This window comes from Heterocephalus glaber, unplaced genomic scaffold (assembly GCF_053883595.1).
Source record: "Heterocephalus glaber isolate CG9 unplaced genomic scaffold, H.glaber_assembly_v1.0 deba00000331, whole genome shotgun sequence".
Lineage (NCBI taxonomy): Eukaryota > Metazoa > Chordata > Mammalia > Rodentia > Bathyergidae > Heterocephalus > Heterocephalus glaber.
This window is the reverse complement of record NW_028258142.1, coordinates 10,585,181-10,729,359: the sequence shown is the minus strand read 5'-3', so window position 1 is coordinate 10,729,359 and position 144,179 is coordinate 10,585,181. Positions and strand designations below refer to the sequence as shown.

General features: G+C 37.5%; 1 protein-coding gene, 1 long non-coding RNA gene and 1 pseudogene across 8 annotated transcripts; 1 reads left to right on the top strand and 2 right to left on the bottom strand.

Annotated features, from left to right (window-relative positions):
* Nucleotides 1–39,048: 39,048 nt before the first annotated feature.
* Nucleotides 39,049–66,954, top strand: Socs6 (suppressor of cytokine signaling 6). Of its 5 annotated transcripts, XM_087191372.1 has the most exons (4): nucleotides 39,130–39,147; nucleotides 39,665–39,793; nucleotides 61,230–61,394; nucleotides 61,482–66,954. In XM_087191372.1, exon 4 carries the CDS (start codon nucleotides 61,608–61,610, stop codon nucleotides 63,213–63,215), a length of 1,608 nt encoding a protein of 535 aa, XP_087047498.1. In that variant the 5' UTR covers nucleotides 39,130–39,147; nucleotides 39,665–39,793; nucleotides 61,230–61,394; nucleotides 61,482–61,607; the 3' UTR covers nucleotides 63,216–66,954. The 5 variants fall into 5 exon arrangements, with proteins under 5 accessions (XP_087047499.1, XP_021097802.1, XP_087047498.1 ...); XM_087191373.1 differs by lacking the exon at nucleotides 39,665–39,793 and having other exon boundaries at nucleotides 39,049–39,147; XM_021242142.2 differs by lacking the exon at nucleotides 39,130–39,147 and having other exon boundaries at nucleotides 39,650–39,793.
* On the bottom strand, nucleotides 66,949–119,083 carry LOC147830027 (uncharacterized). Of its 3 annotated transcripts, none has more exons than XR_015443126.1 (3): nucleotides 118,058–119,083; nucleotides 110,472–110,649; nucleotides 66,949–68,634 (listed from the first exon to the last, which is right to left on the bottom strand). It is a non-coding gene; the product is annotated as an uncharacterized LOC147830027 (long non-coding RNA). The 3 variants fall into 3 exon arrangements; XR_015443128.1 differs by lacking the exon at nucleotides 66,949–68,634 and adding an exon at nucleotides 69,491–69,752; XR_015443127.1 differs by lacking the exon at nucleotides 66,949–68,634 and adding an exon at nucleotides 100,798–109,855.
* Nucleotides 78,778–78,897, bottom strand: LOC147830028 (U2 spliceosomal RNA; annotated as a pseudogene).
* Nucleotides 119,084–144,179: the final 25,096 nt, after the last annotated feature.

Below are 144,179 nucleotides of genomic sequence, written 5' to 3'. Positions count from 1 at the left end.
AATGTGGTAGACTTCTTTTATCAGGATCCACCAGACTGACCTTGTAATCAGCTCAGAACTGCTAAACAATACCACTTCTATGTCAGATTCTGAAGTCCCGTGGACCTTCTCCTTCTCCTCCTTTTGGGAGGCTACTGTTGACTTGTTTATAGCAATCCTGCTGACCCTATTATTTGGCCCATGTATTTTTAAATTGTTTTTATTTTTTGTACCTGGGATCAAACTCAGGACCTTGAGCTTGTCAGGCAGGCAGTGGTACCACTGAGCTAAATCCCCAGCCTTGGCCCATGTATTCTTAACTGTTTCTTTAATTTTGTCTCCTCCAGACTCAAAGCTATACATCTACTCAAGATGACAATGCCTGGTGCCTATTGAGGGCATTTAGATAGACCCTCTGTAGAGTAACTCTGACTGCAGATCAAAACTACTATCCTCTTCAGCTGGAAGTAGCCAGAACAGTCTTTGCCTTTGGTCCCTCACGGCAGTTAGGGGTATTTCTTCAAAGGGGGGGGGGTATTGTAGATAGGTAAGTTAATTAAATAACTTTTAGGCAGTTAGGGCCAGTGCACCAGGAGCCAACAGGGAGGACAATCAAGACACATTCACTGAGAGCCAGTATTGTAAAAGAAGAGGAAACTACCACACCCACATAGCATGAATAGGAGTGTTGATATTCTAAATAGGTATCAATCACTTGGGTGAGGGCCAAGATCTTCCAAGAAAGAACCCTGACCCACCCCTTACCATTAAAAATCCCTGCTCATTCCTTGTAAACTTGCTATGTGACTTGTTTTCCCATTGGATCCCCATTTAATCAATATTACCTAGGTGACTATACTTGTCATAATTTTATTGGTTGTTCATAGTTTTGCCCACCTTGTGATTTCTCATTGGATCAATATTACCTAAGGGACTGTACTTGTAATCTCACTAGTTGACTATAATTTTGTCCCACCTGGAACCCACCTCACCTCATGGCTTTGTCCCGTAAAACACCTTTGAGAAGTTGGGTGAGTGGCAATCCCCTTTCCAGTCCCCCTTCTGTCTCTCTTAGACAAAAGCTGTCTTTCTCTCAATAAATTCATGCTACTCTAAAAAAGAAAAGAAAAGAAATAGAAAGGTTCTCTAATACGCTAAGCAGAAAAGTTTAACTCTGAAGTGAGAAAAAGGCTAAAGAAAGTAAAAACAGGGAACGAAAAGCAGCTTGGTTGTTCCAAGATTACTTTTCTTATGAGATTGAAGCAAAGGGTACTTATTTATCATGCTAGATCAGTTTGACTGAGCCCTTTACATTAGTTGCTGTGAATTTTTCATTTTTAGGAAAACTGGCCCATTTTAAACTTCAGTTTGAGTATGTATACATAGCATGACTGACTCCATTCAGACTTCATCAAACACCCTCCCCTGCTGTCACACTGAAAAGAGGGGATAACTGAAGGTCTCCATCATAAAGTGGGTCCCCACTGGTCTCCACATTTGGTTTCATCTCTTGGAGTATGGTGCACATCAGTCCAAGCAATGGCAATACGGTAGCACCTTAATTCAAGAACTTAATTCATTCCATGATTCTGGTCACAAACCAAATTTGTCATGAACCAAATCAAACTTCTTCACAGGGTTCAATGTAATAAGATTAATCTGTTCTAAACCATATGTTTTTTTTTTTTACTTAAATTCTTTTATTGGTACATTTTAGGTATACAACACAATTACATTTCTCATTGGGAATTGGACCTTTACATAATGCACCTTGGTTCTTATTTTTTCCCCATTCCGAGCCCTCCCTTCACCCCCTCCACCCTTCCCTATTTACAAAGACCTTGTTTCCATTTTTTCCATTTCTCATCATTTTTCTTTTCCCTTCTTTCCTTTCCCCTGCCCCTCCCACTACCCCTACCCCTTTGGACCTTTTCTTTCTATTTTGCATTATTGATTATTCATTCTAACCATATGTATTTTTTAATCACAAAAAGATGAAGAAAGTACAGTACAGTATGAAGAGAGAGAACACTAACCTTAATTCATAACTACTCTGCACATTCTCATCACCTTCATTCCTGACCTGTACATTTTTTTTTTTTTACAACACCATGCTTATTCTGCATTCTTTGGAGCCATGCTGGATTAAATAATACTGTGTAGTTCTGTACATTTCTGTGCACACACACAAAAAAGCTTCACAGCAAGTGTGTACAGCTCTGTTTGTGACCACAGTCTCAACTAGAGGAAGCCACAACCACGTGTCAGAGTGAGAAAGATAGCTGAAGTGGTGTTTGTCATCCGATGCAGAGTTCCCAAGTAGAAATAAAATTTTGCTGCAAATCTATTTATTTGCAAACAGAAACATTCATGAACTGAGGTATTACTGTATACATTTCTTGTGACAAAGCATATTCATGGTATCTGGAAGCATATGTATGCATACTGTTTTAAATTACTAGAATCATACTGTGCATACCACTGTTTTGTGACATGTTGTTCAGCAACATTTGTTCTCTCACTTAACCTGTGGCAAAGACAATGAATAAGCTCAACCAGAGGGGCTCTGAACTAGAGATTTCTGTCATAGCCATAAGCTTATTGGGCAGGATCTAAGCAGGAAATAGATGGCATACTTTCCCTGAAAGTGACAAGAGGAGATAACTGAAAGTCTTTGTTAGAAACAGTGTGGCCCCACTTTCATTACCAAGTATAAAGGCAGCCACATATTCCTTTCTGAGGAAACTAACCATCTAAAAAAGAAAAACAAACTTAAAGATAGATTGATGTCACAATATCCCCACATGATACTCACAAGACGAAAGCCCTGTCTAAACACAGAGCTTCCAAATTAGTCTTCCAGAGCCTTATTTAAAAATAGGCTTCATGCATATTTGAAGAAATTGAGACATGAAAGAGTCAAACAAAGGAAGAGAAGAAAGAAACTAGCAGGGACAGAGAAGCTCAGGAAATAGAAAAAAAAAGTATATAATAGTCTCAAAGTTATAAAAGAATATGTCTCCTCCATGAGACAAGGACTGATCTTATATAAAAGGAGAAAATTCAGAGAACAAAAACAACTCTTGGGAATTAATATTATGCTAACAGAAATAAGACATGTAGAAGAATTGAAGGCTAAGATGGGAATATCTTTCAAAGAATAAAATTAAAAGCTAAAGGGAAATATAAGAAAAAGAATATGAAAATACAGTCAGGACAGAAACAAAACTAGTAGGACTTTCAGAAACAGGGAGGAGAGAAAATCGAGGGAGTCATAATATAAGAACATCTCCCAAACTGAAAGGTGAGAGTTTTCAGAAAAATTCCCTGCCAGGGGCGCAGCACGATGAGTGGGAAAAAGATCTGTGAAATTTCAGGACAGATAAAAAGAAGACTCCAAACATCCCTACGAGGAAAAAAACCAGTCACACATTTCTAGAAGGGGCCTCTGAGTAAATTGAGAACAATGAGGTAAAGCCTCCACACTTGTGGAAAAATTATTTCCATCCTAGGAATATAAACCCATTTTCATTTAGGAATGAAAAATAACTAACTACATTTTCACCCTGGAGTTTAGGCTTTCATTGCAAGATGTTTGTAATTGCAAAACCCTGTTTGATTTAGGGATTCCTTCACGTGTTACAGAGAAGAGCTGGAATCTTATCTGAGAAGGCCTGGTAAGATATTCGGAGATCAACACGGTCTGAAGTTCATAGATGCTTCCTTATGTTTCGAGGTGAGACTATTAATACATCTTCAGCTTTCTATTTCTGTTTTCTCCCTGATGACTCAATAGGATGTCAGCATTACTATTTCATAGGCAAACTGTTTCACTGCCACTAGACCAGGCCCAGAAGGGGAGTAGGGTGAGGAGAGTGGAATGCTGCTTCTTCTCGGGACGTAGCACATGGCCATACACACTCAAAAACTGTCGACTGCCTGGATAAATGAATAATATATTCAAAAGACTTCAGCTTCATAAGAGCTCTGAAGTGAGCACAAGCTAGATTCTCTAATTTTGCTCTAAAATTTGACTTGATTATGTATATCTATCTTTTCAAGTCAGAGAATCATCCTAATTTTAATGGATTTTTAAAAGGGGAGGTTCTGACATGTAGGCCTATGTTATTTAAAATTCTTCCTTCTCATCTCTAAAATGCTTTTCAAATTTAGCACATTCTAGATATTAGCAGCTGTAACAATTTATTTATTTATTTATTTATTTATTTATTTATTGGTACTGGGAAGGGAACTCCAGACCTTACGCTTGTGAGACAGGTGGCTGAACCACTGAGCTAAATACCCAGCCCTCCAACAATGTTTCTAATGTCTAAGCTATCTTTCTTGCTTGCTTCGGCAGCACATATACTAAGCTATCCTTCAAAATCATTTTTTAGAAAATTAGATTTCTTTTCGTTTCCCTTGTTTTATATTCATCCCCTTAAAATGTAAGCATACTGGAGCAGTCTGAACATGTACAGTTTGAAGGAATTCCCAGCCATCCTCTTAGCAGAATCGCTAAAGATTTCATTGACATAATTTGGACTTTTGAGGGGTTCCCATTCATTGACATTTGTTGGCCAAAGAAATAGCAAAGATATGGTTAATGTGCTTTTGTAATCTCTCTGTCAACTGCTGTACAGTCTGTAGGATGCTTCAAGCCTCCTAATGGCCAGTGACAAGGGTGCATAAGTAACCTCCTCAGGCATATTCTTACTTTTCTGATTTTTCTTTGGCTCACAACCCAATGCAGTGCAGCCTTAGCTGCACTGAGACAGCCTTTCAACTCTGTCAGCTCTTGGCCCTCCCCTTACACTGAAAGACTTAGAATCTCTGAGAGCTAAGGCAGCACTCAACTACCAAACTCTGTGATTAAAGGAGCAGCCCTCTAGAGCATAGGTGTTTTTGTCTTAATTTCAGTTCTGCTACATAATAACGCTGCAACCAGAAAGTCCCTTACCCTGTGGAGCAGAGTGGTTCATAACATGATCCCCGATAGATTAGATTTGCACCCTGGCCCTGCCACTTATAAGCTGTGTAACTCTGGACATACTACTTAATCTCTGATAAAATGTGAATGTTAGTAACATTTGATCATTCATTAAAGTATTTAAAGGATTAAAAGGAATAATGTATATAGAATACTATAATGGCTATCGGATTAAATATTTTAAAAAGTGTTTTAATAATTGTTGCTAGTTTACTTAATCTCTCTAGCCTTCATTATCACTATCTGGAAAAGAGGAAAATAATAGAACCAACCCCTTAGAGTGGTTTCAAAAGTTAAAGGCAATGAAACATCTCTGACATTATTCCTAACATACAGTAAACAGTCAAAAATGTTTGCTTTTGTGAGCATATGAAAAGCAATAGAACAATACCTGTCTATTCTACTGTAATATGTTGGAAGGGCTTGAATTTTCATTCCTCCTCCCAGAAGGCTAGGATTGCAGGTGTGTGCCACCATGTTAGGCTAATTTAAGAATTTTGAGATGAAAAGATCATCCTGGATCATCACGGTGAGATCAGTGTATGCCCAAGGATCATTATAAGAAGGATTAGAATAAGATGTGGAGATGGAGTAAAAGGTTGGATTTATATGCATGAGGGGCCTTGAACCAAGAAATACAGGTGGCTTCTAGAAACTGAAAAAAACAAAGAAATGGATTCTCCCTTGAAAACTTCAGAAGGAACCAAGCAGCCCTGCCTATACCTTGATTTCAAATCTGGAAGCCTGACTTCAGACTTCTACCATCTAGAATTGGAAGACTACAAATTTGCATTGTTTTAAACCACTGAATTTGCAGAATTTGTTACAGCAGTGATAGGAAACTGATACATTCCTTTGATGTCAGGGAAAATAAGTAAAATTTAAGATGGATGGCTTGCACACAATGTGCACATGAGCTTTATTTACTAGAAGTTACTTTTATTCTTAGGTAGGAACATGAATTAATTGAAAGGACATTTAGCTTCTACTTCTTACAACAAAGAAAGCTGTAAAAACTATTAATTATTTGATGAAGACTTAGTCAATGCAAAATTTGAGGTATCTATAAGGTAATAGAAATAAATTTAGATAGAAATTATTACACAGTTTTATACATGGTAAGTTAGAAAGATCAGAAGCAAAAATCAATATTGTTTTTTGGTATCCACAGATTTAGTTGTTCATGATTATACAGATAAGGCTATTTATTTATATGTAAAGAAATTGGGTAAGATAATTTCAATAAACTAATTACTTTCAAAATTACCAAAAACACTTACATAACGTACTTGTTTTGGGGTTTTTGGGGGGGTTTTTTTTTTGGTACTGGGGATCAAACTCAGGACCTTGTGCTTGCAAGGCAGGCGGCAGAATCACTGAGCTAAATCTTTGGCCCATGGGTACTTGTAGTAATAAAGGAAGACTTTATTGATAGTACGGAATAATTTAGTTTGACTTTGTATGTACGTAGGATTGCCAGATTTGGTAAAGAAAAATACAGAGTACATAGTTAAATTTGAATTCCAGAAAATGACAAATAATTTTGGATATAAGTATGTATAGAATATTTGGGACATGTTTAAATCAAACAAAAATATTTATCTGAAATTCAAGTTTAATGAAGCTACTTATATTTTATCTGGCAACCCTAGCTTTATGGCTACTGATAATACTAATTAATATACAAGCAATCTCTACTTTTTATTTTAGTGTATTTATGAAAATCACATCAGAGGAGAGAACTGTAAAATAATTTTAATCTGACTAAACATAAGCTCCTACTTAACTAGAAATTACCATTTGTATTATCAGATACAACTGTACATTTATCAATTAAAATGCAAATTGAGACAATTTTTTCCTGATGAACATACTTCAGAGATGGATAAAACTCATGAATAACTGATTAATGGTAAAAAATGATATGTGGGTCTTAATGACACTGTTAGATAACTAAATCAGTGAAATCTGAAGCAGGAAAAGGAATAAATGGTTGTGTAATTGTAAGATGCTCTATAGATTATACAACAGCAAGGCATCCCCTTAGGGGAATTTGGCACACAGAGCTATTTCTAGGAAGTATTGGGGCATATATAATCACATTATATGCTTCCTTCTCTTCCTAACCATCAATTTTGTCCAGCTGAAATCTAGTTAAGTAAATTTCCAGGGATCCCTGGAGGAAAAAGAAAGGTCACAAAGAGGCAGAGGAGGAATAGTTTCTTCTCTTGTCTTAAAAATTTGGAAAGAGTGTATAGAGTAAGGGTATCTATAAACGTTTTATTTTTTCCACATTTCCCCAACAATGGGCCCTTCTAAGACAAATGACGTATGGCATCTGTGGTCTAGGGATGCTTCATACATGAAATCAAGAGACTATAAAGTATGGCCAGCTATAATTTATAAGTGAGCTGTCATAGCTCCAAAAATTATAGATGATAGACGGCAAGGGATCAGTCATTTGGTATTTGAAAATAATAAACATATCTTAGCTACAGTGTTCAAAAGAATCATCCCCAATATGTTTCTATCTATCAGTTCATGAAATGCACTCATTTTCACGGCTTTTGATGCTGTTTCCTAATCTGTTCCCCTCTGTTCTACCATCCCGGTCTCAGACACAGCAAGTGCATGGCAGGCATAAGTCACAGCTCTTAATCTGGACTGTGCCTTTTTGAACCCAGCCATACTACCCGTTCCCGCCCTCGCATTCACCACCCAGCAGTATAGAGAACCTACAGCTACGAAGGCTGGGGATTTAGCTCAGTGGTTCGTCGCCTCCCTCGAGAACCCACAGCTAGCTAGTCTTTGTTCCCATTTTTTCAACATCTTTCTCCGTAACAGTTAATTTTCTCTGGTCTGTAATTCTATGAGATAGACATCAAGTGAATTTTATCAAAGTTTTAGGTTTTGTTTCTGTATAGCAGTTTTGGGGCTTGAATCTAGAGGCTCATGGATGCTAGACCGGTAGTCTACCAATGAGCTACCCCCCCTTTTTATTTTATTTTTGAGACAGTCTAAGTGGCCTAGCCTGACCTCAAACTTGCAATCTTTCTGCCTCAGCCGCCCACGTAGTTGAGATTATAGGCTTGGACCATGAAACCGGGTGACAGTTTTGTTCTTAGTAAAAATATTAGAGTGGAACAACTTGTCATGCAATTTTGATATATTTTGATCATCAATTTTCTGAACTTTGAGAGATAATCTTATATTTAAATGATCTCAGATTCTGCAAATAAAATGCACTTCCTTCTCACTAAGAGAGCAAATATAAAAGGTTAATAATTTAAAGGAAGCCAAAAAGGATTGAAAAGCAAAACCTTAACTGTGGTTAAGAATTGCAATGAAACTGCAGTTGACTTTAGTGTCATTACAGTTTGTCATACTTGGTCCTAAACTTAAAGCAGGGGAAAACAAGGCTTATAAAATAGGTGTCACATAACATATTTTTCTTTACTGAGGTGGCTTATATTTATTAGTCAAAATGAACCCATTTTATTAAATCTTGAAATTATTTTACTTAAATTTGAAAATAGTCTCTCTAACAATCTCATTTAAGAGGGAAGTAACTGAGGAGTAAAATAGTAAGAGTAATGATGAATTATTACCCAGGGGAAGACTAACAGGCAGAAAATCTTAATTTTTCTCTTGAAACTAATATTTATATAAACATTCATATATTTTTAAAAATTTCTATTTTTGGGCTGGGGATTTAGCTCAGTGGTGCCGCCTGCCTCTCAAGTGCAAGGTCCTAAATTCAATCCCTGGTACCAAAAAAAAAAAAAAAAAATTTCTATTTTTATTAGTACATATTTCCCATACATCATGATTACATTCATCATGGGGAGTTGGTACATATACATTTTTACTTTAACAAATAATTCTAAAATTATTTGCTCATTTTTCACACCAACACTGTGGTTCCTCAAACTATGTAAGTCATTTTGTCCCCTCAGGTTACATGTAAATAAATGATTTCTTTACTTCATTTTCTTCCAGTACTATTTCTGGAAACCCATTATTCAATAAAGGGGTGCTGTATTTTTTAATATCAGGTACTTTAATAATGACAGTAATTAGTCTTTTTTATAAATTACATATGTATATATATTTATATAGAGAAATTGCAAAATTTACATGGAAATTTTAAATAGGAGTAGACCATAAAAATTACAATTTTACCTGAAAATGTCATTTTCCAGTACAGGTAATCAATCTCAGGACCTTGTGCTTGCAAGGCAGGCGCTGCACCACTGAGCTAAATCCCTGACCAAAAATGTATTTTCAGTAGTAACCCTTCCCAACCCTCTCATTCACTTTTCTTTTTCTTTTTCTTTTTCTTTTCTTTTTACTGGTACCAGGGATTGAACTCAGGACCTTGGGCTTGCCAGGCAGGTGCGGTGTCACTGAGCTACATCCCCAGCCCTCTCATTCCCTTTTTAATGTTATTTTTTTTTATCAATTTTGTGAATTACTTGTTGGTAAATTTTTAAAACATAAATTTAATAATATGACGAACACCCACACTACATACACATCTAACCTCTATTTCAATATGTATTTCCTAAAAAAGGATATTTTCCTCTATAATAATCACACCATTATCATACCTAGAAAAATAATAATTTTCAAATATCACCTAATATTCAATCTATTTTCAAATTTCTCCAATTTTCTGGAATTTTTGTATAACTGATGTTATTTTAGTGTTTGTTTTCAAATTAAATGCAATTTTGTGATATTTGAAAATTCTGTGCCAATCTTGAATGTGCATATTGTCTTAGTTACTTTCTCATCCCTGAGACAAAATACCCAACATCTACAATTTAAAGGGAGAAAGATTCATTTTGACACAGTTTGTAGCGATTTCACACCATAGTCAGCTGGCTCCAAGGAATGGTGATGGGAAGCAGAGAGAGATCAAGGGAGGAGGGAGGAAGATAGACCCTTCCAGGCCATGCTCCCAGGACCCACTTCCAGTTTAATTGTAGACTCATTGGGGACTAATCCACTGACAAGTGTCACACTCCTGTGATCCAGCTGCCTTCTCCAAAGCTCCATCTTTGATCACATGAGGCTTTGGGGATATCTATCTATCTATCTATCTATCCATCTATCTATCTATATTTCCCATTTTATTTACATATAAAGGCTCAATTAGATTACATGTACACATTTCTGGCCATTTTGCAGGTTATGTGTGTACTTCATATTGTATCCCATGAAGATATATATATATAAAACCAGATTATTAAATAATCACTGTATTCAAGACAGAGACAGAAAAATCACTCTATTTTGAGTGCTTTCAAACTTTGTGATTAGCAAGCATAGTGATCAGTAGATGTAGTACTAAAAGTCACCAAGTATGCAAAATTAAGAAATGAAAAAGAGTTTATGGGGAAAATAGAACTAGTGTCATGACACACAAAAACTTTATCAATTACACATTTTTTTAAAAGTAGACGTCCAATAAAAATGGTAGTGCGTTTTTACACATTTTAAGTGAAGAAAAAATACATATACACACAATATAATTAGCACACTTCCTCTGTAAAAACCTGAAGTTTGCAGATAGAAGTGTGTGTCAGAACAATCGGTCTTATGGATTAAATCACACATAAACCAGTGCAAAATTTACATTATGTTCAGGTTGTTCCCAAATATATTAACCATATTTAAATTAAATTGTGGTTTCAGAAGAACCTATCATAGAACACAATCAGTGGGTTAATGCTTTGACATCATATGAACAACCTATTCTTATATGAATATCCTATTTCCTACCTACTGTAATTAGTTTAAGCATCCGTTTGTTGTCCCCATTCAATGATTTGAAAGATAGTTGCAAAATAGTGACTTCATAATTCCATCAACCTTTCTACATTTATGAGCAAACACTGATCTGCAAAAAGCTTTTCCCCTTCTGTACAAAGGATTGTTTCACTATTAATCTTTGGACTGTGTACAAATATAACTCTTTTCATACCAGTCCTTCAAATAACTTGAAGTCATGATTTTAGAGTCCCTCTGTCTTGTGTCCAAATTTTCTCAACTATTACTTATATCACATGTTTTAAATTCTTCCACATATTCGGGTATTTTTCTTTGAGGAGGCTCACTTTTCAAGTGAGATCTGGTAGAGTAGATTGAAACAATGGTTTTTCTCACTCTGGACATTTCTGTCCTAGTAATGCAGCATAAGGGCATCACAGCTTTACTATGAGTCACATTTTAACTGTTGACTCATATTTTCATTGAGATTGCTGAGCTAAATTTCATCCAACTGTGCTACCTGTTTAATTTTTAAGGCTAAGGATCAAGAATTTACTGTGTTAAATCCCATGTGAGCAAATTCCACCTGTTTATCCCAATCTTCCTGTTATTCTGTTTTTTCAATACTAGCTATAAATTTAAGAGGCTTCTTATTTTCATCCAAGTTATTAATTAATTTGATCAGTACAGGGCCAAGGACACAGGTTGGCCTCAAATATGTTCATTTTAACATTTCATTTACGGTCATTCATTGAGGGCTCAATGTATCAGACAGTCCTTTGCTTCCAGCTAACATTTCTGTATCTAATCTTCAAAGATATTCTGTGAGAGACTTTGTCAAACACTTCAGTGAAGTCCAAATGCCCAGGGTTTACAATATGCCTCTTAATTGCTCCTTTAGTTACACTGTAGAAACAAGAAATAGGTTAGTGTAACATCACATATTTTCTGTGAAACTGTGCTAGTCTTGTGATCTTGGCTTCCCTTTCAAGGAGCTCCCAGACTGCTGAATACTCATTCATCAATGCAACCAAAGCAGTAATTTTGAAACAGTGAAAATGAAATGTGTTTAGGAATAAGTATCTTAAAATACAGATAAAATATTGAGTTTCAATGCTTGCTTATTTAAAATTCTCTAAATTTCTACTGTAGTTTAATCATGGATAGATTTTATAGAAGCATGAAAACATAATAAATGACAATATGTATGTTTGATTCCAAAAGTGAGCATTTCATTTAGGATTTTGATGCATTGTATTGCTTAATTTTTATGTATTTTGAACAGATTATCATTATTTTAAAGCATTTATATAAAATAAAATTTATTTTAAAAAATAAAATGAAGGGCTGGGGATTTAACACAGTGGCACTGTGCCTTCCTGGCAAGCACAAGGTCCTGAGTTTGATCACCAGTACTATAAATAAATAAATAAATAAATAAATAAATAAATAAATAAAATGATAAAATGTTCAGTCAGTTCTAGTCTTCAAGCCTGGTTTTATAATGTTAACATCACTGGTTTATAACACTGGCTGTGAAACCTCATTAAATGACATTTCAACATTGCTGACTTTACGTGATGTTTGGTAGGTCTATAAATCTATTTTAACAGAGAAAAGACGAATCAGTTAACAGGGTACAACCAAAGAGATAAATCAGTAATTTCATGGCAGACAATCCTGAGAATAGATTGATCTATGTTAAAATTCTGACTCTGCAGTTCTATTACAGAATAAAAATTATTCAGTGGAATCTATAAAACATTACTTCATAAAATTAAAATACAAGTGAGAAAAAGTCAGGTAACTATTTTTGTGTAAACTTAGAACACTGAAGAAGTATTTCTGGCAGTACACTTTTCTCCATGCAATACAACATCATCTTTGTCTTTGAATTCATGTGGGAAATCAGACTGTAGTATAATTTCCAAAATTTTTATTGTGAGTTAGTGCTACTGAAAACCAACAGAGAGAGGCAGGCGGTTGAAACTCTAGCTACATATAAATATACTCACACTGATACATGTTCATGTTTGGTTTGTTTATTTTATTAAAACTGTTAAAGAGCTAATATCCATGGTTAGGGCTATCAGAACGTGAAAGTAACAATAACAATTTCAATATACAGTATAATATTAGGTGTCTAATCAAAGAAGTAACATTATCACAGTGTGTGGAAGAGTAACTTTAATATTACTAAATTTTAAAATACTGAAATTGACTTACATTAATGAAAAAACAAATAGCATCAATCTTATTTAAAAGAGAATAACTTAATTACTGTGTTTTCCTGGAGAAGAATAAGCATTTTACCTTTCATGGAATTCTATATCTAAATAATGACTTGGTGATTTTCATCTTCTGTTGAAATATCAGTCCATTTTTTCTAAAACTTATAATAATTTTTACGTAAAGCAAAGAGTAATACTGATAAGGCGAGTTTTCTTTCCTTTTTCTTCTCACAATGAAAACAAAACAGAAATTATTCTTTTTAAGTGATTTTTTAAAAAATCTAGGTAATTACTGTGATTTTTATTAAATCTGGGTAATACCATAGTATTAATTTTTTGTCCTGTTAGTGTCTATTTTAGGGAAATCATGGAAAATATATTATACAAATAAAATCAGTGTGTTAGTAGTAAAATACTACAGAAAGTTTAATGTTAGTTTCAGATGCCCTCCTATGAATTTATCTATTTTTCTCCCCTCTCTTCAACTCTGGTAATTATATACTCAGCTCTGGCTCAGGAAATTACTGACTGTGCTTTTCATCTATTTGTATTGAGCAGATGAGGACTATAAAATTAGTGGAATAGAACATTGTACAGGTCCCATGCCAATTACTTTTAAAATAAACATCTTCTAACTAAAATGAACATTGTGCCAATATGTGTATTTGATTTAAAAGTTAATTTTTAAAATTAGAAGAAAGTTTTGGCCTAGCTTCTATAATGGTCCAACAATGCAAGTTCATTATCCCTTTCAGACTGATGAGTTCCTTTGTGGATGGCATTTAATTAAGTAATACAACACATGTTCTTATTCATATGAATGCTTTTATTTATCTCTTATAAAGGAGTTCGCATAGTGAAGAAAGTTAAATTTTAATAGCTACATCAAATAATACTTTTTAGGCCGGTGACTATAAAAAAGGTTTCAAAGTATAATTATTTTCCAAAAATTACTTTGTTCTATTCAGTTAATTTCACAAATTGACAAATTAAGATTCTAGCTTTTTTCCTTTTATTCTTTTTTGAAATAAACAAAGGTCTTGTGTTCTTACATATGCTGTTCGTGTTTATCTAACTTATCTTTGTAAAAATGAACTTTTTCTTTTTTTTGGTACTGGGATTCAAACTCAGGACCTTGTGCTTGTGAGGCAGGCAGCAGAACCACTGAGCTAAATCCCCAGCCCTCAACTTTTTCTCTTTTTAATATGTTTGGGTGCAATTACCAAATATTACATGATCCATAGGAAAAAAAGACATTCATAAAAAGAAAGTTCTTACGTAATTTTTTCTAAATGTTATCTAATATTTTCTCACATTTTCTGTCAGATATGGATATCATATAAAGAATATACTCTAAACAGCTTAACTTTAAACAATTCCAAAATAAGAAAGAGAAGGAGAATATAGTAACCTTTAGAATATTAAAAAAATGGATTAATATCCTTTCATATATACATAAAGGATATGAATGCCATAATAATGTGTTTCAAATAGTGAAAAACCTTAAATGAAGAGAATATGAGTTTTTTTCTGAGTTTGCAGTGAATGTCACAATCAGAAATGGGCTCAAACGGAGATTTTTATTGAGTCAACAAAAGTAGGTCTTTGCTTTTTATGTACCAAACACTGGAATGCAAGCTGGGTGTGGTGGTTCATACCTGTGCACCACATCTAGCAGGAAAATCATAAGTTGAAGCCCAGCCTAGGCAATTTAGACCTGTCTCAAAATTAAAATAAATAAATTAAATAGTTCAGGGGACGTAACTCAGTGCAAAGCCCTTGAAATCACTAGTACTGAAAACAAACAAATAAACAAATTGGAATGCTAGGAGTAATTTTTTTGTTTTTTAATGTTTTGTTTTATTTTGTTTTGTTTTGTTTTGTTTTGTTTTGAGACAGGGTCTTACTATGTAGTACAGGCTGGCCTCGAATTCATGGTGACCCTCCTGCCTCAGCCTCCCTAGTGCTGGGATTCTAGGGGTGCACCACATCATCCAGTTTAGGAGTAGTTTTTTTTAAATAGATACACTAATTTTTCTGACCAGTTTAAGCATCTATGTAACTAAAGAGGAAAAAAGAAGAGAGAGAAAGAATGGATTAATATGGATAAATGAAATGCATAGGTCATTTGAAATATTTAACTTAATGATTTAAATATTTGTATAAAATATAAGAATTATCACAGTAGTTTGAGAAATAATAAAAATAGCTAATTTGAATTTCCAAATCTCAGCCTCTGTGGTAATGTTAATGTCTTAAAAGCAGGCATTCTGATTGACATTAATTAATTAATTATGTTCTCAAAAAGAATCTGATCTCAGAGTTCTTCTAAGGCATTTTAGAAGGTAATGAGGCTCTGAAATTATAGCTGAAATGGCATTAATAAGGAAAAAAGACAAATAACAGAAACTATGTAAGGGCCTAATGCATATATGGGAAAGTAAAAGAATGGTGATATGTCAGGATTTGACAGGAGACAGAATCATTCTACATATTCTTTACAAATATTATATTATGAGAATTAACCCCGTGCAATCATTGGAACTGGTTTGGAAAGCTCGGTAAGACCATGTGGTTTTTCTCTCTGTTGCTTGACCTTCAGGCTGCAGTGCACAGGTAGGAAAGGAAGATGGGTGGAAAGTTGGAAGGAAGAAACTGGAGCTCATTTTTTTTCCTTAAATTCTTTTATTGGTACATTTTAGGTATACAATACATTTACATTTATCATTGGGTGCTTGTACTTGTACATGATGTATCTTGGTTTTCATTTTTTTTCCCCATTACCTGTGCACCCTTCACCCCCTCCACTCTTCCCTATTTACGTAGACTTCATTTCCATTGTTTTTCTTTTCTCATAATTTTTCCTTTCCCTTCTTTCCTTTTCCCTTCCACCACTCCTACCCCTTTGGACCTTTTCCTATTTCAAAGTATCAATTATTCATTATTAATCCTTTTAGTCCTTATTTACACTTTCAGTTTCTCACACTAGAGAAACTATTCGGTATTTACACATGTGTGTCCTATTTATTTCACTTAAGAGCATGGCCTCAATGTGCATCCACTTAGCTATAAATGACTCTAGTTTCTCATTTAAATGAGCTGGAGCTCATGGTTAATCTCATGGCTTCCAACAATGATAATGCTGGTGTACTTCAAGGGAAGCTGGTACTTTCCATCTTACAACCAAAATTAGAAAGGCTAAAGGAGGATTCGGAGGTGATGGAGCAGCTGCAGGTCCAGGTGCTCCCCACACCAATGAGGAGGCAGCAGGTAAGTGACAACAGCACACATGAGCTGCCACTGTATCTGCTGCCTTTCCATGGATCTTCCAAGCCTAAGTTATTCCATTTCCTTTCTTCATGGTTCATCCTAAGTAGAAACATGGAAGAGAATTTTGAGAAACACTATCCAGCCTATTCAAGTTAGCATACTGCCAACCCATCAGAGTATAGAAATAACCAGGAAATGAGATGACAACACGGATCTTAAACGTGTGCTCCAATAAAAAGTCTTTAGGCTGCCAACTTGACTACATCCATTTTCATGCTGGTTAAAGAAAAGTTGCTATATTGATCAGAGTTCTGGCAGAAACAAAAGATAGAGCCAAAGGGTTTCGCTGAAGAAAGCTTAAGAAAGGGCACACACAGACAGAATGGAGAATTAGGGAAATTAACAAAGGATAATGAAATACCTAGGAACTAGCAACAGCAAGAAACCATTTCTATAGGTAGATCAAGGGTGGCAAAAGGAAAGAACAGTACCAGTAAGCAATGTAGGGTTCCAGGGGGAGTCACACCAAGACTTAGAGTCAGGGAAGGCAGCTTCCCGAACTGCACCCAGCAAGAAAGGAGCAAAGAGAATCAGACACCCTGAATTCCTTGTGCTCCGGATCTTCTGATACTGTTTATCACCAGATGAGAAAGCTCTCCTATCCAGTGATGCTGTCTATATGTAGATGGAATACTCCTAGAACAGAGGATAGAGCAGAGATGGTGGAATGTGTCTGAATGGAGAATTAACAGCACCATGACGTGTCTAAATGAGAATGCCATTTTCTTTAAGCACACATGTATATTTTTTAAATGACATTAGCTGATTCTACTGAAAGACATACTAGTCAATGATAGAATGTTTTAGTTATTATGAAAGGTGACACATTCCTGGGAAATAATAAATTACTCAAAAAATAGTTGTACCAAAGGATCTGCGTATCTACCATTTACAGTGTCTTTACTTTGCTATTCAATGTCATGTTCCCTTGGGCACCAACACACTTGTGAACAAGTTGAGACCTTCTTGAATCCCCCAGCCCTCAGTACTTTGTAGGCTTGCAGCTCACCAACAGTTGGATCCTTACTATTTCCCTGCTTTCCAAAATTCTTACACACCAACCCATCCTGGCTGGAGACTAGGAATGTAGGCAGCATCTCCCTTCCCAGGGGCCTATAAACCCTGTCAATAGTAAAGCAGTGATTGCCAAGGGTGTTGCATCTGCTGCTCAGGGACAAACTAGGTGCCTCAAACAGTGGAGTCCAGAAATCCCCCCGGCCTATCACCCCAAATGACCCATGGTGTCAATGGCCCAAGATGCTGCGGGCATGTGCTTCTAGCCCAGGTCCTTCTGCATCAGGATCCAGGTGAACAGCAGGCAGAGACAGGGAGAACACGTGGGCCTCTGGGCACCAGTGTGGGTAGAGCAGATGACATAGTGTATCCAGGAAGGCTGGAGCACCAAGCCCCAGAGGAGGCTCCATTGTCCCATGGGACTTACAAAACTCAAGTCAAATAGAAAATGGTAAGCAGTCTAAGGCAGAGCAGGACTGCTTTGGACTGTGCAACCTTGTGCAACTACACTTGCCACAGCACACCAAGCCAGCCCAGAGTAGTGCTTTGGAGTTCTTTTTTTCTAGAAATTCTGTCAGGGATTTTAAACTTAGATAAAATGAAGTCAATTTCCTGAGGGGATGCTATTACCTGTTTGGTACAGCTTGCAAATGCTCATGAAATAAGGCTTAATTATTGAATGTCTTAGGCTGTGAGATAAGTTTTTGTTTTCCATAATTTGGTGGTAAGGTTTTCTATTTGTTAATTGCAGATTAAGTAATATTTTCTTATATTATAGCCATATGTCCAGTAACAAGAAATATTTAATACTGGCATAGGATGAAAAGTGTACTGATAAATTCAGGGTTGCTTTGAAAATCAGTTGGAAGATATTTTATAGAGCCACAGTTTTAATTCCCATTCTGTAAAAACACGCTATTTCACTTATTTACAGACTTTAATATTTTAAATTTTATCTTGGCAATGATAAAGTGAACTACTCTTGGACAAACCTTGACTGTTTTTTTTCTTTGCAGTACTGGGGATCGAACTCAGGACCTTGTGCTTACAAAGGCACGGTGCCACTGATCTAAATCCCCGGCCTAAATATTGACTTCTTTTTAAAAGAATATTTACTTCTTCATTAAAAATAGAAGAACCGGGCCGGGGATTTAGCTCAGTGGTTCCACTGCCTGCCTTGCAAGCGCAAGGACCCGAGTTCAATCCCTGCTACCAAAACAAAAAAAAGAGAAGAACCCTGTAATCTCAGCACTCTGGGAGGCTGAGGCAGGAGGATTCCAAGTTTGAGTCCAGCCTGGAAATCTTCGTGAGATCTTGTAGTGAGATCCTGTATTAAAAATGAAAAAAGAGCTAGGGACAGAGCTCAATGCAAAGGTCCTGGATTCAATACCCAGTACTCTGACCAAGAAAAAAAGAGGAAGAAGAAAAAGAAAAAGAAAATGAGTGAGAGGGAAGAGGAGAAGGAGGAGTCATGTAAGCATATCTTCAAACTTCCCAGAGTTCTCCTAGCTGAGCTATGGGTATCAATAAGTTTACTTAGAAAAGTCAATTTCAATGTGTTTATTTTTACTAGTTTAATAAATTGAAATGAAGTGTCAAGATGTTGCCTACTATTCTCTTTTTTAATAAAAAAACTCCCACAAAAACTCTGATCTTGTAAAGTATGAACTAACAAAATAATCGGAAAAATCTTCTTTTTTTCTCTTGGAATAATTACTGAGGGAATACTCCTGTAGCAGTTAGGGTAGGATTTCAACTGGATTGGCTTTGGGACCACTTCACCCCTCACACTTCTAAGTGCGCCTGTGTGAGTCAGGGAGGAATAGGCGTGGGGTCTATGCCTAGTCCCTCACCCCTTCTTCTCCAGCACTGTGCCCCTGCTCTGCTTCCCAGTAGCCACAAGGTGAGCAGCATTTTTCCACCCTGTCTTTCCAACATACCATTTCAGCCTTGGAGTCAGCCATCTATGGACTGAAACTTCTGAAACTCTTAAGCCAAAATACACCTCTCCTCCTTTAAGTTGTGGGTGCCAGGTACTTTGTCTCAGAAACAGAAAGCTGACTTATATAACTTCACCCCACCCACCAAGCAGGAGCCAAACACTGGACCTGGTGCTTGCCAGGCAGGGGTGGTGTTGCTGAACCAGCCCTCAACTGCATTCTTATGATAGTCCTGATTTACAAAATGAAATTTTTATTTGATCAGACAATTTAAAAACATCTGATGTAAGAGAGTGAAATGCATAAATAAGGTTAGGGAAGATAATGACTGTTGGATTCTCCTACTCCCTGAATTAAAAAATAAAATAAAAATTCATACCACAGCGATATATGTGCACCCATGTTTACAGTGGCACAATTTGTAATAGCTAAAACTTGAAACAGCCCAAGTGCCCATCAGTTGGAGACTGGTTAAAGAAGATGTGGGGTTTTTTTTAATATATAAAATGGAGTACTATTCAGTCATAAAGAAAGACAAGCTAGAAACATTTATAGCTAAATGGATGCACCTTGAGGACATAATCTTAAGTGAAATAAATAGGACACACGTGAAAATACTGAGTTGTTTCTCTGGTGTGAGAAATTGAAAGTGTATATGAGAGCCAAAATGTATAATAGATATTATGAAATAGGAAGAAAATGTTCAAAGGGGAAGGGGAACTGGGGGAGGGGGGTCAGGGAGAAGGAAAGAGGGGAAAGAAAAAAATGAAAAAAGAAGGAAAAAACAGAAACAAAGTATATGTAAATATGGAAGGGTGGAGGGTTTGAAAGAAGGGAAGGGGAATGGGAAAAAATCAGAACCAAGATACATCATGTACAAGTACAAATTCCTAATAATGAATGTGATACCTAAAATGTAGCAATAAACTTACTGAATAAAAAATAAAATAAAATAAAAATTCAACCAAAATATTCTGACACATTGAGCATTTTACGTAGGAAGCATTAACATTAAAATATTTAATCATATTATTTCTGAAAATTAGCTTTAATTTAAACTTGCATTTCTATTCATTCATTTTTGCATTTTTTCATTAATTTTATAGATCCCCATCTCTTCTCTTAAAATAACAAGTTATATTAAAGTGAATAATAAAAAGGAGTAATTAAGTTATATGAAATATAAAAGTAATCTATTTCATCTCACAGAAAATGTTTTGTGTTCTATGTCCTTACAATGGCTTTAAAATTAGGGCAAACATTTTTTGCCATGTTTTTGTATGGCTTTGGAAATTGAGATTCCTGTTACTTGCTGATATGACAGAACAAAATTAGAAATGTTGAGGGCACCTTGGCCTTGCTCTCAGGAACACCCTGCCTTAACTAACACAAGAATTTTTCATTCAGATCTATCTTTGTCTGGTTCCTCAATTTCTATGCATGAGTCAAGTCTACCCTTTACCTTCCTAAAAGCTAAACCTATTTCTCTGCACCAACCAACAATAAAGACTAGCATTTATCAGGAATAAAATGTTTACCTGGCTGCCAGTCAGTCCTTATCAGCAACTCAAGTGAGAGACACATTTTCAGTGGTAACCAATCAGGAATCCAGCCAGACAGTTCTCTGAGAAGGGGAGCAAAGTGATTGGACTATAATTGTTTGCTCCACAATCCTCCATAGAATACTTTTCAGGTGAAACTGAACCTGAAAATAGTCAATGTTAGAAGCTCTGGCTCACATAGTTGTTTCCTTAATAGCTCCCCAGGTTTCTCTCTTATTTTATCTTTTCAAGCTAAATCCTATGGTTGCCAGATTTTTCCTGAATTTATTCAGATGCAGCAATATTTTTAAGGAAGAATGTAAAATTATTTCAGAAGATCATGGTCAAAATTGCTCATTGACAATGTTTAGTACATGATCTTTTGCTATTATTATGAAATATACACTCTATGCCAATGAAAATGTAATATGTAATAGGTATTTATTAATAGACATTAATTTCCTTCCTTAGATAATAAAAAACTCTTTTACTAAATGGTTTTCTTAACTTGGTGTGCAATGTATTCTACTTGAGTTCCATTTGAAGTCGTATTTTTTGTAGGGGTAATGAAGAGAGTCAGGAAAGTTTTATTTACATAGGTTGCCAATTTAGCATTTATGTATTGCAAAAATCATTAATAGGAAGATAAAAGTTAACTCTACCATACAGTTGTTCTAATCTCTTATCTAGCATAAAATTTAGGGATGACACATTAAAAACTGATTTGGTCCTCTTTTCTCATGTAATGGGTGGATCATTTCTTCCCTGCAAAATATGGTTACAAGGGACATAGCAAGGGGATAATGCTCAACAGTAAAGAGAAACCAGGGAGATGGTTTAGTATGAGAATCTTGTCACATATGGAGTTTCTTTAAATGAGCACATGGAATTAAGAAGTTAAACAGTTTATATATTTTGAACACTCAAGAGAATGTTGAATGTTATCTTTACAATATTGATGCTTCATTCATTTATTTAAATGAAACATCTAATCTGTTACAAATTAAATTTTAATAATCCAGGTTAATATTAGTAGGTAAACATGGGTAAGAGAAACTCCTCCCCATACAAAAAATACAGAAGAATCTTTATTACAGAATTCAATTATCAGCCTTTGAATCAGGTCATATATATCCAAAGGCTTCATGGTCAAAAATATTAAGTAACTTTTGCTCAACTCTGCTGTGAACTAAAACTGTTTACTGTGGTTTAGATAGGATTTGAGTGTGTCCCTAAAGGGTAACATGCTGGAAGCTTGATCCCCAGGGTGGTGGTGGTGGTGATGCAGTAAAACCCTTATGAGGTGGGGCCTCGGGGAAGGTGGTTAGGTCACTGGGGGTGCAGCCTTCAGAAAGGGTTGATGCAGTTATCTTGGGACCCTGGCTAATTTCCACCAGAGCAAGATGTTATGAAAAGAACAAACTTAGAGCAGGGGATTTAGCTGAGTTGTTCCAGCACCTGCCTTGAAAGCGCAAGGTCCGGAGTTCAATCCCCAGTATCCAAAAAAAGTGCAAACTTAGCCCCTAATTTCTCCAACTTTCTGTCTAATTACATGAACTCTCCCACTCATGCTCTTGCCATTGTGATGACATCTTCTATGAGATCCCAACATACTGGACTGATCTTCAGCATTCAGCCTCCAAACCATGAGCTAAATAAACCTCCTTTCTTTATAAAGCATCTAGCCTGAGATATTTTGTTATAATAATAAAGAATCGACTAAACCACTGCTCTAAAGAATGTACTCTATTTAAACATCTGAAAAAATAATGATAAAATAAAATATTACAAATGGACAAACTCATGTACTTATGGGCCGCTTGGAAACTCTGTTCATTACTCTTGCTAAACATCACACCTCATCTTCTCTAAGTAGTAGAGGCATGACATGTAATGGATATAAATTGTGTAAAGCAGACAATGTGAGCTAAAACTGTGGTTTTGCCACTTCTAGCTGCAGGATACCAGTCAAGTTATTTAACCCCCTTGTGGCTTACCTTATTCATCTATAAAATGAGATGTACTAGTTATCTACTACAGCGTGATAAATCACTCTAAAACTTGCTGGCCTGAAACAATAAATATGCATTATCTCACAGTTTCTTTGAGTCATGAATTCAGAAGCAATGTAGCTGAGTCTTTATGGTTTGTTATTTATTACAGTTACGGAGTCTGTGAAGTCCGAAGTTCTACAGTGAACATCTGCAGACCCAGGAAAGTGATAATATTGTTCCAATCCAAACCAAAGGCTGGACCACAAGTGAGCCAGTGGTGTATATTCTAGTCCTCCAGGCTCAAAACTCTCAACGAGCCCACTTTACAGTTTGATTCCAAATCTGAAGACAGAAAAAACCTAATTTCCTAGTTCAAGGTATCAGGCATCAATAGCCCCCTCTTACTCAAGTTTTTGTTCTTTAGATTGATTGTGTGTTGCTTCTATTGTTCAGCTTTCTCATTGCTGAGATAAAGTACCTGATACCTATAATTTAAAGAAAGTTTAGTTTGGGATCATGTTTTCAGAGGTTTCAGTTCCCGACTGGCTCCAATACAGAAGCATCGTTGCAAAAGAACATGGTGAAGCAAAGCTGGGAAGCACACGAGTGAGAAATACAGCCTCAAAATGTATGACCTTAGTGACCTGGCTCTTCTATCTAGACTCCAACTGCTCATACCACACTCAGCTATGAACATCAATGGATTAATCTATTGATGTGTACCATGCCTCGGTGATCCAGTCACCTCTGCAGGAGTCTCTTAATCCAGTCAAGTTGATGAGATTTTAGTGGTGCATTACCCATTTGTGTTAAGAAGCATAATATTCTTTTCAGTGTGCCAATTTAAATGTCCATGTCAGGCAGAAATACCTTCACAGACACACTTGGGAAATCATTTGCATCCCTTGGCCCAGTTATTTTGACACATAAAATTAGTCATCACAGACATTTCCCATGATGTCTAGGACAACTGGCTGTGTCTCCCTAATCCCTCACATAAGGAAGATATTCAATATATATTTAGTTAACAACAATAATAAAGTTTGATTTATATAATTATGATTCATTCACTATCTTTTCTCATTGCTGGGACAAAATACCTGGCACTCAAAGTTAAAGGAGGAAGGGTTATTTGGCCCACAGTTTGTAGAGATTTCAGTCAATAGTTGGCTGGCTCCAAGACAGAGTAACATGGCAGAGGGGCATCACAGTGGAGAAACAGTTCATGGCAGGCAGAAGGCAGCAAGTAGCAAGTGACAACAAACATCAAGCAGTGATCACAGCAGCCCTCTTTCTGTCTCTTATGTTTTATCCAGGCTATCTTCCCTTAGGATGGATAGCACTCACACCATGAATCAATTCCAGCATCACATCCTCGATCCCAGCATCACATACACTAGATTCAGCCATCTCTGAAAAGTCCCACCTATGATATAAGGCTTTGAGGGGGCCATCTAGCTACAAGCCACTACACTCACTTTTCTCTTTTCTTCATTTTACTCAAAAAGAAAATAGTTGACAATGTGTGGTACTATGGAATTCCTGTGGGTAAACACAGGCATTTGTTGAAAAAGAAACATTATTACACTGTCCCATCAAAACCATTCTATGGAATAAATGTTCTCTTTCCTGAAAGAGGTTTATAATGAGATCTTTACTTTTCCAAGCATTGTCAGGTAATAAAAATTCTCTATTCAAAAAAAAATTCTCTATTCATCTTTAGATTTAAAGTCCAGTTTAATGCATATCAAAACTCATAATTGTTACTCAGTATAAAATGCTTTTTTTTTTCTCTAGTACAAATGATTTCAGGTTTGGAGGACAGAATTGTGGTCATTTTTTACCATTTTCTTCTTCACCATATTCTATATTTTCTAGCTACTTTTTTGAGACACACCAGGAAGAGAAAAATAATAATGGGCAGAAAGGTCTTGCCAGTAACACAGTTGTCACCTGATGCTGTTGAGCAGATTCCCATGAATCCTCATTTTTCTTTTCTTGTGGGATGCCATTCTGGTTCTTTGGAGGCATCACCCCATGCTCCAAGTCATTTCTGGGTTCTCTCACCTACAGTTCTCTTGATCCAGGGAGTGTTTCTATCAACTGACCCACAGGCTTACCCAACCTTGCCTTGATTCTTTCTCACCCAACTCCTACAAGTACTGACAAATAAAAACAAATCCAGACTTAGTCAAGACAGGTTTTATTTTAAAGTATTGTCACAAATATGGGGAGGGGCTTATTGGAAAAAAAAATCTATTGAGACCAAGACAGCCTGAAACCAGATCTTGCACCATGCAAGCTTCAAGGCATAGGTCAAGCTATTTGATTTTCTTGAAACTTCTTATTACTTGACTTAAAATAAGGAGAAACAACTCTGTCTCTCCTTCATTGGGGGATAAGATGCACAGCTTTTTCTTTCTTGTACTCTGAAGTTAGGTGAGTGAGCTACCTCAAGCTCACAGGTCTGAGAGCAACCCTTCTGTGAGTCTGGAAAGATAGTCTTTCATTTAATGTAAGAATACTTAATACTAATTGTTCTCAGTCTCAGCCAAAACTCTGAGCCAAAGGAACATTAAAATGAGTCCTGGCAGGAAAGTCACTCACTGGAAACACTTGTGTAGCACTTCTTTCAAAGAGCGCCTTTTGATTTCAAGTTATTTGGCCAGCCACCACCAAGGTGTGACTCAGGATGGGAAACTTACCTGGACCATTCCAGAGACATGTTTATTGTTGTTAGGCAATAAGACATGAATGACCAATATTTCCCTTTGACATAAGTCTCATAATTCTCAAATATATATGCTATTAATAGACAATCATAAAATTAGTTTTATACAGATTATATTCTTAATCTAAGTGCTTTAATAATTGCTGATTGGCAGCCCTATGCTTCACTCTTTGTATTTTATAAATTTGTCCAGGGTTGTACACAAAGTGCTATAATACTACATTATTCCAGTTTCAATGTCTTCCCCTTCCCCTTTCTCTAATGAGATGAACCTAGCTTTCATCTGATTTAAGGTATTTCAAAAATCTGTGACTAGTCTCATTCATGTATTTGAATGGTAAGTTCTAAGACCTTGAAATAATTGCTCACTATACAGGAGACCAGAATGTTTCACTCCTAAATAAAAAGATCTTGAACTGAAGAAAATTAGGAAAAATTACATGCAGGAAAGCTCTCTGCCTTTCCTCCATTTGCCTAAAAGCAGGACACAGGCTGATAAAGCCAAAAAATATTCTTCTACCAGGGAGAGCACTTAAAAGAAGCTTGGAACTCACATAAGCCTAGATATGGTCCTGGAGGATCTACAACAAGTGAAGCTACTTAATCTTTATGTGTCAACATTTTCTTGTTGTTATTGTTTACTTATTTTTGTTTTTGTTTTCCTTCTCCCATTTGTGACCTATGGAGCCTCAAAATGCTCTACCTTTGTGCTGTCATTTCTCTAAAAATTTGTTTCTCTGCGGAAGATACTATGTGTTGGAATTCAAGGCCACTTCTCTGTCACCCATGTATATTTAAAACATACATATTAATATGCCTCTGTTTTTCTGGTTAATATCTTTTTTACAGGGTCCTCTTTTAACTAAGAACCTGTGAGGGTTGAAGAAAAAAGTATGTTTCTTTTTTAGTAGAATTCTAGCAATTTGTAATTTTTGGTTAATATCCTCTGAAAAATAACAATGTCGGGGAAAAGATTTTGTAAGCAACAAAAACTCTCTCCCTAATCAAACTTTATTCCTGGTTATCTAAATCTTTTTCTCAACTTGGTTCCATCCTTATCAGACCTGCATAGCCCATTTTCCATGAGGATTCTGCTAAGTCAATTTGCAGAGAATCCTCCACTGTTATATCTGATCAGCTTTGCCATCTGGTCAGAATCCTCAACCCCATACTACTCCGCGTGATCACACTGGCCTGCCTTCAGCAAAAATCCCTAGCACTCTTGATGTTTCCACACAGTTACTTTCCATCTATGATGCTATCCTGCTCCATGGCTTTAAGTCCCTACTGATCCATGATGTATTGGGAACTGAACTCAGTTATATTTTTAGGTCTCTTTCTCCCTATTGGAGTAGTTCCTGAATAAAATAGTTTTTACCAACTTGCTATGGTCTGAATGTTAATATTCCCTCAAAATTTATAAGTTGAAATTCTAATCCTCAATGTGATGATTTTGGGAAGTTCAACCTGTTGGAAGTGATTTGATTGTTAAGGAAGCTTCATGACACAGAGAGCTTCCCCACCTTTCTGTGACGGAGCTGCTTTCTAGGGAAAGATGCTTTTAACAGAATTTGTTTCCTTCCTAAACTTTTTTCTTAATTCTTTAACAACCTTCCCTTTCACGTGATATTCTGAGTTCTAAAGAGAACCCTCTGTAACATGCTCTTCTCACGTCATATGAAGTGACTTGGAGAAAAGTAATGTGTCTGTCTGCAAAGAAAATGCAGATGCTGTCCCCCAGGAGATCGAAATCCAGCTCTGATCAAGAAGAGGAGCTGAAAATACCTCACTAGACAAAAAGTGCTGTCTAGAGAAGACCCCTGCCCAGTTGGGGGATTTCTTGCTCATTATCTCCTGTACTACCTTTTTCTCCCATAAAAGCCCTTCGGACCAGAGTCCCCTAAAATAGAAATTTAAAGTGACAAAGAAGCCCTGCTGTCTTCTTCAGAGCTAGCTTTGAACAAACCTCTCTTTCTACTAATTTCTGTCTTAGTCTTTTGGTTGAGCAGTGTGCAGTCATTACCTTAATGTCAACAGCACTTCCACCACAGAACACAGCATGACAGCTCTCCACTACCCCAGAAGTGGGCCCTCACTAACTACTGAAATTATCAGCACCTTAATCTTGGATTTCTAGCTTCCAAAACTGTGAAGACTAAATTTCTGTTCTTTATAAGCAGCTCAGTGTACAGTGTTTTGTTATAGATATCCAAATGACTACAACAAAATTTGAACTGCTGTCAGTTTCTCGTTTTCTTTAACATTAAAAATTAAGATTTTAAAAAAGTTGTTAACCTTAAATATGTTCTGTTTCTAATCTTATTTTATATGCCAGAAGCTAAAGTCTTTCTACATGGTATTAAAATATGATTTGAGATAAATAAGGAAAAGATATCTTATTTCCAAACATGTTATAAAGTTTGTTAAAAAGTGACTAAATTATAGGAAGTCAAAATTTTGACAATGGGCTGCCGATTTAGCTCAGTGGTACAGAGCTTGGGTGAAGTCCCTGGGTTCAGTCCTCACTGCTGCAAAACAAAAACCAAAATTTTGAAAGTTTGGCAAACTCAGTGACTGTTATCTAATTAGTTCTGTATATGGTCTTCAAATAAATCATTCATGCAGATCCTCATTTACAAATTGGCAATGATTTTTCTAAGCACATCTGGGAATTTTGTGAATAGAAATAAAAACACTGTAAAGCAAATTTATTGTCAGTCTTTTCATTCTACCATCCATTTGGTCCCATGTAATTACTATTTTGACATACACTTCTTAAAAAATAAAAGGCATCATTAAATCACTCATTTATTCAACAACTTGCTGAATAAATTGATGCCACCCCAACTCTTCTACTAACATGTTCCCAGCACCATCAATGCTGAAGGTAAAGTGATGAATACAGAAACTTCTCTTTTCTCAGATTTTAAAGACTTAGAAGAGAAAGATGTTTAACAAATAATCATGTAAATAATCACATGACTGTAATCATAATAAGGACCATGAAAGAGAAATAATGATAGCTGCCAGGTATTGAAATTTTCAATAAACCCATTTTAAGCTAAGTATACTATATAATCATTTAATCCTTCAGCAGTCCTATGAGATAAGACCTATCTACTATGACTGTTGACAGAAACACTCCCCAACCTAACTCTAGTCAGAATCCTCCAAGCCCCATAGATTACAGTGCTAATTGTATGTTCTTGGTGCTTGTTAACATGAATTACCTAAGTTTAGCAAGAATTCTGTCCTTTTAGAAAGAGCCTTAAATATCTGATCAAATTCCTCCACCCTCATCATCCCTCAGGTGATGTGTGATCACTGTGGCCTGCCTTCAGCAAGAATCCTGCTGTTGGGACTCAGAACACAAAAATCCTAAGAATGACACCTCGATATGCTGAGTACTTTGAGCTGAATGTTTTCATAAGGGTCTTAGAGACAATGTTTCTCCTGCCTTGCTGCCTCCTAGGCTTCTTTTTCCCTCAAAGCAAATCACAGAAAACAAATTCCTCTTCCAGAAAGTGAGTCATAGAAACTAGAGCCTCTCTTCCCTGAAGCAAGCCATAAAGCCTAGGTCACTCTTCTCTCTTGTCCTTTACCCCATGAAGATCTTCATTCCAGAGGATCCACCCTTATATATCAGGATAGGAGAGGAACGATACACAGGAAGCCTTGCTGGGTTTCCCCCACTATAATCCATTGTATCATACTTTGTGTTCAATCACATTTCTGTTAACCTGTTCATTCATAATTAAACCCAAGCATAAATATAGTTTTCCCTGGGTCTTCAGAGCTTCATTTCTGAAGTTTTCATGTCATGTAAAATTTAGTGAAATATATTTGTTGTGCTTTTCAGTTGTTAACCTGTCTTTTATTATAGAAATGTTAGCAAGGGTCCTAATGATGGGTGAAGAAAGGTATCAGGCTTTTCCACTCTTATACTGTGGATTAACACCTAATTGTGATGTCTTATAGTAATTTTCCATCCACTGACCTTACCCTATTCCTTGGCTATAAATCTCCACTTGTCAGTATTGTGTCTGGAGTTGAACCCAGTTCTATACTGCATTCTCTTTCCCCTTTATTGTAACAGTTCCTGAATAACTGTTAACTCCTACTCAGTTTTGCTTTTCTTTCTTTCTTTCTTTCTTTCTTTCTTTCTTTCTTTCTTTCTTTCAAGAGGTATAAAGGGATGTATTAGGCAGAACTTTTTTTTTTTTTGGTACTGGGGATAGAACTCGGATCCTTATGCTTTGCAGGGCAGGCAGCGGAATCACTGAGCTAAATCCCTGGCCCTAGGCAGAATTTTAAAAGAACAGGGTCAAGGAAATCAAGTGCATGCCCTCAAGAGGGAGAAAGACATCCTGTGGCATTGAGGTGGCTATATTTATGGGGACTCGAGGGTGTCCCCAAGATGGGTTATCTAGGATGGGCATTCTAGTGTCTGTGGAGTTTTGCTAGTTTGATGGGCTATGTTAAAATGCAAACCATTGTTTGGTTCCGCCTCCCGCCTCACAAGTGCAAGGTCCTGAGTTCTATCCACCCCCCTACAAAAAAACCCAAAAAACAAAAGCAAACCATTTTTATGTGTTTGAAGCTGAAATACACTGTGCTCTTAATTGCCTAAGGATAGGGATTGGTAGGAGGGAGCACAATTTACAAGTGAAAGACACAGGTCCAGAGTCTATTTTATGGGCTTATTGTTGTCTGTAATAAGTACAATGAGGAATTTGTCCTGAAACGGGGAGAAATCTTGAATAACGTTGGTGTTCTGGAGCTGTAGTTTTTCTTAAAAGATATAATTTTAATATTATAATTTTCCTTGTCTTCTAACTATATTTCTTCTATCCTACCTCACTAAACCAACCTCAACCCCAGGCTTTAATCCCTTACTCTTAAGGGTTGTATGAGGTCTAACTTCCCATCTTCTTATAGCTACTTCAGGCCGAGAGAGAGGCCATTGACCTAGCTTAGCCTAGCCAGGGGAACCAAAGTCTCATCCTGACTGACCTAAGCCAGACATAAGAAAATAGGGTTGTTGCCAGCAAGTCACCAACACTTAAGGTGGAATCTGACATTGCATTAATTCGTAAAAGTATCACCCTGGGTTATGGGGTCCCCAGTGGGTTTCTAGGCTCTTTTGCAGTAGGAACAAATAATTGGAGAAGGCACTCAGTGGCAAGGTAAAAGCACCAATGTTTAATGAAGTTTAATTAGGCGATGGTATGCTCAGAGCGAGCATGCTGGTGGAAAGGAAAATGGCGTGAGCACTGAAAGTGTTGTATTTAAGGATCTAAAATGTTGCACTGGCTCTAAAGTTCCTCCCATTGGGTCTTCCAGAGAGTGATTGACACAGGCATTGATAGGGTTCTGAGTTAGGTCAGCTGAGTCTACTATGCATGTCCTTTCTCATAATTTATTCTGTTATAATTGAATGTATGAGAAGATGTAGTCCATATACATGAACCTTTGATGAGCTCCAAGTGAAGAAAAGTTACTACAGGGCATGCCAGAGAATCTGGCCCACTTGTGTCCTGATTTGGGACTTTGGAATTTTCCAGGGATCTTTGTTATTCTTATCTCTGCCTACAGGTAGTACTGCTTAAGAAAAAGGTTAGGGGGTTGGCCCTGAGGCATTGCCCAGGTTTCTGTAAGTGGAGGGGAACGGATCCATAGTCCCAATTGTAGTATCTATATTAAAAGTAGATCTTATAATGCAGAAGACACATTTGCAGAGTTGTCATGAATATATACACAACATTTTGTTTTAATATGCCACAGGTAAGCATCATCTTGACTAGGAGTTGGAGAAGTCTGGAATATATAAATGTTACAAGCATATTGAACAGGCAAGGGGCAAAAATTACAAGTAGAATAATGATGTATTACCTTTAATATTAATCTTTATTTGTCCTGAGAGGTTTACCAAAATACAACTGATAGAATGTAGCAGTACATAGACTCTTTCCTATTTTGTTAATAAGAAATTTAATTTTTCTTATTCTAATTATAATAATGGCCAAGTAGTAAATTAAATAAATATATCTATGTTTTATGTGAACAATGGGCCAATAAAACTCTAATTATTGCAGGCTTTAGAACCTGGGATCTAGCTTTCATTTTGTAGACATTAAGATTTTTGTAGCGACTGGCTCAGGTAACACACAAGCCTGAAGTAGATAACAGAAAGTTAGTTTACACCACAAAGTAACAATGTTTAGTAGCTAACATATTTATCAATTTTGGTTTCTAGGGGATTTTCTTTGAAGTTCTCCTAGCTATCTAATGGCCAAATCCTATAGAAGAGTTAGAAAAACTAGAGTGGACGTCATACCCAGAGCCCAGGTGAATTTTGTCCAAGGTTATTTTCTGTTCTTTAGGCCTTTCATCTGCCCTAAAAAGCATTTATTCTTGTAAGATAGTCTAGTCTTCACTCATTTCTCCCCTACGAAACAAATATAAAAGCCTCAAACATCTACTCTTTAAGTCTCACTTTGTGCGACTCTCATGTGTCTGAATGTTAATAATTTGATATGTCTTTTCTTCTATTATTCTTTTTATTGTCAATTTGTTCTATGGGCTCAAATTGTTGCATTTCAGGGAGTGGAATGAAAGTTCCTTTTGGTCTCACAAGGGAAATATACTCTCTGCTGTTTAAGTGGACTGCTTCATGCCTGACTCCACAGACATGAATGGACACAGAATCTTGGTCAGTCAGAGAACTACATTTTCCTCGCTGCATTATAATTCAAGTCTGGCCCATTAAAGTCTTGCTGGCTGGGAAAAGACACTATTTCTTCTCTGGGATCACAAACAGGAGGGTCAAAAGCAGAAATAACTAAAGACAGAAACAATAGTTCAAAAGAAAAGACAAGGCTGCTGGACCATAGGTTTTTTTTTTTTTTTTTTGGTACCTGGGATGGAATTTAAGACCTTGCACTTGCCAGGCAGGTGTGGAGCCACTGAGCTACATCCCCAGCCCTAGACCATAGGCTTTTAACGCAGCAAGGAATCCTACCTCTAAGCATGTTTTATAGTGACCATTTAGACCTAGAAAATAAAATGTGTGTGTGTGTGTATGTATTTGTGTTTTGATATACAGTTTTAACTTCCTTACAACATGGGAGTTTCAGGCAATATGGACTGCTCACACATAGATTCAGAGTTCTTGAAACAGTGCTTGACCAAATAAAGCATAAATTACACCCCTTTTATGATTTAACCACAGAAGTCATAGATTATTACTCTGTGTATTCTACTCATTAAAAGTAAGTCAAAATAGTCATTCAGATTCAAGAAGAGGGGATATATAAAGAGGTTTCAGAAGACTTCTGGGTTTGTTTTGTGATCACCAAAATAATTTGTTCTGCCTTAAATTTGTTGTACTCATCTGTTAGACTTTAACTCTAACCAAATCCATTCACTTAACAACACCGCTACTACCCTTATTCAAATCACCGTTATCTCCTACCTAGACTCTTCTTACTTCCAATCTTGTTCTGATAAAACCTATTCTCTATTTTTTTGGTTCACAGTACTATACCTATTAGGCTAAATACTCTTGAGAAAAATCTTACCTATTTGCATAATTTTATCTCATTGCCCTGGCCCCGGTAGTGGGACCTATATCCAATGTGGTGATTATATGGATAGATAGGGTATTTGGTTTTCCTTTTTTAAAAAATATTTTGAAAGTGTACACTATAGTCACACTTTGGTACTCATCATCAATTTGTTCCAGAACTCCTGAAGAGTGCCAAAACTAATGAGTACTGAACAAATTTTTCCCATAAGAAATAATGTAATTAGAAATAATTTGTTAAAGTTTCTCAGAAACTTCACATTTTACTGGGCAAATATGAGCCTTTTATGGGGCTTACATATGCCTTTAGGATAGCGGTATCATTCTGAACCTTTTTTGTGACCCATTATTAGCACTTAAAATACACAAAAGTACAAGACAGTAATGGCGATTCTGTGGAGTTCTGCACTGTTTTTGAGTTACTGTGACACTGACCCATTGATCTCTGACCTCTGTGTCATCAGGAGAGAGGGGTACCAAGGGACCAGGAAGTAAGGATGAATGACGTGGTATTTTCTTTTGCAGGGTGATATCGTGATTCATGCAACTTCTAGCAAGTGTGATGAGTCCTGCGCAAGCCCAGTGCTAAAACACCAGTACTAAAACGTCAAAATGCAATTACTAGGTCTGAAGAGTTCTAAAGCCAATGAGTACTCTCTTGCTAAAATACTTGTTTCCACAAACTTAGTGGGTTAAAACAGCAAAAATTTATTCTGTCATATTTCTGGAGGTAAGTCTGGAATCCAGGTGATGATGGCAGGCCTAGACTACCACTGAATACACAAGGGAAGACTGCTTCCTTGCCTCTTCTAGCTTCTGGTGGTTGCCTATAATTCTTGAAGCTTGTAGCCCTATCCCTACAACCTCTGCTTTCACCATTATCTTTGTTTCTCTTGGTCCCAATTTTCCTCTTATAAGGAACCAGTCAGTGGATTATATCCCATCTTGATTATGACCTTGTTTTAATTGACTGCATCTGTATAGACTGATTTCCAAATAAGGTCCCATTCACAAATATGGGAGATAGACACCAAATATTCTCTATTTCTGGGGAGACAATCCAACCCTCTTCAGTACCTAATGTTTACACCCGGGTCTTCAAAGAGAAATGTACTTCTCAACTTTGACTTTTCTCTGATCTCTATTTTTATCTCTTTGCTTAGCATGGAAAGTGCTCCTGAGTCTGCTATTCACTTAGCTAGCTGAGCCTCTCTTATGCTCTAAATCAGTAGTGGCGACCCTATGGCATGCGTGTTATTTTTCTTTTAAGACAAAAAGATGTGCTGGATTGACTAATGGTCAACTTGTAAACACCCAGTTTAACTGAATCAGCATGGTTGGGCATGGAGGATCCACCTGAAGATTGTTGTCAATAGCCATAAAAAGAGAGCTGGCGGGGAAGATCTTGGACTGCTGATTTTCTAGGAGAAGCTTCCTGCGGCTGATTTTCCTGATGTGAACTAGGCTGTTTGTGGAGGAGGGGGAGGAGGAGGAGGAAGAAGAAGAGGAAGAGGAGGAGGAGGAGGAGAAGGAGCTGGGGGCCTCCCTATCACTGGGAATGGCTGCTGTTTTTGTCAGGGGAGCTCTGATCTTCACCATGAGCATCACTTCTGGGCTCCATCGTGGATCCCTCAGCTTGGTCGCACAAATCCTTCATCTCACTGGGATAGGTTTTCTGGCTTCTACCACTGGCCTTTGGGCCTTCCAGGTGCAGGTCCTCAATATGGACATGCACAAGACATTGCTGTGGGCGCTAGGCCAGTGGCTAAACTCATGAAGGACATTGCCTTGGACTTTAAGCCTTTAGCTGGACTTGTGTGGGACACTGCTGGGATCCAGGCCCTCAGCTGGAATCTTTGCGCCTCTAGTGTGCAGTTAATCTCTCTTGCACTCCTTCACATTTGACTTTTTGGGCAAGTATCACACAATAATCCTATAAATTATGTGTCCTGTATTTAATGCATTCCCTTGCCAAAACCCTAACTATGACAGATGTTAACGCTTTTTCTAAAGCGCTCATTGGGTATTCAGGTTTAATTTCAGTGTTGGCATTGTGATAAATAAGTGGGGTTGGGTTCTCTTCTCCAAATGGCATTGCTGCCTAAGCCATTCCAACTGTTTTCTCCTGCAGGCTCGGGCCTAAGGCTCTTAATATCTCTGACTGGGCCCACCTACTCTTCTTCCTGAAGAGTTTTCTACTAGTGTACTAGAGCAGCTTGAAGAACTGGTAACTTTCCCAGCTAGCAATCTCAGAGGCACAATCACTGGGGATAGTAATTCAAGACTACCCTGAGCTACTGCACTCACAGGAGCTCTGGTCTTGTGCTTTTATAGAGAAGAATTATAACGGCTTACTCCATCACTTGATTAGTAACAGGGATGAACTGCACAAGATGTTATTCTGCAGTACATGATATACCTCCCAAGTCTCCAGAAGTGGCCAATACATAGCATCACTCTTCATACTAATGGGTATTTGGTAGATTTTCGCATTAAATCAATAGGATTACTTTACATTGTGAAAGACTACCTAAGCAATCAGAAGGGTCCTTGAATCCTGGAAGTGGTCAGAAGTTAACATGAGTTAAGATACACAGCTGGAAATGTTTGGAGATGGAGTTACACAGCTTGGCCTGGCAAAGTGTGATGAAAAGTAGTTGAAAGCTGCGGTGCTGAAGGAGGAGGGGCATCCACCTATTGGAGAGTGTGGAACGGCAAGTTTCTGAGTCATTATTTAACACTTTGGGGGGGGAAATAATGTGAACGTAGAATTTGTTATCTGAGCGGGGACGGTTTTGAGATGAAAGTTGGCACTATTAACAACAGTGTCAGACAACATTTCTCAGCTGGTACTCTCCTAAGAAAACTGGACATCTTGACAAGGCAAAACTCTTCAAAGAGAAGCTCCACTTGGAGGCGTTGACAGTGAGTCCCCTGCAGAGAGCAGTCATGCGGCACGGGCAGCCTAGGAGCGCTATGCTAGTTTCCTAGTGCTGCCACAATAGAGTACCATAGACTGGGGGGCTTAAGACAATAGAAATTATTATTTTACAGTTCTGGATACAAGAAGTATAAAATCAGGGTGTCAGAAGGGTCATGCACTCAGTAAAGGCCAGAGAGAAGACCTACCTTTCCTCTGCCAACTTCTGGTGTTGCCAGCAATCTTTCAGCTCCTTGGCTTTCAGACAAGCATCACTCTAACCACTGCCTTGGTGGTGCTCACTCTCCATCTTTACATGATCTCCACTCCAGTATGTCTACAACTATGTCTTTTCTCCTATCAAACATCTATCCTATTGGACTAAGGGTCTACCCTATTCCAGTATAATGTCATCTCAACTAACTGAATGTGTAAAGGGCCCATGTGTAATAGAATCACAGTTCCAGGTTCTAGGAAGAACTTAAATCTTTAATGCACACTTTTCAACCTAGTACAAGTACATTTTGTGTGTGATAGATAGCATTTGAACCATAAGGACAGGAAAGTACTGTAGCTGTAACAGAATGGTAAAGGGAAAGGGAGACTGCGCTAGAGGCTACTGATTTTTGCTTATTTGGAAGCTGTCCCAAGGACCCCGACGCTGTTTTTAACACTGAAGACGTATTTTAAATACTGGGAGTAAGTTAGAAGGCTACACACAATAGTTCCCAAGCTTTCTGAAGTGTAGGCTTCTCTCTTTCCTCATCTTTAAGGAGGAAAGTTTAACATTAGAAAGCAAATAGGACTAGAAATTGAGAGACGTCAATACCAAGTCATAGCTTGACTTTAACTTCATCACTTTGGGCAAATTATTTGAAATCTAAGTCTGCTTCTTCCTCTGAAAATGAGGCAGATGTTGTACTGTTTGTAAATGAGAATGCTGAGGCCATCAGTAAGGGCCCTGTCTCTGTAAGCTATTCTGCTAGCAGGAAGCTGCAGAACTATGCTCCTTTGTCCTTGTTAAAGGGAAAGACTTTACTTTCATCATGAGACTTTGCCATCATCATTTTTTAGCAAGTGTATCTGTCAGACCATGCTTGAACATAACTTGATCATCCTGAGCAGGGTTCTTTAGGAGGCACCAGGATCAGTCTGGTGCATGTACCCAATTAGAGTGGATCTGATCATTTTTCTTTTCCCATGTCTGATCATAGTGTCATCACTTGCTCATGAATGAGAGCTCTGGGCAGGAATATCCACAGCTGTACAGGATATAGGTAGGGCAAAAGCTTTCCCCAAGGACGGAGTTGCTAATAGAAAGGTTTGGATGGTGGACAGGTGAAAAGAGGACACATGTCTGCAGCCAAGCAGTGTTTGGAATTCAGCCAAGCATGGAGATTTTAACTGTATATTTAGACACTATTATCTCTACACTAAAGTTGTGCCATATCATTAATATTATTCGTACTGTTATTTTAGTTTAGTGGTTAAGCGCTCATATTCCAGCGTTCCAGAGACCTAGGTCTGAATTCCAACTCTCCTGCTCAGTAGCAGTTGTGTGACTTTGAGAAAATAAATTACTACTTGTATATTAGCAGCCTCCATTTCCTCATCTATAATGTGGTAATAATACTAATCTTATGGAATTATTGTTGAAATTAAAGGACATAATATTTACAAAAAAAGCTTAATGTAACATCTGGCTTATAAAATATACATCACATAGCAATAATAATCATTGTGGACTAGGTCCCAGGTGATTTTGTGTAGTTTGTGTCACAACTATTTGACATAATTTATATTAGAACCTGTACACTCCTGAGTGAAAATTGAAGACAGTGATCAGTACATTAAATAATACACAAATGACATAAATTGGTACATACCATTCAGTTATAAAACTGATTGGATCATCTGGAGATCCAATTTTTGTTATTAAACCAGATTTCTTGTTAAATTGAGCCTTGTAGAGAAGAGACTTACAGGAATTAAGATAAATAACTCCAACTAAATGATAGCTCCTCTGAGTTATAATTCAGGTAGAAATTCACACATGAACAACTTTCAAGGCTTTTTTCCCCCCAGGCTTATTTCTTTGTACTTTCAGTTTTCTTCTAAAAAGTCTGTATTATTCGAGAAACACAACTTTTAAAGGCCACGGTAATTCTTCAGCTAGATTTCAATGATACTTATTCCTCCTATTTATTGCAGCGTTAATATATAATTATTTTTAATCGTTCAGCATCAAAAGAAAAATTTTAAAAAGTTCCTGTTGATTCTCACGGACAATAATCAAAATTTCTGGCACTGCTACTCATTAGTTCATTCTACTAAAGACACGAATCCTTACCAACGTGCAACTTTACATCACACTTGGAATTCAGTGGCACACACAATAGGGAACTCTTACTTGTGTAAAATCCCACCAAAAATGACTACAGGGAAAAGTAGATAGCTCGAAGCAGGAAAAAGTTGGGATTTTCTAAAGCAGTTTTCACGTTCCAGACAGGGACGGTTGTGGGGAAGGGCTTTCCCACTGTGGCTCTGCTCGGGGGGGCCTAGGTCTCTCCCCAAGGGAACCAGCACCCGAGTCCCCTTGGGCTGAGCAGATCTCAGCAGCCGGGTGCCTGGCAACCAACTCAGGGACAGGGGCGCGGGGCCGAGCAGCTCGCCCTCGTCGCGGAGAGGGCAGAGCAGCGGAGCCGACGCCCCAAGAGGGCGGGCGCCGAGGAGCCGGCCGCCGGGAGCACGGGCGGAGGGGCGAGGGGCGGGACCGGCCGGGACCCCCGCCTCCCAGGCCCCGCCCCTGACGACCCCGCAGCTCCTGCTTCGGCGCCCGGCCCCCGCCCTCCCCGCGCCCGCGACGCCCCCGGCCCGGCCCCACCCCCGCGCCCGGCGCCCCGCCCGCCGGCTCCACAGTGGGCGCGGGGCGGCCCTAGGTCGTCCGCCCCGGCTCGACGCTCAGGCTGTGGCGCCGCAGACGGGCGCCTTCCCTGGAAGGAGGAGGAGGCAGACGGAGGAGGAGGAGGAGGAGGAGGAGGAGGAGTTGCGGGGGAGGAGGGTCGAGCTCGGCAGTCGCGCCGGCGCTGGGCGAAGAAGCGGAGCCGGCGGCCGCCGGTGAGCGTCGGCGGAGACCGGGGAGGCTAGGCGGGGGTCCCTTTTGCGCCCTTCTGCGGCGTTGTGGGCCGCGGCCGCGAGACTCGGGTCCTCCCGGGTCATCGGGGGCGGGCCCGGCGCGGGGCTGCAGCTGAGGGTCCAGGTCGGCGCGACACCGTCCGCCGCCTCGGAGGCACCGCGGACCGGGACTGGGGCCGGGGCCGGGGCGGGCTGAGGCCTGCGCGGCCGCCGGCGTCGCTTTCCGACCCTCGGCCTCCGCGGCCGCCGCGCGACGGGCCGGGCTGGGCCGCCGCCTTTGTTGCCCGCAGCCCGCCGGGAGAGGCCGGGGCTCGGCGAGGCCTGGGCGGCGGCGGGGCCTGCGCGCTCGCACCCCGCCGCTGCCCGCTGTCCCCTTGGCTGGCTCGGCTCGGGTCCCGCGGCGCGGTGAGGCCCGGGGCCGCGCCACCCCCGGGCCGGAGGTCGCGTGGGGCGACGCTTCAGAGTGCCGCCCGGGACCCAGGCTGCTGTGCTCGTGAAGGTGCTGTGCTGCTGCACGGGAATCGGCCGATGGGGACGTGCGGAATAGGGAGCGCCCTGGAAATTAAACCGCCCCTGGAACCGAGGCAGGCCTTCGTTTGCAGTTTGCTCCAGGAGTTGGCAACTTCAGGTATACCGTTGTGGCTCTTGCTGTGGCAGAAGTGTGGACATTTCTCACGGCGGGTCTTGGCACAAAACTTGTTATGTGTATAGCAGTGTGTGTGCCAATTTAACGTATAGTCAGAATCTCAGATTAGGGTTTCCCATCCCCATTTTAGGGAATTAGGGACCAGTGGGAATTAAGCTTTGGTGGAAGTCAGGTTTCTGGTGGTGAAATAATGTAATGTTGACTTCAGTTCAGCAAATGTTTCTTGAAGGTGTAAGACAACATCCTACTGTGCATGAGTACCGAGTACATACTAATAACAGTAATACAGTAAATTGAGACATGAAACGCTTCCTAAATGCGTTTTTAATTTACTGTGTTCCTTGGAATAAAGATACATTTGTGACCAAACAAAAGTGAACTTCTGTGTGCTTCAAGGTGACATATTCTCCATCGTAGGCAGCAGTTTACCCTGACTTTTTTTAAACTCACTGAACACCCACAACATGTAATCCATTTAGCTTACTTGCATGAATGAACTTTAAATGGAATATTTAGTGGTGTGAAGAGTCAGTGTTATTTAAAAACATGAATGGCATTGTTTACCAGGTTTTGCAGTTAAAACCCAGAAAACGATTTCCTGGTTCACTCTTAATTTCCCCTCAGTCCTACATGGAATGGATGTGGAAGGTTCAGGATCTGTACCTGCTGCTAACAAAATAGGTGGCTTTACCACCCCTTCCAACCCCACCTCAAATTCTTGTCTTGGAGGACACTGGCTCTGAGACAGTGGATTTGATAGGATTATTAGAAAAATGTATTATCTGGAGTTTTCAGGGGCTTTCCATTTTGTGGCCTGGGTAAGGATCAACCAGGTTGTTCACCTGAACTTTTATCTTTTTTTCTATTCCACTCAGCATATCTTTTGACATTTTTTTCTTTTTGCCTTTATTATTATTTTTTTAAATAGTTTCCAGATTGGTGGCATGTACCTGGCCTTGCCCTTTGCCTTCTTACAGTGGAAGACTGATCAGCTTTGAACACTGCCTACCACCCAGGACACACCTTCAGGGTGTCACCTGACTGCCCTCCCTTGTTAGGCCACCTGGAGGAAGTGGCAAGAAAGGGATTTGGGTGCCAGCTGCAGCACTGGGTGTTGTATGGAAGTGACCGGATTTGCTGTAGTGACCGGATTTCTAGTGATTTTGGCTTTCCACATTTATTTCTCCAGTCTTGGTGTAGAATTGAAAAGGTGTACTTTTTAATGGCTCTCTTCTCAGAGAACAGAACGTTAAGTTTTAAGACTATCTTGTGTAACTTCTCAGTGAAAACCTCCTAGTTTTCTCCAATGTGGTCATTTTCAGGAAGCATTGTGTTACTGATAGTACCTTTTGTGTTGCTCATAGAAGTAATTGTGTGATTTTATTTAAAAGTCAGGATATAGGGCTGGGGATTTAGCTCAGTGGTTTCGCTGCCTGCAGTGCAAGCGCAGGGACCTGAGTTCGATCCCCGGTACCAAAAAACAAAAAAAACAACAAAAAAACCCCAAAAAACCAAAAAAGTCAGGATATAGTATGAAAAGGGCGAAGGTTATATGTCTGTTTCTGAATTTCTTAGAATTACTGTTACTCTCTCACAAACCACACCATCATGAGAAACAGAATATGCACACATATGTACATATGTTGGAAGTATGAAGCCAAATGCCGCATGTTATTTATACTCTACTATAACTGATAGATGTGTATTTATCCTGTTTTTATGCTCTCATAAGGGTAGGTAAGTAAATGACCTGTCCTAGAGCTAAGATGACTGTTGTATCCTTTATGGAAAGTGAAGTTTGTGTATTTCATTTTAGAGAAATCCTCTTCCCTGACCTCTGTCAGTTCTAGAATTAGCACTTCTATCTGTGGTGTCTGGGTATTTTTATAAAAGTACTCCTTTGATAAGGAAAACATTTCAAATACCAATATGTCATAAAAAGGGGAAATTTACTTTCTTTTTTTTTTTTTTGGTACTGGAGATCGAACTAGGGCCCTTGCGCTTGTGCTTTGGGCAGCGGCACCACTGAGCTAAATCCCTGACCCAGAAATTTACTTTCTTATATGACTAGATTAAAATAATCATCCAGATATTAAAAGAGAAATGTAAGTGCTCTGTATTGGTAGTGAAATTGTCCTGTGTTTTTATGTGTAACTTACTATGTGGTTTGGTCTGTTGGTTTAGTTATTACATATTGAAGGCTTTAGGACTTGGCAGGGTTTACTTAAACTAACTTCACGGTCTTCATTGATGATCCACACAAACGTCAGATTTTCCTTACTTGCAGTAATTGTTTTTAGGTTGCTATTGGTCTTGTTAATGTTTTAAGAAAGCCATTTAAGATCTCAGTTCCCATATTGTACACAGAAGACGTTTGGTGGCTGTTAGAGTATCCTTTTCCTAGCTTTGTGACCTTGGATAAGTTTTAGATCCCCTCTGAATCTTACTCCTCTTATGGGCTAAAGGAGGGAACAAAAATCATCTCAGAGTTATAGTGAGTGATGGATTCTAAATAAAATCCCAACTCTCTTCTAACAAGATTTCTACCTAGTTTTGCACCCTTTCTTGAACAGACTCTTCTGCTTCCCCAACTTTGACATGGTAGTTCCATTTGCCTACTCTGTCCTTCAGTGGCTCTTTGTATGATTCTTCGATCTTAATATCAGTGTCACCACCTAAGAGAAGCCTTCCTTGACTACCTTTTGTCCTTTAATACCTTTTTGTATTACCTTTTGTCCTTTTATAATCACAAGTAATGTATATGTTTTGATTTCTTATTAGACGACTTACAACTTTCTATGTTATTTTCCTTGTATAAATTTTGTCTTCCTTATAAAATTAAGGTGTTATTAAAGCTTAATTTTTAATTGAAGTATTAATTCCTCTGACAGTCATGTTTGTTAACATTGCTTTTAAAATTATTAAAAAGAAATAACATTTAGGGAATATCATTGTTACCAATTATCACAGACTGGCAGAATGTGTAAACAACCCACCTAGAATTTTATTAGGATTTTAGTGACTTTATGCATTTATAAAATTGATGCAACTTAAAGCTAGAAGGAACCTGATTATACAGCCCATCTTCATCCCTCCACGGATGATAAGGAAATTTTGGTAAGAGTAGTTCTCTAATTTGTCCAAAGTCACATACCACATTATTAGCACATTTTAGAATGGGGTCCAATATATGCAGTACTTCTTTCATTGATGCTAGCCATTTTAATCTTGGGAGGTGGGCATTTGGATTGTGTCTTCATGGAGAACTTTGCATTGGAGCCAGCTCTTGTAGGATGGCCTGTGGCTGATTTGGGGAGGTAACAGAAGGGACAGTGTCTAAAACAAGGAGCCTGTGCCATCAACCTGGTAGTTCTTTTATTCTCTTTCCTAAGTGGAGTGGCTTGTTTTCAGTTTTTTGGTTTACTTTCTTAAATATATATATATACACACACACACACATACATACATACACGCACATATATATATTTTTAATTTTTTTTAACTTCCTGATAAAGGAGATGGGGTATTTTTTCTTTTTGGTAGCAGGGATCAAACTCGGGTCCTTACACTTGTGAGGCAGGTGGCAGAACCACTGAGGTAAATCCTTGCCTTTTTTTTTTTTTTTTTTGACACCTTGTGTGTCAGAAAATGTCTTGTACCAAGTGTTTGGTTTCTAGTCTGGCTATGTCTACAAATTTAGGTTAATATTTTAGTCAGTGGTTATTCTGCAGTGACAGATTAACCTTGATTTCTCAGTGTGTAAATAAAAAGGCCTATTTGTTGCTTTCATGAAGTCTGCAGTGGACAGGGTTCCTCATGGCTTCTTTGTGTGAATAGGGCTGCTTTCAAGTACAGTTCCCCCATCCTGTTGCCCCTTTGCAGATGAAAAGAGTACTGGTATATTGCAGCTGAAACCCCTTTAGCTACAGCTAGTCATCAGGGCCTGTAAGCATGCCAAGAAATGTGCACCATCACAAGGAGGGTCACTAAGCTATAACTGGGCATCACAGTTGAAGATACATTTGTCTTGGAATTTTGTCCACTTTTCAGTGTTGCTATTGAACCAGGTACTACCTGCTTCCCAGGTAATTGTATGTCTTTATTTTTTCTCTTTTTAGTTTTTTGGGACCTTTGTATTATATCTTAAATGCTAAAATGTCAACATGATGTGCATGATTATTCTTAGGATGTTTTGAGCATCCATTGATCCTTTCAATCTGTACACTTATGTTCCTCTGTTCTAGGGAAATTTTAAATTTTTCTTTTGTAATTTCCTCCCTTTCCTTTTCTTTTTCCTATCTGAAGCTTTCATTGAGTATAGGAGTCCCCCAGTTGATCTGTTTATTTTTTTGGTTTTTCAATTTTTCATGTTAGTCTTTTTGATGGCTTAGATTTCTCCAACTTTTTCTTTATTAAAGTTTTAATTCTAGCAATGCATTTTTGTTTTCTTACTGTTCTCCCCATTTTCTCCTTTCTCTGCTTTTAAAAAATAGTCTGACTCCTTTCAGATTTGTGACACCTTTTCTCAGGCTTACTTTTGTTATCCTCCCTTCCAGAAGTCTTGGATTTTATTCTATTTCATTTCATTTTTGTATTGCTGTGAATCAAATTCAGGGCCTGGTACATGCTAGGCAAGTGCTCTACCACTTAGCTGTACTGTACCTTTAGCCCAGGCTTGAAATTTAGTAATGTAACAGTTATCGTTGGCTGTAATGGCTTTGTCCAGGTTTCATTGTCTCCAGTGTTTTTTTTTTTGGTCCTGTGGATTGAACTTGGGTCCTTGCGCTTGTGCAGCAGCAGGTGGCAAAACCACTGAGCTAAATCCCCGGTGTGTCTCCAGTCTTGAGGGAATAGTGGAGAGTAAGATGTGTGTGTTTCTTAAGGAGTTCACCCAAAGCTAGCTAGGTCAACCTGCCCCTGCCTGGCTAACTCTCTTCTCTTCCCTTCTCTTTTTACTTCCCCCTTCCACTTCCTCCTTCTCCTTTCCTCTTTCCTTCCTTCCTTCCTGGAGTTTATAGAAAGATATAATAGTTCTATTTTATAGGAGACCCAACCCAGGTACACAGAAGAAATAAGGTTTAATTATTTACTAGCATGTATTTTCAACACCAGTGACCAGTTCTCCGATATGAAAACTATTATCTTCAATTCTGACACTATCCAGTTGGACCCTATGGCCTGAGGGCTCAGTCCCATAAAATTGCTTCCACTTCAGAGGCTGTTACAAATCCTAGGCTACTACTTCTAATTGCCATGGCCTTCTCAGGTAATTTTCTAGAATGGATCATTGAACTCCCTGAGCACTTTATGTTAATTGATTCGTTATAAAGGATACAATTTAGTAGCAACCCAGTGGATGAGATGTGTAGGGCAAGATGTGGGGGTGATGTGAGCTTCACGCTGTTGTAGGGTACTCTGCACTCCCAGTACTTGTTTGTCTCCAGAAGCTCTGTGAATCTAAGGAAGTTTGTCCCTTAATTTTTTCCTATTGGTTATATAGATTTATGAGTTTCATTTTGGCAGATTTGTACATGCACTTAACACTGATCATTTTGACCCTCCTGTTAGCTCACCCCAAGTTTCACATCTTTGAGTGTTTGTGGCTTTTGGTGCATGTATTTTGTTCATTTCCAAACCCCCTGTTACTTCCCCAGTTCCCTTCCTCTGGTCTAATAATAGTTTTCTTTCCACTTTCATGTCATGTTCTTTAGATTACACATATTAGGGAGAACGTGATAATTATCTGAGCCTGGCTTATTCTACTCAACATGATGATCTCTGGATCCAAACATTTTCCTGCAAAATTTTATTTTCTTTACGGTTGAATAATATTCTATTGTTTATATATACAACATTTAAAAATCCATTTATTTGTTGATGGCCATCCTAGGTTGGTTCCACACCTTGGCTGTTAATTGTGCCTCAATACACATGGGTATGCAGATATTCCTATAGTATGCTGAATTTAATTGCTTTGGTTGTATTACCAAGGAGTAGAAGAGCTGGATCAAATGGTACCTCTCTTTTAGTTTTGTGAGGAACCTTTATACTGATTTCTCTAGTGGCTTACTAACTTATATTTATACCCCTGCTAGTAGTATAGAAAGACTGTGGGGATGGCTTACCCCTCCCAATCTTCTTTGACAGCATTTATTGTTTTTTGTCTTCTTGATAGCCATTCTGACTAGGGTGAAATGGAATATCAATGTAGTTTTGATTTCCCTAGTAGTTAAAGATGTTGAGCACTTTTTATATACTTATTGGCCATTTATACTTCTTTTAAGACATGTCTGTTCAATTGATTTGCCCATTTACTGATTGGGCTATTTGATTTTTTTGATGTTTTTTGTTCTTTATATATTCTAGATATTAAACCACTGTCAGAGGAGTAGCTGGTAAAGATTTTCTATAATTCTATAGGCTATCTTTTCTCTCTTGTTAAAGATATGTTATTAAACTGTTATTTCCCTTGTTGTGCAGAAACTTTTTAGTTTGATGCAGTCCCATTTGTTGGTTCTTCCTGTTATTTCCTGTGCTATTAGAGTCCTAGACAAGGAAATCTTTGCCTGTGCCTGTGGCTTCAGTTGTTTTCCCTATGTTTTATTTTTGTGTAAAAGTTTCAGGTCTTTTACTGAGGTCTTTGATCCACTTTGAGTTAGTTTCAGTCTTCTACAAGTTGATAGCCACTTTTCCCAGCACCATTTGCTGAAGAGGCTGTCTTTTTTCCCAACCTATATTTTTGGCTCCTTTGTCAAGAATCAGATGGCTGTAGTTGTGGGAGGTCTTTCCATCTTCGGGTGTCTTTTTCAATTTTTTTCTTCAATGTTAATGAAATTTTCATTGTAGAGGTCTTTTACCTCCTTGGTTAGTTGATCCCTGGGTATTTTATTTCAAGCTATTGTGAATGGAAAGTGTATCTACAGTGCTCAATGTCCAACTTTTTCCTTCCCATTGTTGTAGGAGGATGGGGCAGGAAGTCCCTTTCCATTTTCACTTGGTCTTTTGGGGAACAGCCAGAGGCTAAGAGCCCTACTCTAAATCCTCTCATTTGTATAAACTCAGGTGTGATTAGAAAGGGCCTGTTAGTAAACAAAGATTCTTACTAAGAGTTTAGGATAAACGTCAGAAATTGAGGGTAAAGACCAAATATTTCTTCTTACACCATGTTTCCTTGATTTGTAATACACACACACACACACACACACACACACACACTGTATATGTACACGTAATATATAAAGACAGTAGTCTGTATGTAGGTGTGCTACTTTTTAAGTGCAATATGTTAAAATGTGACTGAAAAGTTTAAGGAGAGCTGAATACTCATTTCATTGATCAATCCTTATAAGTCACCCCCATTAACCTTTTTTGGTGATATTATGAACTTTTGTTTTATTGTCAATTCTGCAGGAATATTTTGTACATCATTCTAATAAATGATTCTCAGAAATGTTCATGTAAAAGCTTTTCTTTGTAGGTTAAACATGTAAGTTTCTGTGCATTTTTAAAAATTACATTTATTGAGCCATATTCATTTAGAACTGTAGATACTTTAGAGATTAACCCACTTACTTTATATGGGAAACTCAGTAAAGAGATTGACTTTGATTCCATGCAAACTTAGGCTCGTGTCAGTAACCTACAAAGTACAAGTTTCTCACTTGAAAATTTATTAGAACTTTTGCTGTAGTCATAAACTTTTAATTTATTCAGTTTGAAATTATATTTTAACTTGAAGTCTTTTTTAAAAAAATTGGTTATATTAAATTTTTTTAGTTACTGTTTTAGCCACACAAATATTTCATATTTCTTTTTAAAGTGGAGCTTATTGTGGTGAGATCTAGAGGCCCTACTAGACATTAAAGCGGTTTTGTATTTATTGTACTTTAATTATTTTATTTGCATTTACTTGGGAAGAACTGCGAATGGTGTGATATTTTAACCTTCATCCAAGGTAATAAGTTACCCTGCTCCAGCTTCATGGGTGCTGGCCGAAGACATGAGACTCCAGAGTCAGAGATAAAGGGCTTTATTAGTCCAGGAAGTAAGTAGCAGTAGCCAGTGTCAGCATCTGTTTAGTTCTCTGAGCACAGTAATTTGGCTGTAGTATAATGGTTAGAAGTGATTGGATTGTGCATATATTTTGAAAGTAACTGAGTCTGGGATTTTGTGACCTCAGAAAAAGAAAGGAGATAAGGATGATTCTAAATGTTCAGATCTAAGCAGTTGGAAGAGTAAAGTCGCCATAGATAGAAGAGGGAGATCCTGTAAGGAAGGCAACTTTGGAGGAGGGCTAGGAAAAACAGAGAATTAGTGTTGAACATGTTAAGTTTTGATATCTATAATACACTTGACAATGTCTAAAAGGAAGTTGAATATAATTTTCCTTGAATGAAGAGTAAGGAGTTTGGGAATAGAAGGCACATAGATGCTATTTGGCATCAAGAGAAAGTGAAGTCAGGAGGAGCATGAGTGCAAGTGGAGAAGAGTTGACCCAAATCTTGAGTTCTGGGGTGCTCTATCATTAAGAGGTCAGGGGAGACCAGCAAAGGAGTCTGAGCAGGAATGATTGTGACAGTATGATGTTCTTGTAGCAAAGATGGAAAATTTTATTAAGGGAAAAGGACTGGTTAGAGGTATCAAATGGAGCATCTAGGAAGACTGAGAATTGAGGCTGGAGCTAGAGGTGGAGAAGGCTCTGGTGTGGCTGAAAGAGAAGGGGAATGGGAAAGAATTGTAGCCTCTGAATTTACAGTTTTCCTCAGGTGTTTTGTTGGTGTCAAGGGAATTAGAGATGTGGGACCATAGTTGGTGGGAAAAGTGCAGTCAAGATGAGTTTGTTTTTACATAAGAAATAACATTTTTTGGAATGATCTGGTAGAGGGGAAATTTTTCGGAGATGAAGTGTGCAAGTGGAGGGTGGGGTGCCTTAGAAAGGGAGCTAGGTGGAAGTGGATGTGGAAACAGATGTTGCCAAGTGGGTAAATGTGGTGAGTCCACAGTTTCCTCTTGATAGTCCTTTATTTTCTCAGTTCTGTAGGAAACTGGGCCGTCAGCTGAGATTGAATATGTCAGAGTAAGTACTTACAGGTGTGAGGAAAGGTAAGCAGTTGTGTGAAGTGGTCAGCAAGAAGGAGAGAGACAATGGGCCAAGGAAATGTAGTTTGATTTCCAGGCAGTGTTAAGGAGTCACTCAAACTTTATGATTATGAGTATAAACTGAGACCAGTCAGAGTAGTTCTGTTTCTCTAGTCATTTTCAACTGTGTGGCCTAGGAAGATTCAAGTTTAGCCATAACTAAGAGTGAAGGGAGAGAGCTGAGGTTCGGTATAAGTAAGGAAATTACTAAAGTGATTAAATATAACCTGAGTTAGGAGGGAAGTCAGTGAAAAGTTGGTATGTTTATCATTCTTGTTATTTAAACTTTGAATATTTAAGGCCAGCCACATATATATATATATGTATTACAAAATATGTAAAATTTTTTGTATTATATATTTTATATATATATACATTTATATACCAGATTAACCAAAAGGTTATTTTGCATGGAGTGAGAAGGACGCTGTCTAGGTTCTACTGAAGCAAAAATGACAAGTTGGTATATTGATTTTTCATTTGATGATCATGGTATAACTGAAGGCCAAGAAAAAGCCTTACCTTTTTCTTTTATCTGATCAATTTACTTGGCCATTTCTTTTTTTTTTTTTTGGTTCCAGGGATCAAACTCAGGACCTTGTGCCTGCGAGGCAGGCGGCAGAACCACTGAGCTAAATTCCTGGCCCCTACTTGGCCATTTCTTTTGAAAAAGCAGTATTTGAAATAAACAAGTTCATAGACTTTACTCATATGAAAACTACATGTTCACTATAGAATATTTGGAAAATAAAGTATCAAAAACAACATTTTTGCAGAATCCTGCCATGTAGGTAACCATTCTGTTGCACTCCTTTCTGGTCCAATTATCCTCCCTATTCTTTTTACATAATTAGAATGACACTTTACATATAATTTAGTTTTATATGTTTTTGCACTTAACAAATGAACAATATTAATTTTTGACCTGTGGTATTTATAACCACATAAATATTAATTTTAGTGGTTCCCTAAAGTTCCATTGTGTAGATGTGCCAGGATTTTGTTTACTGTTTTCATACTATTGGAAATTTGGGTGTTTCTGATTTTTTTATATAATATTTTTTATAATACAGGAAACATTGTTATGCTTTGGTTTAATTTTATTTCTTTAAGATACATATAAAATAGTATTATTGGATAAAAGAGTATAATTTTAAGAGTTGCATATTACGAAATTAATTTTGACAACTATAGTGAATGCTTTTTTTTTTGGTACCAGGGATCAAACTCAGGACCTTGTGCTTGCGAGGCAGGTGCCAGACCACTGAGCTAAATCTATATTAAATGCTTTTAAAGCAATAAATATCATAATTTGAAAAATTTTTGCTGATTTGACTTTTGAAAAATGATGCCACTGCTATTTTTTTATTTTTAGTTTTTATTTTTTTGAGACAAAGAGTCTTTTTTTTGGTGCCGGGGATCAAACTCGGGACCTTGTACTTGCGAGGCAGGCACCAGAACCACTGAGCTAAATCCCTGGCCCACCATTGCTATTTTTTAAAATTAATTTTATTGGTACATTTTAGGCATACAATATAATGACATTTATCATTGGAAATTTGCACCTTTACATAATCTATCTTGGTTCTTATTTTTTCCCCATTCCCTTGCCCTCCCTTCAACCCCTCCATCCGTCCATATCTATAAGGACTGTTGCCATTTCTTCTTTTCTCATTAATTCCATTCCCTTCTTTCTTTTCCCCATCCCTCCCACTTCCCCTTCCCCTTTGCCCCTTTTCTTCCTATTTCACATTATCTGTTACACCTTTTAGTCCTTATTTATACTTTGTTTCTCACACTAGAGAAGCTATTTGGTATTTACACATGTGTCCTATTTATTTCACTTAAGAGTATCACTTCAGTGTGCATCCATTTAGCTATAAATGTCTCCAATTTCTCGTTCTTTATGGCTGAGTAATACTATATAATAATAATTATATTAAAAAAACACATTTTCTTTATCTGGTCTCCAGTTGATGGGCAGTTGGGTTGTTACCAAGTTTTAGCTGTCAACGAATTGTGCTGCTATGAACATGGGTGCACATATATCACTGTGGTATGATTCTTTTAATTCTTTGGGGAAGATGCCCAGCAGTGGAACAGCGGGGTCAAATGGGACTTCCAGTCCTAGTTCTTTGAGGTGTCTCCATACTGATTTCCACAGTGGTTGCGCCAGTCTACACTCCCACCAGCAGTGGAGCAGGGTTCCTCTTTCCCCACAGCCCCACCAGCATTTGTTATTGGTTGATTTCATGATACCATTGCTATTTTAATTTTTACTCCCTTTATTCTGATGAGCGCCAGGCTTTGTCTATGAATGTGTTGAGCCACTTGGTTATCGATGTGGTAAAATAAATTTCTGCAGAGAAACCAACACTAGATTATTCAAGAATTTAAATTTGAAAAGCAAACTTCAATACTTTTTTTTTGTTTTTACAGAAAAAAGTATATTTCTGTGTCAGGAATTTCTTAAGACAATAAAAGGAGAAAGTAATAAAGGAAGACTGCTGAGTTTGAAAGTGAAAATGAGAAGTGCAGTTCCTCAGATACCACCCCCAAAATATGAAAATAAGAATTTAAGACACACGTAGTATGAGGCTATGTAAAAAAGGCAAAAAAAAAAAGATAAGAAAGATAAGGAAAGAAGAAAGAAACAGAGAGAAGACAGTCTGTGTGACCTGATATGGAGTGATTTTTTTTAGGGGTTAGAAATGTACCAGCCCTGTCATAAGTTCTTTTTGTTCTATTTAGCTGTGCATTTTAACCATGACTTTCCCACAACAGGGAAGAAAGAAAAAATGTTAACCAACCCATTTTACATTTTCATCAGCAGTGTATCATGTATCAGGTTTCCAGTTTCTCTACCTACTTTCTTGACTTCACTTGATACTGTAATTTTAGTGGATATGTATGTAGTGGTGTCTCCTTGTGGTTTTAATCTGTGTTTTTCTAATAATTACGAATATTAGGGACCTTTTTTTATATTTGTTAGCCATTTTTATATCATTGGTAAAAGACTGATTCAGCTAGCATTTCTCTCTCTCTCTCTGTTCTACCTTGCCTCTTGCTTGTTTTTAAAATTGGGTTGTTTTACTTACTTAAAAATTCTTCATATAGAGAACAAATTCTTTGTACAGGGATTTAGCTCAGTGGTACTGCACCTGCCTGGCAAGCGGAAGGTCGTGAATTCTAGGCTAGGTACGGGGGAGGAATCCTTTGTACAAAATCTTAACAGTTATGATACACAGATATTTTCTCCTAGTCTGTACCTTGTCTTTCTCTTAATTGTTTATTTTAAAACATAAATGTTAATTTTTAATTTTAAAGAGGCCTAATTTTCTTGAGTTTTTCTATTATGTAATATTGTGCTTTTGGTATTTGCGAATACTTTGCTCAAATTGTCACAAAAAATTTTCTCTTGGAAGTTTTATAGTTTCAGCTCTTATATTTAGGTGGGAGATTCTTCTGAGTTAATTCTTACATGTGGCATGAAATAGATTTAAGTTATTTTTTTTTCAGTTGTCCAGTGGTCTTAGCACAGTTTATTGAAAAAAGTAATCCTTTCCTCATTGACTTCTCTTGATACTTGAAAATCAGTTGACAGTGAATATAAACAATTTATTTCTAGACCTTTTCTTCCCATTTTATTGATGTATGTGCCACTCACTATGCCAGTAATACAATGTCTTGGTTATATTTATAGCTTTATAGTTATTTTTGAAGTTCAGTAGTATCATTTTGTTCTTTTTCAAAATTGCATTTCCTTATACATTTTAGGAATGACATTGATTTATACAAAAAAGTCTGCAGGATTTTGATTGGGATTACTTGGTTCTATAGATCAGTTTTGGGAAAATTGCTGTAGTAACACTGAGTCTTCCATTTCCATGAAGATGGAATGTCCAGTTATTTATTTAGCATATTTACTCAACAATATTTTAGATTTGACTGTGAATCTTCACTTCTTTGTTAAATTTCATTCTGAGCAGATTTTACTTTTTTGATGCTATTTAAATAGAATTGTCAATTTTTATTTTGTTTGCTAGCAATTTTATTGTTGCTGGATATTTTGTCGGCTTGTAGTTTGAGAGGGGAGAGAGTGAGGAAGGGAGAAAGATTTCCTTAGGTTCTCTCTCTTTTTTTTAATGTAAGATTGTGTGAGCTGTGAGTAAGTGTAGATTTATATTTTTCTTTCCAATTTGTATATTTTTTTAATTTGTTCTACTAGCCTAAACCTTCATTATAATGTTGACTAGACTAGAGACGGAATGGTGTAAGGCCTGAAAAGCCTAACTAAAGAAAACATTTGCTGATCCTTGCCCTAACCAAAAAGTATAGCCCACGAGTCTGAATAAAAATGAAAGACTGTGTGGTGTCTACAAGATTCCCTGTTTTGAAAAGATGCACAGCATGTGGAAAAGATAGAAAAGAATAAATTACAAAAATAATAACCATGAGAATTAGAATATCTATATTAATATCAGACAAAACAGATTAAGACAGGAAGGCTTCTAGATACAACAAGAACCATTTCAAAATGAAAAGAAGGTCAAAACATTGCCTTGTTCTTAGTCTTAGGGACATAGCATTTCAGTTCTTACCTCTAAGTATGGTGTTAGCTATAGATTTTTCATAATTGCTCTTTATCAGTTTGAGAAGTTCCCCTCTGTTCTTAGTTTGTTGAAAGTATGAATAATGGGTATTGTCTTTTGTTTCATATGCTTCTACAGCTGTTAAGACGCTTATGTGTATTTTCCTCCCTTTATAAATATGTTGTAGTATATCAGTTATTGACGGTAAACCAATTGAGGATCAAATCTCATCTAATCAGAATATGTAATGCTTTTTATATGCTACTGGTTTTGGTTTGCTGAATTTTGAGGGGAGGTCGGTAAAGGATATCGATCTAGTTTTTTAATGATCTGTTTGGCCTAGGTAGCAGGGCAATAATGGCTTCATAGAATGATTTGCAAAGTATTTCCTACTTCTCTATTATCTGAAAGAATTTGTGAAGGATTTTCTATTTTCTGTTTGATTTTTTCCACTCTAATATTTACTGTGGTCTTCTTGCTTTGGGTTTAGTTCTTCATTTTCTCATTTCTTCAGGGTGAAAATTTAACGATATGAAACCTTTTCTGATAAAAGCAGTTAAAATCATACATTTCTTTCCTCAAACCACTACTTTAGCTACAACCCGTAGTATATGCTTTTATTTTGTTCAAATTATTTTTCAACTTCACGTCAGATTTTTAGTATTTATTCCATCTGTTATTTAGAAGTATTTCCTTAATATACAGATATTTGGTGTTTTTCCTATTGTTGGCTCTTACTTGTTTGTTTTGGGGTTTTTCTGTTTGTTTTTTGAGACAGGGTCTCGCTCGCTATGTAGTTCAGGCTGACCTCCAACTTGTGATCCACTTGTCTCAGCCGGCCAAGTGCTGGGATTACAGGTGTGCACCACTATGCCTGGCTCTCTTTTATTTCTGTTGTAGATATATAACTTGGATTCGTGAGGGTCAGAAAACATATTTTGTGCAATGTCAGTCTTTTTCAGTTCATCAAAGCTTGCTTTAGTTTATCCTGAACAGGATAAAACTTTAGGTGATAGGATTCAAATCTTATATATCCTTGCTTTTTTTTTTTCTATACTTGTTCTCTCCATCAGAGGCTGAGTATACCTTATGCAGAGTGCTTGGGACCACAAGTATTTCTGATTTTGTATTTTTTCAAATTTTGAAATACTTGATTACATAAAATGATATGTACTATATTCAGGAGGGAGCTGGGTCTAAATACAAGATTCATTTAGGTTTTCTTTTTTGTTTGTTTGTTTTTTGCTACCAGGGATTGAACTTGGAACCTTGCGCTTTCGAGGCAGGCAGCGGAACCACTGAGCTAAATTCCATTCCCTCATTTGTGTTTTCTGTTCACCTTATAGCCTGAAGGTAATTTCATGCAACATGTTTAGCATCCCTGCATTTTGACTGTGACCCATCACATGAGGTCAGGTGTGAAATTGTCCACCTTTGGCTTGATGTTGGTGCTCAAGATGGTTTGGATTTTGGAGCATTCCAAGTTTAAGATTTTGGCTTAGGGATTCTCAGCATTATTGAAATCTTTGCATATTATTATTAAATTGTTTCTCCTTTCAGTTCTGTCAGCTTTTTAAAAAAAATTCTTCAGCTTTTATTGTGTGCTTTGGGGTTTTAACGTTAAGTATGTATACATTTATATACTGTATCTGCACAACGTTTTGAGCTTTTCATTTTGAAATGGTTCTTTATGCATCTAGAAGCCTTAAAGTTTGTTTTGTCTGATATTAATAGAGATATTCTAACTCTCATGGTTACTATTTTCGTAATTTATTCTTTTCTATCCTTTTTGCATGCTGTGTGTCTTTTCACAACAGGGAATCTTGTAGACACCACAGTCTTTCTTTTTTATTCAGTCTTGTGGGCTATACTTTTTGATTAGGCCAGGCATCAGCAGACTTTTTCTTTAGTAACTATGTTAGGCTTTTTAGGCCTTACAGCCTCTTATTCAACAATACAACTTTGCTGCTGTAGCAAAGAAGCAGCCTTAGAGAGTATCTAGTAAGTGTGGCTTTGTTCCAATAAAATTCTTATAGACCCTGAAATTTGAATTTCATGTAATTTTCATGTGTCACAAAATATTATACTGTTTATTTTTTTAACCAGACATTAATATAAAAACCATTTTTAGCTCATGAACCATGCAAAAAGGGTAATGGGCTGGTTTGGCCTGCAAACTGTATTGTAGTTTGCAGTCTCCTGGGATAGTAGGTTTAATCCTTTCACATTTGATGGAGTTATCGATATGTTGGATTTACATCTCATTTGCAGTTTGTTTCTGTTATTAAATTCTTTTGTGTAAAATTCACATTTTTTAGTGTACCAATTTTAATTCCTTTGTTGACCTTTTTAAAAACAGTATTTTTGCAATGATTTTCTTTGATTCCTCCGTGGATCACTGTCTTATCACAGTCTACTTCAAAATAATATTAATTTTGTTAAAATAATGGAAACTTGGCTGTAACTCTCCTTTCTCCCATTCCATTATGCCATTTCATATATATTACATCTATTTGTGTTATATATTATAACCTCAATAATTGTTACAGTTACTGATTTATACCATCTCATGTCCTTTAAAGGAGAAAAAATGAGAAAAGTAATATTTACAGTATTTTACATTAACCTACACATCTGACATTCCCAGTCATCACTATTATTTTCTTTGAATTTTAAGTACTTCCTTTTTATTTTTGGTATCGGGGATCAAACTTGGGACCTTGCCCTTGCGAGACGGGTGCCGGAACCACTGAGCTAAATCCCTGGCCCTGAAGTACTTCCGTTTTGGTATCTTTTTTTAAAGACAGACCCACTATCGTCATTTTTACTCATCCTTTTTTCTCCATTCTAATTTCTTCATGCCAGAGTTGAATCTCCCTAGGTAAGATACTGTTTTATATTTGCATTTTCAGGTGAGGAAGCTGGCCATTGATGTTCAGGTCATTAGGAAATGTTAGCTGCAGTGTGAATTCAGGCAGAGTGGCTCCAGCCTATGCTCTTAATCACTAGGGTGTAACTTACCTTGCTTCATGTTATTTTCACATGTGGTAGTTTCCTAATCATGCTGCCAAGTTTGTAGCACTGGTATCTGTTGCCTAGCAGCTTGCTTTGGGACTTTGGGTCCTGTGGCTAAAGCACAGACACATTTCTTTACCTAGACTGCTTTTATTTATTTATTTATTTTTTTGTAGGTGTGGGCTAGGGTGGTGGTTTTTGGTAACATTAAACTTAGTGGTTATAGAAAGGTCTAATAGGAAAAGAAAAGTCAGTTGGGTTTCCTGATCACTTTTTCCTATTTTTTAGAGTGTGTAGTTACTATTGTTTGTATAATCCTTTGAGACATTTAATGTGTATAGTGAGGCATACAAACACACACACAAATAGATCATCTTTGCATTTATTTTATATCTTGTTCCCTCCCAAGTTTTGTATTTTGAACATTATTCTCCTGTATTGATTATAATTTATCTAGTTCACAGATTTTTGAAGTGTATTATTATTTCCTGAAATTTAGGTTAATTTATTCCAAAACGAATCATGCATGAAAAGTCTGTAGTGATTAAGTGAGCTGCAGAAGCAATTGATCAGTCACGTGATTTTAGGGGAGTTTAGCCTGCCTGAGCCTCAGCTTTCCCATTTATACAATGATAATGTTATTACTACTACTATCTATAAACACCTATGTAGCCTAAGATATGCTAGGCTTTGGTGTAAGGACATCATATATATTATACATTTAAACCCCACAAACTAACCTAAGTTATAGGTACTGTTAACTCTGACTACCAAGTAGAGCTGGGATAGACATGAACTCTGTCTGATTCCCCACTATCATCCTGGTTGGTGCATAGTACCAAATTTACAGGTTTGTAAGGATTAATGAGATACAGTGTATTCAGAGGCCTGAATCAAGACCTGGCACATATTAGACTAATATGTAGCATATTACCAATATTAAGCAGGTAATTAGTAGCTTTTTTAAAAAAACTAAAACTAAAGGAAACATTGTTGTCCACATACCTTTTTTTTTTTTTGCCATGAGTATATATATCCAAAAGACAAATTCCTAATAGGATAGTTACTTGGTTAAAGCATGGTTTAAGCATGAATTAGATTTATTTTTAGTTTTATAAATGTTTAAAGCTTTGAATCTTCTGTGAGCATAGTTTTAGTGTCTGCAGAACCATGTAAATTTTGTTTTACAGCATTTTCATTATACTAGTTTATAGTGTACCATTTTTGTTCATTTTTCTTTTCTTTAACTCAAGAATTATTTAAAGAGGTTTGGTGATTAACTTTTTTTCTTACTTTTATAGCATTATAGTCAAATAATGATGTCTTTCTGATTTTTAATTTAAGGTTTTCATCATGGTCTAGTCTGTTGTCATATTTAGTAACTATTCCTTATGTCCCATCTCCCCCCTCCCCTTTTTACTGGGGAATCAAACATCCGCAGTCCTTTTTATTTTCTAATTTTGAAATAGGGTCTTGCTAAATTGCCCAGGCTCGGCTCAACTTGCCTTTTTCACTATATTGTCAATTTCACTAATAGTGCAAAAGTATAGATGGATAAAATTGATGGCTCCTTACCATCAATCAAGGAAGTGGCACCCAATTGTAATGATAGTTAACTTTAGTAGTAGTAAGTAGTAGTAATATGTTCTTTACTGCCAAGTAGTTTGGTGAAAAAGGAGAAAATTCTAGTTACACTTAAGATTGCTATTGATGGGGCCAGGGATTGGCAGCCTGCCTCGCAAGCGCAAGGTCCTGAGTTCAATCCCTGGTACCAAAAAAATATTGCTATTGATGAAGCTGTAAAAATACTAATTTTTAAAAATCTTTACGTTGAGTACACATTTTTGGAATCCTTATTATGAAATTGATATGTTTGAAAAGTTCTTCTTACTACATGTTAATAAAGAAAGGGTATCTTGAGGGGAAATACTTGGCATTATTTCAGTTGGTGAATGCACTCGGTACTTTTTTCACAGAAAACCACTTTTACTTAAAAGAACAATTACCATCTGTAGTGTGATTGTTCAGTTTAGTTTCATTGATTTCTCATAAATGATCAACGTGAGCCTGTCCCTTCTATGCTGTGCTAAAGACACAGTTCAAACTTTTAAGCAAAAATTACGGTTTAAGAAAACTTACATCTCTCACTGTTATTGCTTCCCAGTACCTAAGGACGTTTTAATGAGATCCTGGTAATACATACTCAAATATTTTTTTTTGATGTTGTAGATATCTTAATACACAGTGTTGCAAATCATGTATAAATAAAAGAGTGACTCAAAATGCAAAATACACCAATGGAATTGAATATGATAGAGTAAAAAAAAAATTCATGTCATAGTTTGATTTTTCAGTGCAATGTAACTTTTAAGCAACTATAACTTACCAAGTTTTTGTATGGTATCAAAGGAAATGTTCAGTTATGTGAATACCTTATTAAATAAAATGTCTTCCTACTGTTTCCAGCTGTATCTCTGTAGCCGGCTGTATTTCTTCTTACACTTGTACTAAAAGTATTGTAAGAGATTTAATGCAGAAGTGGATGTGAGACCAGCTGTCTTCTCAAAGAAAGAAGAAGTTTTCAGTAATGTAAAATAGCTCCACTTCTCTCACTGTTGTTGGAGAAAGTATAGATATTTTTCATGAAAGTAGTATTTATGTTAACATGTAATGAATATATTGTTGTAATAAAATGAATTAGTAATTAAATATTTTTGATTCTCAGTTTTAATTTCTAGTAGGGTAAATTTTAATAGCTACAACTCATAAAACAAAGTTTTCTGTGGTATTAAAACTTTTTGTGGTCTTCAATAAATTTTAAGAGAGTAAAGGGATTCTGGGACCAGAAAGGTCAAGAATCACTGATTTAAAGAGTAGACTTCTGTCAGGGTAGTTGGTATAGGGAAAAAAATTTGAGCTTTGTATTAAATAGCGAGATTTAAATTCTTTATCTGTTATATCCTAGTAGCAAATTATTAACTTCATTGAGCAAATTTTAGTTCCTCTGAGACTCCAGGTTCCTTATTTGCAAAATGGTGATAATAAAGCTGTTTTGTTTGTTGACGTTAAGGAGTAGTTTGACCTTTTTGCTTTTTTGCATTGTGTGTTACAATGACAGATATGACTACTTGAACTCTTTGTTTAAAAAAGAGGTTGTGAAATTATTTGTGAATGTTATTTTCTGCATACTTTATCTAATACTTCTTTTCTTGAACCATTATACCCATTTTTCAAGAGTGTGTATAAACTTAAAGTTTTACAATTAGAAAGGGAGTAAAACTAATTCAGAACATTTACTTAGGCTTAAGACAGATGGTAATCCTATAAAAAGATGGCATATATTTTTGGAAGTGGAAACAGAAAAACAGATACTCTTAATTCCAGAATGATCTTTGCCTAGAAAATGTAGGAAAGAAATAAATGACCATATGGCCTAATAGAACTTTTTATAGTTTCTAATGTCTGGTATTGAATTTTTAATATTAGTATTGAATTGCATATATATTAGGAGTTGATAAAGAGTAATTTTCTGATTCATAACTGCTAAGTACTTTTCCTGTGGTTACCAGTCTTTGGTTTTCTGTGTTATGGATGTGATAGTGGGAAGTAGTACCATTTTGACACCAAATTTAGTGGGGTTAATTTAAATGGGAATATTTACCACTTCAAACCCAGTGATTGTGCTGTCAGGGCAGTAATACACATCTTCATGCTTGGATAGGAGGTGGGGTTCTTAGTGAGGCACCTTCATATTCAGCTTAATGTTGAAAAGTAGATGGTGTTCCAGATACTTTACTTTTCACAGCTTTTTCAGCAACATAATACTTGATAGTAAGACTATTTTAAAATTACTTTTTTTATGGAATTGATCTCCCCAATCCCCTGATTGGCTATGTGAATGGTTTTTAGCAAATATTTCATACAGACTCATGTACCTACCAACCAAATGCTATCTGTAATGAGAAGTGAACATCTGTCACTCTCTTCCTTCAGCTCCTCCCTTATGTTGCCATTATGTTTTTAGTGCATTTATTTTACAATTTATCCATTCATTAAATCTGCTACTGAATCAGGAGATTATAAATAGGTTATTAGTCTGCATATTCCCACACAGTGTTGTGCTTGTTGGAGGGTAAAGGCGGAATGAATAAATGAATGTGATTATAGTTATGCTGTTGTCTTCTGCTGAGTGGCGCTTAAGCTACTAGGTGAAGATGCTGCAGGCCTACTTCTTCCTCTTCTAGGCACTGAGTGTATGAGAGCAAATGAGCTCTGTTTTCAAGAAATTCCTGAGTATAAAGCAACATTTCTAGATAACACAGATTATGGAATTATTTTTATTTATTTTTAAAGATGTTTAAGTGTTTAAAATATGTAGTTGAAGAAAGGACTTAGCTTGTTGTTCTCCCAGTTGTATTCATTTCCTTTGTTGAATGTTTTGCTGGCACAGACTGATGAGTGGTCAGGGGAGAAGGGAAGAAGGAGGAGTCAGAATTAGTGCTGAGGATGAGCATGGATCTTTATAGAGTTAGAAAAGATAGGAGCACTGGCCTGTACATTAAGAATAGAGCAAAAAAGCAAGGTGCAAGAAAGAAAGATAGACAAAGGTTTGTTTTTAAACAGCATCAAATACCGAATGCCCATTATGTGACAGATACTGTTCTATTCTGCAGGATAAAAAATAAAATAAATCCGGTGCCTGTGTTGCGAGCGCAAGGTCCTGAGTTCGATCCCTGGTACAAAAAATAAATAAATAAAATAAAATCCCTGTCCTGACAGAGCTGACATTCTTAAGAAAAGTCTTGGACATTCTTGTCCAGAAACTAAAGGATTAAACTGTGAGTAAAATAAAACCTTGGTGGAAAGTTTTACTTGAAAAATAGTCTCCTTTTATAGATATTTAAATGTGTTTTGTTTTGTTTTAGAAAATGGCTCCAAAGGTTAAATGAAGCTGGAAAAACACACAGATGCAGCATTGAAGCCTCTCCAGATGTTTGGGGATAATATTCCAGAGAGAAAATTGATCCCTGTGGATTAAGTAACTAGTCATAATGAAGAAAATTAGTCTTAAAACCTTCCGAAAGTCTTTTAACTTGAGTAAAAGTAAAGAAGAAACTGATTTCATGGTAGTACAACAACCATCAATAGCCAGTGACTTTGGAAAAGATGATGCCTTGTTTGGTAGCTGCTATGGTAAAGATATGGCCAGCTGTGATATCAATAGTGAAGATGACAAAGGTGGGAAAAACAGATCAAAAAGTGAGAGCCTGATGGGAACCTTAAAAAGGCGGCTTTCTTCTAAGCAGAAGCCAAAGGGCAAGGGCAGCACACCGTCAGGAAGCTGTGCCGATGAGGACACCTTCTCCTCCTCCTCAGCCCCCATCGTCTTCAAAGATGTCAGAGCGCAAAGGCCGATCAGGTCCACTTCCCTCCGCAGTCATCACTACAGCCCCACGCCCTGGCCTCTCCGGCCCACAAACTCCGAGGAGACATGCATCAAAATGGAGGTCAGAGTCAAAGCCTTGGTTCACTCTTCCAGCCCGAGTCCTGCATTGAATGGTGTTCGAAAGGATTTTCGTGACCTTCAGTCTGAAACTGTATGCCAAGAGCAAAATAATTCTCTTAAAAGTTCTGATTCTCCCAATGGAGATTTACATCTCCACCTGGATGAACATGTGCCTGTAGTTATTGGACTTATGCCTCAGGACTACATTCAGTATACCGTGCCTTTAGACGAGGGGATGTATCCTTTGGAAGGATCACGTAGCTATTGTCTGGACAGTTCTTCACCCATGGAGGTCTCTGCGGTTCCTCCTCAAGTGGGAGGGAGCTCTTTTGCTGAAGATGAGAATCAGGTAGACCAGGACCTAGTTGTTGCCCCAGAGATCTTTGTGGATCAGTCTGTGAATGGTTTGTTGATTGGCACCACGGGAGTCATGTTGCAGAGCCCCAGAGCAAGTCATGATGATGTCCCTCCACTTTCACCTTTGCTACCTCCAATGCAGAATAATCAAATCCAAAGGAACTTCAGTGGACTCACTGGCACAGATGCCCATGTGGCTGAAAGTATGCGTTGTCATTTGAATTTTGATCCTAATTCTGCTCCTGGGGTTGCACGAGTTTATGACTCAGTGCAGAGTAGTGGTCCCATGGTTGTGACAAGCCTTACAGAGGAGCTGAAGAAACTTGCAAAACAAGGATGGTACTGGGGACCGATCACACGCTGGGAGGCAGAAGGGAAACTAGCAAATGTGCCAGATGGTTCTTTTCTTGTTCGGGATAGTTCTGATGATCGTTATCTTTTAAGCTTGAGCTTTCGTTCCCATGGTAAAACACTTCACACTAGAATTGAGCACTCAAATGGTAGGTTTAGCTTTTATGAACAACCAGATGTGGAAGGACATACATCTATAGTTGATCTAATTGAGCATTCAATCAGGGACTCTGAAAATGGAGCTTTTTGTTATTCGAGGTCTCGGTTGCCTGGATCTGCAACTTACCCTGTCAGACTGACCAATCCAGTGTCACGGTTCATGCAGGTGCGTTCTTTGCAGTACCTGTGTCGTTTTGTTATACGTCAGTATACCAGAATAGACTTAATTCAGAAACTGCCTTTGCCAAACAAAATGAAGGATTATTTACAGGAGAAGCACTACTGAAAGATTGAGAACCCTGCATCGTGCACTTTGGGAAAAAGAAAAAGAGATTGAAATACAGTTTACAAACTTTCATTGCCATCAGAATACTTTTGCTGCCATAACTATTTTAGTTTTCTGTGTAATAGTCACCAATTTGTTTAGGGGTGGGGAAGTGTCTGCAAGGTGTCTGGTTTATTTTGATTCTTTCAAAAGGGATGTCTTGATGTTCTAGAAGTGTGAATTATCTTTCATTAATGTGTAGAATAATCACAATGTGAATTATCAGATTATTATTGCCCCCCCAGTCCTTTGCTGCTATCCACTGTGATTTTTATGCATTAAAAGCACATTTCATGTGTATTCAACCCTAAGTGAAGTTGAATGAAGCTTATAGAATGAAAATTGCTTTGTCTTTTTAAATGACCCATTTTGAGAAGATAATATTGCATAAATGTGTGTAATAAAACAATTTACATATACACTGAACATGAGCTTTTAAAATCTCATACTTTAAAAAGATTTATTCAGATTTATGAATTGACATAATCTTGGTTAATGGAATGCAAATCTGCAACATCTTTTACAAAACTTTTCTAAATTATTTTTAAGGTAGTGCTTTTTTTTTTGGTTGTGAAAAGCTGAATTTTTTGTTGCCTTCATTTTCATCTTGTACTTTGTGTATTTTAATAATGGCCTTACATTAAAAAATTGTAAAGGAATATATACCACCAATTTAGAAATTGTTGCCTTTTCTGTCATTAAACTCGGGTACAAATTGGCATAAAGACCTATGGAACTAGAACTATTACTACAGAAATGTGACGATCATAGTTTCCTGTGATAGGGCTTTTTGTTATGTGTACTTTCTTTTGGTTAAATGTTTTATCTGCAGTTTCTTTAGTCAGTATTTTTTTTGAGTGAACTTGATTGTACAACCAATTTTTATAAATGGACTGGAGTCTTTTACAACATTAAAGTTTTAAATGGATTTGAATGTAAAGAAGAGATTATTTTAAAATTGAATTTAATTTTTTTTATGTAGTTGCTATTAAATTGTGCTAGATTTGTCCTCTTCTCAGTAAAAACAGCCCTTAATGAGTTTAGCTGAAAAATTCTGAAAATTGTGGAACATCATGTCAGAAAAATACTAAGCCCATATCAGGTATATGGAAGTTTTGTTTCCTGCCAGATATACTGCCACTGAAGAATAAGGTTTTTGATTTTTAAATTAACTACATTTTAAGTAATTTGGCATCTCTCTGGTGTTTTACCTCCTTGGTATTCAGTCTTTGGGATGTTATACCTAATAATTTTTAAATACAGACCATTCATTTATTTCACAGTTCTGCAGTGTAGTATCTTAGGATTTTCCTGTTTAGAATATGTTTCCAGCTACACAAGCTTTTAAGGAAAATGTTTCCATCTTAGATGGACATGAAATTTGTTGATGTTTCTTCTTTTGTCACTTCAAGTTTTTCTTTTACCTCTTAAACAGAGTAAAAGTATTCAGTCAAATTTACTGGCTCTTATCTTTCAAACATACCTGTATTCTCAGTTTTTTCTGTGTTTTCTTTTTAGGATCAGAACTGAAATATTGCCAAGAAAAGGCACAATGCCCTAATATCACGGTGTTACGATACTTTGACCCAAAAAGGGAAAGGGACCTAATTTTGGTGGGATGTTGATTGTACCTTGTTACAAAGTCTCCTCTTCATTTTTTGATGTTTTCACCTAATGAGATAGAATACAGAGTGTGCTATAATATAATGTAAGTGTTCGCTATAAGCTGTTTGGATTAAGAACTATTGCCGAGTTGTAAGCTTGTTATCAAATTAATGCAAGACATTTAACTATTTTTTTGCAAAATTATTTATTTTTAAGCAACTTAAAATATGTGTAGGGTGAGTAGAAAGTTCCTGTGCATCTACGTTAGATGGCAGGTGTTGTCAGAGTCGCCGTGTATTAATGGTAAATGTCAAGGTGGCAACTCTGTCTCCTGAAGCATTTAAATATCCTCCTGTGAATACATGGTGCAGAGTCTGGACTCTGTGAGCCTGTCTCTCACATGGATGTAGCCTAATCTCTACATTTTCTCATGCTGCCATACATTTAAAATCTACCCATTTAGTTTTAAGATTGTTCTTATTTTCATCTGAATGTTTTAAAAACTGTGTTTTGTATTTTTTGGAGGGCAAGTGTGGATACTGTTGTAATTCAGAAAGCCAATTTTTGATGTGCTTTTCTGTATGCATAATACAAAATACCTTTGTAAAGTAATACGCTCTATTTTAATCCAATTTGAAATTATGTGTTGATTATATATTTGCCAAAAATTAAATTTACAAACAAAGTTGTATGCAAAATTTTCTGAGTTTGTGTAGAGAGGCAGCCAGTTGATAGGGAATCTTCCAGTTATAATGTAGAAGATTGACTTTCTGTGATACAACAGTCTGGTGAAATATGGAAATGGAGGAAAGAGATCATCCTGTAGCTTGGTCTAGGTGCAATTTGGTTAAATTTTTAGATTCTGTTTAATGGTAACTTAGATGATAGGAACAAAACCTAGAAGTGATTCTTAAATAAATACTTTTAAAAATCTGAGTTTAAGGTAAGAAACAAAGAAAACAGGAGAGCTATATCCATGTGCCACAGTAAGTGAATCAGAGGTGTTTTAAAATCAAATATTTCATCACAAAACATGATGGAGGCTGGAAGCTATTTTGAAGTTTACTAGGACACTATGCATTTTCGTAATTAATAAGAAAGCTATAGAAAGTACTTGAAAAATATCTTTCTTAGTGCAATAATCTAAAAATTTAGAAGGTCACATTTTACCACAGGAAATGATCATAGAACTAAAAACAGTTTTAAGGAAACCAGCTACACAGGGCAACCCTCTTGCTATTGAAGAAAATCATGTGCCAAAAGGCTAAATCATTGGCATATAGGAAATAAAACACAAAGTAGACATTATAATTTCTGAGCCAGTATTGTTAAAACAAGATAAAAGTTACTAAAATCTTAGATTTATGCAGTGTCTCTGCTAATGCTACAAGTCTTAACTGCTTTCAGGAATGCAAATTTTGATTACATTTCTCATTGTATATGAGATATTGCTTTATGAATGATTCAAAATAATATATTTTGATTTAAACCTTAATTGCTTTTCATTGAATGTGAAGTATTAATTTGAAAATGAAATCACACTACCAGCAATGGATAGTTTTGTTGAATACTCCAAGGAACAATAGCCAGTTCCATAAATAACTTTAAAATTCTAAAGGTATTGGTACGTTAGTAATTACAAATTTGGTTTCTTTTAATACTTTTTTAATCCTGTAGGAAGGTTTTTTTATAAACACCCTTTTTATTGATGAGTCATAACGTGGCAAAAGTATGTAATTGCTGTTTCTGAAAACTAATCCAAACTCTAAATCCAGAGGTGTTGGGAAATTCTTACAGAATTTTGTAATAGTAATGTTGGGTTAAAGAAATTTCATAGTTGTTGGAGTGCCATGAAATTAATACTTGCAATCCAGATTGCTGTAGTTTACACTTTTTCTGTATGTTTCAAATCAGGTGTGTACCATTTGTACTGAGAACACCACAGAATGAACTATCCAAAGTCCATTGATTTTAATATGTGTTTTGGTTTGTAAACAAATTATAGTAATTTCTTGCACATTTTTGGAAATTAATTATATAAGAATTTATGTATCTGCTTCTAGATACAGTGTGTAAATAAAAATTTCATTCACAAGATCTGCCTTATAGTTTATTTGATATACTCATGTAGTGTCTGATATTAATAAGCATCTGGTTAGCTAGATAGTTTCTGGATGTCTCATGAACTGGGCAGATACTAGAGAGTGGGAGCTAATATATTTTAGTAAAAAGAGAAGAAAATTATGTTCCAAAAGGAAGATGTCAAACAAATTAAGAGTCAGCCAATGGTGATAATATACCAAAGGATTCAACATAAAGGTTGGGGTGAATTAGAATATCACAATAAACAAAAACTAAATTGAAACTAACACAGTAACGAAACCTTACTAAAAGGCTGAGTGATAAAATATTTGGATTCTGACATTTAAAAAAATTATGTCCCCTGTTAGTGTTTCATGGAAATAGAACAAGTCATTTAAGTGCATTTTGCAGAGGTCATTTAGAAAACCTTTCATAGATTTCTCATGTATACTGAATTCCATGTGTGTAAAATTAAGCATCAGGTTAAATTTCCTTTGAAATTTTGTCCTATTTTTAAATATTTAAAAACACGAATATTTCAAAGGTAAATTTTAACTGATCTTGTCCAGAATATAGTGCAGATTTTGACATTATTAGAATCCAAATAATGTGGACCTCCACATTTTTTAAAGCAGCATTGCTATTAATGTCATACTTGGACTGCTGGTGATAGTGCTAATTAATAGATTATCAGACAATAGTTATGCTTTAACAACTATGGAAAAGACTTAAACTGGGCAGGTAAACAAAAAATTTTAATGACCACAGTGTTTATTTTCTTTGATATACATAAAATATTCCAAGAATATAATGGTATAACACTCTTAATTTCCAGGTCCTTTGACAAAGAGCCCCACATGAAGTCAGAATGATTTGCCAAAATAATAACTCTATGATGTGATTAATTCATATCAGCTCTCAAGACTTTTAACCAAATAATAAGTAGCTGTATGCTACAGGTTAGCCAATAATAGTAATTTCATTGAATGCTGTGTCCCCCCACCCGCAGTACCAGGTTTCAAACTCAGGACCTTGCACTTCCAAGGTAGGCATGGCACCACTAAGCTAAATCTCCAGCCCCTGTTTTACTTTTCTTGTTCCTGAGAGAAAATACCCGACACAAAACGTTAAAGGAGGAAAGGTTTATTTGGCTCACAGTTTGTAGTGGTTTCAGTTCACAGTTGGCTACTCCAAGGCAGGGTGGTATGGCAGAGTGGCCTAGCAAAGCAGAAACAGTTGATGGCAGGCAGAAGTCAGCAAGGTAGCAGGCTACAAGCAGCAACTCTGTGTCCCTTTATTTGGGCTACCTGTCCTTGGGGCAGGTAGCACTCACACCCAGGTTGGGGCACCCTTAATCCTACCCAACCTGTGCCAAAACAATCAGTGGACTAATTTAGTAATCACACACCCTTGATCCCAGCATTACACACTCCAGATCCAGCCACCTCTGAAAAGCCCACCTTTGACTGCATGAGGCTTTGGGGGGACATCTAGACACAAGCCATAGCAAATGCCTTACATGATCTGACATGAAAGATAAGACTGAACTTATAGTGGCACAGAATTGGATGCAGGAGGTACAGCTATGCAGCCTATTCCTTGGCTGACTCATCCAGGATGTGTTCAAGAGAATGGTGCAACTTGTAACCAGCCCCAGCATCTTCTGAAACTCCACCCAGTGTAGTCACAAGATCTGTGGGAAAGCAAAGGCACTGCATGAGATGGATGGCTATTGTCAAAAGAGCAAAGAGCAAAAATGATAAAGACCCCAGTGAGTCCTCCCCGCCCTTGAAGGTGAAAGTGTTCATTACTATGATCCAGAGCACTTTAAGACTGTTGTGGATGAGCCAAAGGTGAGGGTCTAGACGTGGAGGTAGGAGATTGTCCTTGAAATGCAACCCAGGCAGTACTCAACAGTATGGATGGCTTGGTGGACAAAGATGGCTTCATGATTGTCAGTGAAGTTTTTGTTCACCACCAGAGGGAGGAAGGAGGGAGTTGCTGAGGGCAGCCTTGTTTGTGGGAGGTGCTTGCAGTCATAGACGTTCACCTCTAAGGAGGGTGAGAGTAGATACACATGGGTCTATAAGGTGAAAGACCTGCTGCTACCATGGCTGATGATTCACTGGAAGCACTGAGGCAACCTCAGGATTTCCCAAAATTATCATCAAGCTTACCATAGCCACTTACACACTTAAATTCATAACCTTTTCTTTCCTGTGATAAATTTTACTTTTGCTTTTCATAGACTATTAACTTTCTGGATCAAAGATGATTTAACCTCTTGTTCAATTGAACTTAGATTTACTAGAGTCTGCTATTTTGGCCTCCAATATATTTTTTCCTTTACCTTTACTTAAAAAAGAAAGAACTTTATTTTTTAAAATTTCCCTGTAAAAGCAAGGTATGGCGGCGCATGTCTGTAATCCCAGTGCTTGGGAGGCTCAGGCAGGAAGATCACCATGAGTTGGAGGCCAGCCTAGGTTACATAGTTCAAAGCCAACTTGGACTACATAGTGAGACCCTGTCTCAAAAAGCAAAACCTAACCAAAACAAAAAAAGTCCCTGTAGTTTTCTTAAGTTTTTTTTTTTTGTATTTTATTTCAGTTTCCAGTTCGAAGGGTTACCTAACGTGAACCATATTTTTAAAGAAATAAGAGTTTTATTTTTTCCTCCTCTTACATGACTTATTTGCTAATAGATACAGAGCTGCTTTGGCACTTGATCCCTCCTCCTCTTCACCCCAGGACAGTTTTCATAGACCTTCACCTGTGAAACTTCAGCAGGGCTTTATTCTCAGGCCGTCTGTTCCTTTATGAAAGCAGATTTGATAGAGTGTAAGTATTGGTTTATGACATTTACACAATTTGGTTTTCATAGGAAGATCAGTCATGAACTCCAAGATAGAACCATTGGCTTTGAGAGGTTAAAATATACCTTTTACATGTTAGGATTTGGTTACCAGAGAAGTTAACCCCCTGGGAACGCCCAAGCCTGACACTGGCAAAGAGCCAATAGCAGCAACTGAAAAAGCAATTTATCTCAGCACAACTGAGCTTTGCAGCCAGGTTCCTAGAACCAATTTTGTATGAGGCTGCATTTCTTCCTACCTAAAACCATACGCCTTACCACCACTTCTGGAAGAGTCATGGGAGTATCCCCTTGGGAAAGACTCCCTCAGATTATAAAAGCTAAAGAAAAACTGCCTAGAGCAAGGATTATTTCAACACAGTTTATGAACAGGGCAAATTTCTTTGCCTAGAGATAATTTTGAACTGTCCTATCCCTAGTAATTTTAGCTAGCAAATAGGACAAATCTTTAATTGAGAATTAAAATTCTCTTTGTTTATGACCCATGGACCTCCCCATACTAAGAGATTCCATGGAAACATAGATCTGTATCATGGGTTTTTCTGGTATCTCACTTGGTTCCATGCATCTAAGGTTCCACTCAGAGACACTAAGATTTGATTGTAGCAGACTAGGTCACAAGGTGAATTTTTACAGTTCTCTTAAATCCACTGAATTCCATCATAGAGTCTGGAAAGAAATCCCTCTTTGTTTGTGTGGATCTGCCTCTTTATTTAAGAAATAATCTTCTTTCTGGCCTTTCTTCATCCTTAATAATTTTAAAATCTGACATCTCTGACCTCCATTGAAGTATGTAATTGCAAAGCCACCTAATCACCTAATTCCCAGGATACCCCATTTTTCTCTCTCCACTGTTGTACTTAACATTTTATCCTATATTCTTGTGGTTGGCAAGTGGTGAACACCATTTGGCCAAGAGAGTTATCAAACTAATACTGTCTTTGAGATGTGACAAGTTCCTAGAAAGCTAATAGATGCATATTTTCAAATAGAACAATCTTTTGCTCTGCTATAGGCTGAAGTTCATCTGGAATCACAGGGATCAACAGATGAAACTGGAGAGCTGGATTTTGCAGTAATTCTTAGTAATGGCACACACATAATTGTTCTTGATATACAGTATATGCTAACCCTTAACATAGGTAACTCATCTTCAAAAAAACCCTATGCAAGGCAGGCACCCTTATTTTATAGATAAGGAAACTGAGGAACAGAAGTGGACCTCCCAAAGGTTGAAAAGGTAAATGATGGAGCCAGATTACAAACTCAAATCTGATTCCAAAATCAAAGCTCTCATTCACTGTTATTCTTTCTTTTTTTGGTACCAGGGATTGAACTCAGGTCCTTGCGCTTGTGCAGCAGGTGGCAAAACCACTGAGCTAAATCCCCAGCCCCATGTTATTCTTCTTCTAGTTTTATATTAAATAAATAATTTATTTCTGTGATTATCAGGGAAAAGTGAGTCACCTGCAATTTTCTCCTCCAGGGAACTAGTGCATTCTGTAGCTTAAAAAAAATCCATAGTATGGATAATGATAGAGGGGACCATTTATGGAGGCTTGACTGATAGCTTAGCTGATGGGATTAATCTTTTATTGATGAGGAAAGAGAACACTACTTTCCCTTTATCGCTTTGCAAAGGTTCAATTAAAAAGAAAACTGCCTAATATAAAAATGAGAGAACAAGTTTTGGTGAAATTTAGTTGTAATTCTTGAGAGAAGGACTTCCCCACATGATTGGCACATAAGAAAAAGTGCTAAATCTGCTTTTTTGGTAATGTATTTAGTCAACTGCCTGAGACTTTTTTTTTAAACCAGCAACTAGAGTTTTACGATTTGCAGCAGACCAAAGACTCCACACATCTTCTTTTGACTTTCCTGTATTCTGCTCAGCCAGTTCTCTTCTACTTCCTATCATTTTGTTATAAGCACACCGGGAGCAAGCACTTCCTTTCAGGAACAGTTCTAGCTACACTCTATATATACAATGTTCTGTCTTCTCTGCTTGCATCTAAGTATGAAAATTAGCCACCTGTGTTCATAGGGCTTGATTGTAGTCGTTATGTTAAATCTACAGGAAAATTTCCCTTTTCATTTCTGTACTGGGAAGAAGCAATTTATATTATGCCTAGCTTAATATCATTAACAGAAATAATCTTTTTGTCAAAAGCCTTGGAATAGATGTTCTAAACCCTATCAGCATTTGGGATTAACTTGGACAGTTTGGGGAATTAATGGGGCAAAACTGAAAATAGCTAAAGATTACTTAAAATACATTTTAGTGATTTTTTATAGTGCAAATCTAAGAGCAAATAAATTCTCTCACTTTTAAAAGGAATGACCTTTTTCTCTTTGAAAGACACATTTAATAGATATAGGAGTCTATGTCAGTTTTCTTGTCCTTTGTAAGCACTTTAAAAGTGTTCCATTGTCTTTTGGATGCCATCATTTCTTTTTTTAAAATTAATTTTATTGGTACATTTTAGGTATACAATACAATGACATTCATCATTGGAAATTTGCACCTTTATTTTTTTCTCTCTTTTTATTTCCCCCCTTCCCCTGTCCTCCCCATTTACAAAGACTTTGTTTCCATTTTTCCATTTTCTCATATTAATTCCATTCCCTTCTTTCCTTTCCCCTACCCCTCTCACTTCCCCTTCCCCTTTACCCCTTTCTTTCCTATTTCACATTATCTATTATACCTTTTAGTCCTCATTTACACTTTCAGTTTCTCACACTGGAGAAACTATTCGGTATTTACACATGTGTGTCCTATTTATTTCACTTAAGAGTATTGCCTCAATATGCATCCATTTAGCTATAAATGTCTCTAATTTCTCTTTTTTATGGCTCCATTTTATTAAAAAAAACCCCACATTTTCTTTATCCAGTCTCCAGTTGATGGGCAATTGAGCTGCTTCCAAGTTTTAGCTATCACAAATTGTTCTGCTATGAACATGGGTGCACATATATCACTGTGGTATGATTCTTTTAATTCTTTGGGGAAGATCCCCAGCAGGGGAATAGCTGGGTCAAATGGGACTTCCAGTCCTAGTTCTTTGAGGTATCTCCATACTGATTTCCACAGATGTTGCACCAGTCTACACTCCCACCAGCAATGGAGCAGTGTTCCTCTTTCCCCACAGCCCTGCCAGCATTTGTTATTCGTTAATTTCATGATAGCAGCCATTCTTTCTGGAGTGAGGTGGAATCTCAGCGTTGTTTTCGTTTGCATCTCTCGAATGACCAGTAATGTTGAACATTTTTTCATATGTTTATTTGCTATTTCTACTTCTTTGTCTGAGAAATGTCTGTTCATTTCAGATCCCCATTTTTGGATCGGAAATTTGGGAGGTCTTTTTTTTTAAGTTCCTTATACATTCTAGATAGTGGACCTTTGTCTGTGGACTCCATCATTTATGATGAGAAGTTAGATGCCATTTGTATTGTTGCTCCTCTGCAAGTTATGTGTAATACTTTCACCCCTATAAATTTTTAAGGTTTTTTGCTCTCTCTCTCTCATCTGATTATGATGTTTCTGGGCATGGTTCTCTTTGCTTGGGGTCTGTTGTAGTTCTTGGATTTGTAAGTTATGCTTTTTTCATCAACTTTAGGGAATTTTTGGTCTCTATTTCTTCAAGTATTTTATTCTTGTTCTCTCCATGTAGGACTATTAATCTCATGTTTGTTTTCCTAAATGTTACTGAGGCTCTTTATTTTTTACCCTCTTTGTCAGCTCTGTAGATTTTACAGTTTCTATTGGTCAGGCAACAAGTAGACAACCTCCACATTTACAGTCTCAAATTTGCTATCAAGCCTACACAATAAATTTTTTTTTGCAGATATTGTACTTTGAGGTTGTAGCATTTCCAGTTTTTAGCTGATATTTCCCATCTGGGTCCATTTCTATTGTCTTTTTTCTCTATTGTCTGCTTTGGGATCCTTTGTCCTTCTTTTTTTTTTAATATTCTGATAATATTTTATTAGATGCTGAACATTGTGCCTGAAAGTTTTTGGAAACTCTGAACTGTTACTGCCTTCCTTCAAAGAGGGTCAAGTTTTCTTTTGGAAGATGGGTAGATAATTGGCAAATTATCATGATTCTTTCAGAGCTTGATTGTAGGCGTTAATGTTGTCTGGTCTATTTAAGTTTTTCCCTGTTATGGTGTAGCCCTTGACCCTGGGGGAAAGCCACTCTAGGGTCTCAGTTTAATGTCTGAATGTTTACCAAGATGAGTCTACTTGAATTTCAATGTCTGTCTCACCAGGACTTCACAACTGATAAAGTTTCTTTGGTTCTTTAGTCTCTTGCTATTGTTTTCACCTAGAATTCTTTCTTTAAGCTTTTATTTTATTGTTTTTTATGTACCAATATTCAAATCCAGGGACACTCTACTTCTGAGCTACATCCACAGCCCTTTGTATAGCCTCAAAAAAAAATCAAAACTTGCCTCAGATAAAATTAAGTCTTGTGTGGAGAGATAAGACTGCTCATCCAATTCTGTAATGAGGCAGACTCTGAGGCACAAGACCTGATATTGATAAGAAAATCTGCCTTAGTCAGTTAGGGCTGTCATTACAAAATACCACAAATGGCACTGCTTACACAACAGGCATCTATTTCTCACATTTCTGGAGATTGAAAATCCAAGATCAAAGTGCCAGCATGGTTGGTTTCACGTAAGGGCTCTCTCCTTGGTGTGAAGATGGCCCCTTTCCAAAGCGTTTTCATATGGTTTATCCTTGGTGCGTGCAGGTCGGTGTGGAAGGATGTATGTGGGACAAGTGGATGCAGAGAGAGGACACCTGCGTCTCTTATTATAAGGGATCTAGTTCCATTGTGAGACCCCTGCCCTCATGGGCTCATCTAACCCTAATTTCCAAAAGCTATACTTCCAAATAAGGTCATACTGGGGAGTAAGGGTTCGATATGTGTTTTGGGGGAACACAAACATTTAGACTATTTCAAGTGGGAAAAACAGGTTTTGTTCTGGGAACTATTGCAATGAGGGAAGAGACCTCAGAATAGAACTTGGCTCAATTCCAAATACAGCATGGATCGGAGGTGACAGACATATAGCCAAGGAGCAGGGTAACATCAGTGGGTGGAACTTAGCTCAAATCTCAGCTGATAGCTGAGAGGCCTCTTCTCCAGCTTTACACAGTCTCTTACCTCATGTGTCTAGTAGTTCTAGTCTTTTTATTTCTGCAATTTAGTGAAATGTTAGTTGTAATGATAATACATGGTGAATATGATTCTATAATAGATATTTTGGTGATCTAAAATTATAGACAAACACAATCCATACCAAGAGAACTTTCCCCTCAGTCATTATCTAAACAGAAGGATCAATTCAGGAATGGAAATTCTTACTGCAGGTAATTTGTTTTTGTTCTGCTCCTGCCACTCTTAAATCCAAGAGTCTTCTGACTGAAACCTAGTTTGCTTTCTTTCTCCAGAAATGGCATTCTACTAGCTCTGTGTCACACTTGTATATGGTATTTCATGATCTAATAAAATTCTCTTTTAAAAAACAAGATTTGATCCTGGTGTGGTGGCATACACCTCTAATTGCAGCACTCAGGAGGCTGAGGCAGGAGGATTGTTATGATTTTGAGGCCAGCCTGGGATACATAGTCAGTTCAAGGCCAGCCTGAACTAGAAAGTGAGACCCTGTGTCAAAAACAAAACAAAACAAAACAATATTTGAATTTTTCGGTGAAAAACTCGATTCCAAAAATATGCCTTCCACATTTACCTTACAAATAGATTACAGGTAAAAGAAAATTTAAGTTGCTGAAACTATTCTATTACAGTTTAAAATCCATGGCCTCTTTTTTTTCTTCTGGTACAGTGACATTCTTTCTTATGGATTTCTAAATGAAGCAATTTTAATGGAAAAAAATATGGTAAGGCAGGAGGCAGAAATATACATCAGTACTTTGCTCTACTGGGACCTTGTGACTCTCAGGAAATATGCTTGTACAACCCAAAATAATTTGCAAATTGATTTTTTTCCCATGGCTTTGATCATTTTCTGAGTTGATCTCTTGATTGGCCCAGGCATTGACCTTTTTTCTCCTGGGAATGCTTTTTAAGAAAGAAATCAAATTTTGAAGCCAAACTTTGATCTATGTCTTTGATTATGGGAAAAATATGAATGTAATTTACTTATTGAAACTGTAATTTTTAAAGCTTTCAGTTGGCAAATACGACAAGAATGTATCATGTAGTTTATATTTTTTGTCCCTAGGTCCTACTTAGAGTTTTAATCCTAAACACAAATTTTCCTAGTAATGATATTTGATGGTTTAGTTTGTTGACTGTCTTAAAAAGTGGTTTAGTTTTCTTCTTTTGTGTGTGTGTGTGTGTGTGTGTGTGTGTGTGTGTGTTTTAACTACTTCTAAGGAAGTAGTTTTTCCCTGTTTAGAATTTAAAGGCAATTGGTGGAGCATGGCAAATGAAGTGTTCAGGTGTGATGAAATTATGGATCTTGAGGTGGGAAATTATCCTAGGCTATATAAATGTATCCATTCTAATCACATGAACTGTCAACAGCACACTACTTTCCTGGCTATAGTCTGAGAGAGGTGAGGGAGATGGGAAGTTTGGGAGGTGCCCAATCTGCCATTGCTGGCTTTGGAGACAAGGAAGTAGCCATGAGCCAAGGAATGTGGTGGCCTCTAGAGGTTACAAATGATATTTATCAAGGAAATGGGGACTTCAGGACATAACCTAAAAGAACTAAATTCTGCGAACAACCTAGATGAGCAAGAAAACAAATTATTCCCTTAAAGCCTGCAGAAAGGAACACTGTCCTTCAGACAAGTAGATTTTAATTCTACCAGGCCTGTGCTGGACTTGTCATCTACAAAACTGTGAGAAAATACTTATTTTTTGGAACCACTAAGTAGGTGGTTTTTGTTACAGTAAACAGTAGAAAACTAATATATTTTAGTAAATGTGCTGCTGAAGAGAACTAGAAAACTAATATAACTAGGAAGAGATATTTTACTCAAGCCCTGTGTGGAACTGTTTTACTTTTTCTATGAATAGTTATTTTAACTGGATAAGAAATTTAAAACTTTAGTAAGATAAGAATTGATGGGCACTTTCTTTTTGTTGTTGTTGTTTTGGTACTGGAGATCGAGCTTGGGACCTTTCTCTTGCAAGGCAGGCGGCGGCACCACTGAGCTAAACCCCCAGCTCTGATGGATACTTTCTTGATGTGTTAAATATATAAAATGAAAACCAGCACAGCTCACTTCCCATTAAGGTATACTGCACATGAATGCTGGTGGTTTATGCAGTCCATGAAACTGGGGACAGGTCCTTGATCTTCAGAGCATTTTGCATGCTCCTAGAGTCTTAAGTCTCTGCCAGTATAACTTTAGTGGTTTAAAATTATGGCTGTAAAGTGTTCAAAGTTCCCTCTGTTGAGAGGTAGTGTAGGTGCCTTTTCTGTTTATCTGGGATGGCTGATGAGTGTGCTTTGACCAATAAACCTAGAAGTGACAGTAGGTTATTTTGGGTGTTAGATTATAAAAGGCTAAGCTGCTTCAGTCTTGTATGTGATCCATCACATCAGTGTCTAGCTACTGTGAGAATACTATGCTGAAGAGGCCACATGTAGATGTCCCACCTAACAGATCCCATTAACCTTGTTCTTTAGCTCTCCTTGCCCAGGAATGTATGCTCAAAGGCTTTATTGTGCTTTCGTAATGCTATCATGGGTCCCTTCAGGCCATCTGCTTACTGAGAACCACTGAGTTATTTTGGCCAACCCTGTGTAGTGTTGTGGACAAGTGAGTTGGAACAATGGAGATGCGCCACACTCTGTGCCAGATTTGAGTCTGTTTATTAAAGCCGGTGGCCCAGGAGGGCTAGTGCCCGGAAAGTTCTTTCAGCAATGGGAAATGGTTTGATTTCTACTTTTAAATCATGCTTTAAGTTGGGGAGAGTTCAGGGGAGAGCAAGTGGAGTCTTACAGAAGCAGAACCATGCCAGGTTAGTGGGAGTAGGGGGGGCACAAGGAAGTTTCACACTCTAGGTGAGCTACAAAACATCCTGCAACTGCAGCAAGTTTACTGCCAAGCAGGATGTGGGGGTTTTAGGTGCTTTGTCCAAGAACAAGCACTTTGTCCAGGCACAGGTACAAGTTGATGTTGAGGCTCAAGATGGAGTCAGGTTGGCTATCACAGTAGAACAGAAGAACAATCTTGCTGATCCCTACCCAAATTCTAGAGCTATAAAATCATGGGATATAGTAATATGGTTTTTGCTGTAAATCAATGATTTGAAGTTTTAGGGCAGTGTTACCTAACGACAAATGACTATAACTATATTTTATTACATGGCAGCTTTTGATGTGACTTCTTCACCCTCAATATCAAATTTGGCCTTGGAGTTTCGTAAAGCTGCAGAGTTTAGTTCTTTACTGGGAATCGAGGAGCCAGCATGCAGTGAAGGTCCTGTGCCAGCAGCTGTGCCTAACCTATGGTCCTGTGGAATCCAACAATCTAGCAGCAGTGGCCATGTCCTTTTCTTATCCTCAGAACAAAACCTATTTCCCTAATATGTTTCATAAAACAAAGTTAATTTTTTTCTAGAGCGAAATCTAGACCTCAAGGACTTTAATACCACCTGTCAGCTTTAAAAAGAGAACATTCCTCATGTTTTCATGACAGAAAAGATAGTACCACTAATAATCAACCAGCCTCTTACTCCCATAGAACAAAAAGTTTTATTCAGTGGTGGTAGATGATTTAAATTCTACCATTTAAAAAATATTGGTTATCTATTACACTGTGCCAGAGAATATGAGTTTTATATTTTGCAATTTTTACCATCTATTGAGATACTCTTAATGTTTGAAAGTATTACCAGTTCTTTAACTCTGCTAAATGTTAATATTAAATTCATACATATATTCATATGTTCTAAGTATCTGTTAATTATATCATTTGGTTCTTTTAATAATAAAAATACTTTTTGGTATTTACTCTGGGCCAGACTTCCATTCAAGAAACCTCAGATAAATTAATTCTACACTTGATCTTAGCCAAAAGGCCGAGAAGCGATAGATAAATTAATTCTAAAATGAGGTGAGAGCTCTTTGAGGTTGGTGGATTCTTTTCACTCCTACATAAACTTGATCACTGAGCTTGAACTAATCTCATAGTGTGCAGCAAGGCAAAGGTATGATGACCCAGGCAGAGTTATGTATGTCAAAAAGGCGCTGTGGTTTGTGTAGACCTACTTCCAGACACTTCACAATATTTTGAAAGAATTGCAGCATGCTTTATTTTATTAAACTAAAATGCTGACTTAATCTGTTAACTCTCAAACAATATTTAATATATTTATAAAATATTTCTTTGTTCTCTGCTACTTCTAGTTACTCCATTTTTGTTTACTTTGTAGACATTGCTTGAAAATATCTTTGACTTTGAAGCATTCTCATATAATTTTTTGTGCTGGTGCTTCCTTTATATTTTTCTCCCTTTTGGTCTTTTTATTCTAAATGTTTTAGTTTAAAAAAGTCCATAGGTTGTCTTAGTTGCAATGATTTGATTAAGTTGGTTTGATTTGCCTTTGTAATCTGTGCTCTCTTTTCAGGATATCTCGGTCCAGTTTCTGGGAGGTACCAGGCATTGAGTGACTCAGTGGATATGCTGAGTCATCGAGAGAGAGGGCCTGAGGGATTTAGGATGGCTGGGGATTTCAATTATCTGTAGTTTTACCTCTGCAGGTTTTTGGCTGTCTGGTTGGGGCTGCTTTTTAACTATGGCTCATAGGTAATCTTTTAACTTTCTGTTCTTTTTCTCTTTTCCCTTCTGAAGTGGCAGTAATCATCCTTTATCCTTCCATCATCTCCCCATCAGGATATTGCAAAGATTAATTATTAAAAATGCAATGAAATTGTTAATCTTTCCAGAGGCAACTTTTCTAAGTAAATACAGGAAACTTCCAATGGTTTCCTCGTTCTTTGTAATTATGCCTGTAGGATAAGTAAGCACATTCTCAATGAAAGGAAAATTTTGAAATTTCTTCCAGAGTGTTGCATTTATTTAAAACTGACCCGGAGGGCCTGGCTTGCGGGTGAATGCCTGTAATCCCAACACTTGGGAGGCTAACAAAAGATTGCCAGAAGTTTGAGGTTAGCCTGGGCTACATAGTGAGTTCAAGGCTAGCCTGAATTTCATAGTGAGACCATGTCTAACAGCAACAACAACAAAAAAGTTGACCAGTAGAATGCCAAAGACTAACATGCTGTTTTAGACTGGCTATTTATTAATTTGGGTATTATGTTTGCATTGTTCTTGAGATTTTTTTTTTTTTTTGGTGTTACACATTTGTAGAACCCTATTATTTTTGTAGGTCTCACTCCTTCTCTGTGCTAGTATATGTTCTTTTAGATTATAGGATACCAGAGCTGGATAGAACAACTAATCTATTAATGAACATTTATTGTATACCTAATAAGATATTAAGAGGCAAGTATTACTGAATTGGTTAGTACTTAATATTATGAATGGTTTTTTTGTTTGTTTGTTTGCTTTGGTACTGGGGATTGAACTTGGGTCCTTCTGGTTGCAAGGCAGGCGGCAGAACCACTGAGCTAAATCCCTAGCCCAATGTTATGAATGTTGCTTGCTCTTTATTTCCTTCCACTTCAGCATCTGTAGTATATTTTGTTTTTGTCCTTAGGTGTGATGCTTCAAGGTTGTCACATTTTTAGACAGCAAGTCTTACATGGGTTTGTACAAGTGCAGAAGAAGGCTTTGCCTGGGTGGCAGGATAAAGCTCTTCTCACATGTCTATTTCTTTCCCTCCCAAGAATCAAAGCCTTTCCTGGAAGTCCTTCAAACTTACATCTATTTCAGCAGAAGTCATATGGCCTTTCAGGGCCACAAATGTGGCTGGAAGAGTGATATTTTGCGTGTTCAGAATCTGTGAAATGAGCAAGGAAAAAGGAATGAGGGATGACTAATCAGTGTCTGTCACACATAAGTTCTTTTTCTTTCTTTCTCTTCTACTCCATTCACAGAAATCCTTTTCTGCCAATAGCCTCCGTGCTCAGAAGAGTGAGCTGGACTGATTCTTCATTATGGAATTTGATGTTTCCATGTGGGACAAAAGAACAAGGTTATGAAATTTGTTATACTCCTTTTGAAGTGTTATCAGCTCCAATACTCAAGTGGACTGGACAGATATATTTAAATTATTTTGAAGTTTGCCCAGATAAGTACCACAAAACTATGCAAACTGAGCAATCATAGTGGAAAAAGAGGCATTGCTATCAATTAGCTTCTCACAATAGCCTTCTGAAGGAGATGGGCCCCCACAAATATTGCTGATTTTACAAATGCAGGGTGAAAAAATAATGAGACAACTGTTCTGATTCTCAAACTGGTTGTGAGCAGAAACGTGTGACTTGGGGCACACAGAGGGACACAGAAACTGAAAGTGGCTGGAGGTACTTTAGCTCTAGGGTGGATAACATTGAATGACCTCACCCAACAGGAAAAGTGGGGCAGGATTCAGTATTCACACAAAAAAAATGAGTGTGGAAACAAAGTTGGACTTAGTAGAGACTCACTATACTCCCCTCCCCCCACATCTGGTAGATTCCAATATTGCAGAACCTGGAAAGAAGCCACTCAATCAAAAACATGGAGGAATTATTTTTTTTACTCATTTTTGTCCTTCATTGGCTTTTTGGGGAGTTTAGGATTTTTTTTCCCTTTGTTTGGTTTTCTGTTTTTTCTTTATCTTGTTTGTTTTTTTCTGTTACTTTTATATAATTCTTTTAATTTTTCTCCTTTAAAAGGATCCTTTATCTCACTTTTCTCTCCTCCTCATATTGCTTTTCTTTATTTTTCAAATTCTTTGATTTCTCCCTTCTCCATCCCTTCGTCTATGGTTAATGGTAGTATATTTGTTGCAATTAGTAGATATTTATGTCAAAATATCAATATTAATTACAGGTCTCTTTTTCTATTGTTAAGGGTGGTACAGTGGCAGCTTTTATTGGTTCCTCTGGTATGTCAATATCCAGTTGGTCTTTGACTCTTTTGTTGTTGCTGATTTTGCTGCTATTGGCAGGATGGCATAGTTGTTGCTATTAATTGATTTGTACTGTATGCTATTATTTGGTTTATCTTTGTGTCAACAATACTGCAGTTCATTTTCAGAGAACCAAGTTCTGGGCCAATTATACTGTACCCTCCTTTTCCCAAATTAATGAAGCTGGTCAAATGTTGGGATAGAAGCAAAGGCCTATAGTTAACCATGCCCAGAATTCATCACTGGAAAGCAGATACTAGCTAAAGAGATCTCCATACTAACAATAAACACTATAATGAACCCACAAGCCTCAGCATGCATGCATGTGCGTGCACACACACACACACACACACACACACACAGGCAAAACAATAGAAACATGAGAAGACAAGCCAACAAAATGCCTCTAAAAACTTCCAACTCCCTGGAAGCTGATCTATGGGGCATCAATGAGGGGAAAATACAAAGCCAAAACAGCTAAATTATGTTAAATGATAACAGAGGGGACAAAAAAAGATCAGTAACATGATTAGTGAGCTCAAAAATGATATAACTAAACAGATCATGGACTTTATAAACAAAACAATCAGCAAGCTTACAAGGACTTTAATGAAAAGGTAGCTGAGCTAAACAAAGTGATAGAAATCATGAATGAATAGTTTAGCAAAGAATTAGAGTCCATGAAAAGTATCAACAGAAATCCAGGAGATAAAACATTCTATTGAAGGTATGGACAACAGAAGTGTGAGAACTAAAAGATGGGGCTGATGTAGATGACCATAAAGTCATAGATTCTTTAAAAATAAAAGAACATGGAAAATGTATCCAACAGCTGCTGGATAATGCAAAGAATACTAATCTAAGGTTAATTGAAAGCATGAATTACATAATAAAATGTGTTTACAGAAATGATAGCAGAAAACTTTCCAAATATGGGGAAAGAATTTAGCATACAGATAAATAAGGCATCTAAGTCCCCAAATGACGACACAACATAATCAAAATTCTGGAAGTTCAACACAAGGACAGAATATTAAAAGCTGTTAGAAAAAAGCAGCAATCACTTATAATGGTACATCCATTAGCATTACAGTGAACTTCCCAATACAAACTTTATAAACCAGAAAAGCTTGCAATACAGTGTTTTAGGCCCCCAAAGAAAAGAACTTCCAATCCAGACCAGTATATCCTACAAAACTGTCAAAATTGATGGAAAAACAAGGTCTTTTCATGACAAAGAGCACCTTAAGAAATTCATAGCTAACAAACACGCACAACAAAATTTCCCAAGGATATCCTAGAAAGAGACAATGAAGCCAACAATGCCAGAAAGTCTAATGGAAGAAAAAAAAAGAGGAATTAGTCACAGGAAAATAATACAATGACAGAAATAAATCATTACCTTTCAGTAATATTTGAAGTGAATGGTCTCAACTGCCCAGTCAAAAGCCCATATTAGCAGATTGGGTCCAAAAACAAACCCAAGAATATGCTGTAACAAGAAGCACATGTAAAAGGGCTGGGAGTTTAGCTCAGTGGTTCCACTGCCTGCCTCACAAAAAGCACATATTTAACCCAAAAAGAAATGCATAGGTTAAAAATTAAAGGATGGAAAATAATTTTTCATGCAACAGGCACCCCAAAACAAACAGAAATAGTTATCCTATTTTCAGACAAAGTGGACTTTAAGCCAAAATTGACCAGAAGAGGTACAGAATGTTTTACATATTTTTTAGGTAACACTTAGGAAGAGATAACCATTTTAAATATATATGCACCAAACACCAGTACACCCAACTTCATAAAACAAACACTACTGGACATAAAAGATCAGATAACCATCAATACTGTTATAGCAGAAGATGTCGTCAATAATCCATTGTTACAGATAGATCAACTAGACAAAATATCAACAAATATCAGAGTTCACCCATACCATCAAAGAAATGGACTTATGTTCTACACAACAACAGGAAACACATTCTTCTAAGCCACACATGGAACTTTCTCCAAAGTAGACCACATACTAGCAAATAAAAACATGCTTAAATGAACACAAAAGAATCAAAATTCTCTCATACATATCATCATTGCACTCTCATACATATTAAGATAGCACTCCTGACTCATGATTAAACATGCAAACACACACACACACATACACACCTACAAGCACAAACATGCACACATAAGGACATATTACACATATGCATACTCATACATACACATAAAACTTATATGAACAAAAAATATGCATTCACACACATATACTTTGTCCACACATACATGTATAGAATATATGCACATGCACATATATACACAAATTCATATATACCAATATAAACACATATGCATACTCTCTCACATACACACATTCATATGCATATATACACACATATATATACAGATGCATGCACACATACAAAATTTTCTTTGCTATGTAATTAATTGGCAATGCTTAGACTCCAGATTTCTCAATTTACATATAATATTATGCTTTCAAATTTCACACAAATATACAAATATTTTCAGTCCAGTAACTGATGGACCAATTTGTAATTGGTTGCCTATAAAATGCAAGTAGCTGGCCCTCTGGATAATCACAGTCCCTCGTCACCTTCTCTTTCCTTGTAACAACCTCTGCGGAGTGGAGACAAGTTAAAACACTAAACAAGAAAAATCTAATTCCCATTCTCTCAAGGTTTTTAGGTATTATTGCATAATGGATTGCAAGTACACAATCTGAAAAAAAAAACTGGAAAGAAATCTGTGTAACATCTTGTGCATGTTAGCCTTTAATGTGATAAAAATAAATCCTTAAAGCAAAGACTTGGTTCCTAGCTGTTCCTTGGTATATAGTGATGTGTAGTATGTTTTCCCCTTTATAATACTAAAAGCTTTTAAATTGGGTATTTCTGCTTTCAATTTTCAATTTGCTTTCAACTAAGAAGTTAGATATTTATAAATCTTGCTAAGCCCCTAAATACATGGGAACATCAAGGAACAATTAGGTCAATAAAATCTATTAAAATTCTTTTGATATTTTCAAAGAATCAGAAATGAGAAATATTAAAATTATCTGGACTATAGGAAACAGAAAGTATAATTAGCCATATTGGAAATAAAATATGTAAGATGATTATTACTTCTTAAGGAGATTATTAAACAAAAAGATATAGAACCACAGGTAGAATAAAGCACATTTGCTTTTTAAAATAATTTTATTATAATAGCTATGGTATGTTAGCTTATCTGTGGTACTTTATTAATAGTAGCAATAGCAGGTGAAGCATTAGACACAACAAACAAAACACAACAAAGCTTTATTTTCATTGTTTCATTTTATAACAGCTGTGTCTTTCCTAAAAGATCTTTGAAACCATGTTATGATAATTAAGTTGTGACAATAAGGAAAAGTCTTGAGGAAGTGCTGAGGAGAATTTTGTACATTCTGTAGACAACTTCATCCATTCATTGTCCCAGGGAGTTAGGATTAAATCCTTATCTTACAGGAGCTAATAGTTTTCTTAGACAAACAGCACATAATTTCATAACAAGTTAAAGCAAAGGCAGTAATTATATTAACAAGTGGTGCTTTAGTTAGGCAGAGATGGGTTATATTACTGGACTGTGCTTTATGGAGGAAGTACATAGTAGGCTTTGAGCCAGGTCCAGGAAAACATGCTTTTTTGGGATAGGTACAGAGGGATGGAGAATTTGGTAATATGAAGGCACAGTATGAATAAAAGTAGGAGGAAGAAGGCATTATGAAGACTAGTGGATTAATTTCCTGTAGTAGCAGATTTAGGTTGGAATTATTCAGAAATTTAAAAAAGAAATTATAAATCATAGAGTAACACTTGTGGAGGAATTTGATGAGCGGGAGAAGGTGCTTGGGTTTTATTTCTTAGACTGACAGTTCAGCCCACCTCCTGTATTAGGATTAGAAAGAGGATTTTATGACAATGAAGACTTTTGGACCTTTCAGTGATCATACCAGAAACATGGGGAGCCCTAGAAATTGCAATATTTTCTCAAGTTCTTTAGATAATCTAGGGCCAGGGATTTAGCTCAGTGGTGCCGTCACCTGCCTCAAAAGTGCAAGGTCCTGAGCTCAATCCCTTGTTCAAAAAAAAAAAAAAAGAAAGGTAGATAAACCAGTACATGGGCCAAAATAGGAGGGGCACTGCTTAGATAATGAAGGAAATACAGGAAATTTGGAGATAAAAGTTGAAACTAGAAGTACAAGAGGCTTAATTTTACAGAAGTCAATATCCAGGGTGACTTTTTGAGAAATCCGAGTGTAGAAGGTGGTCTAGAAGTTGTCTGCTTTAATTAACCTTCTCCAATAATTACTTATCAGATATTTTCACTATGCAAGGCACTGCATTTGTAATCTGTACTAGACACTTTCAACTTTAGTGTCCATCAGAATCACTTGGGTTTCTTAATTGTCCAGAAATCAGGCCTTTTATCTCCAGGCTGGAGAGGTGGACCCAGATATCACAGCTTTAAAACCTCCCTGGGAGATTCCATTGTAGCCAGTGCTGAGCCCTCCAGTTTGGAGGAAACAGATGAATGAGACCTAGTGCTTTTTGCTTTAAAATTTGCAGTGTTGTAGGGGAAATTAAATATCTACAGATAAATGCATCTATTATCCTTCAGCAAAATGTAGTCATTGGAGAGATAGGTATTCTGAGTACTGTTCTGTGACATATAGTAGACATCCTCTCTCAATCAAGTTTCTTGTCTGGTCAAAGACGGGGAAAAAGAATCTAAATATAAGGTGGAAGAACTGTTGCCCTATTCTCATCCCTCTTTGAGATCTGGGTCACATTCTGCAAGTACTCTGCAGGATCTTACACCCTCCATCTCCTTACCCCTCTCTGTTCTTTGTACCTACCATCTTAATGAATCTGAACCTCCACTTACTTTTACCTAAATGTTTACAGCTGGCCATGGCTGGAAAAAAACCCAGCACCTGGGCAGACTGATCTTATCCTCACTACCATCCCTGTTAAGTGGCGTTGCATTGCTGCATGGCAGTCAGCCTTTTAAGACGTAAGTCCGATCTTGTCACTTCTGTGCTCAACACTGCACAGTGACTGCTCAGTTAACTCGGAGTAGTACTTCTTACAAGTCCAGTGAGGGTATAACAGCTCTCTCCTGTGTCCCACAGCTCCTCTAAACCTCAGAGGCTCCCTCTGAGAAACTGGTATTGCCTCTTGCTTTTTCCTGAACTATACCTGCAGGGCTAGCTAGCTCCTCCCCCACCCTCAGCCCCGCTTCCTGCCAGTCTTGTGCAAGCATCTCTCTCCCAGAGGCCCACCCTGGCTACTCCCTTCAAATCCCAGCCCCCTCCCAGCATTTCTATTCCCTTCTCTGCTTTACCACTCTCCATAGCACTCATTTCTTCTAACATACCATGGCATTGACTTATTACTATAGTTATTATCTCTGCTAAATTAAAGCTCTTAAGGCAGCATTTTCTTCCTGTTGTGATCACACATGTATCCCCAGGGCCAGAGTGGCAGGTGGTACCTAGTAAGGCCCTGGGATCTATGGAACAAATGAATGAATGGATCAAGGAATTGCTCCTTCTCTCCAGCTGCCTGGTGCCTGAGCAGGAACCCCCGAGGAAATGAGGAAATCAAGGTCCAGGGATCCGAAGGGGCTGCCTGGGGCTTCAGTTCTTTGCCGAGTGAGGTGACAGGCAGTAAACTGTGAGTGGTCTGGTACATTTTTTGTGAATACCTAAATGTACCTGGAGAAATATCCTGGTTTGACATACATGAGTGAGTTAAGGAATAAGGACTATATGAGATAAACTGCTATGAGAGTTCAGGGGATATGAGAGAGAGAGAGAGAGAGAGAGAGAGAGAGAGAGAGAGAGAGAGAGAGAGAGAGAGAGAGAGAGAGAGATCAGTTCTTCATGAAATATTGAAGTGGGGGCAGGTGGAGAAGAGAACCCACAAGTGGTTGAGACTGGGGCCCAGGGCAGGTTATAGGAAGGGCGGGAGCAAAGTCAGACCAACCTCAGGAGCTAGCGTAACAAGGTAGTTGAGCACCGAGATCTGGAGTTGGACTGAAGATTTCTAGCTTAGATTTCGGTTTTGCCAGGTAGCATCTGTGTAGTTATAGGCAATGTTTCACCTCCTGGCTCCTTGGTTTTCTCATTTGTAAAATAAGAATAATAGTAGTAGTTTCCTCGTATGGGTTTTATGAGGATTAAAAAAGTCAATATGTAAAGAACTTGGAACAATGCTGAATACACTGTAAATACTCAGTAGTTATGAGCAAAAGCACGGACAGGAGAATGTATGTGCTTCAGATAGAAACAACCTGGATCAATTTATTTCCAGTCAATTTCATTGACTGGGGAATTTTTGTCTTTCTTTTTTCTTTCCTTTTGTCCCATGGTGCTCTTGTAGAGTCAGTTAAAATAAACATTTAGGAAAACAGAGCCAAGTAAGCAAAGGAGGTGGGTGTGGAAAGGGCAAGGCTAGGTTGTGAGCTTTGGTCTTTTTTGGAGTTCTCTCAATAGCTTCCTCTGACTCTCAGAGGAACTGTTTAGAAGCAGCACTGCTTCAGATTTGTGTTAGAGAAGTTCAGGGAGTGGTAGGAGTTGCCATAAATTCTCTGAGCATGAAAGAAGAGACAGGTTTTGATGAGAGAGTGAGAGGGAGGATGAAACAAGGAAGAAATAAGAGGCAAAAGTGATTTCATGACTAAGAGAGTGATGTATGTTTCCATTGATGTAAATAAGGAAGTCCAAGGGGGAAATGATTTCCTGAGATAATGACAAGCTTGTGGTTTTGATATGTTAAGATTCAGATGGGTGATACAAGTGGCTTGGAATTGGTGTATGCTAAGAAAATAGACTTGAGCAGAGAGGACAGAGCAGAGGATAAGTTTGTTGACCATTGTCTATAAACTCTCAACCCTCTATTCTATCCCATGGTACATCCAGCTCATCTTTGCAAGACACAGATCCGGTCAGGTCACACCCTATTTATCTAGAAAAAGTATTAGTCTCTCTGGCTTTGTTTGGTGGATTATTTGCAGTTCCCTGGCATTAGCAGTAGGAATTAACATGAGTTTTTCTTTTCTTCCTTTCTTCAGAAGGAATACAGATTTATTGTCCAAGTGGTGAATGTAGATAAATAGATATCACAATGCCTCAGTAGGTAGTTATGAGGATTAAATGAACTGAAGTAATATGAGATAAATTCTGTTGTTTGTAGCTTCCCTAGCATAAATCACTTAAACAAGCTAAACAGCGGAACAAACACAACCTGGTCTTTGACTCTGGCAGAGACCAACCCAGGGCTGTTTAGGTCACAGAGAGGAGCTGATTCTCAGTGTGTCATAATGTCTGAAGAAAGTTTTATATATGTGCCCATCTACCTCGAAGCTTTAATACAGACCTATGTTCTACTTCCTACTTGAGCTTCACTCCTTTTTATGTCTTCCTGATATGCTGGGGACAAACGATCAAGACATGTTTTTGAAATGTCTTACTTTGCCCAGATATATAGCATTGATCAGTATTGGGCCTCCAAAGCTTACACACCAGCTTAGTTGCCCATCAAGATGTTTTGTCTTAAATGCCTACCAGAGGCAGCTCTTACCCTAATTTAGTCTTCATGACTCTGAAATCTCTGATAGTCATCATTAGATTTGAACAACTCTGTCCCTAAGTTGTCTGACTGGAACCTAGTTGAGACCTTTAGAGGTTTTTCTGGTGATGGAGGAAACTGTAGAATTGAAGGATGGAACAAAGGTACACACAGACATAGAAACATACACACACACACACACACTGGAATGACAATCCTGAGAAAAACTTATCTGGTAAACATTCCTGTTATGTACATGTACCACCTCTCCATGATGAATGCAATCATTATGTATTACAAGCATGTACTAATAAAAATTTTAAAAATTCCTATTCTGTAAGCATGAAAATATGACTTGGCACCCCATTGATAATAGCAAAACCACAGGAGGAACCAAACTGTCTAGTAGAGACGTAAAGTCACTGTTCTACAAGAAGTAGAATTTTTATTTGTGGACATTTGTGTGAATTTTTAAATGATTTTTAAATTATAAAAGCAGAATATAAACTTGTATTTATATTACACTAAAACTAACTGGACAAGAAAATGGAAACTATACAAATTAAAATCAGTTGTTATGCTTGGACAATGAGGATAATTTTTCTTTTCTTTATATATTTGTAAGTATTCTATCATTTTGTGTATTCATTGTTCTTACATCAAACATAAAAATACAAAAATTGGTTTTATACTTTCTTTTTCTGTTTGAAAACAGTTAAAGTAAAAAAAGAGATGCCCATTTACAATACATTCTTCAGGGCTCAAAGGCAATAGTCAAAAAACACAGTTTTTAGATTATTTAGTGAAGCAAGCAAGCATTCCATACCCACTCCTAGCCCAGTTTATAAAGCAATATAGCTGCTATTGGGTTTAAGTCTACAATTTAATATGAACCAAGGGATTGTATTAAGAAAGATTAGTTTTAAAAGAAACCACAGCACAAGAGAAAAACTATAGGCAATGCTGAGAACAAATCTAATTAAATTTTCACTTACATTCTGGAAAAAGGCATTTCCTATACATAGCACACTGTGCAGCTGATTGGCAGAGAGAGTATCCCTATCCCTTGGGCTTGTGCAATAGACCATTGTCACTTAGACTTACACAATTTACTCTTTAGACATGTTCTTTCCTTGTTGTGCCTTCTATTGCCCGGAGACCCAAAATATCAGAGGAGCTGACAGGTTAAGCATTTTGTTCTTATTATTTTCCCAAGTCATTTAACAGTGTGATTGGTCCTGGTGCAGTTCAATAGTTTGTAAAAGTTGTTGTGTTCCATCTTAGGATGGAGAGTTTCAGACAGAGAAAAGTCTGAGGTTTTTGCAGAAAACAGGTCAGTGACAACAAACTGAATGTGAAATAACCTTAGAATCAATGTTCCTGTTAATGTGTAATTAGAGAATGAAATGCTGTGTATTTGATTTTACTATTTCTATAGTTTGTTTCTGAAAGTTTTATGTGCAAAGTTTTGGTCACCAGCATGGTGTGTCCTAGTGGGAGGTAACTAGGTTATGGGTGCTCCATATTCACAGATGGATTATTGCTGTCTCATGAGCATGAGTCAGATCTGAGTAAGTGGATTAGTTCTTACAAAAGTGTGTTGTTGTAAAGCAAGGTCACCTCACTTGATTGGTCCTTTGGCATATGGCCTGTTCTCCTTTTGCTTTTCTGCTGTGCTGTAATGCAGCAAGGGAGGCCCTTGTCAGGAGGTCTGCGCCATTTTGTTTGGACTTTATAGCCTCCAGAAGTCAAAGTCATGAACCAAACAAACCTCTTTCAAATTATCTACCCTTAGGCATTTTGTTATAGCAACACAAAATTAACTAAGACTGCTTATGTTTATGACAAAAATAATACTTACATTTGTAGTTAATTTTAACTCCTTCAGAAATTAACACTAAGGTAAAACTTTTAAAGCTAGGTGGAAGTTAGCCTTTAGAACAGTAGGCAAAAATAAATGTGTTCTATTGGTATTGAGAAAGCAAAAGATATACTCCAAATTAGAGGAAGTATATTGCTTTTCCTTTTTTAATATATCTGAAATTCCTATGCTCTGATATTTCTTAAGTAACGAGTAACAAATGTTCAGTCTATTTAGGTGCTGAATCAAATAAAGGTCAAGTCAAACATTTTTAGTTTAACTCTAAATTGGCTGTAAACTTAATCTGAGAAGAATTGTACAGAGTGGATTTTTTTTCCTCTCAGAATAATTCAACATGATTTTATAAAAGCCCTCTTGGCTCTCAGTGAGTTAGATAAAAGAACTTCTGATCCTCATTGTAAAGTGTACTTTAAAAAATCATGAGTAATAATTGTACATATTTATGGGTAAACTTTCAACAAATAATTTTGATTTTGCCTTGTGTCTGTTTTTGCTCTCAGCCTACTGCAAACAGTCACTTTACTCCATATTCCTATTTCTTCCTCGCTGTGGTTACCTTCTCTTTGCTGGGGAGGTGACCAGTTTTTGGAAGTGGCTAGAAGGGCTCTTCTGTCAGTAAGGGCTGGTGGAAGCATCTTCCTGAAAAGAATTTGAACTCAAACTTGAATCCTTTTGGGCTAATGGAGCAGAGCTACAAACAGGGAGAGAATAAAATATTTTGAAATAATTTGAATTTTTTTTTTTTTTTTTTTTGTGGTACTGTGGATCAAACTTGGGACCTTGTGCTTGCAAGGCAGGCAGCAGAACCTCTGAGCTAAATCCCCGGCCTAAGAATTTGAAATTTTGCTACTATAGTTTTGGTAAAAATATTTTAATCAAGATTCTTTCAAAGTAAATAGAATAAACTAGACAATAATATAAATTTATTCTCTAAAGGCAATGCATTAACTATTTACGGGAATAGAAATGAAACAGCACTTAAAGTGACACGGATATCTAAGCAGGGAAAAGTTATACAAAACAACGTTGTGTAAGGGTCCTGGGTAGTAATTAAACAGGATAACATGCTTCTGGCCTGAACTCAGTTCTGAGACTGTGGGCATTTGCACCGATGCGGCAACACTGTTAGACCAATGGACAAAACACTCCCAGCTAAACAGCAAAATACATCAAGTGCTGTCGTTAGCCTCTTACCTCTCACCTCTCGCTCTGGTGACCATTCGTATTTAGAGAATGGAAAAATTCATTGGATGCTGAGGTCTGGAATGTGTCATTTGGATTTCAGGGATAAAAGAAAGCTCATTCTTTTACTTTCTCCTAAGTACAGGATCCACTCACTCTTTCTCCCTGCCCCCACCACACCATTTATTTATTTATTTATATTTATTTATGTCGAGGCAGTGTCTCCCTTTGTAGGTCAGGCTGGCCTTGGGCTCACCATGTAGCCCATGATGGGCTCAAACTCGAAGCTATCCTCCTGCCTCAGGCTCCCGAGTGCTGGGATCCCAGGCATGCGCCATCACGCCTGGCTTCTTATTTATTTTTTAAGTTTTAGATGGCGCATATGAGATGGCTCACACAAATATATGCAAGCAAAGTACTGCTGAAACACCTCCCTGTAAAGGCTTCTCCAAGGCAATATAGAATAAGGTCTTAATGTCACAGAGTTAAAAGGCAAAGTTCTTGCAAACGGAAAAATACGGAAATAGAGATTTTGTATATGGGGAGGGGAAGGGGACAAAAAAAAGAGTTAAGCTGTGTTATGTACTGTACACATCCTCCACAGTGAATGTGATCATTATGTACTGCAAACATGTAGGAAGAAAAATAAATAAAAATTTTTTTGAAAAATAAATAATTTTTTTAAAGAAAGATAAATGGCATCTTCAGGAACCAGGAAGACCTGCTGTAGTGCCTGTCTGGTTGCAGAGAGAACACTTAATGTTTGGGTATCAGATGACCTTGAAATAGAATGGTGATCTCTCTCCTAATTGTTGCATCTGTCCTAATTGTAGCGGTCCATTTGTGACCAGGGCACACCCTTGGTCTTTCTCCTTCCCCCTCTCCTTCTCTGGCCGAGCTCTGTTAATGTCTGAGGGATTCCTCCATCACTGTCCTAGTTCTGGACTTCTGATAGATTCTGCAGTGTCAGTTCTTAAAGAAGTAGGGACCTGTCTCTCATTGGCTTCTCTCCTTTAAAAATCTAGATGGGCTTTTTATCTTACTTAAGAAGACCAAATTTGGTAACGCTCAAGAAATGAAAATTTTTTAGCTGATTTGTGCTAGTTAGTATAAAGTTGTGTTTGATTTATAATAAGTTAGAAATCAAAACATAGTATCTAGATTAAATACAGTCATAAGGATTTTATATGTAAGATACAAAAAAGAATATGTAACTTTCATGGGATAGAAAGTTATATTTCTGTATTAAGTCCAGGTTCATATATATGAATATGTATGAGTGTGAATATATGTATGTATTTTTTCTTTGTCTACTTGACTCATCAGTTTAAGAGCAATAGTTGACACAGTACTTTAGAGCACATTTCTCATACAGACGTTTTTCTCTGTATACTTGTTGTGGGGCCATCGTGGAATTTGCAAGGTGTTTAGCAGCATCCTGACCTTTACTCACTAGATGTAGTAGCATGACCTTCATGCTCCCCACGTTGTGATAACCAAAAATGTCTCTAGACACTGCCAAATGTCTCATGGGGGATAAAATTGTCTGAGGTTTAGAACTACTAGTCTGTAGTGATTGCAGTTATAGCATGTTATCCAGGTACAGACCTGGGTTAATTACCAAGTTCTGTTCCTGTGACTAGGTCATTAAATGAATTGGTCACTAGATGAGGAATTGTATGTAGTAGGTACATTACAATATTCAGAACAAAGAGATGATCAAAGGAAACTCCAGCTTGATGACTTTGCTTTTGTTTGCATAATTTATATGCAGTACTGTAATGTATAACAGACCATAAAACTACAGTATTATACTGGGCGGTACAATCAAGAAAAATTACAAGACTATATACAAGGTTTACTGTACATAAAAAGACACTGAGCTTCTATAAGCAAGAAGTACATAACTGTACAAAAAAGAGATGGGTCGTAAATCTGAGCGGCAGGTGGTAAGTCTGAACCACGTTCCTCAGTTGTAAATTGAACAGTGGTTAAACTTGTAGGTCATTAACTGAGGAATATCTGTATCCTAAGAGTTTTTGTTGTATATATTTACTACTACTTTTAGTGCCTAAAGGCTCACGACTATCTTTTTCATGGCTTTTAAAAAATCATTACCGAATAATCTTCTGACTTTTCTATTAAATGCCAAATATCTTTTATTAATAGTTATTCTTTATTTTGTTTGTACTTTCCTGATGAATTATTTCCCATCCCTTTGTTTTCAGTCCCTTTTTACTGTGGCTATTTCAACTTTTCCACAACTACCACACATAACTCAGAATTCTGCTGATCTAGTAAACCTGAGTCTGCCTTCCTAATACTTTTTTCCTCAGCAAAAGGAGTGTTATGTTAATAGAGAGGGCTGCGTCTTAGTTTTGGCTCCCATATCAAAATACCATACATTGACTAGGTGGCTTATAATGAAAAGAAATGTATTTTTCACAGTTCTGAAGGCTGGAAGTGAGATCAGGTTGGCAGCACGGTCAGGTTCTGGAGAGATGCCTTTCCTGGTGACAGATGACCACCTGGGGAGAGAAAGCCCAGGAGAGCCCGGGGTTCTCTTCATGAGGACACTAATCTCACCCTCATGACCTAATAACCACCCAAAGGCTCCACTTCCTAATACCATAATATTGGGGGTCAGGGCTTACACAGATGAAGAGTGGGTACAAGCATTCTGCCCATAACACCCCACTGTATTTGTGTATTGAACTTATTCCTAAAAAATTGAGAATCATTTTTTATTATTACATGTTTTCAGTACATAATGATTACATTTACCTTGAGGAGTTAAAAAAGTTGATAATCTTGTATCCCACAATTATTTGCACATAAGCAATGTACTTGTTGGACTTTCAGAACACATTAAATATAGCATTCTTTCCAACTGATCCTTTGATGCTGCCAAAGAGAAAACAAATTCTTCCTAATGCAAGCTACTCGGACACTTGGTTTTTGAATCACTTTTCAGAGGACCAGGTGGGCCTGATGTGACCCATGCAGGTACAACATGTCACTTTTATTGCTTCTTATTCTGGGCTCATGGCTCAAAGCCTCCAAGAATTTAGGCTCTAGAGAGGAGCCCAGCTTCCTTGCACTGAAAATACTTTTCAGAAGCTCCTTTTGTTTCTCAAATGTGTCAGATGGAGTGTTCTTTATAAACAAACATTCAGTATCCCTGAGAAAAGACATGAGGTTACAGTTTAACATCTACTATCTCTAATATGAGGGACAAATTCCTAAGGCAGAATTGCACAGCAGACTTGAAATTTAAAGAGAATGACAAATGTTTGAGTAATTTTGTACTGGGTATTACTTTGGAGGTGCTTTTCCTGGTCCCACCCAAAGGGTCCACCCCTTCTGCCAGCGTTGGCTGCCGCCCACTAATCTGTCATCTTGCTCAGTTGTCACCTACACAAAGCCTTTCTTTCTTCTCTGCAGGCAATGTGGATGGCTTTCCCCTCATGATCCCCTAGCCCTTTGTGTGTACTATATTTAGAGCCAAATAAATAGTTCTGTAATGATTTGTTTATATATCTGTCTCTCGCAGTAGGTGATGAGCTCCTTGGAGCCAGGGTCCTGCCTTCTCTTCATTTTCATACACCCATCTCCTTCTGTTTAATACATCTTTGAGTCTATTTTCACATTGTTCTGAACTCCTTGCAGTGATTCCCACTGTCAGTAGCAAACTTCTCTTTTGTACATTGGCATGCCAGCCAGATGCTTATAAGCTCTCTTTGTAAGTTGGGCTCTCTGCCTACTTTCTTCCTTTGTTGCTAATGTTCCTTTCACTTGAAATACATCTCCCGAATACCAAACCACCCCCCTTTCCTGTTCTGGGATAACTTTTTCTCATTGTCAAGGCACATGCCCTTAGATGTTTCTAAAGTATCCCATGCATTTCCCAGCGTATCATTTAGCATACACTATTGTGATTGCCAACTTGCTTGACTGCTTTACCCTGTAGACTGAATGAGGCCTGAGCTGACTCTATGCAATTTCCCTTCCCCCTAGCAGTGGGCTGCTACTCAGTAAATGTTGAATTATGGTTCTTATTAAATACATGTGACATAGTATAAAAATTTGTGATAAAGTAGAAAGAGTACATAATCAGAAATACACATTTTTCAGTTTTTATTCAGGTTTTACTATTTATAGATGAGAGGAAAATATAGAAGTTTGCCTAAGCTTAAGAATATTTTAGGAAAAAAAAAAGAATATTTTAGGAAAAAAGTAGACATAAGTGAAGAAAAACAGACTCCTGCTAAGAAGCAGGATCCAGAGTGCAAAGACAGTGAGAAAAGTAGGCAAGTCAGCTTAGCAACAACCAGAGGGGACACAGTGGGAAGAGAGAACAGAAAGGGACACTGGCTCTTCATTACAGGGACTTGATCATGCAGGAGCCAGGACAGGTCTCTGTCAGGGAGGTGGGTGACACCAGGATTGCCACAGGAAAGAAAAGGCAGAAAAAACTGGTTTCTGGTTTGAATAAAGAGAGGACATCAAATACTGTTTTTGTTTTTATGCCCTATGCAGTATGGCATCAGCTGTGCTGCCTGACTACTTGGAAGAGAGATGGCGAAATTCATGCTTTCGCAATGCTGTGACATGATGGGAATGTGAGAGCTGCCTGGATTGCTCATGCTAAGTGTTGTCTTCCCTGACTTCCTATCTAAAAAGCAGCAGATCATTTTAAAGTCCTCAAGTCTCAAGTTTGAGGTATAGACTATGTTTGTTTCTGTGGCTCTTGTGGAGAAACTGTCTTTAAGCCCTTTCCAGCTTCGTGAGGCTGCCCTGTTTCTTGAGTTGTGAGCTCTTCCTCTACTTGGGTTGTGACCATTGCATCTTTTTGTGTCTTTTTTCCTGAACTCAGGTCTCCCCTCTTGGAAGAGTAGACTCCCCAGGCTACTCTGTCTCTTGCTTTCATTTTTAAAAGATGTTAAGGATGAGTGGCCCAGCTGGATAATCCAACAGTCTTCCTATTTTAACTCAGCTGATTGGCATCCTTAATTCATCTGCAGCCATATGTGAATTCTCTCGTGTGAATACTTACAGTTTTCAATTGATAACTCTATCATAGCATTTATGCATTATATGGAAGCAATCTGTTTAAGAATCTATCTCACTAATACATATGCTTCTATAGGGAATATGTCACATTCATCTTTATATTTTCTGAACATAGCCCAATTGCCAATGTGAAACAGATACTTGATAAAATGATATGAGATGGAACACAATGAACTTGATTTTGCAACATTTTTTTTGTATCATCCCTTTTTTAAACTTTCACAAATACCTTCCAACATCCAACTTGGTTTCCTTATATATAACAGTTTGTCATCTTACATATATTGAGAACTACGTGATTTCTTTTATTTGGATAAATGGAAATTCAAACAAATAATGCAAAAATATTAAAATAATAGAATTATTTTCAGGTTTTTAAAAGGAGAATAAAGATCTGGGAAGTTCATAATATTAGTATCTAGGTTTTATTTCACACTCAAAAGGGAATTGGACATTATTTTCCTGGGAAACTTTGATTCTACTAACAGTAAAGCATTGATTTGTAAGATGTATAATCCATGAGTATAAATCAGTTGTTGTTCATTCTGTGACATTGTTATTTGCATCACTACAAATAATTTGATTTTAGTTGACATAGAGTAGTATTTTATTGCTATATTTTGTGAATTTGCTATATGTAAACGATGTTCCGGGGAGTACCTGCTGCTTCAGTTTCTTATTCTTTTTTTTTTTTTTGTACTGGGGATCAAACTCAGGACCTTGCACTTGCGAGGCAGGAGGCGGAACCACTAAGCTAAATCCCCAGCCTCAGTTTCTTTACTTTGTCTTTATTTTCTCTTCAGCATATTCATCAGGGTACAGAGAAGTTAACATTATCCTTTGACAATTGTCAGAGCATTAATTAAAACTGATTTTTTTTTCGGGCAAGCTATAGAGATGATCATCTAATTAGCCCACTCACCACATACTTTTTAGATGTGATACTTTTCAGTAAGAGCGTTTTCCTTTCTTTGTACTCATACTTTCTCTTCTGTTGTTTTTTTCATTGATTTTTCTGCTCCTAAAAATCAACAGTCTTTATTCTCACATTCCCTGCCAAGGTAGCATTCCCTCTCTTTGGGGAAGAGCAGGCACAGACCTGCCTCTAAATCAAAGGCTTTGAGTACCTCAGGGAACCTAACAGCTTTCTGTGGGCCCGGTGAAAACACAGAGTCATTACTGCAAATTGAATTCCATTCTTAGAAGAAAGATTTACCTATTCCCTGGGATGTGCTTCTGGTGATACCAGTCTGCGTGCAGTGACTTGATATGAGCTAAAACCGGTCAATAGGATCTCTCTGTAAAATGAGTGTTCTTCATGGGTCAATAATTCTTAGTAATATTATCATTCTTAGTAATATTACAATTTTGAGAAAAATTGCAGTAACTATTAGCACTTTGTTTCCTCTGAAGTTAAAAAGAAAGAGAATGTAGGAAAATATTTATTTTTTTAAGCTATGAATTCATTCTCCTGTATTTATTTCAAAAGTAGTCTATGAAAATACTGATTAAAAGAAATATATATCAATAATAACACCAACTAGAGGTGAGAGTGAATATTTTAGTGGCTACTACTTCCAATTTTTATATAAATGTGATGTGTATGCACAGGCTTCTGTAAAGCATATCCTGTTATTTTTAAATAACAAAATGGCACCATGTACTTATTCTGTCCTGCAATGAAGTCACTTTGGGGACAGGGACTATCATTGAATAATGTCTAGTATGCTGTCCACTCTCAGTAAGCAAATGATTGCTAATTGCTTTTATGACTGAACAATTGAGGTATGAACATTTTTAAGGCTTTTGATACCAGCTAATAAATCTACTAGAAAGTTTAGATAAATTACATTCCGCTAGCAGTGTATGACAATGACACCTACCATCTTGCCATCACCAAGAATTAATATTTGTGGATTTGTTTTTAATTTTGATCAATTTGTTGGGAAGAAAAATATTGTTATCACTTTCATATTTGCAATACATTGATAGCTAGTAAGGTTCAATATATTTTTGTACATCAAGAACATTTATCTTTCCTTGGTTGCTAATTTTCTATTATGGTCCTATGCCAATCTTTCTTTTTGAAGGTTGCAAATCAGTCAAAAGACAGCCTTGTTGTATCTGTTTTAACTTTTTATTTTGTTTTATTTTGTTTTTGGTACTGGGGATTGAACTTGGGTCCTTGTGCTTGTGAGGTAGGCGGCAGAACCAGTGAGCTAAATCCCTGGCCCTTTTTAAACTTTTTATAATATTCTTGGTCTGTATTTTTACTTTGTCCATTTTTAATGTAGGAAGTATTTTAAATGTAGATAAATATATTTTATGGTTAAATCTATAAAATTTTCAGTCTTATTTTGTATATAAATATTGCATGTGGAGGTCTGCATGTAAAGTCTTTCTCTACCCCTTGAGGGTGCAAACATCTACCTAAATTTTTTTGTAATTCTTTTTTAACTAAATAGCTTTCTAATTTTTTTTTTATAAAAGATTATGACAGATTTGGAATTTATTTTATCACCGGAAGGTAGGAGAGAAGCAGGGAGCAGATTCCCTGTTGGAGCCTCCAGGAGGAATCAACCCAGACAGCACCCTGATTTCAGATGTCTTCCCTCTGGAACTGTGAGAGAATATATTTCTGTTCTTTTAAGCCACCTAGTTTTTGATCATTTGTAATGGCAAACATAAGAATCTAATACAGCTGGGTTCACAGTGTTATAAAAATATTTGACATGGTTGTGACCAATTAAAAATTGGGACATTTGATATAGAAATTCAGATTCCTCCTAAAGCTTCCAGAATGATGAGCTCTCACCTTATTGTGGTCCAAGGCTGAACCCCATACCTGTTTCTTCTACATGGAACAAGTAGCTGTGTTTCCCTTTCCTGTGAGATAAATAGGGACAGCTACATTTTATATGTTTTCTATTAGTTTCTTTTTTAAAAAATTAATTTTATTGGTACATTTTAGGTATACAATATAATGACATTCATCATTGGAAATTTGCACCTTTATATAATCTCTCTTGGTTCTTATTTTTTCCCCATTCCCCCACCCTCCCTATTTACAAAGACTTTGTTTTCATTTTTTCATTTTCTCATATTAATTCCATTCCCTTCTTTCCTTTTCCCTACCCCTCCCACGTCCCCTTCCCCTTTGCCCCTTTTCTTCCTAGTTCATATTATCTATTATACCTTTTAGACCTTATTTACGCTTCCAGTTTTGCACACTAGAGAAACTATTCAGTATTTACACATGTGTGTCCTATTTATTTCACTTAAGAGCATAGCCTCAATGTGCATCCATTTAGTAATAAATGTCTCTAATTTCTCATTTTTTATGGCTGAGTAATACTCCATTTTAGAAAAAAACCCCACATTTTCTTTATCCAGTCTCCAGTTGTTGGGCATTTGGGCTGTTTCCAAGTTTTAGCTGTTACAAACTGTGCTGCTATGAGCATCGGTGCACATATATCACTGTGGTATGATTCTTTTAATTCTTTGGGGAAGATACCGAGCAGGGGAATAGCTGGGTCAAATGGGACTTCCAGTCCTAGTTCTTTGAGGTATCTCCATACTGATTTCCACAGATGTTGCACCAGTCTACACTCCCACCAGCAGTGGAGCAGGGTTCTTCTTTCCCCACAGCCCTGCTAGCATTTGTTATTGGTTGATTTCTTGATAGCAGCCATTCTTTCTGGGGTGAGGTGGAATCTCAGCATTGTTTTCATTTGCATCTCTCCAATGACCAGTGATGTTGAATAGTTTTTCATATGTTTATTTGCCATTACTGCTTCTTTATGTGAGAAATGTCTGTTCATTTCAGATGCCCATTTTTGGATTGGGTCTTTAAATGTGGGAGGTCTGATTTTTTTTAAGTTCTCTATTGATTCTAGATAGAAGACCTTTGTCTAAGGAACAGCAGGTGAAAATTTTTTTCCCACATTGTGGATTGTCTCTTCACACTGCTGGTGGTTTCTCTTGCTGTGCAGAAACTTTTTAGCAAGAAGAGATCCCATTTGTTGATTGTTTATGCTAGTTCACAGACAACTGAGGTTTTGTTCATGAAATCTTTTCCTACACCAATGTCTTCAAGGGTTCTTCCTAAACTCTCTTCCAGCCTGTTCAGCATTTCTGTTTTAATATTTAGATCTTTAATCCATTTTGATTTTAGTTTAGTGCATAGTGAGAGACATAGGTCTTGTTTAAATCTTTGGCAAGTTGAAACCCAATTTTTCCAGCACCATTTGTTAAAGAGGCTATGTTTCCTCTAGTGAGGGTATTTTGCTCCTTTGTTGAAGATGAGGTAGCTGAGTGTGTCGAGTTGTTTCTGCATCTTCTAATCTGTTCCACTTGTCCTCAGGTCTGTTTCTTTGCCAGTACCATGCTGTTTTTACCACAGTAACTTTGTAGTATAGTTTCAAGTTGGGGATTGTGATAGCCCCTGCCATGTCTCTTTCGCCTAGGATCGCTTTTTCTATTCTAAGTCTCTTCTTGTTTCAAATGAATTTTTGGATTGTTTTCTCAAGATCCCTGAAGTATGCTGCCGGGATTTCAATTGGGATTGCATTGAATCTATATAGCAGTTTTGGAAGTATGGCCTTTTTCACTATATTGATTCTTCCTACCCAGGAGCAGGGGATGTCTTTCTATTTTCTGATATCATCTTCAATCTCTCTTTTCAGAGTGCTATACTTTTCAGGAAGAGATCTTTGATTTCTTTCATTAGGTTGATTCCTAGGTATTTCAGTTTTTTGGATGCTATTGTGAAAGGAATTGTTTGCCCTATTTCTCTCTCAGTGAGTCTGTTGTTCGTGTAGAGGAAACCTATTGATTTTTGTGTGTTGACCTTGTATCCAGCTATTCTACTGAATTTGTTTGTTAAGTCTAAAGACTTTTCATGGCATTCTTGTGGTCTTCTATATAGAGTATCATGTCATCTACAAATAATGACTATTTGACTTCTTCGTTTCCTATCTTTATTCCTTTCTCTTTTCTAATTGCCATGGGTAATGTTTCCAAGACTATACTGAACAGGAGTGGTGATAGTGGACATCTTTGTCTTGTTCCTGATTTTAGTTTGAAGGATTTCAGTTTTTTACCATTTAGTATGATATTGGCTGTTGGTTTTTCATAAATGGCTTTTATCAGATTTTATCAGATTGAGGTAGAGACCATCTATTCCAATTTTGTGTAGAGATTTTATCATAAATGCGTGTTGGATTTTGTCAAATGCTTTTTCTGTGTCTAGTGAGATAATCATATTTTTTTGTCCTTGGCTCTATTGATATAGTGTATTGCATTGATTGATTTGCATATGTTGAACAATCCCTGCATCCCTGGGATGAATCCCACTTGGTCAGGGTATATGATCTTCTTGACGATCTTCTGCATTCTAGTTGTCAGTATCTTAAGGATTTTTGCATTTATGTCCATTAGTGAGTTTGGCCTATAGTTCTCCTTTATGGTTGGGTCTTTCTCTGTTTTGAGGATCAAGGTGATGTTTTCTTCCAAGAATGAATTCGGAAGTATTGCTTCCTTTTCAATTTCATTGAAGAGTTTAAACAGTAGAGGTAGTAGTTCCTTTCTAAATGTCTTGTAGAATTCAGCAGTGAAGCCATCACAACCTGTGCTTTTCTTTGTTGGTAAGTTATTAATTATGTTTTCAATTTCATTGATTGATATTGGGTTGTTTAGTATTTTTAGGTCTTCTTAGTTCAACTTTGATAATTCATACATATCTAGGAATCTGTCATTTCTTCTGTGCTTTCCTTCTTACTGGCGCATAGGTTCTCAAAGTAGATATTTATGATCCTCTGGATTTCTGCTGGGTCTGTTATAATTTCTCCTTTTTCATTTCTAATTGCATGGATTTGGGCCTTTTCTTTCCTTTTTTTGATAAGGTTGGCTAAGGGTTTGTCAATTTTGTTGATTCTTTCGAAGAACCAACTCTTGGCCTCATTGATTTTTTTGTATTGTTCTCTTAGTCTCCATTGCATTGATTTCTGCTCTGATCGTTATAATTTCCTCCCTTGTATGAGCTTATGGTTTGTCCTGATCTTCTTTTTCTAGAAGGTTGAGGTTCAGTATCACATTGTTTAATTGGGCTTACTCTGTTTTCCTAATATGAGCATTCCCTGCTATGAATTTCCCTCATAAGACTACTTTCATTGTGTCCCATAGATTCCGATATGTTGTATTGTCTTTTTTTTTGGTACCGGGGATCGAACTTGGGTCCTTGCACTTGTGCAGCAGGCGATGAAACCACTGAGCCCAATCCCTGGCCCCATATGTTGTATTGTCATTGTCATTTAATTGAAGGAGCTGTCTGATTTCTTCTTTAATTTCCTCTGTGACCCATTGGTGATTCAGAAGTGTGTTGTTCAATTTCCATGTGTTTATGAAATTCTTGGGATTTCTTTTGCTATAGATCTCCAGTTTCTTCATACTATGGTCTGATAATATACAGGGGATAACTTCAATTCCTTTGCACTTACTTAACCATGTTCTATGAGAGAGTATGTTGTCTATTTTGGAGAATAATCTGTGTGCAGCTGAAAAGAATGTGTATTCTGATTTTGTGGGGGTGGACCCCTGTGTAAACACCTGTTAAGTTCATTTGTTCAAGAGTTTGATTGCATTCTAATATTCCATTCCTTATTTTTTGTCTAGTTGATCTATTTGTGACAGTGGGGTATTGAGGTCCCCCACTACTATTGTATTAGTGCATATTTGGTTTTTCATGTCCATTAGTATTTGTTTTGTATAGTTGGGTGCACTAGTGTTTGGTGCATATGTTTATGATCATCATCTCTTTCCCTTGGATTGTTCCCTTTACAAGGATGTAGTGTCCTTTTTTTGGTACCAGGGATTGAACTCAGGACTAGTGTCCTTCCTTGTCTCTCTTAATCAGTGTTGGCTTGAAATCCACTTGACCTGCAAAGAGGCTAGCTACTTCTGCCTTTTTTTGGGTTGCTGTCACATGGAGTATTGTTTTCCCCCCTTTAACTTTCATTCTATGAGTTTATTTTTGAATTAAGTGTGTTTCTTGTATGCAGCATATTGTTGGATCATGCATCTTGTTCCATTCTACCAATCTATTTCTTTTAATTGGTGAATTGAGCCTGTTAACATTGATGGTTATAACTGATATGTATTGAGTTATCATTGTGACTTTTTCTTTCTGTTGTATTCTCCCCCTTTTTCTTGTCATGCCAGACAGATTCATTCTGCTGGGCTTTCTGGCTTTGTGATCCTTCTTGTTTTTTCCTACAATACTGTCTAAAATGTTTTGGAATGCTGGTTTGGTATTCATGAAGTTTCTAAGGTGCTCTTTGTCATGAAAGTATCTTATTTATCCGTCAATTTTGAAAGATAGTGTTGCAGGGTTCACCAATCCAGGTTGGAGGCTATTATTCTTTAGGGGTTGGAATATGTCACTCCAAGCTCTTCTTGACTTGAAGGTTTGTGTTGAGAAGTCTGCTGTGATTCTGATGGGTTTTCTTTTGTATGTGATTTGTTTCTTTTCTCTAACTGCTTTTAGAACTTTATTCTTCTGTTGGGTTTCTGGAATCTTAACAATTATATGCCTATGTGTAGATTTTTTTTGATCAAGGCTAGTTGGAGTCCTGCATGCCTCACTTATCTGTATGTGAAGTTCTTTTCCCCTGCTTGGGACGTGCTCTGCCACCCGTTCTGTGAACAGCTTTTTTATGTTGTCTGCACTCTCCTATTTGTTTCTTCATTGATTCCAATCAGTCTTATGTTATTCTTCTTTGCATTGTCTACTAGCTGCTGGTTTGATTTCTCATGGTCCCTTATTATTTTAAAGAAATTTTTCTTTTCCTGGTCACTAATTGCAATATCTTCTATACCTGAAATTCTGTCCTCACATTGGCTCATTCTGGTGCATAAATTTTCAATGGAGTTTTTAATCTCCTGGAAATATGTTTGCATCTGTTTTATGAATTCCATGTGTTTCCTATGTTGGGATTCCATCATCTTCCTCAGTGCCTCTATTTTTTTAATCTGTATCCTCTCTAGACTTATTAATCATGTCTTGCAGTATGATCACAATCTCTGCTGTTATCTGAGAAATTATTTCTGATATCATTTTTTCCAGATCCTCTTTTGTGGCCAGTTGAGGGAGTCCATGTGATTGAGAATCAGCATTCCATCTCATTTCCCTTTGGGGTTACTTTAGGTGATCTGGAAGTCTGGTTTTGAGACTTGTTTATGTTTCTTCTCATTTCATTGGGGATGGGGTGAGGGAGAGGGATGTGTGCTTCTGGCATCCCTGAGGCTCACCTCCTCAGGGCTGGGGGTGGTAGTATGGTGCCCCAGATGGTTCACCTCCTCTGCGTTGGGGGTAGCTCTGCTCCTCAGTGCTGGGGGAGGTGGTATGGTGGCCCAGAAGGTTCACCTTCTCTGCCTTCTTTTTGTTTATTAATGGTAAACTTGTCCCATCACCACTTACTAAGCAAACCAGTGAATCTCTACAGTATGAAATGCTACTTTTATCATGTTTATATGCTCATCTAACATTTGAGTCTATGTTGGGGCTTTTCTGTTCTTTGAGATTAGTCTCATATCTTCTACTTTGTGGAAGTTTAAAAATATCATGTTAAATCTTACTGGACAAATGAGTAAGCATAGTTTTTCTAGCATAAAAGTTCTATCAGAGTAAATTTAAAAGAAGTAAATACAGATTCTTCTTAATAGATGTAGAAAGGTAACTTCAACCCTTACATAGGCCTTCTCACTGAAAATGCCAGCTATTAGTTTCTGACCTCATTGCTTTCCAACTACCAATTTCTTTTGTAAAAAATAAATAAACAAAAATAATTCAAGTAAGATCCAACCTCATTATCATTGCATTTGTGAATACTATTTGTTAGCTGAAAAATATATGTGGGATTAGACAATGGAAGGTATTTGTCAGTCTTGTAAGCTTCATTAAAATGTATGTGAAAGTCTTTCTTCCTTTAGCAAAGTGTCACCTTCTTAAATTTTATTTGTATAAAATGTGAATAGAAAAAGGAATATCTGAGAGTCATGTCTTTAGAATACTTAAAGGTGTGCTTAAAATGTTTTATTATAACATTAAGAAAAGCCTTTTAATAAATTTTTTTAAATTTTTAAATTTTGAAAAAATTGTGGATTCACAGGAAGTTTTGTAAAGAAATATGTAGGCAGGTCCTGTGCCTACTCCCCCAGCCTCTCCCAGTGTGAACATTTTAGGTACTCAGTATAGTACAGTACCTATACCAAGAAATGAACTTTATGGCAATCCATTTGGTTTAGGTAGATTTTACCATTATATATGCATTCATTTCTCCATTTGTGATAGATGGTTTTAGGCATCAACCTGACTGGGTTAAGGACTGTCAGAGAGCTGGCACAGCAGTATCACACCACCATGGCAGTTAGGCCACTTACTGGCACTATCATCACAGGGCTCCCTTGATGGCCACACCCATCCTTTCTCCCCATTCCTAACCCCTGGTAATAGCTAATCTATTCTGTGCTTACATAATTTTGTCCTTTCCAGAATTTATAAATTGTATCATACAGTAAATAACCTTTAGGACTGGCTGTTTTCACCCAAAATCAGTTCCTGAGGTTCTTTCAGAGAGTGTTCATTCCTTTTTATGCTGAGTAGCATCCCATGGTGTGGCTGTACCACAGTTTGTTTAATCATTCACCCATTGAAACCCACTTGGGTATTTTCCATTTCTGGGTTATTACAGATAAAGCTGTTAGGAACCTTCACATTCAAGTTGTTGTGTGAAAATATGACCTTATTTTTCAGGGATAAATATTTAAGATTGCATTTTTTGGGTTGTATAGTAAGAACATCATTAGTTTTGAAACAAACTGCCAAGCTATCCTCCAGAGTAGCTTACTGAAAAGTTATTTATTTAAAGTAATCTTATCTTATGTTTCCATCTCCTTAAAGGATTTTCAATTGTTCTGCTTAACCAGTGAATTATGTCTAAGAGCTAAGATAAGTACAGACTAATAATATTCTGTTATACGACTTCTTTGAACTTCTATCTTCATTTCCTCTTTCCCAGTTTATAGTTCTTAGCATTAACTTTATCCATTATTGTTTATTCTTTGTTTAAAATCATGACTTGTCATCGCTTAAAAAATCAGGTACCAAACAATAGAGCTTGAGGTGGAGATTCTCATGCATGTGATTTCTTAATGTTTAGCCATTATAGATAAAGCTGCAGTGAACAAGTCTTTATGGACATATGCTTTTTATCTTGGGTAAATGCCTCTCAGTGGAACTGCCAGGGCTTATGTTGTGTACATTTAACTTTATAGGAAATAACAAATTGCTTTCCATAGTAGCATTCTCATCATTTTGCAATCCTCACCAGCAATGTAGGAGAGTGTCAGTTGTTCCGCATCCTTGTCAATACTTGGAATTATACTTGTCAGCACTTGTTTTTATCTCCATGGTCTCATAGATGTGTAGTGATATCGTATAGTGGTTATTTACTTATTTTTGTACCAGGGATGGAACTAGGGACCTTTCACTTTCGAGGCAGGCAGTGGCTCCACTGAGCTAAATCCCTGGCCCTCATAGTGGTTTTAATTGGCATTTCCCTAGTGGCTAATGTGAACCTTTTTTCCATGTACTTACCATTATTCATGTACTCTTTGAACCTAGGGCCTTTGCACAGACCTACATTCTTTTTAATTTTGATACAAGGCCTCACTACATCGCTGAGTTGCCTAGGCTTAGATCAAACTTGAAATCTTCACATAGAATCTCTAATCTTAGCGTGACTATGGAGACAGGATTTTTAGAGAAGTCATTAAAGTCAAATGAGGTCATGAGGGCTGGGCCCTAAACTGATTCTCTGTTTCTTCTCTTTCTGTGTGAGAGCACAGAATGAAGGCCAAGAGAGGATACAGGGAGAAAGCAGCTATCTGTAAGGCAGGAAAAGAGACCTCTCCAGCAACCAACACTTCTGGTATCTTGATCTGGGATTTCCAAGTCTCCAGATGTGTGAGAAAATGCATGTTTGTGCTAAGGCCACCCAGTCTGCGGGATTTTGTTGTGGCAGCCAGAGTAGTCTACAAAACTTGAAACTCTTGTTGCCAGGAGGATCAGTAATCCAGCATCACTCACTTTTGTCCCTTTTTCTTAGAACCGAGGCCTTAGGGCAGTGTTTTCTGGATTGTGGCATCATAATTACTGAGCTTGAAGGGAAGAGAGTGAGCAGGAAGTAGGTGATGACACAGGACAGGAACAGAATATTGATACTTAGATTTCTTTGGATTTCTTAGATTGAAGAAGAAATGAGTTTAAGTTAATGTGAAGGACAAAAGGAAACTTTTGTTTATTTTGGACATGTGAAGAGGGACTCAGCCATTCATGGACATACTGTTCTGTGCCTGCTTTTCTGTCAGTCTCCACAATCTGTAACAGTGGGAAGTCTCATAGGTGAAAGATTGGCTGCAACTCTTCTGTGTGGATGGCTTTTCTGATTACCTTGTAACACGCACACAGATTCATCTTCAGCACTAGCCTTCTGCTTAGAAGATCAGTAATAAGCTATTCTTAACAGTAAACTTAGCTTAAAATTTTACAACCCAAGGCAAAGAGAGTATTTTGGGCATGTTTTCTTGAAAGAGCATAAAATTTATCTCCTTTTACACTGGGAAGGGTCTAGAAAACAGGAAATGTGTGGGTGAAAATGAAGAGGTTGATGCCAGTAAAATGGAACAGGGAACAGAAAGTGGAGGCCAGGGGGTGGGGACAGGAGCCATTTCTGGAAATAAATCCCCTGCTTTAAGACTCTGTCTAGGCCTGCACATGTAAATCTATTGGATCTTTAACACATAAACATGGTACAATACGTGTGTCCCATTCTTCTTAGGCATGAACTGCAGCATCTTAGACGGGGGAGGAGAGGAAGAGGAAGAGGAGGGAGAAGGAGAACGAGGAGGAGAAGCGGGCTGATTTGTTTTTTGGTTCTCCTGGATTTGGCCGGTGGTTTTCCCAAAGGTACACTCCCAGGGCCTTGGACACATAGCAAAATCAGGCGTTTGAGGTCATTCACTGCCCGATGGACAGAACTTGGGCTCTAATTCAGTTTTGCAAGATCCTCTTCCTCTCTCCCAGATCTCAACCTCTTTTACTCTTCTTAGCTTTAGGCTTTGTTTGCTCTGACTTTAAAAAATGCTAAGGCATCATCTAAAAAAATATGAAGTGAATTGGTCATAAATATATATATTTTAATTAATGATGAGGAAAAAGAGACTTAACAGTGCAAGTGGGGAATGAGGAATGGATACTATAAAATTCTGTTGGAAAGGAATCACTTACACCTCCTTCTGTAGGCACCCAGGATTGTTTCTGGTTTTTCATACTTAGGCCCACCAAGGGCTTAAGTTACTCACCATGGTAGGATTGTTCTGGATTAGGTGCAGATTGCCTTAGAGATGTGGGAACCAAGAAATGTTCCAAAGGCTACTGGTGTTTGGCATTAGTCTTGCACCATCCTCTGCTTTGGGTTCTCTTCAGTCCAGTAAGACTGGGCCCCATAGCTGTCTGGCACAGCAAGGGTTATGCTAGCATTGATATGAGGATGCTTGGGTGGCTGCTGCCCAGTGTCTCATGGCTGATTTCTTCACAGAAATATTAAACACAGGCTGCTCAGGGCTACCCTCCTCAACAACTGCAGGGTTGGAAAACCTTTTTTCTTGTAGTTACTAGGAAGCAAACTCAGCATTTCTTTTTCATTTAACATTTCCATACCAGGTTTAGCTTTGTTCTGAGCCCACGCTTTGAATAGAAATAGCATACTTACTGGTCCTCAGCAAACCATCTCAGCCAGGCCCAGGAGGTGGATCTTTCTGTGGCTGGGACATCCATCTGGTGAAGGATGTGCCTAGGAAGCACTCCCCAGGGAGGCAGGCAGGGTGTGGGGACAGTGTAAAACTGCGTGTTGTTCCACTTGTGGATGAGGCTGTGTTTCACAGGTGGTGCTGTTGAACCAAAGGTATAAACGGTTTTACAATCAGCATTGCTAGGGCCCCAAACAATGTAGGGAGGTGATGAGGGAGGCAGGCAGTGGTGCCAGGGCTCAGGGAGGGCCCAAACAGCAGGAAGACACAGGTGTGGACCAAATGCGATTTTAAAAAAACAGACAAGAGGCATTTATAGGTATGTCCTTCTAGTGTTACTCAGTGCAAGGTAGATGTGTGGGAACAGGAAGCCCAGTAAGCAGCTCAATGCACATCTCAGAGGTTCCCATTTGTCATTTCTCCTCACTTTCTATTCATTTCAGCCAGAATTCAGCTGTGTACTCACCATAAGGCTGTGATGGCCCAGACTTGATACAGCCATCCTGGTGGTAAGTATCTTCTTGATTATTTTATTCAACTAATGTTTGCTGAGCATTCATCAGTGCATGGCATTGTGGCCTAGGTATTGACAATACACAGGCAATACACACTGAGAAATGTTCAAAGGTGGCTTTAAATAGAACAATGAATGAGGAAGTTTTCAAGCTGTGAACATTACTTTTGCTGATTGCAAAACAATATGTATACTCTGACAAAAAATATACTTCCTGAAAGAAATTCAAATGATACAAAATAAAAAGTGGAACCACTCCATAATAACTCCCCTCAGATATATCTACAGCTAAGAGACTATATCTTTAAAGCCTTTTTTACGTACAGTGCATAAGCAACTCAGATTTTTTAAATTAATTAAGAAAACATTAAAAATTTAGAGGGCGTGAAAGCCTTGGCATTTCAATTAAAGAAAATCTCAAAATCCTTCTTCAATTTGATTTTATTATTTCACGAGAAATGATCTTATTTACCAGCATCACTACTAGTTAAATCACAGAATGAGATTTGTATGGGAAGGTGTCTCCTGGGGAGTCAGAGGTGTTGCCTGGAGCCCAGCTGGGTTAAGTGTGTGCCTGGCCCACCACCTTCATGCTGAGCAGGTTTAGTGCAGCACCATGTGGTTTATTTTTCTAGAACACCACTCCATCCAGTACCCTCAAGCTTTAAACTGAAGGACTAATTTTCCCCAGGCCAATAAAGCAAACACTTGATGTGATAGCATCTGGTTTCCTGAAGGTCTGAGAGATGGATTGCAATGCTGCAATCTAAGTGGAGAGCACTTATCTGAGGAGGAAATATGTTCACTCATCTGGCAAAACAATGTTCAAGATACAATGAGCTTTCACTCACTCTCTATTCTAGCTGAATAATTATCTCTTGGAAACAAAAGCCTTAGGGCTTGGGATGTAGCTCCAGTGGTAGAACACTTGCTTGGCATGTACGAGAACTGTATTTAATTTCCATCACCAGAAACAGACAAGCAAAAAACTGAGAAATAAATACACGGGAATTCATTCCTCCAGGAATATTTTTTGTTTGAATGCTGACAGCAATAAACATGTTAAATTACCATCTGTAGTAACAACTTCAGGGATCCATATATACCATTATTGGTGGATAGAATATTTCTCAGGCCAAAAGAGCAATGTGGATTTTACTGCTGACTAGGTGTTGAATGTTTAAGTATATATCGGAGGATGATTGCAGAATAGCTGCATGTCTTTAAAACAATTTAATGGTAATAGGCAAAATGGTAGAGAACACAAGAAACAAAAACAGAGATAATATTGGTCAGACATCTTTGTTGGAATGGTTCTGCAATAGAAGTTAGAGTCACACATATGGTTGCCAGATTTACCAAATAAAAAAAAAACAGGTAGATTTGCGTTTCAGATAAGCAACATTCACTCCTATTTCCCCCTCAGAATTAATTGTCCCTCCAAGGCCCTCCTTGTGCCTCTCTGTTCATAGAGCTCATCATATTGACTACATTCTTATCTCCAGTGCACTTTACTGTGCCTGGCTTAATTCAGACATTTAGCTGATGTTTGTTGAATGAATCAATGAAAGAATGAGTGACATAGAAAACATACTCTTACTTGAAAACACAGCAATGTGTGAAGTTGATTGTGGATGGCACCGAAGGACAAAACTGGAACATTAGGTAGGACCAAAATACAAGTAAAAGACCTTAAAGACAAGTCCAGATTTCATCTTTAGTCAGTAGATAACAGTGTTGGTTTCTGAGCACAGGAGCTACATGTTAACCTTTGTGTTTCAGAATGAATATTATAAATGTGAAGGGAAGCTTATGGAGAGGTGAGATTGGAGGCAACTGGAACAAGAGACATCAAGAAAAAAGGAGTATAATTTGTGCCTTATAACCTGAGTGGGAAATGTGGGTGTTTCATGTCAGTGGTCTGTAGGTTTCAAGATTAGTTATGTTCTGTGATTGAAGGTAACAGTGATTCAGAACAGAGTTAGCACTAACATCTCCCCGATACTTCCCCACCCAGGAGCAATGCTGCCCCTGACTGTCATGACCAGCGTCAGAGGAGGAGGAAGATGCCACAGGGTCTCAGTGAGACCAGGTCTGTGTTAGGAGTGGCACAGAAGGCAACTGTGCTGTAGCAGTTATTGGTTAAAAGACAACACCCAGTGCTACTTTAAAATATAAATCATGCATGGTCGTGTGAACAGCTAATAAGATGGAGGGCAAACTCTCTGTGAAAGAGGAGGAAACGAGGACTGGCCTATGAGCCAATGTCAAGAGAAAGGCGCCAAGAGAGCGTGGCTGACAGATAGCCCACAGGCTCTGATTTCTTCCCACTTCCCCAACTCCCAACCCACTCCCCACCCCCTCCCTCAAGAAAAAGACCTGCAGAATTAGCTGATGTCTGCAGTTCCTTTCATGGGAAGCCAAGCCTTTGATTGGAGAAGTTTGCTCTGGAAAAATCTGGATGCGGAGATTTGAAAACAACTCCAATCAAAATGTGGCCAGTAAATATATCTTTGTCCTATGGAGATAAATTGTCATCAACAAATCCAACTGCAAGGCACCTGGTTCTCAGTCCTCAAGGAAAAGTGTAAGGATCAGATCATATGTTTGCTTTCAATGAACACAATGGCACAGGCCCAGGGTATGAAGAGAAATTGGGACTATTGTCTTCTGTACCTGACAGCACAAACATTCCTGCTACAACAAACTTCCTTAGTTCTTCAGACTCCTCATAAGGAAATGAAAATGTCTTGCTCAATCTCTAAAAACACTTAAAAACTTGAAGAGTCCAAAAGAATTAGGGGACTGTGAATGAAGATGAAGGAAAGGGGAAAGGTACACTGATGGCGATGGTTTGGCCAGAAATTAGGTAGTTATGGTTTTAAGCACTACTGTTATGAGGACAGAAAGTCCTGATTGGTGTATATTAGGATTACCTAATAAAATATAGGACACCCAGTTAAATGTGAGTTTCAATGAAACTCCCAGTGGTGCAGGATATGTGCATGTGTTTCACAGAATTAAAACATTCTCTTCCAGGAGAGAGTGATGTTTTACCATGGGGTTTAGCAAATACAAACCACAGGCCAAATCCTACCCTCCTCCTACTTCTGTAAATAAAGTTATATTGCCAAACAGCATGATTCTTCATTTGGATATTGTGTATGGCCGTTTTTATACCGTGACAGTCATGGATAGTTGTGAGAGAGATTAGGCAGTTTGTGAAGATCAAAGTATAGTAATTATTTTCTGATCTAATAGAAAAGTAGAAGTCTAGAAGAAGAATATTCTTAACTTTGAGGAATATATATAATTTTCCCTGCAGGAGTGTAAAAATATTTACAGCATTGTTTGGCTGCATCAGTTGAATGCTTCCAAAGAGACAATTTCTACACTAGTGTCTAGAAAATAGGAGATCCATGACCCCTACATCTTTCAGTGTTTGCTGCTGTCATTTATACCTACTTGTTCATACTGCTGAGTAATAGAGCAAGTCTTCTGTGCTTTATTATTGCCTTTGCCTTTCTTTCTTATGATTAAAAATTCACTGGTCAAACTAAATGTCACTTATCTTCTCCTTTGTTTATTTCCTTCTTCCAGTTGTGCAATCATCCATTCTATTTTTGTCTTGGGGAGACAGGATTAATGTTCCTACCTGCAAGATGTTTTGTTTTACCTTTGCATAAATATTTCTTTGAGCAAGGATCATTCTTTTTAGCTTTATTTACAATTCAGTAACACCTGAACATCTATTTTACATATGTGCCAAGGAATTCTGTATTGAGGTCCATATTTAGTGACCAAACATGACATTTAACTTGAAATAGCCCATGCTTCAAACCTGAAATTTTACATGAGGACACTGAGATCTGAGCAGAAATTGTGTATAATAGCTGGTGTTCATGGCTGTCCATAAATGCACCATTTAGCAAGTTGAAATTTTCTCTCTTTAAAAGGTGTCAACTAAGGTCTTTCTGTCTCTCACTCTTGGTTCCTGGTTGTTCATCAGGCAGCCATCAGTTTTATAATTATTGCTTTATATGGAGACAGAAGTAGTAAGTCTTGTTCCAGCCCTATGATTCATTTCATTATGTGTGAGGAAAGAACAGCAGGTTACAAACAACATGTATAACTTCTTCAGAGTTCTGTTCAGCATCCCCTTGTGTAGAGAAGGGGTCGCAACCTGTGCCCCCTTGTCCTAAAAGAGCTCTGGAGGGGCAATGAGTCATTAATTCCCTAATGTCTTTTCCAACTCTTCATAAAGATCATGGTTAATTAAATGACTAGGCAAGATATGGAATGAAAATTGCCATGGTCTAGGGAAAAAAGTACATTTCCTTTTCCAAAGTAAAATATTTATTTTAATTGGTTTGCAAAAAATAGCAGTGGTAACTATAACTTCAAAGTGCCCTTTGAAGAATATGCATAGTATAGAAAAGAAACATAAAGGAGGGCTCAGAGATGGAAAATCTTACATAAATTCGTATAGCTAATGACTTACACTGATTTTATAAGATTATAAAATTTGTAGAGTTAGTACCTCTGAGGAGCAGATTATAATCACAGAATTTTAGGGATGGAAGGTACTTTACAAAATAACTGAGTCAACCCCCTTATGTTGCAGATAAGAAATGTGAAGTCACAGCCAATAAATGTATGAAAAAATGCTTAATATCTTTAGCCATTAGGGAAATGCAAATCAACTACATTGAAATCCCATCTCACTCCAGTAAGAATAGGTGGCATCAAGAACACAAAAAACAATAAATGTGGTCAAGGCTGTACAGGGGAAAGGAACCCTTCTTTACTGCTGGTGCAAATGTAAATTAGTACAGCCACTGTGAAGATCAGTATGGGGTTCTTAAAAAATAGAATTACCATATGATCCAGCTATACGACTTCTTCATATATACTTGAAGGAATTAAATTCAGCATACTCTATAGAGATATCTGCAAACCCATGTTTATTGCAGCACAGTTCAAATAGCCAAGAGATGGAACCAGCCTAGGTACCCCCATCAACTGATAATGAATAAGGAAATTATGGTATATATACATAATGAAGTATTATTTATCATAAAAGAGAATTAAATTATATCATTTGCAGGAAAATGGAAGGAATGGGAGATCATCATGTTAAGCAAAATAAGCAAGACTAATACATTTTCCCTAATATGTAGAATCTAAAACAAAATGACATGAATGTTGAAGAGAGAGAACTATTAGACAAGAAGAAGGAAATAAGGGGACGGGGGAAGAGCAGAGAAGGGTAATAGAGAGAAGGGAAAAAAGTTATTAATTATATCATTAATAAATCATGATGTTGACATGAATTTACAGAGGTGAAAATGTGTACACTGCACTCCATTAAGTGAAAACAGCAGGTTACAAAGCAGCATATACAATTTATTTTTAAAAATTCAATAATATACAGAGATAGCAAGAAAGTATCTGAAATGGTGTTCACCTAATGTTTTGATCTTTCTCTGGGAGCTAGATACTTAGCACAATTCTCTTTTTGCCTAAGAGTCAGGTAGAGTCCAGTCGGGCTGGACAACTAACTGGATAGAATGTGTCGCAGATCATAAAAATCCATGGCTAAAAGGCTGAGTGAGATGTTTCCTAAAAAGAGAAGTCATGCACAGAACGCAGGATCCAAAATGACATCAGGCTTATGGCTGAACACTGTGGGCCAATCAGAAAAGTGCTGTTTTCACTTGATTCTCACTTGAATCTAGTGTTGTCGACAGGACCTATCAGAAAAGTGCTATTTTCAGTCCTTTCATTTGAATGTGGTGCTCTCCACAGGACCAATGAGAGGATGCTTTTTTTAATTCTTCATTTACATCTGGCAGGGTGCCAAGACGGTCTTTTGACAGGACAGTTTAAATCTGGTGTGAAGGCAAGTGAGTTTTTGGTAAGACAAATGTCCCAAAGCCTTATTTGCATGAAGGAGAAGCCAACCTGGGGAGTCTGAATACAAAAGACCCCAACCCCTTATCTTCCAGGCTGCTGTAAGCCTTTGCACTGGGCAGCTCTCCTCCTGAAAGCATAAGTCTTATTTGCCTTCAATAAATGTTCACCTTTACTGCTTTTTGCTGTGTGTCTTGTCCAGTTCTTTATTCAGGACATCAAAGATATGGAAAGAAATCCCAAATCTTGTAGAAGAGTAGTTTTGACTTGTGCTATTATGAAATGTTTCTAAGCAGAGGAAATTAAGAATTACTAAAAGTATGTGAGGTGATAGATATACTAATTATGTTGTATCTTAGATACTATCTAGTTGCTGGATCAAAATACCCAAAGCCTATAAGTTAAAGGAGAGGTTTATTTTGGTTCATGGGTTGTAGAGGTTTCAGTACATTGGTAGTTGGTTCCAAGGCAGGTGGCATGTCAGAGGAGAAGAAGTTCCTAGCATGACAGACAAGAAGCAGCAAGGGCTCAAGGGAGGAAGAGGGATATAGACCCTACCATGCCACACCCACAGTGACCCACCTCTTCCTACCAGGCTTCAATTTACAACATCACAACCAGATATAAACCCATCAGTGGACTAATCCAGTGCTGAGTTTCATACACCCATAACCCACTCACCTTCCAAAAGCCCCACCAATGAGTGCATGAGGCTTTGGAGGGACATCTAGATATAAACCACAACGTTCCACTCCTGATCTCCAAAAGACTCATGCACATCCCTTTAATGCACATGCATTTAGTTCATCTCTTGGAGTTGCCAAAATCCTAATAGTTTATGCTTTGGTGACAAGTCTAAGTCCAACGTTTAAGTCCTACGATTTAAGGCAAACTCTTAGCTGTGAGTTCCTATAAAAACAAAAAGAAAGTTAAACATTTCCAACATAAATGACACAGGATAAATATCCTCATTCCAAAAGGTAGAAATAAGAGGACAGAAAAGAATGGGGCCAAACCAAGACAGAAATTCAGCAGGGTAAACATTACATTTGTAGTTCCTGGTCCAGCACGTGGGACAATCTCTGGCAAGATGTGAACTCCAAAGGGCTTGAGTGTCCCTACCTTTACAGGACTGCTGGTGGTTGTAGCTCTCATGGGCTCTCTCTTGGGTCAGCTTTGCTGATTCCTTGCAGCTTTCCTCAGATGATCCATGTTCCTGACTTTTGAATCTTTTTGGGGTCTCCATTCTACTCAGCTTCACACTTACAGCTTCACACACTGCCCCTAAGGGAAGCACTGCCTGGCCTCCCAGATCTTCTGCAATCTGAGTGGAAGCCTTTCTGACCGCAGAACTCTTGCATTCTACATGCACCTAAAACCAGCACCATGTGGATGAAGTCAAGGCCTACCACCAGCTGGAGCAGTAGCTTAGCCCTTTTGCAACTGTTTGATAGTTGCAGAGGCCTCTGTATGCCTGGATTGCTCAACATGGTGACCTGAATCCTGGCAAATCAATTTTCATTCTCTAGGCATACACCATTCTGGACCATGGTTCCCTGGGGCTTGTTTCTCAAAGCAGAGCAATTTTGAGCCTGCAAAGGGTGGAGTCCTGCTGGTTCTTCTTAGGCTCTCAGGCCATCTTTTCTATTGTCCTCTTCCAAAATAATTGACTTTTTATTGACATTTTTTTTCAGCAGCCAAGTTCTCTTCTGCTCCACCTTTGCAGGCCTCAGCTTTACCAGAGCTTCCTTTCTGGCCAAACTGAAGACTCTTTAAATCATTCTACTGGGCTGTTTGCTCTTAAGGTACAGCTGGCTGAAAGCCCCTACAGTACCCATGCCACTGCCTTAACATTAGACTGCCTTGAAATGTCTTCAGCCAGATTAATCTGTCTTCCACCTTTAACCTCAGTCTCCTGCAAAGTCTCTGGGGATGGGAAAAATGCAGACAAATTTTCGCCCAAGCAAAACACATATGGTCTGGAGTCCAACTACCGATAGAGTTCTTCCCAATTAAAACCTCTTGAGCCTGCACTCAAGCTGAATTGGAGTCAATATTCTAGTCTTCTGAGCTCTGACCAGAATCTCCCATCAAGCTTGCCTCACAGCATTCCAGGGCTCCTTCTCCAGCTGGCATTTCCAAACCTTTCCAAACTCCTCCCACAAGCCAGTTCCAAAGGCTACAGAATGAGACTGTCAGGTAGTGTTAAGCAACAACCCCAATTCTTTGGTACCAAAATCTGTCCTAGTTACTCTCTCACTACTGGGACAAAACACCTAACACTCAGAAGAGGAGAGGTTCATTATGGCTCACAGGTTATAGAGATTTCATTGCATAGTCAGCTGGTTCTAAGGCAGGGTGGTAAGAGGAGAGTAGCAGAGGAGAAGCTGTTCATGGTATGGCAGACAAGAAGCAGCAAGGGATCAAGGGAGGAAGAGGGATATAGACCCTACCATGCCACACCCACAGTGACCCACCTCTTCCTACCAGGCTTCAACTTACAACATCACAACCAGATATAAACCCATCAGTGGACTGATTCGGTGCTGAATATCATACACCTATAATCCAATCATCTTCTAAAAGCCCCACCTATAAACACATAAAGTTTCTGGAGGACATCTAGATACAAACCATAACAGCTTCATTGTAGTGATCATTTAATACCTAATCCGTATCTCAAACCTTGATGTTGTACACCTTAAATATATGAAGTATGATCAGAATATATGGTGAATATTTACACTGAAAGTTAATACAGTAAAAGACACATTGTCCTTAATCCTCCTCATAAGACTTTCCTTCATGTTGAACACACTTATCTCATTGTTCTTGCCACTTTCTGAAGCAGCTATGCATGTCCTCTTTCATGTGGGTCTGTAGTTACGTTGTCACTGCTGCCTTGATTCAAAATGTTTATCTTTTCTGGTCAGTTTGAATTTGAGGAAAATCCAGAAATCACATGGTGCCAGAACAGGTGAGTAAGGTGGATGAAAACATATCATAATAGTTTTACAAGCCTGCCTTTCTACTGAACAGTGTTCATGGCAGTATTCACTGCATTTTTTTAATCACACCTCTTTCAGCCTCTCATGAAGGAGTACTTCCAGAATTGCCCCAAAAAGAGGCAAAAATGATGAGATAAATGTAGTCAAAGTGTTGGGGAGTATTTTGAAAGACGATGTGTCTCTTACTGTAATTTTTTAAAAAAATGTAAATATTCATTGCGTATTTTAATCACATATATGATTTTATCTATTAAAAATTTTATCATTTAAAAACAAGTTTAAAAAGAAAAGAAATATAAGGCCACAGATAGTCCAAGAATAGAACCAGCTTCCCAATTCCTTTGGGAATTCTCCTTTGAAATGTTTTAGGTGAATCACAAATCTTTATTGCCACAGGCCTCTAGAATTATCTAAATATAGTGAATTCTCTGTGACATCTGGGCTTGGCCCATGTTCCCAGGGTACCCAAGGTAGGGTAAGGAGACCACCCTCCTTGACATGTGTTACAGTTCCAACAGCCCACCAAATCTACTAGGATAATTCTCTCCAAAGGTAGTGAGATCCATTGCTCTCTGTGTCTCTCACTTAAAATTTTCAGCTCATTTAGGGTGTCCCAGGGCTCTGAAGATGCTCTGGGAATTTAAAATGCAGTATAGGGGTGATGTTTAAGATGAATACTTCTAAAGCATAAAAGCAGTACCCTTCTGCTTAAATGTCTTTAAAATTCATTCATTATCAGTAGCAAATGTTTTAAAGTGTTATTGTTATTCAATATGATGAAACCAATGGATCAACAGGTGATTGCTACTGAAAAGACAGTTTATTGCTAACAGTACCTAAGAGGAAGGGACACGCCATGCCTGCAGGACTGCAGGAGGGTGCACTTGGGTGGCTGAGACAGGAGAATGAATGAGGAGAAAGCAAGGGTTCCTGCAGGAAAAGCAAAGCAAGGCAGCTTAAGCAGGCAGCAGAGCAGTATTCTACACTGCTGTGTAGAATCATTCCAGTGGGTTTTGGGGAATAGAGGCTATCTCTAGTTGCCTGACACCTAGCTCTAGGATGGTGAGGGCAGAGGAATACTGCATCTCTGGGTATGTGCACCACACACAGGATGTGGGAGGTTGTGTGGGCTCTGGAGCGGTTAGTTTTCATATTAAAGATGGGTTGTTTTCTCTAAGGATTAATTGGCTTACCCTGAAAGGGCCACTGTCTCCTCCATCAGCCTGGACCCAGAAGCCAAAGCATCAAGAAGACAGAAAATAGTGAATACTACCAGCCTTTGCAAAAATGTGTACCTATGAACACTTCTCCTGTGTGCTCTGGGGTGCAAGGATGCTGTCCTCTGCTGTCGCACCTGCAGCCAGTGGTGCCCTTTGGTGGCATGTTAGTAGGTTAGGTGTGTTGGGAGATCTTGCTTTAAAGGACACTGTATTTAGCACTGTTCTCCAAGATTGTTTTGAAACACATAACAGGTAATATGTAAGATGTCTTGAATATGTTGTTTTAGAAGTAGAATCCAGACTACTTTGTTTAAAACTGGCACCCACCCTTCCCATTAATCCAGGAAGGACCATCCGCAGCAGGCAGGCTGGTTTAATTAGGGTCAACATAACAAGCTTTTTTCATCCCTTCCTCCAAGCTCTGCTCAAACCGGTTTCAGCATTATTCAAAACTGCGCCCTGTGCTCCTTACCTAATCAAGTCTTTTTAGCACCACCTGCTCTGTGAAGTCTGAGCCAGCTTCCCTGGCCTACAAAATAGATGCAGTGTACCATGTGCTGAACTCTTTTTTTAAGCACTTTAGAAATAGTAATGTGATTATCACAGTAGCCGTATCAGCCAGGTACTATTTGTATCCTGATTTTACAGATGAGTAACCTGAGATGCAGAGATGTTGAATGTGGTCCAAAGTCACAAAACTGAATGGTGATCAGGATGTCATAGGCATTCAATTAAATGCTACTTGAGTAAATGAAAATAACCATGGGGATTAGCCATGTACCATCTAATAAATGTGTGTGCACATGCATGTGTATGAATATGTACTTTAAAACAGAAGTTTCTTTCTGTCTCAGCATCCCACAACTTTATTAAGATTCCATTATTCAGAATTTGTCCAGAGTAATTCAATTGGGATTGAAATTTAGAGTTTACATTGGGTTATCAAGATGATTTTCTGAGTTACTCTTCTGCGAGAGTGTAAGTTCACAGGTAAACAAGAATGCAAGGGAAATTTTAAAACCAATTAAATGTAGGGATTGTAATATCTGGTTTTATATATTTACAAGATATTATTAACTCTTTATTTCACATTAACTACAGATAATATTTTAGAACTTTATTAATCAGGATTCCACCACAGGAACAGAACCATCAGGAGAGGGATTGTGAGGAGCAGAGTTAGGCTGGTCAGGCAAGTCTAAGCTCTGAAGAACAGTCTGGGAGTCTCTGCAATGGGGTGGAGCCTTTGTCCATGGGCAGAATTCTTCAGGGCAGTCTCAGGTCTGCTCTTAAGGTCTTTCAGTGCCTAGAATCAGGCTTTCCAGAATTAGCTAGACAACCTCACTTATTCCAGACTACAATCACCTGCAAAGTGTCCTCACAGTAACATCTCCATTAGTGTTGGAATAACTGTGGACTACATCACAAGAACATTTACTACTTGTCATGTTATTAGTATCTTTTATGTTTCTGCATATGAAAAGAAAAAGTATTAAAAATATCATATTGAATAAATAGGAAGTTTTAACCATTTGAGTGGGCTTCCTTCAATTGGTGTTGAGGAGATGTGACACAATTTACTGATATTCTCCTGCTTTTCTGTCATTTTCTGTGTTGGGGTTCCCAGGGGAGCAGAACAAATAGGATATATATGTGATTATAAGAGGAGACTTATTACATTGGCTGACATGATCTGAGGGTGGATAGTCCCACAATAGCTGTCTGGAGGCCAGAGAGCTAGATAAATCACTAGCTACTTAGTCCATGTAAATGGAAACTTTGAACAAGTGGGACCAATGATGTCACCCCAGTCTGAGGTTAAAAGCCTGGAAGCTCCCAGGAGAGTCTCTGGTGCAAATCCACATTCAAATGCTAAAGACTCTGTAGTTTGATATCCACAGGCATTGGCGGCATCAAAAATCAAACAACAAAAACCAAACAAACAGAAAAGAGGAAAAACCAAAACTGTACCTGCTCAAGAAGAGACTAGTATGGATATGTGTGTGGCTTCCCCCTTCTCTTTTTGTTCTATCTGGGTCACTAGTACCCAGATTGTCATCAGTTGACAACCAAGATTTCCCAATCATGTCTTCTCATTCCTTTCTGGCTCTGTTTGCTTCTCTCTACTCCTTTGTGTTTCAAATGTAAACATCACTGGTTCACCTTAACCTTGGACCTCCATCACCATATCTGAAAGGAGGCATAATTATAGCACTGAATCCTGAGGCTGATCAGTAGATTAATGGAATTAGCAAGAGGATTTAGATGAGCATGAGGCACACCCTGAGCAATACACTCAGTAGATGATCTCCTCTGGCCCTGAACACGTCCAGTAGTGATGGATTCTTTGTAGGAGACTTTCAGAGATTGCCACAACACGTATTAAGAAAATTAACATTTACCAATTGCCTTCTAACTTAATAAGAGTCATCTTTCCTGTTTCCCATCACCTTTCTGAGGTACTGGAGATTCATGTCCTTTCCAGGGAGTCTGCTGACCTGGCTTTGGAATATTAATGGTCACTTTGCCACCAACCTGGATATATGGCATTTCACAAAGCTTGACTTGCCCACACTGCCCCTAAACACCAATGTTCAACAACCCTTAAGATGTGATATATGTATGTAACTATTCCCCAAGATGAATGCAATTATCATGTATCACAAACACAGTTATAAGATAACTATAACATAGATGAACTCGTTCTTCTTTCTGAGTGGGTATCAGCACCTGTCATAAGTGAGGGGTGGGGAAAATTCTGATTTTCTTCCTAGATTCTTTATTTCTGGCTTTTCTGGTAGTGGCAGAAAGCCAAATTTCATTTGCTAGCAGTGATGTTTTCCTGATTTGCTTTTAGAAGAAAGAATACAGAGACCCTTCTTCTGGGGAAGAGTAACAGGCCCTGCTGTGTAAACAAGAGGGAAATGCTTGCTATACTCCCAGGGTCACCTCTGTGCAGAAATTCTCTGAGCTGCTTGTTCATGGCATGCAGGGAAGAAAGAGCAATGAGGAATGAGGAGGGTGTTTTCTTTACACATTCACCTCCATAAGTTGTCCATGGCCATTGGGTAGAAATTATATATGTCATTTTCCCACACACAGGAAGAACTATCTCTTATGTTATGAAGTCTTGATGGTGAATTCACGCCTCAGGCATGTGGACTGTGTATGTGGAATCAGCATTGCAGGATGGCCCCTTTCCTTTATGCATGTCTTTCTCCAACTTGTGTTTCTGCCTCACCTATGAGGCTGCTCAGTGTCCACACGTGAGAACTCAGTATCGCCCTGAGACAAGGGCTCAAGGTATTACAGGTGCTGGGAAAATGTTAGTGGACTAACTGAATTAGAGGATCTACTGAAATGTTTCTAGGTTTACCCAAAGGAAGAAAATTTTAAAAGTTTCTTAGGATTCCAAGGTACTAGGAACAAGAATTCAGAAATAGTTGCTGCAGTTGAAGTGTACAACAACGGAAGAATATTTCTGATTTAGAAGAGGATTCAGTTGTGGATCAAGTATCTACAAAGAACATTTATTTTGTAAGAGGAAGCCACTTCTCTTTTGGTAGTAGAATTTTGGTAACATCACAACTGAATGGTTCATGTATTGAGATATATCATGCAGGTATATCATCCTTCTTTTCAGGCTATTACATAGGTTAATGACAATCTCAACCAGGGAGGTAGAACTAAGAATGTAGCTCAATATTCAGCAAGTGTTGGTGATGGTGCCACAAGAGAGTGTCATGAAACTGCATTTAAAAAAGTTACTCTGTGTAGTTCTGATCTGAAAAACCAATGCATTAAATCATCTCAATAATTTCTTTATGTCAACAAAGATTTTGGCCATTTCCTGAATCTAATTCAGAGAATTTCAGGTAGGTATTTGAGACCAGAGATAGGGAGTTAGAGGCAATATTTCACCCTCTGTAGGACTTTGGTCTTGAATCGCAGCACTCGGGTGTGTCCATGGTGTCTGAAAGTCAAAGTGAAACCACCTTACTTGTGTGTAACTAGTTCTTGAATGGGAGAAATGGCTTATTTTTCTTGTTCTTCTCTTTCCCTTCTGCTTCCCCTTCTCTTTCCTTTCCTTCCTCTCCCCTTCCCTTCCCTACCTCATCCTTCCTTTCCCCTTCCCCTTCCTTTTCCCTTTCCTCCCTTCTTCTCTCCCCTCTCCCTTCCTATCTTTTCCTTTTCCTGACAGATCAAATATTCAATAGGCTTTATAAAGTATCCTGTTTATTCATTTCGTTAAACTAATATTTTCTTTTTCTTTTTTTTTTTTTTTGAGACAGAGTCTCACTGTGTAGTTCAGGCTGGCTTGGAACTCCCTGTGTAGCCGCGGCTGGCTTCAAACTCACAGTGATCCTCCTGCCCAGCCTACTGAGTGCTGGGATTAAAGGCATGTGCCACATCCCAGCTAAACTAATATTTTCTGCCCACCTCTCTAAGCATTACATGTGTATTGACTTATTTAAGTCTTGCAACAGTCTATGAGGAAGTCGTTATCATTGTTTATTTTAAGATAAGGAGACATAAGTGGAGGGAAGTGACCACATAGCTGGTGGGTGGCTGAGCTGGGGGTGCCCAGGCTGCCTGACTCCAGCATCCACATCAGCCACTGATTTCCGCTAGTGACAATTCTAGGGAAATTATGAAAACCAAAGTTAAGTGACATTCAGCTATTAATGAGGTATCATCTACAAATGGAAAATTGAGGCAGTATTGACTTCACCATTTGAAATCTACTTACAAAATTATTAGAATATTCAAAATGAGAGTGGATTCTGAAGCAAAACCTCTAAAAGCAGAGAAACAGGATTTATCAGAACTCCTGGTGTTCTCTTACAGCAGCAATGAACTTTGAGGTGCCGAGAGGTGGGGATTCAGGCTGTCCAGAGGGCTCCAATGTAGTCCAACTGAGTTACAGTGGAAGCTCAGTCTCTATCTGGGATGCAGACATTTTGGAATCTTTTCATAGTTTTTCAAATTTAGCCAGTCATTATTTTTATAAAATGAAGTGTTCCAAGTAGTATTCTTTGCATATTCTGATAACATTAAAATTTAAAGGGACAGTGTTATTTTTGTATCTATCTGTTATATTTATAATATTATCATATAGTACATATGGAAATATGCTAATGATGTAGTGTTTTCTTATTAGCATATGCTTGTGATGCATAATAATTACACTCATTTCGGGAAATTGGTACATATACATATCACATCTAAATGATTTTTACTTCTCCTTCCCCTTCCTCCCCAGTCCTCCCACCTCCTCTCATCCCAGATATTATAGACATTTTTCTGGAAATTTGCACAACAATCTTTTATTTGTGTTAACACTGAGATGTATTCCAAATGAGAAATCTCTCTGCTTTGTTTTTCACTTCTGAGTCTCCTCCTGTCTCAGGCCACAGTCTTTCTCCATTTTTAGATAAGTGGGCTGCAAAAGAAATCAAATCATCAAAAATGACATGGATATATCAGCCACATGTGTGCTGACACCCTGAGCTTCCTGAAGAGACTCTGTGTTGGTTACACTCAGTCTCTACCGTGTTGCAAGAACTCTCTGACTCAGGAGTTTTCTGTGGAAGGTAAGGAAGAACAATGAACAAAGGGTATGAACTAATGATGACAAATGTAAATAGAAGAACAGCTCCTAAAATGAGTGTTGATTATAATATTCTGGGCCATGTTCTTACCAATGCAGACAATTGGCACCAGGAGTTCTCTGTAGGTTCAGAAATAGAATCCTAAGATCATTCTTCAAAAATGCTCACACAGAAACACACTAGTAGAAGATTTAAGGGTGTAAAGCACACGTGGAGAAAGAGGAAGAGTCTCTTTGGGAGAGATTGCTACTCAAGATTAACTGGAGCCTTGGAATTGCTCCAAAAGTTTTGGAGTTTTGGCCACCTGGTACCAAATGGTTTTCACTGCCTGTGTGACTGTAGGATTCAGAAATTGTGTCACATCTGGAGAGAACAGCCTCCCAGGATGCTGCATTGCAGGAGGAAAGTGAGAACAGCACAGGTGAAGATTCAAGCCAAGGCTTGCAGTAGCAGTGAAGATCCCTGCCACAAGGTCTTTTTCCCAGCTTGTCGATTCCACTGAGCACTTAACAAAGGCCCACGAATCGTTGGTATAGGCACTGTAGAAAGGAAGAACCATGGGTGGCCAACATGAGACATTAAAAAGGCTTAACTTGTTAGCAACAAACAAAAAAAGAGGTCAAAATGTAAATTTCTATTTGCCAGTTTGCTAACAATTAAAAAGAAAAGATGATAATAGTCTGTATCTATAAGGGTATCAGGAAATGAGTACCAGAAAACTGGTGCAATCTATCATTCATTGACCTCTTAGAAAAGTTAACATAGCAACATAAATAGAAGTATTTGTAGTACAAGTCATTGTTTTTATTACCAAGAAATTGCAAAAGAAAGTAACTTAAAATCTTCATAGTAGGAAAATGTTGCAATGAATTATGGTTTATCCACACAGCAAAAATGTACTGTAGCTATTGAAGAGGCTGGTACAGGTAGAATATTTAAGTACTAGAAGGATACTCAGAATGTTTGCGGTAGGCAGATAATACCTCTTCCTCTTCAAATGCATCCGTGGTGTCTCTTCCTGAAACCTTCAGCCGTGATCCCTTATATGGCAAATGGGAATTAAGGTTGCAAAAGGAATTAAGATTGTTAATTTGTTGATCATGTGAGGAAGAGATGGTCCTGCATGATCTAGGCAGGCCCAGTGTAACCACAAGGGTCTTTATAAAGGGAAGAGGAGATGGGAGAGTCTAAGTTGAAGTGACACAATATGAGGGGGGCTTCCTACTCGGGCTAGTCTTGAAGAGGGAAGAAGCTGGAGCCAAGGTGAGTTGGTAGCCTTTAAAAGCTGGGATAGGCAAGAGAAAGGATTTTCACCTGAAATCTCAGAAAGGATCACAGCACATCAACCCTTTGTTTTTGGTCCAGTGAGAGCCATTTGATACTTCTGATCTCCAGATTTGTTAAGATAAGAAATTTGTGTTGTTTTTTAGACCTCAAATTTGTGATAGTTTATTACAGCAATCACAGGACACTAATATAACGTTGATAGTGAAAAATGTCCAGTTTTGTAAGTTATATATTGAAAGCTGTGTTAGGAAAAATATATATTAAATGTCATATAATATAGCTAACTTAATTGTGGTTCTATCTTGGTAGTATATTACAGTTGATGTATATTGTTTTTGTTTTTATTATCTATACTTTCTGCAGCACAAAAGTGTTGCTTTGTAATAATAAAAATGTTATTTTAGAATGTAGAGATCACTCAGTTCACATTACTTCAAGCTCTATTGTAAATTAGCAATATGGATTTTTTGCAGAGAAACTTATATTTGTTATGCTAAGTTGGAGATATTGTTTTGGGGATAGTTTTCTTGCAGGATAATCTCTTTCCAAAATTTTAGATAGTTGGTCACCAGAGTCATGTAGAAGCCCAAGCAAATATCCTTCAGTGAAGGATGTTCTCAGAGAAGTTCTTAAAAATATCCAGCAGATTTTAGGGGCATACTATTCCAAGTATAGTCATATTTTGGTAATGTGCCAATCCATTATTTAAATGTTGATTGCCTTCTTCTGTGTATTGAACACAGTGTCCACTTGTTAAAACACTGCACAGCTGTATGACAGTGGTTATTATAGCTATTTGGAGGATCATAGAAGACAATCATTATGCTTTGTTTCATGAAAAAGTGTAAATAAGGACTAAAAGGTATAATAGATAATGTTAAATAGGAAGAAAAGGGGCAAAGGGGAAGGGAAAGTGAGAGGGGTAGGGGAAAGGAAAGAAGGGCATGGAATGAATATGAGAAAATGAAAAAATGGAAACGAAGTCTGTATAAATAGGGAGGGATGGAGGAGTTGAAGGGAGGGCAGGGGAAGGGGGAAAAATAAGAACCAAGAGAGATTATGTAAAGGTGCAAATTTCCAATGATGAATGCCATTATATTGTATACCTAAAATGTACCAATAAAATTAATTAAAAAAAAAACCAATAGACTCAACCCAGCAAGCTAATCCTCATAGATGTTTTTCTTGACCTTGTTTGGTGCTTTTAGCATTAAAATAAATTAACTAAACAAATGCTTTATTATTAAAAAAAAGAAGTAGAATGGAAAGTTCCACAAACTTCTAATTTCCACTCTATAAAAAATAAAACATGAGAAGATCCCTTTATTTTAGTTACACCCATCTATATTGTTTTCATGAAATGCAGGTCAGATCATAGGGATCAAGGCCTTCTGTAGGCCAATAAAAACAATAAATATTCACTTTAAATACTCTGGCTGTCTTAAAATCTCTAATGTTAAGTGCAATGGACTGAATTGTGTTCCCCTAAATTCATATATTGAAGCCTCTCCCCTCACCATATGACTATATTTGGAGACATGTCTTGTTAAGAAGTTAATTGAGGTTAATGAGGTCATAAGGGTGGGGTTCCTGCTTAGTCAGGGATAGTTAACACTAGAGAGCCACCCACTCTCCCCCAGCATGGGCACAAAGAAAAGATCATTGTGCACACAGAGAGAAGACAGCTCTTTATAGGTCAGGATAAGAGGTCTCAAAACAAAACCAGTGGTGCTGGCACCTTGATCTTGGATTTCTAGCCTACAGAACTGTGAGAATATACATTGTTTATTCTTTAAACCACCCAGTCTAAGATGTTTTGTTAGAGCAACTTGAGCTAAGACAGTAAAATATATTGAGTGCTTAGGTATTATTTTGTGATGCTTATCTCAATCTCTTGAGAGTATCTACTATTACCATCCCAGTGTTGTAAACTGAAGCTTACAGAACTAAACTGGTCAGTGCCACGCAGCTAATTACAGGAAGGACTAGATCTCAAAGTAAAGCTTTCAGATTCAAAAGCCTACACTGCTAGGGCTGGGGATTTAGCTTAGCGGTGTCACTGCCTGCCTCACAAGCACAAGGTCCTGAGTTTGATCCCTGGTACCACAAAAAACAAACAAACAAACAAAAAACCAAAAGCCTACACTACTATCAGAGATTAGTTTAGTGTTTAAAAAAGATTGTATTTTATAATTGAACCACCTACATAATTATACAGTAGCTCCCTGGTCTTCTTATCACCTGAAATACTGTATTTCAGGGGCAGGGGTGAGGGTGAAGAGATCACTGTTAAGCAGAAACATAGACAAATGAAAATAGATTAGGAAAAGCTACCATAGCTTTACTTTTGCCATTCATTTTTTAAATATCAATAATATTTCAGTGAGTTGTTGTATTTGGCCGTCTGTAGAAAGAACAATAATTCCAATATTCAAATTTATAGAGTACCAGTGGCCAAGAATAACAATGGTCTCCATAATCGATGGCTGAGGTGACTCCCCAAAAAGGATATTGGGGAAATTAGTGCTATTTGAGGAGATCTTGCTAATGATTCTGCTATTATCAGACCCTGCTCCCAAAGAGAAACACATTCCACCCATCAACTTGGTGATGCTACATTTTCTTGGGAAAGGCAGCCTGTTTTCTAAGAAGCCAAGAATACTCATTATTTTAAAGATAAAACACAATTTAAAGACTTACCAGAAAAGTTTTTTGCTAGAAGAATGACAACCACAAGGAGCCTTGCTGCATATTTGAGTTTGCTTCTATATTGCTGTTTCACTGCACTGACATTTGGAGATCATATTGTCGTTTTTACAGCAATAACGTCCTTAATGGGAAAAAAAGCATCTAAAACAAGCAAAATGGTGGAAATGAAAGGCCATAAATTTCCAGAAATAAGTTAGGAAACACAAAGGGTTCTGACTTAGTGCTGATCTGAAGATACTGAGAGGCGGTGACCAGCGTGATGGATATTTAATACCATTTAACACCAGCTTGTAGACAGGCTGGGCAAGGACTGGTAGAAACTAACTCCCCCAGACTTTGTGACCGAGTCAAGGGAGAGAGCATCTTTGCACTGTTTATTGGGAGAAGCTGTGTGATATTTCCTAATTATAGAAAGTTACAGAGAAGATCATGAGCAACAGATGTGTGCCCACCCCTCAGCCGTTTCAAGTCTTAACATCTTGCCACATTTGCTCTAGAAGATTGAAAATGAGGACACATTATGGATACATTTGACTCTTCTGTAACATCTTCCTCTCTTGTTCCCCTACTCCATCCTCCTTTTCCAGAGGAGAGTTTGTTACTTATCATTCCACTTTGTTAGAAATATTTTATTGGGGCCAAGGGATGTATTCAATGGTACAGTGCTTGTTTAATAGGCACAAGGACCTAAGTTTAATCCCCAGCACCAGAAAGAAAATTATCTCCTATATATGTATCTGTAAATTATTGATAATATTTTCAGAAGGTTGAATAGTGGTCCTCAAAAGGCAGCTCACCATAATAACCCTGGAACCCATGAATGTGGCCTTATTTACTTTGCCAGTGTAAAAGAACACACAGTCCTGGATTATTCAGCAGGGCCTCAATCCAATGACAAGCGTCCTTTGAGAGAAAGCAAGTAGGCCGTGTGAAGTCAGAGGCATAAGTTAGAGTGACACAGCCACAAGCTGAACCAAGGAACTCCTGGAGCCTCCAGAAGCTACAAAAGGCCAGAAGAACTGTGCACTAAGCAACATACCCAGTTCTTTCTTAATTTTTTGTTTTGAGACAGTCTCACTAAATTCCCAGGCTGAGCTTGAACTTGAGATAAGTGGATCTATTACACGTCTATATATGATGTGAATAAGATGTCCATTTCTCCTGTTCATTGGGAATGCAAGCCTGGGTCTGGGCTCTGAGACCTGAGCTGCTCACTTACTCCTGCAAACAACCCACTCTCCTAACTGACGATGGTGTGGTAATCATTCTCAGAATCGTACAGGCAAGGTCTTATTCTCCTCCTACTTTTTGTCTTCAAAAACTTTTTAGTGTTGTTTTCAGTTGCATCTCTCTAATGACCAGTGATGTTGAACATTTTTTCATATGTTTATTTGCCATTTCTACTTCTTTGTGTGAGAAATGTCTGTTCATTTCAGATGCCCATTTTTGGATTGGGTCTTTAAATTTGGGAGGTCTGATTTTTTAAAGTTCTTTATACATGCTAGATAGTAGACTTTTGTCTGAGGAACAGCTGGAGAAAATTTTTTCCCACATTGTGGGTTGTCTCTTCACACTGCTGGTGGTTTCTCTTGCTGTGCAAAAGCTTTTTAGTAAGAAGAGATCCCACTTATTGATTGTTTGTGCTAGTTCACATGCACCTGAGGTTTTGTTCATGAAATCTTTTCCTACACCAATGTCTTCAAGAATTCTACCTAACCTCTCTTCTAGCCAGTTTAGTGTTTCTGTTTTAATATTTAGATCTTTAATCCATTTACATTTTAATTTAGTGCATGGTGAGAGATATAGGTCTAGTTTTAATCTTTGGCAAGTCGAAACCCAATTTTTCCAGCACCATTTATTAAAGGGGCTCTCTTTCCTCCAGTGAGGGTGTTTGGCTCCTTTGTTGAAGATGAGATGGCTGAGTGTGTCTGGAGTTGTTTCTGCATCTTCTAAAAACAAAACTGAGATTCCACCTCACCCCAGAAAGAATGGCTGCTATCAAGAAATCAACCAATAACAAATGCTGGCAGGTCCATGGGGAACAAGGAACCCTTCTCCACTGTTGGTGGGAATGTAGACTGGTGCAACCCCTGTGGAAATCAGTATGGAGATACCTCAGAAAACTAGGATTAGAGGTCCCATTTGACACAGTTATTTCCTTGCAGGGTATCTTCCCAAAAGAATTAAAAGAATCATACCACAGTGATACATGCACACCCATGTTCATAATGGCATGGTTTGTAATAGCTAAAACTTGGAAACAGCCCAATTGCCCCTCAACTGAGACTGGATAAAAAAAATGTGGTTTTTTAAATAAAATGGAGTACTGCTCACCCATAGAGAATGAGAAAATAAAGACATTTATAGCTAAATGGATGCACATTGAGCCCATACTCTTAAGTGAAATAAATAGGACACACATGTGTAAATACCGAATAGTTTCTCTGGTGTGAGAAACTGAAAGTGAAAAGAATGTCTAAAAGGTATAATAGATAATGTGAAATAGGAAGGAAAGATCCAAAGGGAAAAGGGAAGGAAAAGGAGTAGGGGAAAGGAAAGAAGAGAAAGGCATAAATATGAGAAAAGAAAAGAAAAAAAGGAAACAAAAGTCTTTGTAAATAGGGAAGGGTGGAGGGGTTGAAAGGAGGGCAGGGGAAGGGGGAAAAAATAAGAACCAAGGTGGATTATGTAAAGGTGCAAATTCCCAATGATGAATCAGCATATTGTATACCTGAAAATGTATCAGCAAAATTAATGAATAAAAAAAGTCTTAGCTATTCTTGGGTCTTTGCTTTTCTATATGAATTATGGAATACACTTGTCTGGTTAAAAAATTGTTATTTTTTTTAAACTGGAGTTTCATTGATTGTTTAGAAAAATCCTGATGTGTTTATGAATCTTCCAGAAATGGTGGTCAGTGTTCCTGAATTTGGAGAAAGGAAAATGAGGAGAGCCTATCTAGGGGGAGGTGATATTGGACCTGCTGAGGCTTCCTAGCTGAAAAGAACTCGGGAATGCTCCCGGGACCTTGCTTCTCTCTTTTGGCCTTGTGTTAGAGGAAACACAGAGGACGAGGTTATGCCTGTGAGAGGTAAATGGTACTCAAAGCTTTTCCTTTACATTTTACACTGTGACTTTGGATCTTAAATAAAACCTTGAAAAGCTGAAGTCAATGTAACTTTTCAAACTTCACAATGAACATCTTTTACAAAGTGCTGAGCTAAGTCAATATAATTATACTATTTATAATAAATTTATTCTTTTTCAAGAATGGCCATATAATACAGGTAAAGTTTAATTCAAGCTATAATTTAAGTAGATTTTATTTTATTTTATTTTTTTATTTATTAGCTACTGAATATTTAATAACATTTTGACTTACAGAGGTTTTGGGACTACATGGTATAAAACTTTGTACTTCCCCACCCCCACTGGAGAGAGTATCATGGGTGTATCAGGCAATCCATAGAAAGTTTGGGGTTAAATTAAGTTGGTCAAAATAGAAAGAAAGAGGAAATGAAAGCCATATGACCAGCATTGTATATTTTATTTCTCACTTTTCATTTTAAAGACATCAGCAGGTGTATCTGGAGCCGAGACACCGAGGTCTCTGATGTACCGGGGCCTAATGATTCTTGTGCTACCCCATCACTGGAAAGAATCGTAGAGCCACTGTGGCATCACCAAGGAGCCTTTGAACTCTGCTTTTTTTAAATTTTACTATAGGAGACATCAGTGGGTCAGTTGGGAAAATTGGTATAAGAGCTATTGGATTGATACTAGCAGTGTATCAACGTTAATTTCTGATTTTATCATTATATATAAGTATATATATATATATATGAGTAGTAAGACTGAAATGCTTTAGAATAGGGAGGCAATATGTCTGCAAATTAATTCTCAACTGTTGAGAAAAACTTGCCTATTAAGACAGAGAATGATAGGGTCGGGGATTTAGCCCAGTGGTTCCGTCACCTGCCTCGCAAGCACAAGGACCCGAGTTCGATCCCCGGTACCAAAAAAAAACAAACCCAAAAACAAAAAAACAGAGAATGATAGAGCAAATGTGATGAAATGTCAATATTTGGGAATCTGCCCGAAGACTACAGTGGTATTCTTTGTACTATTTTTGCAACTTTTAAAGTCTGAAATTATCTCAAACTAAGGAATCTTTTCAAAAGGTGTTCAAGAGCACATGTTTGCATTTTTTTGACTTATAGCTAGCTGACTTGAATTATCAGGCCAAAATAAACTCTTTCTCCCCCTAAATTAGGAATAAATTTGTATGCATTTCACAGCCAGTAAATGATGCTAATTACATAATGGAGTAAGGCTGATACAGAACTATAGAGACAGCCAGTCAGAGGCAATTTTGATCCTTATCTGCATTAGAAGCCTCCCTGACTCTGCATCATGGGATATTATACCAGTGTTTGCTTCTTCTACATAAATCAGGAATAAAGGCAGAGACTTGCTTGACCAGTAAGGTCTGACACAGTATATTGCAGAGCCAGGAGACAAGGTCTGCTTGGGAAAGATCAGTTTTGACAAAGGCAGCATTATTGACAAGCTTTCTACATAGACTACCATAGTGGTCAGAATTTTAAAAACCTATAGCAAAATTGTCCCTGGGTGGAAGAAGGAGGAGAAAAGAGTAACATCACAGATTTATCATATTTTCATGAAGAATAAAAGATAAATATTGAAAGAGCTCCTGTACATATGAAGGGTTAAAGTATGTATTTAATTGTAAATAAAATGAGTATTTCCATAATTTTTCCTAGAATATGCCAGATTTGTCAGATTTTCCTCTCATGCAAATGAAAGACTCTGGGAATGTGATTCATAGGGGCAGGATTTCTGCCTGAACCTAAGGTGAGATCAAACTAGAAATCAAGCATCCTGCTAGCCCTGTGGGAAAAGTCTTTTCTAAGGAGCAGTCTGTAAGGTAGGAGAGAGAAGAGCTGACCTGGATGGGATGGAAATGCTACAGGATTGCAAAGAAGTTTGAGAGGACCTGCCAGTTGTCACCCAGCGGTATCCCACAGCTGCCTGCCTTCCTTAATTAGAGGAATTAAGGTTCTCAAATCTGGGGACTAAAAGCAGAAAAAAATTCATTTTTTTCCCATTAAGTTTATTGGTACATTTTAGGTGTAAAATACAGTTACATTCATCATTGGGAACTTGTACCATTATATGAGTATCTTGGTTCTTATTTTTTCCCCATTCCCCCTGCCCTCCCTTCACCCCCTCCACCCTTCACTATTTGCAAAGACTTTGTTTCCACTTTTTTCCTTTTCTCATATTTTTTCTTTTCCCTTCTTTCCTTTCCCCTACCCCTCCCACTTCCCCTGCTCCTTTAGATCTTTTCTTCCTATTACTCAATATCAATTGTACATTTTTAAAATTACAATATCAAGATCTAGGAGACATTATCACAGATTTTACAGAATTTAAAAGGATACAGAAAGCATATTACAACAATCTTTTTTAAAATAAATTTGACAACTTCTAAGAAGTACCTTGGAGGACAAATTAATGAAATTAACTCTGGAGGAAATATAAAATTTGAATAACACCTATTAAAGAAAGTATATTCCTAGCTTGAAAACCTACCTATATGACAACAACAGGCCCGTATACATTTCAACTGATAAATTATATCAAACATTTAAAGCAGAAAAAAGAAGGAACACTTCTCCCCTCATTTTAGGAAATCAACATTGTGCTAATCCTAAAACTGGATAAAGATAATAGAAGAAAAAAGTATGAACATAGATAGAAATTTGTTTAACAAAACAAACTATTATAAGTCAGATCTGGCAGTATGTAGAAAGTGGTTTTGTTATAGGGATAGCAGTGTTGGTTCAGCACTGGAGGATCCACCCCCAAAAGTCATCATTTTAACAGAGGAAAGGAAGAAGTCATATGATCCTGTCACTAGTTGGAGAAAAGGTATTGGACGAAATTCTATAGCTGTTCATGGTAAAAGCTGTCAGGAGACTAGAAGTAGAACAGAACCTTCTCAACAGATTAAAGACATGTACTTATTCTTCCAGTGAGAATGCCTTATATGAATGGAGAAGATACAATGGTTTCTCCTTAAGGTGGGGAACAAGGGCAGATATGCTTACTCTTTACCTGTCGATTAAACTTTGAAACCTAGGCCCAACCAAATTAGTCTGGCAATAAAATGACACAATTAGGATAGGATTGGCAAGGTAGAAGCAAAATCTTTATATGTAGATGAAATGATCATCTACAGAGAAAATACTAAGAAATCTCTAGGAGCCCCTAGAACTTGTATTTGAATTTAGTAGGATTAGAAAACACAAGGTATATATAAGAATTCAGGTCTGTGTATACTTGCTATAAATGAAGAATTGGATATTGAAATTTAAAAGTTATGTAGGAGTACAAAGGACCTAGAAAAGTAAAAAGAAGAAGAGGAAAAAAAAAGTGTTGGAAGACATTTAGCACCTAATTTTAAGACTTCTTCTAAAGCTATATTAATCAAGGCAGTTTTGGTGTAAGGAAAGACATATAGATCATTAGAATAAAACAGAGAATCTAGAAATAGAACCACACATATATGGTCCACTGAGTTTTGAAAGATTATTTAACATTAATATTCTATAGACTATAAACTCAATTCAAGATCCGAGGAAAAGATAGCGTTTTCAGCAAATGGCACTAGAACACCTGATATCCGTATATAAAAAATTAACCTCAACCCTTTATTTCCATACATGAAAATAACTTGAAAGGATATATGAACCTAAATATGAAAGCCTGAAAGTATAAAACTTTAAGAAGAAATTATAAGGGCAAATGTTTATGAATTTAGGGTAGGCAAGAACTACCTAGGATACAAAAAACATGATGTATGAAAGGAAAAAATTGATAAATGAGATTCCATCAAAATTTAGAACTTTATATGACATCATTAAAATGAAAAGTAGCCCTTAAACAGACCATATTTACAATGCATATAACCTATGACCAGAATATACAAAGAACTCTTACAGCTCATTAATAGACAACCCAATTAAAAAGTAGACACAAGAAGATAATAAATAGCCAGTACAGCACAAGGAATGGTGTGCAACTCTAGAATCAGAAAAATACTAATCAGTACAATAACAAGATTGAATCATACACTCATCAGGGAGATGAAGTTAAAAGTTTTAAAAGCCTTGTCATGACTTTTTCTTTTTGTTGGATTCTGCCCCTTTGCATTTAATTTGTCATGCTCAATGGATTAATTCTGCTGGATTTCCTGGGGTTGTGATCCTCACTGTCTTTTCCTAGGATATTGTCTAAAATTTTTTGGAGTGCTGATTTGGTATTCATGAAGTTCCTAAGGTGCTCTTTATCCTGAAAGTATCTTATTTCTCCATCCATTTTGAAAGATAGTTTTGCAGGGTACATCACTCTGGGTTGGAGGCTGTTTTCCTTTAGGGCTTGAAATATGTCACCCCAAGCTCTTCTTGCCTTAAGGGTTTGCATTGAGAAGTCTGCTGTGATTCTGATGGGTTTTCCTTTGTATGTGATTTGTTTCTTTTCTCTCACTGCTTTTGAATTTTGTTCTTCTGTTGGGTTTCTGGAATCCTAACTATATGCCTATGTGTAGATTTTTTTTTTTGATCAAGGCTATTTGGAGTCCTATATGCCTCACTTATCTCTATGCCAAGTTCTTTTCCCCTCCTTGGGAAGTTTTCTGCCATCACTTCTGTGAACAGTTTTTTTTATGTCATCTGCACCTCTCCTGTTTCTTCATTGACTCCAGTTGGTCTTATGTTATTCTTCTTTGCATCACCTAGCAGCTGCTGGATTGATTTCTCATGGTCCCTTACAATTTTAAAGCAATTTTTCTTTTCCTGGTCTCTAATTGCAATCTTATCTTCTGTATGTGAAATTCTATCCTCACGTTGGTTCATTCTGCTGAGTAGACTTTCGATGGAGTTTTTAATCTCCTGGAAATCTGTTTGCATCTGTTTTATGGATTCCATTTGTTTGCTATGTTGGGATTCCATCATGTTCCTCAGATCCTCTATTTTTTATCTGTGTTCTCTCTAGATTTATTAATCATTTCTGGCACTATGAGCACAATCTTTGCTGTTATCTGAGAAATTATTTCTGATTTCATTTTTCCCAGATCCTCTTTTGTTGCCAGTTCAGGGAGTCCAGGTTGTTGAGTATCAGAGTGTTCCATCTCATTTCCCTTTGGGGTTGCTGTAGGTGATCTGGAAGTCTGTTTTTGAGGCTTGTTTATGTGTCTTCTCTTTCCACGGCAGGGTGGGGGGTGCTTCTGGCACCCACGTGGCTCACCTTCTCTGCCCTAGGAGTGTGGAATGGTGGCCAGAAAAGCTTCATTTTGCAAAACCTGGGAGAGGCACTGGGAACATGGGGAAGCATTTGGGGAGACAATACAGAAGCATGACCTAGAGGAACCCTGCGTGTACCTGACCGTAGGGATTCTCCCCACATCACTGGATACCTCGGCATACCCTAGCTCCCGTTGCTCCAGGGCCAGCATGCTGAGATCTCAAAGTGTTGGCCTCAGCACAATGACACAATCCTGACCAGTCCAGGGCTCAGTGCAAGGCAGCATTGGCCCTGGGACTCATTTGGCCTGGAGAGAGGAGGGCACCAGTGGCAGCAGAGGCATTCGAAAGAATTCAGAAGCCAGGAAGTAGCAGGGTGGCTTCAGGATTATGTTCTTGATTACCTGTGAGGCGCCTTCTGGAGATTTCCAGCTTTAAAGGAGAACAGAGATGAAATTGTACTGAGTGGTGGGAGAACCAGTGAAATAGTCTAGAAAGTGGAATAATTTTTTAAAAATCCAAGGGAGGCGTAGATTTAATTGGAAGACTATTTGTATTTCTTAGCTGCTAATTTATAAGAATTATTATTTTGAAAATCTTAAATTATACACTTAAAATACCATTGTATTCTTCCCAAAGAGCCATCAAAGTAATGCAGACTCTGAAACTGGGGTACATGTTATAATCACCTCAGGAGTTGTAATGGAACATATGTCTGCATCTCATCTTTAGAAAGTTAGATGTAAGAATTGGGGATGAAGCCAAATTTAAAAAGCAAATCCTATAAGGAGATTTTAGTATTCATTTCTTTGTTGAGAACAATTTGTTTAATGTAATAAACAATTTCACACACTTATATAATGTAAATATTGTAATTATGATACTTATGCTTTATTTAATTAAGGTCTTTAGCCATAATAAAATGTAAAATAAAATGAATCATAAAAGAAAAATCATAGTTATAACATTGCCTTCTATTTTTATTGCATTTTCTATTTTTTTCAAAGCACTTTACAGCTTTTGTCCTGATTTGCTCCTACAATAATTATGGATGAGAAGAGTGAAGAATTCTTGAGCCATTGCTTAGACATGGTGATGGGGACCATCAGGGCATCATCAAGGTGCAGGCACAGGAGGAATTTTATGGGAACAGATATAGGCAGTATTTGCTTACTGTGATCAGAAGCAGAGTGATTCTATACATGCCCTTGGTATTTAATGGAGTTTGTCCAGTGCTCTAGTTCTGTTTGTGCCAAATTCTTTTATAGGAAATCTGTAGCCCTTGCAATTAACTGCAATTAAGTTCAATAATCTAAAAATATTTCCAAACCCTTCCACATGTATAGTCTCCACCTGGCACCTACCTGAAAACCCTTTTGAAATCTATTCATTTCAGATTCTATTCACAAGAGTTGATAATCCGCTTCTACCACATGGAGACTAGCTTGCCTGCCCAGGTAAACTCCTTTTTTATTAGAAGGTCCACAACTAGTTTAGGTTAGTAGCTTTGCTCATTGAGAGTATTTTAGTTCTTGTACAATAAATATGATTTAGAAATATCCAGAGACCTACCATTTCTTCTATTAGTTGCACAGCTGAGGTAAATATACTTATCACATTGCTTGCATGTTGTTGAAATGCTCCTGTATAATGTAAATTAAATTTAGCTATAATTTATAGATTTAGGATTCAATATATTGATGAGTTTTGGATTCAATATATTAATTTGCTATGAATAATTGAAGAGATAAAATCAAAAGAGAGTTTGAGCAATGGGTATAAAAATCAGAATGTCAAGGAAATAATAATCTTTTAATCTGTTCTTTATTAAACTTTAATTTTGAAAGCACTGACTGAATATAGTTTTGCTTTCATCATCATTAAAAAGTCACAGAATTTCATTGGTATTATTTTGTGTACATACATCAATACAATCAATGATTTATTATTATTTGATACTTCTTTGTATAGACAGTGATCATTTAATAAATATCCTTTTTTTTTTCCTGGTACCAGGGATTGAACTCAGGATCTTGCGCTTGCTAGGCAGGTGCGGGGCCACTGTGCTAAATCCTAGGCCCCATAAATATACTTTTAAGAGGAAAGATTAGTATGTTTTTGTGGAAATTAGATTTCAGGAGTGGATACTTACACACACACACACACACACACACACACCCACACACACAGACTAAGCATAAATACCGACTCCTGTCTGTTTGCCCATCAGACCTGCTGGTTCTTCCTCTAAATGCCTTCATACACCATCCTTCTGGATAAACATGCTTATGTCACAGCCACATTTGAGTTTTCCTTCTTTGTTCTTGGTCTACTTCCTCTCATTCATTTACACAGCAGCCAAACTTTGTTTTAGTTGTTGTTCAATGTAAATTAGATCCCTTGAACCCAATTTCATCCAGTGATTTCCCACTGTGCTCAGGATAACATCCAAACTGCTTGGGGCTCAGAATTCAATTTCCATCTTACTCACTGTATCAGTCACGTTGGTATTGGAGTGCCAGGACCTGAAGTACTGACCCACATTTTGTGGCCAGAATGGTTCTCACATCTCAGTGTAAACGTCACTTGGAGAAGCCTTCCCTGGTCACTCAGCCTTTCAGTTTCAGAGCTTTTTGCACAAGAGGTAATAGCATATTTAGAAACTGGGTTGCTCATGTGACACAGCTCTATGAGGGCTGAGTTTGGTCTGTCTTTTCCCATTACTTTGTTCCAGCAATGACAAGGAATACTGGAATGTGTCAAATAACTTAGAACTGGTGGTTCTAAATTAACATATCAAAGAACTGGCCCAAATTATCCCAATAGTGTTTTTAAACAGGTTAACTGTAATTTATTACCTTGTGTTCAGGTTGGTCCCAGTCTTCCTCCCTTCATCATATCTTTGCTTCTCAGTTCTCCTGATCACGGATTGAAGACTTTACAAATGATCCGCAGTACTAACTAATCTCTACCATTACTGACTACAGTAAAACATTTACTTTTGTGTCTTTACCAAAGGTGTCATATGTGTCTGCCTTCTTCAGTTACAAAGTAACTGAAGATATGATTTTTACTTTTCCCTTGCTTTGAGATCTGAGTTTAAATCAAACACATACTCTCTCTCTGTATATATGCTATATATATATGTACATATTCTACATATACTATATTTTAATATATAAATACAATGTAATTTATATAAATATATAACCCTAAATACATATATAAATTCATAAAATAAATTATATATGTAAAATTTGATGTATATACAATTTCCCCCTCTTTAATTACAAGTATTGGCTTTGGAATTCAAAAGATTCAAGTTCATTTTTGCAGGAAAGTATACTTTTAACAAGTTAGTTTTTAGCAAGTTGATATTTTTTCATATGCTATAACCATCTGTCACTCAGTAGAATCTAAAAAGCAGACACTGTATACCAGAAACTAATTTTTAAAATTGTTATACCCCTGCCAGAGGGGTTTAGGGTCATTTTGCTTTGAGGCAACACTGACCTCCTGTGGCCAGAAGAGTCTTTAAAAACTATTTTTTCTTTTTATCAAGAGTTTTCCTTCCAATGGTTTCTTTATCATGGTAAAACTTATCTTCAGTTTGCAAAGTTAAATTGTTATAATTTAATAATGGAGATACATCTAGTTTATAATGCTAGCAACCAAGGGAACATGTAGGAAAAGACCCTCTTGTTCTTTGTCGATTTTGTGGTGGCAGAGAAACACAAACTGATGTAGTAAATCTTCCAAGTACAGAAATTGCCAAATTTGGAGTGTGACCACTCTAATATTTGGTTATTTTTCTCCAGTATTGAACATTTATCACACTCCTCTCATTTCTATAAATGCCATCATTTTATTTGCTTTAAGAAGGCCTTGGAGTCAGCTGATTCTTATTTCACAATTGTTCATTATTTATACTTTCTATCAATTTACTTTTCAGAATACTCTGTGTGATTTTCCCCATCCTTTGCATTTTCACCATCCTCGTCTTCTGCTTTTCTTGAGGTGACAGTGGCTTTCTAGTGCTCCTGGGATTTTGCTCCTCCCTTGTTCTTTACATCCATCCTCTCTTTCAAAGTGTCCCCTCTCCAAGTGTTATCCACTGACCAGCTGTTTTTCATGGCAGAAATTGAGACTGAGTTTAAAAATCTTTATGAAAATTTGAGCTAGTAAGTTTTTGCATATTTAAATCTAAAAATGAAATGTTGGGCTGGTATTTCTGTAGTTGGTGTCTTAAGCATTTTGCATTCGAGAAGTTTATTTCTGTTGTCTATCACAGTAGACTGGTCAGTGAATGTTTGGAAGTAAACTCATCCTTCACCCCAGAAGGAGCATGGCTATTCTACCCCACTGAATTAATTTGTTCTGAATACCCTCTTTTGGAGACTTTTTCCGTTACTCACCCTTCTTGTTTGATTTAATGCCTCTTGTTTGACATAATATGTTGTCTCATCTCTCCACAGGGTTTCTACTAAACTGTCAGTTTGGGTCAGTGGTAAAGTTCACTTCCCGGTAAGCGTGTCCAGGTTATCCCAAACCTTACTGATTGCCACCCAGTTCCCAGGCCAGTCGCCATAACAACAGGTTGGCATCTGCAGCTTCCATCCATAAGGGGCCAGGCACTGCTTTCTGCCTGTCTTCCCTGGGCAGTGTCTCCTGTATTTCTCACACTAGTGCCAGGAAGTAGCTACTGTTTTATCCCCATTTTATGGATGAGGAGACAGACACAAGGTGTTCAGTCTGACGTCCATGGTCACATATGTTGTAAGAAGTAGAGAGTGGATAAGGCCATCCAAATTGTTTTTCAATTTTTTTGTGAAGCAAATATGATGCATTCTGGTTTAGAATATGTGAAGTTTCCTGTGTTGAGCCACAGTGCTGGGGAAAAATTGATTTGAACGCACATGTCAGCTACATGGGTTTCCTTGGGCTACCGTAACACACGGCTGCAACCTGAGTGACTTCAAACAACAGATTTATTATTGCAGGGTGCTGGAGGCCAGAAGTTTAGAATTAAGGTGTCAGTGGGTTGATTCCACCTGAGACCTCGCAGAGAGAAGTCTGTCCTA

Coding starts and splice junctions, on each gene's coding strand:
- Socs6 (XM_087191373.1), top strand. CDS start 61,608: ATGAAGAAAATTAGTCTTAAAACCTTCCGAAAGTCTTTTAACTTGAGT.